Raw genomic sequence first — 107,182 nt, 5'->3', positions numbered from 1 at the left:
GTTTGGATGGACTGCCAGGAAATTTAGCACAGACCTTAATGAACTCTTGGTTACAATCACTTTGCTCGAGTACTGTGATTGGTTCAAAATAAGGAAATGGCTGCAAAACGGCAAGCACGCTCCTGCAAAATTGTACTTTATATTTACTGATTATTTAATCTACTGTAACCGTCTAACATTATACCTTAGAGAGTTGTTAAAAACCTGTTTCTTTAGGATTGGTGTCATGTGTTTATAGGGTGGCCAGATTCCAACAAACTAAATGTGGGACTACTATGGTGCAGTAAATACTAGTGACTGCCTCCACCATGTTTGACAAATGATCCAGATTAATTCATCTGATTAGCAAAGGAACATGAAGCTGCTTTTCAGTCAGTTATTTTAAATTATTTTAAATCCTCTGATCTGTGTATAAAAATGGCTGTAATTCCTAAACAGAAATGGCAACATTTTTAGATAAACCTCTTCAATTAACCTTAAAAGTCTGTCATTGACCAAAAATGTATAAACTCAACTGTATCTGATTGGCTAACAGTGTTGACTGTTACTCACTGACTTCTTTTCTCTGAACAGAGCGCGCCCGTCACTCTGCTGTTGCACACGTGAATCTTGTTTTCTTGGTATCTGTGACCAAGCACACGTCACTTTCTTCATGATGTAGTGTTTTCAGAGATACCTTAAAAACAAAAACAGAAAAAAAACCCCACATCGCTGGCAGCGCGCAGGGCAAAAATAGCACACATCTTTATTCAGGAGCTCCCAGAACAAAAACACTCAAAGCTGTTTGTTTTTCTCCAGCCAGGAGTCTCGCAGGTACTTAAGCTGTCCCGGTGTCCCACACACTGTTTTGTCTCAAGTGCTGCTATTGTTGTGGTTGTCATGAGAATCTCTGGCATTATGAGACGAGGCTGTGTTGGTATCGCTGGTGGGTGGCTGTGGAGAGGTGGATGGATGAAGAGCAACGGGTCGAAGGGATGAATGCCTCGTCTCCCCGACAGCAAATGGACTCAAGTGAATCCAATTAGTGTGGTGTCTTTGTGCTAGAAACTTCTGTTTGTCTCAATATTCATGTGGAGGCTCATTTAGACTTAAAGCCCTCTTTAGTGCAGCCACTCATCCAGCCCGCATTAACTCAGATGCTCACTCGCTCATTCATTCACCCATGTCCCCTCTCTCTCACATCTTCACTTGAATGCTCATGAATTTGTTCATTAAATCACTTTTCTTTTTACTCAGTCCTCTAATCGTGGGGGAGAAAAAAAGAGGCAATTTATCATAAAAGATATCAGTTCATCTAATCTCTGTTCATATGTGGCAAATAGATAAAACTGTGAGGAAAAGCAGAGACAAAGAGTAACTAATGTGTTGCTTTTGCACGATCAGCTAATGATCCATTATAAATGTGAACAACAGAAAATATATCTACATATTTATCACTTGTTAAGTTGATCACATGGTTTCTGGACATTTGCAGGCCTGTAAATAAACAAAAAAAGAACAAAGTTTGATTTTTTTTATCACTTTATTAGATATTTTTATAGTTACAATGTATCACATGATCTCCAAGAGTCTCCAGCTCCTTTTGACTTCACATTATTTAGCTTTACTGGGTGTTTTCACGCACTGCAGGCAGCTGTTTTCAACCAAAAAGCTATTCACTCATGTCCTGTGTCCAGAATATGGAACTGCTGTCCATGCCAGCCAGTGACCAGGTCGAAATCTTCAGCCGTGCTAACTGTTCCCACATCCACTTACAGATTAAAGGAGATTGAGCATTTGCTGCCAGGGCTCTTCCTCAAGTACTACACTCAGCAATGTAGGCCTTTGTCTTTAGGTTGTAGCTGTGTACTGTCAGCAGGAGGCAGTGTCAAAAATCTGAGGAACAACTAGTCTGTGAGCTGCTCTTTTGTTTGTTTGTGTGCTGTTGTTTGTTGTTTTGTCACAAGAAGGCTGAATTTGTCATATACAAAGAATTCATCTGCAGTGAAAATGAGGGCTAAAAACAATGAAAATTGTCCTCTCCCGCCACTTTTTGTCTTCTAATGCATGCTTTTTCAAATCTTTGGTTTTCTTCTTCTTCCACTTCTTGGTGCTGTCTTTTCCGTTCAAGCAAACTCTTTAACCAATCAAGAGTCTAAGCGCAACTTCATTCACAAACATCTGCATTGGTTGTACAAACAATCCTTCTTTAGACAGAGAGAAAACAGTCAGACTGCTTCTAGATTTATAGTAAAGTAACAGTAGCTTAAATAACCATTTGTTTCAACCAAAGTATGCAGAAGAGCATCTCTAAATGTACAACACGTTACAGCAGAAGAAGCCCACATCAAGTGCCACTCCTATCAGCTAAGAACACGAAACTGAGGCTAGAGTTTGCACGAGTTCACCTGAATTTGACAATATAAGATTGTCATATTAAAAAAAAACATAGCCAGTCGGATGAGTCAAAGTTTCTCCTGCAACATTGGGATGGTAGAATCATAATTTAACATAAAATGACAGCATGGATCCGACCTACCTTAAATTGACAGTTTAGTTGTTGTTGTTGTTGGTGATGGTAGATATTTATGTGGCACATTTTGGACCCTTATCACCAAATTAGCATAATTGAAACACCAGAGATGTGAAAGATTCTCATCGTGGACATCCAGGTGACCAATCTGCAGCAACTGTGTGATGTTATCATGTCAGGTTTGAGGAATATTTCCAGCACTATCTTGAACCTGTTCTACGAAGAATTAAAGCAGCTCTGTAAGACAGAGAGCCAGTGAGCCTTATAAACTGGCCGATAAATGTAAATCTCCTAGAATTCCATCTTGCAATCACAATCATGTTTGAAATTACTTTTTTTTTTTTTTATCTGAGGACCTCCTTTTAAAAAAGAAAGAAAAATCTGATTTTTTTTAAAAATAACTTTTAAATCTTATTTTACTTAATTTCTGTTTATGTTGCACTTGAGTTTTGCATGGTGCTGCCTTAAAGTGATGCACCTTGTGTATGTAATGTGTTTACATTATGTCTTTTTAACCTTTTAACATGTTAAAAATGGTCTTGAATAATGTTTATTTCCTTTCCTGTTTATATTATTCGTCTTTTTACTTCATTAATTACTTGCTTTTGTGGTTTGCTTTGTAGCTGTGATTTAGATTAGTGCTATTTACAAACATCGCTATTTTCATAGCACTTAACAGCTAAAGGGCCAGATATTCATCACGGGGTCAAGAAACATGCCTCCAAACAAGTGGCACTGTTGTCGTGTGCAACAGTGAATGTGCAGCACTGGGAAGAAATGTCACCAGCAGTGATTAAAAAAAGTATTTTATTTTGGCGGTAGTGATGAGCATATTGTTAAAGTGACTTTAATAGTTCTGTGTGATTAATTAAGTTCAGTGCTGCTTGGTGTAAAATTGGGGTGTGAATCCCTTTCAGTGCCCTAGAAGTGTTTAACAAAATGTGCTTCAGCGTTTGCTAAAAAAAAAAAAAAACTCTGTTCACTCACTTGTTGTCACTCATATTCATGCTGTCACTCACCCACTCATCCGCTCTCAAATGTGCACACACGCACTCGTTGATCAGCGTGTACTCTCTGTCACTGTCCTCTCCACACACACACACACACACTGAGCAGATGTTCAAAGGGCAGGAGTACTCTGGCTCTCTCTGTGCACACACTTTTTCAACAACAGGTGTGACTTTCACAGCTTCGGCTGTTGGCAGCGAGTAAAACTGTGGATGAGGGCTGAGCAGCCTGTTCCTCCACAACCTTAGTCATCACATCATAGGGAACAGAGCGGACAGATCATCAGCACAACAGCTCCATCATAGCCTAGTGTGAAAGTTTATTACAGACAGTGAGAGATGCCTTGCTTTTATCTCAGATGTAAATGCAGCTATAAATAAATGGGTTATTTTTGGACCACTTCAGGATGTAGATGAGGAGCTTCCGGGGGGGTAGGGGGGGTTGTATGGAAAATATTTTCACGGTAAACAAAGAGTGTGGCTCTCATGCCAGAGGTGAATGATACTTATCCTTTTCTCTCCAAGTCTCTCTTTTCTTTTTCTGTTTATTTTTACACCCAGAGAGTCAAGGTCTGCACTCTTTTTCTTGAAAAGAAGGAGCAAATCTGTCGCCTAGCAACACCTCCCACTCCTGCATCGGAGCGGGAGAGGATGAGGAGTAAATAGTAAGAGTTGAGAGAGAGAGAGAGAAAAAAAACATTTAGGGGTACAGAGAGACAACTGGGAACACTGGGAGCTGAAGCTGTAATCACCTCCTGAAGTCTAAAAAAAGTGGAGGTAAATTTTCCTCTGCTCTCATGTGAATGTGAATGGAGTCACGTACAATACACAAGCCATAGAGGCACGAGTCTGTGGAGCACATTTGCACAGTCAGCTTCATCTGCTCTCTTGATTTTATCACAAATCTGTTGAAACAGTTTCTTTGGTGTGGGGTTTTTTGTTTTTTTTTTGACAAATTAGTTTTAGCCAAAGTCCTCCTGTAATACGGTTTCTGTGCTCTTTGTGTTGAAGTGACTGACTTAGGGCACTTGCAAAGATTACGAGTTCTGAAAATTACTGTTAATATGTAGAAGCCAATTAACGGGAAATTTATACACATCATCCAATCTTCTGCTTAGAGAGCGAATGGAAATGTGCTTTCTTTAATTTGCATAGTGATTCTTTATTTTCCCCTTTTTGATTAGGAATCATCCAAATATAGATACCTACAAAGCTGTGGAAAGATGTGGAAAGTCCAAAGTGGTACCTGTGGTATTGAGATCATTGTGAGCTGTAACCCCTCCAGTAATCATACATGACCCCCAAGCCTCCCCTGATTGCCTTGCAATAAGCCTAGGCTGTTGGAGAGTGTTTCTTCTTCACTCACCGTGTGTTTATGCCACTCTGCATTTAATCATTACTTATTATAAATCTCAGGTTCTCTTCCACAGCCTGTCTTTGTCCTGCCTTCCTCCCCTTGCCTCCAACTATTCACAGCTGATGACCTCCCCTCCCTGAGCCTGGTCCTGTTGGAGGTTTTTTCCTGTCAAAAAGGGGTTTTTCTTTCCCACTCGCGCCAAGTGCTTATTCTTAGCGAAGCTGTCTGGTTGTTGGGGTGTTCTCTCTAATATCGTAGGGTCTTTACCTCACATTATAAATAACGATCTGTGAGATAACTGTTTAATAGAAGATTGCAGTCCTAGGAGCAGCTAAGATACTGCACAATGCTATCAAACTCTGATGCCCAAACCCCATTGGTGGTGATTTGGATCTCATTATGATGCCTTTAGAGATGGTAGGGATCAATTTTCTTATTATGGTCCTCAAAGTAAATCAGCAGCGACCTTGTGGAAGCAGACAAACTTAGTCCACTTTAGAGTGGAAGAGCTCTGGTAATTTTGAACTTGTCTGCCACCAATTCAACACCTTCGGACTGCACCAGATTTGAAGCCGACAGACGGATTCAACCTGTGAAAATGAAGTATACAAACACCCACATACACCTCCCTCCCCCCACACACGCTCCTGCTCCTCGCCTCCATCAGCGCCTGCCTCCATCTCTCAGTTTGGCTTTGTGAGCCAGTAGCCTTGTGCCTTTTCTCTTCCCTTTTCAATATCTGGGTTATTTTTAGCAGCCAGGGCACTGAGCAGGGGGCAGAAGTTTTTCACTAGTGGTTCTTTGTTTGTACTCAAGTTTTGTTTCCTCAAGGTCCCTGGATTATACTTAGACTCACTGGAGAACATGGGGACAATAATTCAGTGAATAGCTCTGATGTTTCTATTGAGGATGGAGTTTGCCACGAGAGGCTTTATTATACTGAATGAGGCTGAATGTGTGCCTTTGCTCAATGATAGGATCTGAATATTTTAAATGCTCTATGCAGTTTTCAAGGAGAAACCTTTGAATTCAAGCAAAGCCTGCGGACAGTTTTAATCCATTTGAAAATAGTCACCAGTGAGTATTCATTTAGTTGCTATGTTTATTATTGGCATTTATATAATAAATGGAAAGGTGCTCTTATCAAATAGAAATTTGTACCCGTGGTTCTTTATGTTTTCTGGACAGATACAGACTTTTTCTCCCAGGGTACCGTACTGTAACATACCAGCACAGACACTGGCTCTTCCTCCCCACAGCCAGTTGGTGCTGATGCGGGGTTGCCATGGCGACATGATGTAGATGTGTTACATCACGAGAGACCTCCGAGCAGCAGAGCTTTCATTGAGACTCCCTCTCTGCCTTCCCCTCGCTCCTCTGTGTCCTGCTCCTCTCTATTACCTCTCAGCCGCTTTTTTTTTTTTTTTTTTTTTCAGGCAAAAGGTCAAGCACAGATAAAGCCGGGCAAAAAAGACAAAGACGGCGGACATCACACACGGACGCTTTTTACATCTGGTGTCAGCCAAAGAGTTCATTTTAATGTATCTCACCTGGACGTATGTTGGAGATGTGCCTATAGATCGAGTTGTTGCATAACAAAAGCAGAGAGTGGTTGAAGGCAGTGAGGAAGGAGCAGATTGAATGCATGCTTTTCTTAGTCTCAGTCCACCCTTCCTCCTTTCAATCCCTGTCCTTGTGCAGAGCAGCTCAAAACATATCTGCATTGTCCCAGTGTTTTGATACCAATCAAATAACTATTCTCACATAACTTCTGTTTTTTTAATCCCTCCCTGTTATCCAATACAGACCCATTCATTCTGTAGTGATTCGTGAATGGATGGGGTCAATTACTATCAGCTATCTATAGCGCTCCAAAAATACATTAACTCACAAACAAGACCTCTGTGGGGGTCAACAAGCTAGGAAACAGTTAGCAGGTTACAGGCAAGCCTTTTACAGGATGTTGTTATTATATTTGTATTATTGTAACACTAAATCAGAAATGCCTATTAAAAAAGTAATTGCAATATTGTGGTCTCTTAATGGCCTGATTCTTGTGGATATTAGTGGTTTGTTGTGCTTTTACCGGCCAGAGGGATTTTTTAAATCTATTTTAGGTTTAGGTTTACTGTTTGTCAGCACATGTAATGGATCCCGTGGGCAGTTTTGGGATGTAGCTAAATATATTTACTGTAGTACACTTGTGTTTTAATAAAGTATTAACATATTTTACAGCACAATAATTCAGCTGGAAATATCCATGTGTTTTACTTTTATAGAGTGGCTTTTATAGATTGTGTTCTACCAATCAGCAACCTTTGGGACTGAAGAGAGCAAAAAAATGGAAGTCCCTCTTGTGAACACTTGAGTTTGCTCCATCAACAAGTCAGTCTCCCCTAGACTCCACTTTTAGAACAGATTTGGTTCAAGCTTAAAATTAGAGGCGTAGCCACTTTCACTGATAGGTGGAAAAGGACACATACAGCTGTCATTGAAGAGAGTCTTTCAATATTCTCAATGTTCTTTGTGCCTTTCGGAGTATTTTAATTTAATTGTCTCACTAATACACTATGCTACCAAAAGTATTTGCCTGTGTGCTTTCACACACATGTGAACTTGAGTGAAATCCCATTCTTAATTCATAGGGTTTGCTATGATGTCAGCCCATCATATTAGGAATGTGCATCTATGAATGCACAGCACTTCGAATCTTAAAGCGCACTTCATCCCCCTTAGCACCAGGTGAGCATTGTTTACACACCACAGTCTGCCTGAATATGGTTACGGATGTGCCCATGTCGCAAAGCTCAAATCATTTCTAACTGGTTTCATGAACATGGCCACAAGCTCACTGTACTCAGATGGCCTCCACATACCCCAAATTTCCATTCAACGGAGCACCTTTGGGATGTGGTGGAGCAGAAGATGTCACTTGATTCATGATTCAGGCCGTGAATGTGCAACTGACAAATCTGCACCGACTGTGTGACGCTGTAAAGCTTTTGACATAGTTCTACCATTTAGATTGACCTCGAATTGGGTTGAAATGGTGAGGTGGTTGAGGAAATGAATGGATAAGTGGTGTCTGTAACAATGTGCCAGTGTAGACGGGGGGCTGTGGATCAAATAACCTTTACTTTTGATGCCCTAGTTTGTTTATACAGGTGCTTAAACCTAGATTAGTTTGACTTCAATTTATTAGAAATCCAATCATCTACAGCAATCCAGCAGCTTCTTCCTGGGATCTTTACACTGTGATGGTAACACTTGATTAAAATCCAACGGTGGACAAAGTACTCTGGTCTGTTACTCCATTAGAACAAGCAAAGGTCAAATTAGCTTGAGTAGAGGTATTAGCACAGACGATACTTCCCTCTGCATCACCACTAACCCTGCAGTGGGTGGTGCATAATTTGTCTGGCAGCACTTGAGATCATGTGGGCCTCATCCTCTATTTATTATTTCCTTATCAACAGGATCATTTGTCTGTTAATGAAACCTTTATTTTTGTCAACTCTGGTGTTTGCGATGGATAAGTTTGTGTTACTGTTTGCAAAATCAAGGCTAATTTCAACAACTTCACACACAGCCGGAGTGTAAAATCTATTTAACAAAATCGATCTATAGATCATAGTTTATTCACACAGCGTATGTTTTTGAAAAGTAACTATTCAAGTACTCTGGTGAGTTCATACTGAGTTGTTTTTTTAGCGCCTCAGCAGCTGCCCAAGTATCTCTTTCACAGTCAGTTTGTGTTTTGTGATTCACAGAAACTCTCTCCAGCCTTCTGTTTCCTGCAGTTCACATACCTTTCATTTTTTTTCTTTTCTGTTATTTTTCTCAGGGCTGAATGTCTTTTCAGCATCGGTCCCTTTTGCCGCTCTACACCCACACACCCATAGCAACACGTCTCTTGGTAACCACATTTACGCAATGAGTAAAGAAACTGGAAGTAAAGTAGACACGGGTCTCGCTTGGAGCCTTGTATAAATCTATCTCCGCTGCTTTTATGTAATCGAACAGCTCAAGAAGCTGCAAGAAGTTGTCTGCGTGCTTCTGAACGGGGCTCTGTGTTCTTGTTTGCACCTGTATCGCGGCATGCTTTTCCCTCACAGCGCATGGTGTGTGTGCAGACTCCTGAACAGTCATATTTTTAATTAACACTGTTGTTAATCACTGACACGTGACCCAATATCCTGCTCGCTGCTATACCCCGCTCTGAATTCCCAGAGTGTTCGCGGGAGATTGCATTGACCCCAGGCAGTGAACAAACCCAGCAATTGAACCTGTAATTGGACCAGACTGATAAGATAATTATTTCCAGAGCTAATAAGAAGTGACTCTTGTTGTATTACAGAATGACAGTTTAGAGCGTTTCACATGTAAGCTCCTGTCTTATAACATTGAGTCACGTCTGCTCTAATGATCAGTTTTACAGAGAAGAATATCCCACTGAATAACAGAAAAGCCACAAACTCACTAGATTAGAAAATTGAGTCGCTGTTGACAAATACAGTCGGCGGACACTTCAATGTGTACACCTTACAGGTCTAAATCGTATGTATTTAGATCTGCTGAATGTGGAGGCCATTTGAGTACAGTCACGTGTCATATTCAGGGAGCCAGTTTGAGATGATTTGAGCTTTTTGACATAATGAGTTATCCTGCTGCAAGCAGCCATTAGAAGATGAGTATACTGTGGGCATAAAGGGATAGACATGGTCAGCAACAATACTCAGACAGGCTGTGGTATTTAAACAATGTTCAACTGGTGCTGAGGAGCCCAGAGAGTGCAAATATCCTCTATCAATACATCAATACTGCATGCCTGAACCATTGATACAAGGGAGGATGGAGTTTATGCCAAATATCGCAGCAGAAATGAAAACTGTTCTGAGCAGGCTTGGAATTGTAGACTCAGTTTACAGTTCTTAGCAGACAGGAGCGGCACCCAGTGTGCTGCTGTAGCACATCAATCCATTCTATTCTGCATGTCTTTGGGCTGTTGGTTCAAACCAGAATCCACACAAACACAGGGCAAACCTCTGGCCCCAGCCAGGCGGTGGAGTCAAACTCAGGGTCTTGTTGCTGTGATGCAACAGTCACCGTGCAACAGTCTTCTGCATACCTTGGCTGTTTCGAGTGCTTGAGTTACTGTTGCATTTCTATCTGCTTGACGCAGTCTGGCCATTCTCCTCTGACCTCTGGGATTACTAAGACTTTTTCAACCAGAGCATTTCTGCTCACTGGATATTTTCTCTTTTTCGGACCATTCGCTGTAAACCATAGCAATGGTTGTGTTGTAAAGCACGCGAGTCACTTAAATCACCTTTCTTTTCCATTCTGATACTCAGCTGGAAGATCAGCAGGTCGTCTTAAATACATCTGCATACCTACATTTATTGAATTACCATAGGATTAGCTGATATTTTCGGTAACAAGCAGTTGAATAGGTGCACCTAACAAAGAGGTCATTGAACGCATATATCCATGCTAGCAACAGTTATCTATTCATCCAGTTTTCCTGTTCAGATTGATAGAGCGATTATCCCAGATTTCTTTTTTAATTTTGCAATTTTGAATAAAATCTTCATTTTGTTCAATAATTTTACCTGCAGAAATAAATAAATTCCACACTACCATGCTAAACCAGCATGATTAACATGGAAATCTTTATGAGTGCAAAAAAATGTTATCATTAATTCAGTCATTATGAGAATGGTAGAATCCTTACAGTCACATTGACAGAAAACTGTTGATACACATATTTCTTTTTTCCCTCTTATTTTACTGTCTTCTACAAAGGCATTTGTAATAGTTTTAATAGCATTTAGGCTTTTATAAACATTTTATCTAACTTATTCGAGCTCCCTAATGAGTATCTTTAGTAATTAGCCTAATTCATGGGACTCTGTGTGGAGAACGCATAGATAGTAACTTAATGCTGCCATTCTAAGTAAAAGTCTGCACAAAATATTTACTTTTATCTACCAACTCAACTGTAAAATTTTGAATTTTGCGCCTTAGACACTTTGTTTTCTTTATCTTTGGTAAGTTTTGTATTTTAGCCGCACCCGTTATTTATGGAAATATTGGTGTTGTTGTACAGAAAAAGATTCACACAGAGAAAAAAAATACTGGGTGATATATAAATATAAAATAGTGGTTTTCCTTTGTATCTTCCATGTTATTATTAGTAGGAATGCATGTGTTTTATATGTTAAATTACCTTTTAAATCTATGATTGTTAGCATGTTACCATGCTAGCTCTAGCATTTAGCTCAAGATTTTATAGCACAGTGAAGTTTAACCTTATAGATATTAATGCTTAATGCTTTTCCTTATCTAAAACTCAGTTTATCTGTCTTTAAATATATCCTTGTGAAGGTGTATTTTGTTTATTTGTTTGATTAGCTTCGGGGCAATTACCTACTCTTAGCTAACAGGCTAATTTTCAAATGTCATTCTCTAGCCAGATCGTCTTTAAAAGCATTTTAAAACATATTTGCAGGACATTCAGGAGAAATTAAGCACAAAATCTTTGAGAGTATGAAAGAATTAGATTGTTAAATAAAGTTTTTATATATAGTGAAAAAAAACTAGTAGACAAAAAAACTAGAAGACTTTTAAGAATCAAATTAAATTTAAGAGTTGCTATCATATATTAAAAGGAAGAATTCTTCAGAGTCTCAAACCTCTTAATGTGAAGGGTTCATGTTCAGGTTCTTACTTTAGAGAGGTATTACAATATCTGGGCATTGCTAATAAGTGTTTCTACCCCTGACCCCACCATGTCATCATAATACAATCTACTGAAATAGTATTATTCACACCATAATGCACAACCTAATAACTTAATTCTCAGTTTTTAGGAAAAATAAATAAACTACTGATAAACCTCACACCAGTTTGGCATGCAATATACGTGCTTACTCATTTTCTGTCCCATATATACAGTTACAAAAATAAATGCTCAAGTTATCTACCCATGTTCTTCCACTTATCTAATTCAAGGTCACAGTTGCGCTGGAGCATATCATAACTGTTATATAGCGTAAGAGGCAGGGTACATCCTACACAGGTCACCAGTCTGTTGCAGGGCTAACCAATTAATCACTAATTAGCTTAACCTCTCTGCATTATGGGAGGAAGGATACTGGGAGAGAACCCATGCAGACACAGGAAGAATTATCAATTCCAGACTGTCCGACTATCTACTCTTGGCTTTGCATGATGTCACTGTACCAAACTCAATGTCCCAAACCATCTAAAAGTAACCCTGGGAGTTTGGGCTCCACCCATCTCCAATTCAAGCCTTCTGTTTTTGACAGCCAACCATTTAGAAGTAAGTTACCTTAAAGGGAAGGTGGTTTTAAAAGGGAGAGGAGCTAACATAGGCCCACCATAAGATAAGTAAAGTTTTTTTTGTTTTTTTTTACTTTTAATCATGCAAAGCCACACTAGTAGAGCCCAAAAATAAAAGGAAGGGACTTAAAATTACTTCTTTCTTTTTTTTCCTTTTAATGGAGTGGTTTTATTTCTTGCAAACTAGCTGGTCTACTCTGCTATCTTTCCTGCTGTACACAGCCCGAGATATTATTAGTGATGCAAGGACTGCACTTAGTTTAAACCATCTTTAGGCTGTATGTTTTTATTTCCAATCAGAGATGTTTGATTGCATCTAAAAATGCAATACATTAGTACATTAATGCACTCTGTTTATGAACTGTGTTGTTTCTGTGGAACAAAACAATGTCTGATTTATAACCTGTCTGTAAATGGCAGTATCCAGAGTCAGAACCATGCCTTGGTTTTTTTTTTTGTTTTTTTAAATTAGTCCTTGATGCTATTGTTTATGTTATATTTCATAATTGCCCTCCCCCGCTGATCACCCCTCTCCATATATCTATATATACTCCATGCAAATATCCAGAGGAGAGAGCCATTTCCTGCCTCATGCCCTCACTAATTTACACTCTCTAATCACTCAGCCCTCCTTGTACTGTGCATCCTGTTTTTCATGTCCTGCAGATTTCGTTCCCCGCTCTTTTCATTAATGAACTCATTCAGTGTTCGGGGTTGTGGGTGGAGGGAAATGACACTCCACCTCGCTCTTTCATTCATAAATATAACACCTGCATTGTAGTGTAGTGGAGGGGGAGGCTTTGAGAGCTTTTTGTAATGCAACAGGAGGAGATCAAAGGGGAAAAGATTGCTCCTCCATCATGGCAACGTGTCACAAATTGAGGAACAGAGCATGATTGTACGACATGGAAAAATAGCATTTCTGTCGGCCATGTTTGTTCCATTGCGTTTAAGTGGTTGGTACCACCACATGAAGCTTCAATTCTGAGCTTCCGCACCCACACCATTCCCCCACTGCGGCCTACGGGGCACGGCTTGCCCAGAAATGAGATCATACTCCATCCATGGAGCCAAAAAAACTGAGGCCCAAATGCTCCAACACTCCCCTCTGCCACCCCAAACACTCCTCCCCCTCATCTGTGTGGGCACTGACACTCTCAAACACATGCTCTCCTATGTAAACACCCACACCTTGCACTCACACATATATATAATCACATAAACATAAATACATGCTGGATGCACGCACAAATCTACTCACGCACTCTCCTGTGGATCCTTTGAACCATTACACCCCGCAAATATGGATTATGAGACATACACAAGGCCTCGCTACACCATCTACACCATCCCAGACGTTTGTGCTTCATTCTAATCATCGTCTTCATCTTTTGGGGCTCTTTTAGCTGCTCTATGTCTTTGTCTGCTTGGTCTCTTTGCTGGCATCTTTCATCTACTTTAACCCAGTTTTCACCTTATGTTAGTTGAGATCATTTCTTGTCATATTGGATCATTTCTTGGTTATTTTGTATTACTTTATGGTCTCTTGGGTGTCTCTGTGGGAATTTTGCATCCCCTTCTGACTTTTTTTGCACCTATTTGTAGTCATTTATGAACCTTCTCTTTATTGCAGATTTGTGACACGCTCAGTAAAATTTTGCGGGTGAAGCCCAGAGGCCGGCTTACCCACTGAACCCCAGTCCTGCTGAGAAATTCACCCATTATGTTCTCTGCCCCTGTCGGGGTCTATTTCTGTGTGAATGCCAACAGGAAATGCCAGGGCTACTCTTCCCTTAACTGAATATACACACACACCTCCTACTCTGCTGCACTCTTTAACACCATCACCAGACACATGTTTGTTCTCCATCGTATGATGTCAGGTTATACAAAGGGGGCAGGGGGAGGGGGGAAATGAGCTTCTAAATTGCTGTACAGTACATTATTTGTGAAAAGTAGACAAAGTTCCCATCAGTTGTTCCTCCTACAGGTGCATGACTCGCTGAAAATGGGAGAAAATGTAGGCCCGATAGTCAATTAGGTTATAAAACCAAGCACCGTCTCCTCTGGTTGTTGCTATTCTTGGCCTGCTGCAGATGAGATCTGCAGGATCTGCTGCCCCCTGGTGGCTTAAGCCTGTCTGCTCCGATTACATAAAACAGGGCAGTGGGTGAGTCATCATCACCCCCACCCCCCATCTTCCTCCTCCTTCTCCGCCCCCCCACTGAGGACAGATGGGAGGTGTGCGTGGTGTTTCGGTGTGTGAGTGTGTTTGTGTGTAGGACTGGGCGGAGAAAACAGCAGTGGACTGTGAAATAAGGGCTTCCCCCTCTCTCGCTCCCTTTTCTCCCTCTCTCTGTCTGTTTTTCCTCAGTTTTTTTTCTTTTTTTGTGGGTCAGGAGAATCAGTTACTGCTCCAGTGAAGTTGCTGTGACAGTAAAAATGGAGCAGATGCAGCAGAGCTCCAATGGTGTTTGACTAAAACAAGGCTGGAGGTCCTGAGGATGTTAGGAGGCGCACATGAAATGCATCTGCCTCTTCTTTGTGTAGATATAGAGAATATCCATATCATTAATGAATGTAACAAAAAGGGAGAGCAGTTTCTCTGTCTTTCATCACCGAGTTTGTTTTGGAGAGCTGGCTGAAAGCTGCCATGATGTTGAAAACAGGAGCACATTCTGTACACGTCTTTCTTGGGAGGCTCGTGCTGAGTGTGTGGGTGCAGGTAAAGAGGAGGTGGTTCCGGGACGTTTGAGCACACTGTGTGAGTTGTTCTCGCTGTCGTGGTCCAACTCAGCAAAACAGCAGTTTTTGAGATGACCCTGTAGACCTGCCTGCACTCATATAGTTCCTGGCATACAAAGTGTGATGAAACCATCATTTTTCCTTTGCCGTGAAGGGTCACAGGGCAGACAGAGGGATACAGTGGGACAGGTTGGAGTGCTGGTCTTTGCTTCAGGTAGGAGTAGGGATTAGGTCAGAGAGCAATGTCTAAAACTTTCTGACCCAACTAGCAAGAATCTGTGAGGCTAAAAGAGGGAGGATGAACTCTACATGTCATATAGATGAAGCAGTACGTCAGCTGCTCAGCCATGATCAGACCAGGCAGATGCAGCGCAGCTATAAAACTCTGCTGCGGACTCCTTGTTTGTGGGAAAGTGCAATTAAATGTCAGCTTGAAGACACTCCCCACTGTGCGGGAGACGGTCCTGTGTAGACACTGCACTGTTACTTACAGGAGGAGGGTCAGTTAAGCAGGCATACCAATCAGTCAGTCCAGTGAAGCATCTCATTTGTTTGATGACAAGCAGAAACTCCCAAGCGTTTAAGTACAAACAACTGCAGTTCCTCTAGTGGCCACTTGAGGGTGGCAGCAAGAAGGAGTCCATTCTCAACATGTTGGCAGATAAAACGGGTTCACAGCATAGCAGAGAAAACTGTTGTGGTCTTTGTGACTAGGTCCTTTCTTCTGTGAAACGGGTAATTTTCCTTTTATTCACTTCTCTTGTTATTGATGCATTGTTTAGGTATTTGGCTGCAAGGCTAGGCTAACTAGCTTTTTGTTAGGCTACTACAGCCAAAATGGCTAACTGTATAGCTCTCCGTAAGCCCGGCTAGCTCAGTCGGTAGAGCATGAGACTCTTAATCTCAGGGTCGTGGGTTCGAGCCCCACGTTGGGCGTTCACATTTTGAACCACACAAATCACAACTGACATGGTGAGAGTAGTTAACAGCCTGGAAAAGCGAATGTGTCCTCAACACAACGGGAATGTGGCGACAGTAAAACAGGTCTCATTGTGAAAATGAAAAGAGCAGCGAATGTGGCTGAGCTTAAAAAGCAATAGATATAGGACATCAAAGAAGTAGAGGCGAAAACGAAAGGAACTTTCTGCTAAGTTGAGCGTTTAATGAGTTTAATAAGAAGAGTGCATTAGAGAGCAGGCTGTTGATAAAGAAAGAGAGGCAGGGGTGTGGTCATTTGTAGAGAAGATATAGTACATATTTTGGTCATAAAAGTTGTTGGATGTAATTTATTAATCCGATTCTTATCACTGAATAGAAATATTATGTCTTTGTGTTGAACCCAGACAAGAAATAATAAAAACATCACTTGGGTTTCAGGCTGATAAAAAAAAAAAAGTATGAATTATGTGATGTAGACAGGCAGGCTGTCGAGTAACAGGCTCATTACAGCTTCTTGAAACTGAGGGATGGAAAACACTCACTGGTATTAGTGTTTTTTCCACCAGTGGCAACCCAGCAAGTGACACAATGGTCAGGTATTATACCTTAAATAGACTTTTTGTTTTCTTCTTTTCTTCTTAAAGGAAAAAAAAATTAATTGATCGGGATTAACGGGTTAGTGTGGGTTCAATAAAGAAGTACAAAGCAATTTCCCAGTGCTTCACTATGCTTGTCAGAGAATATTAGGTTTTCTAATATTTATGATCTGCTGACCACTCCTTAATTTTATGGCGCTCCATTTTGCAGTTGAAACCCAAACATAATCCATTATATAATATATAAAAGGTTAAAAGAATCTTCACCAATTAATTTATCAGTAAACCGAGTACTTGTTTCAGCTCGCTAAGCGTGTTAGAAATTCCACAGGGACCTGAAATAAAGAAACTGTATTTAGTTCTTGACACATGGTTGAAAGGGTTTATTGTTTTATTTGGGTTCAAATCTTAAAAACAAAAATTAAAAATTAAAAAAAAAACAAAGTACAACACTCAGGAACAACAGTGGCGGAGATTTCATCGGGAAATGAACAGCGGCAGGCGAAGGAGGAGCGTGGGTGCTGAGGTCTGATGTGAGTGGTTACTGAATCACGTCTGTCAACAGGAAACAGGGCTGACAAGAATAAAGTGACAAACAGAAGAAGATAAGGGTGTAAACTGTGAAACAGATAAATCTGGCGACGCCCGGCGTGAATCATTCCACCTGAAGGCAGACAGAAAATATGTCACACAGATTCGTTATCGCCATGAATGCAGAAAAAAAACCCTCTTTTCTACACGAATGACTGAATAACCGTAAACATGATAACAGGAAAACGGGGAATGACTTTGACAGGACTAATTATTTTAAGGCTGCTGGTTATCTGTGAGACATTGCTGCTACGATGTGTTTGCATACGGTACTGCATGTATATTTTTACACATAGTGAGGGCAGACAGAAAACTGTCACTCTCTGTGGACAACACAGTATAAAAAGCTATTAGTTTAACATCACAGTGACTGGTTGAACTGCATCCACCACTTGTGTTTTACAGCTTCTTTCTCCTTGTTTGTGTCTGTGTCTCGCTCTCTGTGTCCCCTCCAGCTCTTCTTCTTTAAAAGGTGTACGGCCCGACGTAGATGGAGAGTCTGAGGGCGGAGCTTGTCTGATAGTTGTTCTGGTAGTTGACCAGGGGGTTAATGGACACCATCTCCAGGTCCAACGTGTACTCTCTGGGCCCTGACACGGCACGGGCCAGCACCAGCATGGCACTGATGTTATTGATTTGCTGGGGAAGACAGAAAATAATGGAGTGTTAAAGCAGAGTGGCATTCACACCGGTGCTCTTCTCACTGTCACATGTCAAAGTGTCTTCTTTTAAAACGTCTTATCACCTCTATATGAGGTGAGCTTCTTCTTCTTCTTTTTTTCAAGAATCTGCACATCCACACAGATGTTTTTCATTTATTGCAGCTGATTAAAATTCTCCTCAGGTTGACACTGGGCTGCGCTTACCAAAGTACATGTACCAATAAAAATGGTAATAGAGTCAGTTTTGCCCTAAACAGGAGCTAGAAAACTAGACGAGTGAGGTGAAAGTAAAACACAGGCGGCACATTAAGAAAAAATACGAAGAAATACGTGTAATGAACCACGTGTGCTTATAAAAGTCAAAACAAAGTGAGATGAGGTTACTTATCGTACCTTCGTTTTGTGTGTCTGTGGAGGAGGTTTCAGTGATTTTAGTGGGTGTGTGGGCATTGCACCCAAAACACCCAACATTACATGTCTTATCAAGTTTTACTTGGAAAGGACAGTTTAAATGATGGTTTGGAGATGGTGGCACTGACAAAAATACATGAGGAAGAGCTGAAGATGTTGAGGTTTTCAATGGACAGGATTAGAAAGGAGCTCATCAGAGGGAAAGCTCAGGTTGAGCAGTCTGGAGACAAAGTTAGAGAGGCGAGGCTCATATGATGGACATGTGCAGAGGAATACAAATACTCAATGCCAAACACATAGTAGATTTAAAATAAGTGAGTCTTGCCTTTTAAAATTGTACTAATAGCATATATTGAGCCAGCTGAGGTGGTTCGGGCATCTGACAAGGATGCCCCGTGAGCGCCTCCTGGGTGAGGTGTTCCAGGCATGTCCCACCGGGAGGAGGCCCCGGGGCAGACCCAGGACACACTGGAGAGATTATATCTCTCGGCTGGCCTGGGAACGCCTTGGTGTTCCCCCGGATAAGCTGGAGGAGGTGGCTGGGGAGAGGGAGGTCTGGGCCTCTTTGCTTAGGCTGCTGCCCCCGCGACCCGACCTCGGATAAAGCGGATGAAGATGGATGGATGGCATATAAAATCTACATGTCCAGGCTCCTGGGTATATCACTTAGTTATTGAGGTCAGCCTCTCCTATCATGTGATCAGGGTCTTAACTGTTTCGCGCTCTTAGGTCAGCTGATTCAGTGGTTTGTTTTAAACACTTATTTTCATAGGATAGGTTTTCTTTAACCATTATTTTTGTGTATATGGGAATAAATATAAGACCATATGTTTCCTCTGTGTCTGTATGCTGGAACATGTACACTTATTTTTCAAGTGTGGTTTTATTCAAACTGTGAAGTGCGATGCAACTGTTATTGTTATTATTATTATTGTTATGACCAGTCTAAAGTTAGTATTTAGACCTAAAGACATCTGGTGTTGTGATTACAGGATCCCACTCTCCTCACCCTGATGTAAAAGTCTCCGTTTTCGTCACCGGAGCGGATGCGGAAGGTGTTGTAAGCCCTCGCAGAGACGCTGGTAGCCTGAATCTGGAAGATGTCCGAGGGGACGGAGCGCTCGGAGGTGATGCTCATGTAGCGGTGCACGATGGAGAAAGGCAGCTCTCGACAGGCGGGGTTGCTGACGGGGCACACGCAGCGGCTGGATGTGCAAATGCACACAGAGAGGAGCAAACGGTTACAGTTAAGAGAACAGTTGTGCGTTAGTAGTAGGAAAACATCATGAGCAGTTAGAAAATGAGCCAGCAGAGGGAGTAGTATGACTGAGAGCAAATGGCTAAAACCTAAACAAATATTGAACAGTGGCCATTTTTTTCCTTCGTGTTTTTTTTTTTAATCATTTTATACTACTAAATCTTCTGGGATATGTTAATAGTGACCCACACCTGTTTCTGAGCCAGCACTTGTTCACAGATGTAATGGTTTTCTTATTGCATTGGAACACATTCAAACGAAAAGGTTGAAAAGCTGGACTCATACGTGGAAAAAGTAATTGGGGTAATCTTAGAGTTTGAGCCAAACTCAGCACAGGGGCTGATTATACTCGGAGCCGATGGCCAGCACATATTTGAGTAATTGAGAAAAGGTGTGTGGAGTTGCGCGTTCGCGTACGCACACAGAAGCTTTCACGAAGTGTCACTCACTTGTCAGACACTTGGATGTAAGGTTCCTGGCAGCTGTTCTTGTCCACGCACTGGTATCGTCCGTGGATGTTCACGCAGTTCTGCGTCTCCGTGCACTCGTGTTCTCCCGTTTCACATTCGTTTATATCTAAAGCGAGCAAACAGCTTGTGATGTTTCGCTGAACAGCAGACAGGGGCTCGAGAACAAGGATGAATAGGCATTGACTCAGTGCACCATTTGTGACTCTGAGAGCACAGAGGGGAAGGTGTTAGTTTCAGGAGGAAATGGAGGCGGGCGCACTCACCCTGACACATTCTGGTGCCCAGCAGTCGGTATCCCTCTGGGCACACGCACGAGAACTTCCCTGGTTCGTTCACACACTGGTACTGGCACAGGTAACTGGAGTAGCTGCACTCATCGATGTCTAACAATTCACAAGGTTGGGTTTTATTAACTGTCGATCACTAAGTAGCAAAGAAACTGAGAGGGATAAGCGTGCACTATGACTGTCGCTCCTTTTGTCCTTCATTACCTTTACATTCAAAGCCATCGGGCCCGAGCTCATAGCCCTGATCACAGCGACAGAGGAAAGTGCCGTATGTGTTGTAGCATCTCTGCGAGCAGGGGGCACCCATCTCACATTCATTCACATCTGAAAAGAGGAAAAGCAGAGAATCTGAGGTCTGTTGTAGGCTCTGGATCAAAGGATTTTAATAAAGTTAAAAACGCCAAACTCTGTGTTCATGTCAGTGTGTTGAACATGCAGTTTTCCAGTTTTATATTTAACGTAAGACTGGATCTGGTGGAAAAAGGTGATGTCATGAACTTCTGGAAATCAAAGCACCGATTAAACTTTAACAACATGATTTATTATGTAGTGACAGTTGTGGAGTTATAAGCTAATGATGTAATCCAAATCCCATCAAATTTAACTCACATGGATTTGATTAAGAAGGAGATCAGCTGAGTTTTTCAATAAACAATTCCAACTTAACTTTAATAACTCTTCATTTCATCATGAATATTGAACGTTTCACTCAAGCTTTTAAGAGCTTTACTTAAAAGCTGGGTGCAGATGTTTTGTCTGCATACTTTTGAAAGTAGCTGTGACAACTGTACTCACGTACAGTTTGGGGGCAATTCAGTATTGCCATTTGCTTCTATTTTGCATTTGGAAAGTTTTTTTTAGCCTTTGTTTTACAGAATAAGCAACATATTGGACTATTTGGCAAAAACTATGCAACTAATGTAGTTAACTGTTTTATTGAAGCCCTAATTATTTTTTTAAAAAATAGCTTAAACTACCAAACAAATATAAAGAAGTTTAAATTAACTACAGCATTAACAAAAAGTAATAGGGAGTGATACTGAGAGAGGGAGGCAGCAGTATACATTTGCAAGCAAAACATCCAAAAAACTGGCATCATTACACATCGACTATTACAATCCTTGATGTTAACCTAACATACTTTTACTTTAAATTGTTATTATTTCAGAGTTTTTGTTAGTCAATAGTAGAAATGCAGGACTGTTACTCACACTGCTGTACTCTTAAAACTCACCAATGCAAGATCGATTGTTTCCTGCCAGCTGGAAACCTGGTTCACACTGACAAGAGAAGGAGCCGGGCACGTTGACACAGCGATGCTGGCAGTACCTGTACCTGCACTCATCAATATCTGCGAGACAAACGAGAGTTATTAAGAACAAGATTTAAATTTCTAAAGATTTTTGGGCATATTGCCACAGAGGGGGGGCTATGATGCTCTTTTCTAGCTTCATATTCTTACTCTGGGACTCAACTTGAGTAGCTTTGAATGGTTCACAGTTCAAACAAATTGTTATTTATTTCTGTCTGTTTCAAAGGGCCATGGGCTGTTAACAGAGTGCTTGTAAGCCTCGCCTTATTTCCATATAAGGAGGTCTTTGCTGAGCTGCCATTTGCTCCCACAAGAGGAGAAAAAACAGTTGGAAACTGGGCATTTAGAGCAGTCTGAAGTCTGACTTCTTGGCTCACACTTTTATGTATGCAGACTTCATTATTTGAGACTCAAATCCACCATTGTATATAGGAGAGAAAATAAAGAAACGCATAATAGCCCAGTTACGCTTAATCACACCAATTAAAGGTGAAATTCAAAATATCTCACCAATGCACTCTGTGCCGACTTTCCGGTATCCGTCCGGACACTGGCAGGTGAAGGCGCCCACCGAGTTGATGCACTCCTGGCTGGGTTGGCAGTCGTGCTCGTGTCTCTCGCACTCATCGATGTCTGCGTTTGTGGGCGTGGTGATACAAACGTTTAAAACGCCGTTATTGCGAGCGAACACACCATCATGCAGCATGACTGACATATACAGTGTGAGTGTTACATGCCACTGGCCACTACGTTCCCCTCACTTGCACCCAGCAGCTGAGAACATCATGTTGAGTCATGTTTTGCTGTGTCATGCAGGCCACTTTCTCGCTACAAGTCTTAAAACACAGCAGCTGTCCTCGTGTGAAATCTTCCAAATTCCTGCACTGTCTGCCCGCCTCCCGTGGACTCATGCTCACTCACACCCTCACAGATTGCACCCACATGCTGCCTCCAGTCCTAACACCTGTTGCAGCCACCTGTCCCTCACAATCTGTGGCCGCCAACAATGAGTTTACACAACCACACACACACACAAACTTGCTTAACAATCGCTCATCCTGCGGCCACCTGTCCACCTCCAACCCCCAGACCAACAAACCAGACACCCACCCACACAGCTGTTTCCCTGAGGCTCGTAGCCTAGAGGGCATGGGTTTAAGGGCTCAGCGGGTGTAATGGGAGGCTCTGGAGCAGGGATGAGTGACGTAGAGCGGGGAAGGCACAGGTAGCCTCCATAGTGATTGAAGCACTTCATTTCCCCCTTGCAGGCATCAGGAATGGTCTCACACTCGTTTATGTCTGATGGGAGATTGAAATGTAAAACACAGGGCAAGATTTGAGAAGCAAGAGGAGAATCAAGGTGTTACTTAATTCAACATAGCCTTACCTTTGCAGTGCTCAGTCTGAGGGTCCCAATGATACCCATCTGTGCATTCCTGCAAAACGCAGCAGACACAATGCGTGTGTGAGAAAACGATGGAAAGAAAGATGTGAACAGCCCCCCTGTGCCAAGTAGTTGCATAATGTATTCATAATACATAATAAATTTCCCAGTAGTGAGACGCGTAAAAAACATTAAAACGAAAAGAAAAAGGGGAGGATAGAGAAACTTGTTTCCTCTGCTAAGCCAAAAAGACAAGAAGCCTGCTTCTGTTAGAGGATTTGTGACATGTAAACTACTTTCCTAAAGCAAAATGTCACCCTAAAAAACAAAAAAAAGTATTTAAGGCCACTGTTTGGAAAAAGGGAAAAATGCTGCTGTAACCTGCATGGAAAGAGAAACCAGAGGCCTGAAGAAACATGGTATTAAAACCAAATTTAACCCCAGCAATGAACACTGTAAAGTCCTGAGAAGGAAACATTTATGTGGAACTTTGAAGAAGAAGATGATGAGGCAATGAGAAAGAGCACAGAGAAAGAACAGAGAGAGGATTGGAGGCCAGCATTTCAACACAAAACCTGTAATGTGAAGTGACAGGTGTGGAAAAGAGATGCTAATAAAAAAGAAAGGAGTAGGAGAGGGAGAGAGATTCATCCATCCTTACCGTGTAGGTGTCACTTTCTGAACGTGGCTGTGAAATCGCACTGCGGAGGAGCACAGTCACACATATGCACACACACAAGATTGGCACACAAATACCCTGCATACTAATGCACTATTTGATGGGAGATTGGGAGATCGGACTGGAGCATGCACACAAGCGCACACACACACAACAATCAGGCAGGTCGCGGTGCCCTGAAGACGAGCCTTTGTGATGTGCAGAGCAGTGGTATCTGTGTTCACGGAGAGAGACAGAGGGAAAGAAGGAGTGGGGGGGGGGGGGGGGGGGGGGGGGGGGGGGGGGGGAAAGAAAAAAAAAACATCAAAAGACAAGATTTGAAACTCAAAAATCACAAAAACGGTTTGATTCAGTCTCAAAACTCTCCTGTGCTGTTAACTGTTCCCACAGCTGAGATGGATAAATCAACTGGAAGCAAAGGCACCAGAGCCAATTTTTAAGAAGTCCGTCAGAATGCAAACAGTTCGTTTCTTGGACTCGGTTCACCGTTTGACAACCAAACAGTTCCCCCTTGATCGCAGCGAGAATAAATGGAGTGAATCACTGTGCCAGGTAAGAACATAAACACTGTGACGTCCTCCAAGTTTCTGCTGAAAATAACAAAGTCAACATCCCAGAAATACTTTCATATTAGCTGCTCACAGAAAGCTCTCTATGTCTGCACGCTGGCAGCCGGCAGGGTGACAGTCCTGCTGAGCGCTGCCTCCAGAGGTTCGGTTTACAGTGTATCAGCGCTGCGTGGGCACGCATAAATCCAGGTCAAAACATCAATTTTTTTTTTTTCACAGAAGCCTCCCCTGCTCAGCTGCTTCACTCTCACAGATTACATTAGTTTGCACCTACCAAACCTATTTTATGTAGAATCAGAGTCATGCTTGTTTAATGGACGGGGGAATCTGTCTTTGCCAAAATAACCAAACACATTTAACGCTCCACTTAAGTAGAATTTTTCGTTCTTTACTTGCGTAACTTCCAATTTTATGCCACTTTCAGCTAAACTGCATTTCACAGGGAACATTTGTACTCAGTAAATAAATCTTTATTTAACAAAAACATTGCTTATAAAACGTTATGGATTTTTAGGGATTATAGGACATGTTACGTCGTTATATGTCTAAGTGAGCTTGTTTCGGTTTATATGCAAAGCTGTGCAGAGAAAGCAACTGAACATCTTTTAAAAAAGTATGTGCAATCACACTTTTATTATTTAAGAAATATTTAAAACTTTATAAAACACCTTTACTGCTTCTATCAGAATTAAAAGTTTAAGTAGCAGCCAGGAGCTGATAATGAAATGGACTGAATTGGGTGATCATGAGCAGCTGTGACCACCTCTATAAAAGCAGATGTTTTGGCAGTTTGCTGGTCTGAAGCGTTTAGGTGTGTTAACCCGGTTTGACAAGCAAATTCAATCTGTGCAATGGTCACAGAAACTTAAAATTTTCAGGCTTCAGTTAAATGTTAAAGTTCATGGCAGTCCAGTAAGAAAAGGACTGAACAAGTATGGCTTGTTTGGGAGGGAAAGGAAAAAAAAGTTTGTAGCTTACGTTTGTAGCTTAAGTTTGTTGCTTCTGAACAAACCACAGGATTTCTGGAATAATGTCCTTTGGACAGGTCAGCCCAAAGTGGAGATGTTTGGCCAAACACAGAATATCAGCACAAATGCCTCATATAGTAACTGTCTCTCACTGTGGTGGAGGGGTAATTATTTGGATTTGGGCACCCTGCAGTCACTGAGTGGACCATGAATTCCCCTGTATACCAAGTTATTCCACAGTCAGATGTAAGGCAGTCTGCCCGCTAGAGCTGGGCTGAAACTGGATCATGGGCGAGGACAATGAAATCAACCAAAGCAGCACATCTTCAACACAGTGGCTGAAAAAGAAAATAATCGCTGGGCCATTCATACATGACTGAAATCCTGTGGTGGGCCTTTAATAGTCTTTACGCATAACTGTGAAAAACTGTTTGACAATCAAACAGAGAGCCGTGCGTGAATGAAAGAAGAGTTTTTACAGATTACTTCCAGAATGATGCAAGAGACTGATAGATGATGACTACTTCAGAGTTGTGCAATTAAACAGGGTTACAGGGTTCAATCTAACCAATGAACCAGTGCAGGGTAAAAAGATCTGCACAACATTTACTACGTTTATTTTAAAGCTTCAGTTACTTTTTTCTGATATAGATTTAAAATCTAAAATATATTTGCCCTGCAGCAACTTGACTACCTGTCTATGGTGTACCCTGCCTGGATGTATGTAAAACATATATCTTGGTTACTTTTAGATTAAGTAATTCAACTGGCTTTTTTGTTGTTCAGTAAACATAGACAATATACAAAACATAAATCAGTCCATTATAAACACTTTTATTTTATCTGCCTGGATTATTGTAGAACAAATGAACCAAAACACTATTAATCAACATGAGAATGTAAAGAACTAAAATCATGACCATTTAACTGCCATATTAGCCTCTTTAAATCAACTTCCAGTATGCTTTAGACTAAATGTTTATAATATATTATCAAAATATAAGGGTCTCTGTGGCCACTATTTAAGAGCCCTATCTTTGATGTCTTAGTACTGTATGCACAGGGGTCTTTTACCCACACCTCTTGCAAGACTTTTTCCTATAGTAGAATATTTTTTGATATTACTATTTTTACTTTAATACATTGTTCTGTACCATGTAGTGTATTTTTAAGGTTTATATTGCATGGTTCAGTAGTGATGGATTGGGTCTCTCCGGCAGCAATGACACAACCATCCTTTGGTTAATGTTCCTGAAAGAAGCTATAAGTGTTTAAGCTGAGCCTAAACATAAACAGGTTGCCCGTTCCATATCCGCCAGACCAAAAAGACACGGGGAAAAAAAACAGACAAATTGAAGTAATAAAAAAATCCTAAGCAAGTCTTGTTTGCAAAGTGAGTGAGCTCCAGTTAAAATACAGGGAGGAAGGTCATAATCACTGCCTGTCTACGTGCATACACTCACGCTCTGATATAAACTCCCGAGGCCACATTTGCAGGCATTGCTTATTGTTTTATTTCAGGCTGAGACAAACAGAAGGCCGCAGGGTGACTTGGACACCCCGAAATACTCGAGGAATGACATCACCGTGACCTTTGAGTGGTGAAAAGCAGAAAAATATGCTCTCACACTGTAAGCTCAGACGGTAGCGCATACCACCGCGCAATCACACAGCCGCAGTGCGTGATCTCTCTGAATTGGCCCAACGGTGACTTACAACCAGCAAGAATTTGACCCGAAACCACCCAAAAACAAACTGACCATCAGACTGGGGTCCAGTCACTCGCTGGCTACTGAGTGTGGGCAGCAAGGATGCATGGGTGTTTCCCTCCTGCTGCTGGAGATCAAGTGGCGGCAGATCTCTGGAATGCCCGTGGCAAGGATGTGGGCACCAGTTCTCAGCTGGGATGCCCTGCCACTGCAGTGGTTCCCAGAGTATCGGGTTCTGGGAAACCCCCCACAGTTCACATAAGAGGACAGCTGGTGCCAGACCTCCAGCCACTCTTCCCTAACCTCCCATCCCTTTGGAGGATGTGTAGGAGGATGTCAGAGAATGCGGCTCTGATACAGAACTTCATTGTCTGCATTCGACCACCACTGACAGGGAAAATACACGATTTGAATAACTGATGAGTCAATCCATAGAATTTTCATGACTCGTTTTCTGGCAAAAAAGTGAAAGCAACTACACAAATATGCAGTTTCCCCTGCTTTTTCTGTCAAGACGAAAGTAACCCAAATATGCAGCAGGGTTTGATTATTAGTGAGGCAAAATGAGACATCTGAAGACGACATCTTGGACTCTGGGAACTTGTGGTGGGCTTCTTTTTTATACAAGTGTACCATTGACTAGCCCAGAAAAATAAAAAATACAAATCATCGATACTTTATGAAGTATTTGGAACTTGGCTCAGCTTCAGGACTGCCAGGTGACCCATTTTTAAATTCACACATTCAGAACAGCTTAACAAGCAAAATGTCAGGCGGCTTATATCAGTGACCACATGGAAACCAAAAAAAGACCAACAGCTGGACCACACACACACACACACAGAGTTTAGACTCCAGGATGGTCACTTGTTGTAGTGTATACACAAAGTTTGCGTTGATGTGCTCGGCTGTGCGTGGAGCAGCCTGAGAACACGGTGACCCAGCGCGCTCCACCAGCTGTGCTCAGTCACAGTTGTGAACCTGCATATCCACAATCAGCGAGTCTCCATCTCACACTCGGCCTGACTTCTGTTCCGGGAAGCTCCACAGGTAAAGACAGAAATAACACCCTGTCGGAGAAACTATAAAGGTCAAACATGTTCCTCCTGAACTCTAACATGTGATGCTTTGGTGTTAGAGTTCAGAAAACTTTGACATGCTTGCTTATTCTAATCCCCACCTTAAAGTGGAAACATCTGCTTTTACCTGCAGGAAATTGATTACACAAAAAGTGAAACAGCAGTTGTGCACTGTGAGGTCATCCAGGTTTAGAGAACTCGTCTACATGTTGACACCTGTTTGTGTTTCAGATTTTGAACTTCCCCCACCTAGAGACTAAACTGATCTTGTGACACTGACGTTAAAAGTTGTACAAGAGGGATGAGGCGGAAGGGTTTTGCAATATTACAGTACGATAACATGTGCCCTGTGACTCACTGCCTCTCTTCCTGTCTAACCCCATATTACAGTCAGAGCCAAGAAGTAAACTACTCAGACACAGTTAGCCACGTTATCTTGGCTCTCATAAGGAGCCAAGTGCAGCTGGGAGAGCAGAGCAGAGAGCAGGGCAGTGGTGCAAGTGTGACGTGTATGGCCTGTACTAGAAAAAGTGGGTAAGAGGTACATCTCACCTCCCTTACGTCTCCCTAAAATGCTCGCAAAACGTAGTAAGTCTCTCTTTAACAAACAGCCATTCTTTGATATGTGTAAGAGGCTAAAGAAACACAGGAAAACTCACAGAGGAATCTTCTGTCTCTCAGTCTCCGTCTGACCAGTGTGTCCCTCCTGCTGGCTGCGGTCGTCCCAGCCGAGTTGGCGTACAGAAGTGGTCCCTTAAACTCCTGCCTGTATGACCCTGAGAGAGAGAGTGAGTGGGGAGACCGACAGCTGGAGCAGCACATGGAAAGGGAGGGAGAGAGAGGGAGAGAGAGGGAGCGAGCAAGACAGGCAGAGGCGAGAGAGAGAAAGGGAGGAGAGGAACAGCCCCCTTACCCCCCCTCTGGCCCCCTGCACTGCCATCCTCCACTCCCCAAACCCCCTCTCCCTGACCCCCCAGGATGCAAATTCCTGGTCTGCGGCCCAAATACCGAAATTCCAAACCCGTCCAAATCGCAGGCACAACTCACAGATTCGCACACGCACATGCCCCCGCGTCTTTTCACCCTCTCACTGGTCCCACAACACACCTGGTTTCATTTAAACCAAACCCCCGCAAAATCCCCAAGCTCTCCCACCCATTCTTCCCTCCCTTTTCCCATTTACCCCCCATCTATCTATACTTACCTCCCCCATCTCTCACTCCCCTTTTTTCTTTTCCATAAAGCCACTAAAGCCCTCGCGCTCGTCCAATCTGACATGCAGGGATATTTATAGCCAGAGAGAGGGAAGTTAATGGAATGCGGACAAAAATTAGAGAGTGGAAGAGAGCGACAGTCTGTGTGTGTGTGTGTGTGTGTGTGTGTGTGTGTGTGTGTGTGTGTGTGCGTGTGTACGTGTTTGGAAAATTTTTATTTTACAGAATAAACCAGCAGTGCTTTCTGGGACAAAAGACAAAAAAAATAAAGAAGTATCATAAGTCTTGACCCACGCTCTTCTCGTTTGTGCGTGACTAATGCGTTACTGCGCTTGGAATCATTTCCAGCAGCATGTTGTCTTGCAAAATTTGTAGTCTGTCATGATGCAAACGGGTTAAGATGTTGCTTAACTCACATTAATCCTCATTAGTTTCCGTCTCATTCAACTCTAATGGGCACAAATTCAGACTATCCTCAAATTGGGATCAACTGCAGCGGCAGCGCTAGTCTTAATTTTCCTTACAAACATCTCATCACTTGCAAAATAGCTCCCTGCATTTTATTTTTAGATGGGAGGCGGTTTCTCCAGTTACCCTCCAGCGTTTGGTTTAAAAACCTTCACTCGGCCTCAGCTTATTTGTCTGCCTTTTGTTTTTGTCGGGTGGCAGAGATGGCAGCTGTCACTACAGGAGGTGTTGTTAAAAATCACAGTCCCGGCTGGACTAACTGTGCCCCAACCCCTCATCCAGTTGGTCCCTATTCCCATAACCACACACAGAGACACCCCACACACTGACTGGAGTCACAGCCTGTCGTGCATGTGATCCGCGGGTCCTCTTTAATAGAATTAGTGAATAAAACGCTAATTCAGTTGGAGTCAATATCAACTACAATATCAAATCCGCTGTTTTCACTTCTTAAGTATGGTTCACCCAACCCCCAACCCCCGGTGAAAGCTCCTGACTCGGGGGTTAATCCCAACATCTCTTCCTTCCAGAATAAACATGAAACATTACATAGGAAATAAAACAAAAGGGCATTTTTAATGTAAAATCTTAATTTTATTTACAAACCAAATTTACAGACAACGTTGGGGGACGCTAGGAACAAAGCAGGCAGACAAACATACAGCGATGACGGAAGAAGCAGAGAAAGCACATCCGAAGGAGCGAAGTAACGCCTTAGCAAACTGAAAGGAGACGTGAACCGCTAGGAGAACTCTTCAGTCGTGATACATTTTGAAGATGCAGCTTTTGACGACGCCCATGTATCTGTCCCACACGACTTGATGTCTGAGGGCAGAAAAGAGAAAGAAAACGAGAGCAAACGGTGAGTAAAAGGAGTGAAAAGAGGTGCTCCAAATTTCATGTCAGACTGTAATTGTGAAATCAGAGTGAAGAGAGTAAATGAGGCAATCTCTGTCCCCCCTGTGTATACGCGTGGGGGAGTGGGGGGTCTATGTTTCTTTTTATGAATATGTCTTTGTTAAGCTTGTAGTGGTTCAGGGCTGTGTAAACCCTTAACTACATTCCTGAGTGTTTGCACGAGAAACAAGGTAACTACAGTTTAAGAAGTCATGAGCAAGATAGGGAGACACCCACTGGCAGAACAAGGGCGTCAATTTTTGGGAGGGTTTTAACATACAGCTTCACGCTTCAGCAGCGTCTAACACCACCATGCATATCCTTATTCGGCTTTCCCCAAAAGCTCTCTATGAAAATCACAGCTCTGTTTTTAGCACAGGATACCCCGGGGGAATTGATAACCCTGGCAGGGTCGGTGCCAGGCTCTGACTGATAAGCTTTGGAGAATAAAAGCACATTAACTCACTTGAATGTGTCGAGTATGTGTGCAGAGTTGGTGTAATGAGTGAGGTAGAGTTTCATGTCCGCAGCTGACCACCGGTCTGAACGGCACGGCTCAATAAACTGTGGGATAAAAGGAGGTGAGAAGGTTACAGCATAAAGCCTCAAAGGCAGACTGATGCTAGGACAGATATTAAAGTATTCGGGCTGGGTGAGCCGTCTTTACTTATATATATATATATATATATATTTTAAGAAAATCTCACCTTCTCTACAAGATCAATAAAGAAATCTCTGACATCTTTTGTGTTGGTCAGCTTTGCAGCGATGTTGATGAGGCCTCTGGAAAGATTCTGCAAAAACAAAATTACATTCGAAACGGTTATTTCCTCTTCACAGTTATTCTCACGGAATATCATAAAGATACTTATCATCTCTCACCTTGAAACTACCCTCCATCTCAATGAAAACTTTCGTCTTTCCTCTAAGGGCTGTACAGACCAAACTGAGCAGAAATAAGAGAAGAAAGAAAAAGAAAACAGATAAAATGATTTTCAGAAGGTTTTTCAGGAGTCAGCAAAACATGGAAGTGTCTGGTAGTGTGTTCCTGTTACCTTTTGTGTTGATCGAGCAGATCTTTGTCAGTGATTAAAATCTTCAGCTCTTTCAGTTCTTGTAAAAACTCTTTGTCAAGATCGACGTCCATGTCTTCCACCATGTTGTCTACAGGAAAATTCAGACGCTGTCAAGTTAGTTTAATGGGAAATTTTTCTAGAAATTATATTTTAAATATTTGTGTTCTTAAAACTGCTTGGTTATTAAGTATAATGACTCAGATGCTACCTAATATTATTCCCCCTTTCACTCTCCTAATTGTTAACCTAGGAATTTAAAATTCATCCTCTTCCTGATGAAGTAAAGCCTGAAGGACCTCTGGTGGTCAGTAAACCTCACTGACAGAGCCACTGATCTAAACTTTATTTAGTAAACACAATCAACATATAGTTACCGGCTCTGCTAATAGCAGGTTTGACCATCTTTTTACCTTCAGAACTGCCTTAATTCTTCATAGGGTCAACAAAGTGCTAAAAACATCCCTCAGGTTTGACATGACAGCATCAAACAGTTGCTTTAGATTTGTTACTAGTGAGAAGATGGGTACAATATCTTCATAAAGGATGGACATGGTCAGCAATAGTACTCAGGAATGCTGTGGTATTTAAACGATGCTGAGCTGGCGCTAAGGGGCCCAAAAAGTACCAAGAAGATATTCCCACACCATCACACAACCACTACAAGCCAGAACCATTTATGCAAGGCAGGATGGATGGATCTATGCTGGCTTTACCTCAGAACATCACAACAGGAGTCGAGACTCATCACACCAGGCAACATTTTTCCAATATTCTATTGTTCAATTTTGTTGCGCCTGTGTGAATTGGAGCCTCAGTTTCTTATGTACATGATGTACCTCACCAAGTGACCTCCAATTACATATTTGCCTAACCAAGCAACCTGTGCCTACCAATGTGGCCTGGTGAGTGTAGACAGCATCCATTCTGTTCTCAAAAGTAAACGTCCTTTTAAGAACTTTTTCGTTTTTTGTTCACCACTAATGTTTTACCAATTTGTAAAAAACACAAAGACAAATTAAGACATTTCCATTTGATTAATAAACATTAAAAGAGGAAAATAGGGTACACATTCCCCCATATCTTATGTCAGCAAAATGGCCAAAGGAAACAAAACTAAGCACTCACCAACAGCCCCAACTGTCCAGTTGCTGATAAGCTGACCGGCACAGAAAGCAAAATCCTGGAAACTGAGGTATTGCAGCTTTCTTTTTCCCGTCTCAAATCGATTGTTGGCAAAGAAAACGATGGCCGCGTAATCCCTGTGATAAAGGCAATAAACACACGGCATTTAAAAAAACACAAAATAAAACCAAGCAATCAGAGCACCCAACCTTTTCCTGTGGTATTTCGTTAGAATTTGTTGCAAAATAACACATTAATTCATCACAACACTACAACATAACAGATTTTAAGTTATACAACTGCTGTAAAACATAAGCCTGAGGCAGAAGGCTTGTGCTCTGTGCCTGTCGCTGATTACCTTGCAAGTTTGTCAGACAGAAGAAAATGCTGACGTATGTTCTCCACCAGGGGTCCCTTCAGCTCTTCGACAACTTTGAAAACACGTTTGAAGTTGTCGAACTGAAATTACACACACGATGCAAGAGATTTACTAATACTGAAAGAATCTGCTCCACAATCAGAAATCCCACCACAACTAATAAAATGTACCCAGAGCTATAAAACCAAATTAATTGTTGAAACCGGCAGACAACAGGAACTCCGGCGTGGTTTGTTGTTTGTTTCAACGCTCAGCTGTATCCTACCATTCAATAACACACTGCCGGAGCTTTAAAATATCAATCTTTACAATGCACAGTGAAGACTTACCTGTCGTCTGCAGCTTTTTAGTGTCACACCTGTCTTGGCGCTGATGTCGTCCAAGTCTTTCTTTGTTCCCTTGGAGAGCTTCTTTCCCAGGACCTCACGAACAAATGTATCATCAAAGGCATAGTATCTAAACAAGGAAAGAGACATGAGGAATTGCCATGAGAGGAAATGCAGCATAAAGTAGGAGGTTTGACAAATAAATACAGGAATAAAGAGTTGTGACTCCTCTGAAATAAATGGGTTAATTTAATTATAGCATCATGGCCGCACCTCTCTATGAGCATGATTTGCCGATGAGGTGGAATCTGGAACAGCAGCTGGTTGGCTAGTTTGGCCGGACTGTGCAGCAGGCGCTCACACATCTGGAAAGTCCTGTACTGGTCCATGGTGTCACTCAGCAGGACATCTTTACTTGCCTCACACTCGTCCATCACTCCTCCCTCCATGCGTACCTTCACTGCATCGTTCACTGTTGGATAAATCACACAAGCGCAGTTCAAAGGGTTGATGAACCGATGATGCCTGAAGTTAAGTGTGAGAACACGAATGAACAATCACTGCTGTGCTGTGAATAATCAGCAGCCTGAAACAGCTGCTGCACCATATTTGGGCGTTAAACCCTGTATTTCCAATTTCTTTACCATATTTGATTCTTAAAGTTTACTTGTTCCTTAAATTAGTCTTATGATACTTAGAAGCCGACACGTGCGTGTGTTTAAACACTGCACCTGACCTGAAATCACCACACCTAACATGTGATCCTGCTAGGCGCACCCAGTAAACCCCGTTCCAAAGAGAGAACACCTACTGCTATGTTTAATACTGATGAGAATGGAAACAGTGGATGGATTCATGAGGAGGGTTTGGTGCATATTTTTATTTATAATGGGATGTCTACATGACTGTATGTCACATGTATTTTTTTAACACCTGTTCTCCACTTACTTGATTAAATTATTTAGAGATAACACACTTTTTCACCTTCACATGGGGTGGCAGTTACACCAAGAGAGAGTTATACATTGTGTTACTTATCCTAAATTAATTTAACCAGTAATTAGCTTTAGTAAATCCTGCCTGGCAGCTTCATCTTCATTAATCTTTGTTCAATATATCCACCATACCTCCTCTGCACATCTCCAGACCATCTCAGCCTCGCCTCTCTAACTTTGTCTTCAAGAATTTGAAGCAATCTAAACTTTTTTGTTCGTTTTCTTTACAGACAGAGCAGCGGTGTTTGTTTGCTTTGTTCAGATTCATTACTGCAATTACTCTGAAGTTGAACAATTAAGCCTTTAAGCATGATTTGTGCTTTCCGACTGGATCCCAATGAGGATATCAAGCCTCATCTCTGAATCTCCTAATTAACACACCCCACATTATGACTAAAAATTAATAACAAAACTAATAAAAAATTTTAACTGGAAGGAGTAAACACTCAACAGCACTGTCAGAAACAGTGAGCAGATCACAGCAGACAGAAAACGATCTGCCTGACTGAAGTATTTGTGTTCTCAGAGAATGATCGACCTCTGTATGCAGAGCTCTGCCTTCAAGCTCAAACTATGGATTAGGTGGAATCATTACAAATGCTCAATAGCTCCTATTGCAATCAAACTACTACAGTCTGATTATGTTTTTATGTTTGTTTTTTATTTATTATGTGTATTTGCTTTGCTGTAATGCTGCAGCCTAACTGCCAAGTCTGAGCTTAAATATTACACTAAATCGTCTTCACTGTAGTTTTTTTCTCAGATGCTTCATTTTAACATTTTTAGACGCCTAAGATGTGAAACCATTATGTATTTCACAAAAGTATCTTATTTTCTGTAAAAAAACAAGAACATTAATTAGTTTTAAATACTGAGGTCCTTCACTGATCCCCTCTCGACTGTTTGGTTTCAACACTTTAATTTATTTTATATAATTAAAGGAAACCAGTCACTCTGTAATTATACGTTTTCAACAGGCTGTGTAGCAAAATCATGGCCCAGTCATTTACAAATGTGTTAAGAGGTGTGATCAGTATTTCCTCCAGTTAAATGTGGCTCAGACCAAAGAACGCTTATTGATTTTTGGAGGAGGCCAAGTCCCCCTGTTCCTGCACCATTTCTCAATAAAGGTGACCCATTGGGAGAAGTGCAGCCATAAAAATACCCGGAAGAGAAATTAAATGCTGTTTCAAATACAGATGCATTGTTCAGAAAGGGCAATCATGGCTGTTTTTTAAAGTATCTTAGAAATGCTTTATTCTCTTTTTTACTGAGTCTGTGCTTTTATTTTCTGTGACTTGCTTATTTGGCAAAGCCTTAATCTTTAAAACCGGTGAAAAGTAGAGAAAACGGTTAAGTTGTCCTGTAAGATTACCGGCACCACCTTTAGTGAATTTCAGTATCTGTGTGAAATCAAGAGTCCTCTCAAAGGGACAGACTGTCGTTTTAGAATCTCAGCATCCTTTACATATTAACAACCACATGTTTCTATCAGAGAGAAGGTTAAGTCGCCCCAAAGTTAGCACTAATAGACTCAGGCAGTCATTTGTTCATTCTCCTGCTGTATGTTTTAAATAACTTTTAACTTTCAACCATTTCCCTCAGTTCACTGTAGGATTTTGCATTCTATGTCTGTACTGAGTTGGATCACTGTCTGCAAAACAAAGTGTCACATGGTGATGTTGAAGCTTTATTACATGTTATTACTATTTTTGGACTGCTTTATTATTCTGAACCACCCTTTAAAATATACTGTGATACTTGAGGTGGATGACCTTCAGGTACCTCTGCTTTGACTGTGTTAGCCGCCAACTCCAGGTAATCCCACACTCTTTATATAAAAACGCATCTATTAATAGGATCGTTGTGACCCAGACTCTCACATGTGTTTAGCGTTACCCCTACCTGTGTATCCGTCCAACCACAGCTGGTAAACCTCCTCATCCATGATGGTGGTGTTACCCACGAACACATCCAGCTCTACAGACATCTGCTTAAAACAAACAAGAAAAACATGTTTATTGTTTAGCTCAGGTATCACCGGCATATAGCTGATTAGCTCGGGTGATATTATACCTTGTTCTCAGTGTTCTCTCAGGTAGCTGGCGGCGATAAAATCGTGTCTGCAAAGTGAACTATTTAATTCTATTAGCTGGGCTTAAATTTGCTCTCCATGGCTTACTGATTAGCTAACTTCCTCCATAAAATGTTAGCCTCCGGAGCTAGCCGAGCTGCACAGTTATCGACGGCCAATAAACGGGCAGCACTGCGGCGAATTAAGACCACGTTAATGTGACGATATGACACGATTATAAAGGAGCTTTTGAATTTACAGCAACAACGTCTATGAAATATTACGGCCCGTGAGAGACACGAGTGCGTAATGTCAACAACAGCAGTCACGTAGCAGATACTTCCGGTTCTATGATGTCACAGGAAAAGCTCCCGAATTAAAAATATGTTTTTGTTTTTTGGTTAATTTAAGTTTATTTTAGTTTATTTTAATTTAATTGCAATTTTAATTTCTTTCCCATGTTTTTTTTCTATTAATCAGTATTTCGGTCGCATCTTTTTTTGTATCGTGTGAAATTCCTTTGATCGTTTATGTCCGCTATGTTCATTACCTTCGTTGCAATAAATCTATTGTTTTAGATACCTATTATGTCATCGTCTTATCACAAAACTCAGGCACTGAAAACATTCAATGTACACGTGACTGCTTTTTATATTAAATAAATAAATGTGTTTTTATAGTATATATATATATAGTAGGCTATATATATAGTATATATATATTCATATTAATACAGAAACATACTTCTTTGCAACTCATTCACACCTCTATCAACACACTCTAGGCAAATAACAATAATAATAATAATAATAATAATAATAATAATAATAATACCCCTGCTCCCCCGGAAGATCATACAGTGGCCACAAATGACTGAAAGAGAATAATTTTGCTGCACATATTATAGGATATCTCCTTTCTCAGGAGCCCGGCACACCTTTTTGTTTACAGCCTCTGTGTTGGTCTTCCAGTTCAGCCTGTTGTAGACGTGGACACCCACGTGGACACCCAGGTACTCCTCCACCACATAAACTCTCCGTCACAGGATAGAAACGGGTCGTATAATAGACGTCCTCTTCCTTGTGAAGTCCATCACCAACTCTCTGGATTATGGTGATTCTATTTTATTTATTTATTTATTTATTTTTGCAGAATTTTGCTATATCTACATTTGTTTTTTGTACTTATATACTGCCTGTAAATTGTGCTTTTATTCTAAACCACTCCAGTGGAGTCACCTCTTTACCACCATAGCACAGCCCTTCCCGTGTTTTTTTTCTTTTTCAATTATCTTTCATTGGCTTAAACATCAGTTATCTCGGTGTGTGTGTGTTGGGGGGGGGGGGTCGTGCTCTTTTTCCCATTAACAGTTACTGCAGACGTCTCACATGACTGTGGGCAGCATGTGACACAACTATGAGACGCCCCTGAGGATTACCAATATGAATAAAACACCATTCATCTGTAGTTTTTTAGGAGCTGATTATGTGCTTTTAAGGTGTGGCTCTGACAAGTGAATACGTAATAATAGGTAATGTTAGTGCAGACAAAACGGTAACTTCTGTGATATTAGAGTGCTTAGATACATAGAAAATCATTATCATTGAAAGCTTGACAAATGGCAGGATCAGCAGTTTTCTTTTATTTCTTCAATGTTGGGCCTCTCTTCTAAGCCAACGCCTACTTTGGTTGACCATCCAAGGGGTGGATTGGAGGTGAATTACCCTACAGTAACTCAACAGACAATATTCATATAAAGAAAGAAAGACTTCAGGGACCAGACAAGAAAATCCGAAAGATAATGAACGATTATGTGAAGACTCAAATTACAGCACTGCGCCTGGCAGCCACACAGTACCCTATTGTTGATCATTTGTTCCCTAAGTTATTATAAAATGTGTCAGATCACAGATAGGCTTCTTTGTGAGCACCGGGCCCCACAGTGCTGTGCGCTTTGCTTGCTGCCTGCGTTTACACAATCTGCTCTTTTCCTCTGACGATTAATCTAAATAAATCCTCGTAAATCCCTCTCCTCGCCCTCCCTTTCTGTGTTTCTGCATGTGTCCTTCAAAAAAGAAAAATCACAACACGGGAGGGTGAAAACGAATCAGCCAAACACGCCTTTTTTGTCGACTCTCCTGCTGCGCATCAACACTCTCATTTCTAACCTCACATGACACCCTGATTCCATCCCCAGATCCCCCTTGCGCGGTTAACACCCTACATTGTTGTGGCCTCAGTGAAACAATGGAGGTGGGACAGAGGGCGGAAGGATGTGGCTGAATGCCTCAGCATAAACCCATGGAAAAAAAAGGGTCTGCAGTCACACTTTCCGCCAATGTTCTTTGAAAAGTAACAAGTACAACCAGGAGTCACTCATGCACTCCACTGTCATAGACATGTATCTGGTTTTTGAGGATGAGATCATTCTAATGAACAGGAAAAACCGAAGGAAGTGGGTTTACACAGGCTTTTCCTATCAATTTCCTTCATACATTTACAACTTGTTTTGGTTTCATAGCATGAAAAGGATAAGAAAAAAGAAAAGAAAAATAAAATAAAATAAAGAAATAAAAAATGGGTTTGAATCCAAATGGGGGCGCACACGTTCCTCATTGAGGGAGCGCGTGGAGAGAGGATCTTCCATATCAAATTTCGTTTTTTATAATGTAGTTAGAGTGGAATTAGATGAACCACAGAGCTTTAGATTATTAAATGTTGCCATTTACGGCTACAAAACAGGCTCAAATAACGCAATATGGAATTGCCACACTGCGAACATCAGAGAAAACCACAAACAGTTCTGATTACTAGCTTATCTAAGGAAATTTGCCAAGTTACAAATCCTGATAAAGCAGTAAAGTTTCCTTTAAAACCTCTACAAAATAAAAGCATCTCCGCTAAGCATCGCGGCTTCACTAAAACGCGACGAAAACTAAAAGGCGTCACTCGTTACAAATATATAATCTAGTTCAGCGGTGCTCTCAAAGCAACATTTTTGACAGTTCTTTTCTTAAAAACAACAATCTGAAGCTTTTATTTTGAAGGCTGCTTGTACTGGTCTCCGTCAGAGCTCCAGCTTCACGCGCAGCTCGCTGCTTAGCGGAGTCACAGCCGTGAAAGTGGCGGAGGCGGACATTGTTGTGGTAACGGTCCATCTCCGGAGGATGAGCACAGATCATGATGTACATATTTTGAGCGGTGAGCTTTGTTTGTTATTTAAACAATGAATCTTTTTTAAAGAAAAAGGGGGGAAAGCTGCTGCGCCGTGCGGACTCCTGCAGCCACGGGAGTTCATTCAGCTGAGGCGAGACAAGCACAGCCCGATGAGACGATGCCAGCGGTGTAGAAATCACAACATCTGCAGGGTGTGCTTGGTCAAGCTCCGTGGACTCACCGGGCCTTTGTCCAGAAAAGCCCACGGAGCGGCTGTTGCCTTCAAAAAAAAACTGCGCGGGGAGGAGAAATAAGGGCTGCTGTGCTCCCGGAGGCCTTTGGAGAAAGCAGCCTGCTGCTGAGAGGATGACAGATTGACATTAATAGGGGCTTGCGGTGCGTTTTTCACACACGACCTCATTAAGGCGTTATCCACGGAGAACAGCACAAAAAAGGGACTGAAGTCACAGCCTTGGAGATAAAGACAATCTAAATAAAGACACCACATGTTTCTGCCTTGATTTTACCTCCGGTGATCAAATACATTACATCTGGATTACAGCGGATGCATGTGTTGAGCATTAAATATAGCCACATCTCAGCGCTTTTAATAGATTCTCAGGTACCCATAGGTGTCGTTTTTTTACTGAAAGAAGAAAAAATGGGTAGCGAAGGTGAGATAATAAACAGAGAACTGTCAAAGATGTCTGACGAGGACTTGCTGGCGTGCTCCAAAGAGGAGCTGGTGAGCCGGTTGCGTAAAGAGGAGTCAGAGAAAATAACGGCTCTGATCCAGCGCGGTCGGCTTATCAAAGAGGTAAATAAACAGCTGCAGGGACACCTCCTCGAAATCAGGGAACTGAAAGTCATCAATCAGCGCCTGCAGGAGGAGAACACGGAGCTGCGGGACCTGTGCTGCTTCCTAGACGACGACCGGCTCAAAGTGAAGAAGCTGGCCCGGGAATGGCAGCTGTTCGGGCATCACGCAGCCAAAGTGATGCGGGAGGACCTGGGCGGGTACTTGAAAAAGCTCGCTGACCTGGAGCGCATGCAGGACGGGCTGGTGAAGGAGAATCTGGACCTGAAGGAGCTGTGCCTGGTCCTGGAAGAGGAGTGTGTGAGCAGGAGTGACTCCAGTCCAGGAGGTTCCACCGAGCTGAATCTGCCCTGCATGGTGGCCCGGGACCTGGGAGATGGGAGCTCAAGCACAGGCAGCGTGGGAAGCCCAGACCAGCTTCACCTGGTGTGCTCACCTGATGACTGATGGCAGGTGTGTGTCAGCAGCTGAGGACTGGAGGGAGACAAAGGTGCTCTGTCAGATAGTACAAATTAATCTGGAGGATTAAAAAAAAAAAAAAAAAGCATTAGGGCTTTCTGAATGCTGCAAAGATTTGTGTGCCACTAGACTTGAGACTCTTTCCACATTTCAGGACTTTACAAAGACATTTATTAGATGTTTGCCAGATGATAACATGTCTAAATTTTACAGTGTTTTTTCTAAAGATTCTCCTGAAAATTCTCCTTTTTCAGTGGTCTGTTGTTGAGAAAAAAATGGGACCAAAAAAGTGGGTCACATATATAAATTTATCTCATGCACTGGATTAGCCTACACTGGTAGAAGCCTTTTTCTCAATTGCACTGGACAGCGTTATCTTGGATCTTGAAAACACAAATCTAAAGATTCATTTCAATCCAGTTTCGAGCCATATTTAGTCCTCTGAATTCCAATAGCACTGAAACAAAGGAAACTATTTGATAATTGCTTTTTTTGCTAATGATGTGTAATATTTTATGCACTCTCGCTTCCTCAGGACAGGATTGGAGTGCCATGTGTGCATGATGATTGTCACCATTTGTAACAAAGCCTGTGAAGCAGCCTGACGTGATGGCCCTTTAGGTTTCCTGAGGGGTGGGGCTGCTGAGAATAATGTAACACGTGCAGACCTACACACTCACTTTGGACCAGGCATGGTAGATGTTGTTGGACCTCACGCAGAGCTGAACTGAAAAATAAGTTCTGTCACTATTTTTAAAATTCAACTGGAAAACTCTTTGTATCAAACTGGAAGGTCTACAAGTTTTGGTTGATTTTTATTCTGTTTAAGCCGAGCTGTTTAAATTTCTTCTTTTCTTTGTTTTTTTTTTAAATGAAGTTGTTGCTGAATTATCATAAGATTTGTTAGCTTCTTCTTCTGTAACTCATGCTTTGTATTTAATCTGTAACATTAGGAGCAAACTTAACTTCAGCCCTTCTTTAATCTTGATTTGTCTGTATTAACTAGCTTTACTAACCAGTTTCAGTTTAAACCATAGCACCTGGATTACAAGAGGTTTATTTTGTTGTTAGCTGTTTATTGGTGGGCTATGCTCGTAGTGCACTGAAAAGCTTTAAATACAGTGGCTATGACACTCGGGGCTGTTCTGACCTTTCTTTGTGTATTTGCCTTGCAGAAAACATGCATTTAACATGACACACACGACAAATTGATTTCTGCATTTGTCCTGACCTTCGTGTCTGAACCAACTGCGCTTGATTGATGCTGCCTTCATGCCACACTGACTGACGTTATGGATATTCATCAGTTTTATTTTTGGAGCCCTATTTGCACAGTCTGGAGAGCTGATGGGGGCGGAGGGGGGGGTGATGCTTTTACCCACTTAGTGATGCACAGACGTCCTTTGACAGCAGCGTACATACAGATTTTTTCTCCCTCGTGCTCTCCAGCTCTCAATCTGACTCTTGTTCCATCTCCGCCTCTCTGCCTCGCTCATCCCATTTTAGCAATCCAATGCTCTCTGAGCCGTGTATGTATTAGCAAGAGATTCACTTCATTTTAGGGTAACAGAGGACACGGTGTTGAGAGTGGAGGGTCAGAGAGTGGCCAGCAGAGTTTGTCAGCGCATGGTGCAGTAATCAAACTCTCTTACTTGCTGCCACTAATGATTAATTCAGTATTTATTACTGTGTCAGGTATTTTCTCAATTAACCGATATGAAGTATGGCCTTAACACCCAGAGTCAAAGGGTAATGTCTTCAAAGTATTGGATTTTTTCTGATCAACAGTCTGAAGATGTTACGATCAAAGACCACAGAAACCTGGAGAAGCTGCAGTCCAGGGGCGGAGCCAGGCAGTGGTCTGGGGTGGCACTGCCCCCAGAACCAATAATGAAGCTTATTGGGGGGTTCTTCGCAAATAATCATAGGAGTTAAGAAGTAATCAGACACAGCTGGGTATAATTTTAACAATCAATTAATGTTTATCAACAGTTAAAAAATAATTAAATTAGCAACCGTTGTATATTTCTTTTAAAATGATTTAAAATGTGACTGTATACGAGTCTTCACAGTGTACATGTGTGAAAACCTATTTCTGCCACTTAAAAAATAATAAATAAATGAACAATTTTTTCATCTATAAGTAAAAATGCTGTGTTATTACCAAAAATTTTGAGTTGATATTTTGAGATAAAGCAAAATTTTGTCTTCGGATGGCAGAAAAATGTCGATGGTGGAAAGAAGCAACTCAAAAATTTTAGTTTTGACCTAAAGACAACTTTCCATCAGTTTCTGTTTCGTCCCACTCGAAGTAAAAAAAAATATGTATAAAAACTGTCTGATTCCATCACTGCTGCGCCTGGAGAATATTCAGCATTACTGCTCAATTAAAAAGAAATTACTAGAACATTAAACTTCAATCAGGCAACTGATCAATGAATCGAATCCTCGTTTCAGTCGCGTTGTCACGTCTCATTTACATTTCTGAATCTCTTTCACACATTTCGAATGATCCAGACAATCGACTCTGAGTAATCTGCTGTTTTTCAGATGATTTTCAGTCACAGTCTCTTGCTTATTTTGCCAATAACTGCACACCATTTCTCTTTGCACACACCTTTGTTCTTTATTATCTGTTTTTTTTTTTAAACAAAGACAAATTTAAGGCACTGCCCTCCAAACAGTTCATTTCAACAGAAAACATAAACAGTACCAAAAAATATATTATATTCTCCATAATAAATATGTGATTATATAATTTATAATAACTCCTATGGCCCAGCCTTAGTGGTCAGTAATTTGTATAAAGATAATATTAGGGTTCTGAAAGGGTCCACGCTTAAATATGGACCTGTTAGTTTAAGCACTCTGTTTCCCTTTTTGAGGACTTTCACAACACACTGTAACAATGTAGTAACTTATCAAAGGGAACATTATAATGTATTATATCTAATAATATATGATTAAATGGAGTTATCACAGTTATGTGTACAACGTTTGTATAATTAGAGAATATAGTCTGCATGCAGTGCTTTCGCAATAAACCTCAAACACACTCATTCTTATTTTATAATTCTGAAAATTAGAAATATAAAGACTTTATATTCATATAAAAACTAAAAAAAGTGTAACATTCGTCTTCTAATAATGCCACAGATTTGCATATTATCTAAGAAAAGCATCAACTGTCTAAAGAAATCGAGCAGCTGCACGTAGCTCGTTTTGAAATGATAAGAGCCGTCGTTTTCACTTCCATCACATTTCCTTGACATCCTTTGTCGCGTGCACTGTGACTGCGCTGAAATCAAACTTAGTGTATTGCCAGGAAGGCAGGGCCGTCGATTACAGTGAGAGGATGGTTGGTGAGTGCAGGGAGTGATCCGACTGGTCACCGCTGCTGCTGCTGCGGCGATGAGCTATCCCACAGGGCTGTGGGGCCTGAGACTGCTGGACACTTCCCTGGTGTGATGTAACGTGGGATGTGCTGGAGGCACTGGTGTCTAAAGAGGCAGAGGGGTAGGTGAAAACTGTGCCAGCTGTGAAGGACATGATAGAGGGCGTGGAGAGAACTGGGGTGTGGAGTGACTCTGATTCAGTAGCAACAGCAGAGGCGGTTGATGTTACAGGCTTTGTGGGGATAGTTATCCTTGGTCTGGGTTTCTCCAGCTTTATGGGTGGTTTGATTGAGGGTCCAGGACTGCAGGAGTCCGCTGGCTCTAGTTTAATGGCTGCCAAAGAGGAAATGGATGGACCTGAGTCAGAATCCGAATCAGAGTCCTCTATTTTGCAAATGGGTCGGTGAGCTTCCAAGACCAGTTCAAGCTTCTCTTTCTCCTTTTGTAGTTCAGCTATTTCCTTCTGCAAGCGGGACTTTTCATCCTCCAGCATGTCTGTCTCCTACAGCAGGAGAAAGACAGAGTTTGATTCATTCATGTCTGACTGAGACCAGCACCTTACACTTGGAGTAATATTATATTAAAGATCACTCACAGTTTGCAGGGAATCTGTCAGCTCCCGTCTCCGATTGCGACACTTTGCTGCTGCCAGTTTATTCCTCTCCCTTCTTACTCTGCGCCTTTCGACTTCTTCCTGAGATAACTGAAGAGGAGAAGAAAAATTACTACAAAACATGAAGGCGGCCTAAACTCCTGAACTGGATTAATCCGGCTTGTTTTAGGCAAACAGCTAATTTCAAAACATCACATGCACAGTGAAATTCCACCACAGGCAGCATGACACAGGTGAAATACTCCCACCATGTGTGCACACTGAGTCATCACAGCCATGGCAGCTGCAGGATTGAAAAGCGTCTGGGCTTTTGTACCCGAATTCTGACTTCATCCAACATTCTACTGAATAATTGCAGTTAATCCAACATTTCCCGCCCTTTCGGGGTGATGAGTCACGCTCAGACCTCTAAAGTGACTCAGGTGTGAGTCACAGAACATGACTTGCTCCTATGAGTCACATGACAGTCCACTTCCTGTTCAATGAAATTACAACTTTATGACGAGGATGTGTGCCAACGCGTGCCTGCGGAAACGTACAGAATTACACTGTGTGTTGGAAGTCAAATGTAAAGTTACTTTGAATGGAGTAATGTTTCTATAGTAAGAAAAAGCTGATAATCACCTGTTAATTTTACTGTCAACAAAAACTCAGTAAAAAAAAAAGGAGAGTACGAGAGTGTGTGTTTAACTCCAGAGCTGAGAAAAAGATTTAAAAAACATATCTTTATATTTTCTTCCTATTTCTCCATACATCTAGAGGAAGTGGCACTATTGTGTCACAGAGAGTTACAGGACATTACGCACTGATTACACAAAAGTGATTGAGCCACACTCCACACCTCAGCATCCACACCACATTCCCTCGAGGGAGAAAACCCACAATCATTTGTGAGCTATGTGCTTACATGTTCATCATTCCTGCGCCTTGTTGAAGATGGGCTGCTTGCAGAAGTTCTTATGACCCCTGTCCTTAGAAGGTGAGACTGGGAAGGTGGTGGAACCAGTGGCCTCGCCCCTGGGTGGACTGGGTAAGGAGGTACTGGTGATCGCGAAGGGCCTGGTGCATGCATGAGTGAGGGCTGGACCAGCCACTGGAGGTCCTGGTTGCTTGTGATGGCATTGAGGCTGGGGATAAACTGACTGGCCCCTGCCATTGTAAACTTCTAGGGAAAAAAGAAAAATAAACAGTTTGAAAGAAGAAGATTTTATATAATGAAATATTCACGATAAGTAACAAGTGCAGGATTAAAAGTGTAAACTAATATTATTGTGTAACTATTATATAACCATTATTATTAAATATTATTATTTTTTTATCTATTACTTGTACAACTAAACTAAATTACAATGTGATGATTTAACAGCTTTAAATTTGTACTCCTTAATGTTAGCTAGAACATTTTTAGTTATTTCTCAAAACTTTAACCGTATTGTTCTTATTTGACCCCTAACCTTTTGCCCAGCTCAGTCAGTGACAGCACACCTACCTGCTCCTGTTGTGTGGCTGAAGTGCTGGTATTTCCAAGGGAAGCAGGGGTTGTCCCAGAGGTGCCTGTGTAAGGTGGGTTGCCTCTTTCTTGACTCCCAAAGTTTCGATACATCCTCTCTTTCTCAGTGAAAAGAAAACTGAATCCAGCTGTGGCTATATAGTCTTCAGTTCTCACGAAAGTAAGTGGTTGAGTCTTGTGTTTTAATTCAAATAGGGGGCAAGCCCACCGACTTGCGTATTCGGTAGAGTCCAAAGAAGTCTTCAAGGGGGAGCGAGGAAAGAAATATCTCCTTGTTTTTTCCTCAGTCGTCCAAAAACCTTCGAAAACAACTTTCAGTGCTCGCGGTAGTCCTCAGTCGTACATCCAGGATCGGAAGTCTGGGAATGATCGTGAGGTTGTAAACTCTTTAAGCAGCAGTATATGCGCGCCACGCCCCTCTGTACTTACGGGAAATAGTGTTGTCTGGAACCTCTCACGAAACTCTCCACGTGTCGTGACGTCATTTACCATATTTGGTGAGAGTTTCCTCCAGAGACTAGTACAGGGATTCCTCTCAAAGACAGCCCACACCTCGTGCTCTGAAACTGGCGCTGTAGTGATTTCTCTTATCTGGAGGAGGCTTAAAGCACTGGGTACACTTTATAACTGAAAGCCAAAGCACGGAGACTCTTTGTTTATACTGCAGTGAAATTTGTACATGTTATCAGTACAAGGGTAACCAGTTAAGATAAGGGTTGGAGTTTGCAAAAAAAAAAACCACACACACACATAAAACAGATTGCTCAGTGAGAAACCCTGAGCAATCTGTTTTTTCACACTTAAAAAAAACACTGATCTATTTTTATTGATGTGCACCTCTATTTCCAGGGATTATGGAAAGTTTAAGACATTTCTGTTTAGAAACAAACATGAAACAGTGACTAAAAGTATCAGTGTGACATAACTCCCCGCCTTATCTCCATTAGAGATAGGCTAAGGAGCAGGTGGTTCTTGTATACCTCTTGGTAATTTTCTTGGGCTGGGAAATTATGTCTTGTTCCTTGTTCCCATGGGCTTGGGAACACCTCACTGTTCCCCCAGAAGAGCTAGAGGTGGCTGTGGAGAGGTCTAGGCATCTCTGCTTAGACTGCTGACCCAGTGACATGGACAACCAGGAGAACACTAATGGAAAGGTGGATTAAATCAGTTCAGCCTGCTGCTACTGATAGCAGTGTAATGATGTGGGTGATATTTCCTAACTGAACATCATATAAACACCACAGTATAGTAGTGAGTGTTGTTGCTGACCAAGTCCATCCCATCCCTGACCAGCGTACTCATCTTCTGATGGCTTCTTCAAGCAGAATAATGCACCTCGTCACAAAGCTCAAATCACCACAAACTATTCTTCTGAACATGAGTTCACTGTATTCAAATGGTTTCCCCAGTCAGCAGATCTGAATCCAATAGAGCACCTAAATGGTAAATGGACTGGTTCTTATATAGCGCTTTTCTACTCATCTGAGCACTCAAAGCGCTTTACACAACTTGTGCATTCACCCATTCAGACCCATTCGCACAAGCACATCTTTCTAAGTGCTTTATAGCTAACATTCACACACATTCATACTCCGATGGATGCATCAGAGAGCAATTTGGGGTTAGTATCTTGCCCAAGGATATTTGGCATGCAGACTAGGGGAAGCCAGGAATCAAACCACCAACCTTCCAATCAGTAGATGACCTGCTCTACCACCTGAGCTACAGCCACCCCTTTGGGATGTGGTGGAACAGGAGATTAATAAAACTGTTTTATCATTAAACTCAATGTAAATTTATACTTGCACTTTATTTTTTTCTGTAATGATCTCTCAGATTCCTTTTGTTTAAGACAATTTAACTTGATTTTACACTTTTTTGGTTGATGTTTTTTTGTTTTTATATGTTATGTACTACTCTATTTCCACTTGTATAAACTGAGTTCTTACACGTCATGGGGATTCAAACAGCACACCTTTCAACTGAAATTATCCTTGAAGATAGATTAGACAAGTTTCTAGAAGTTATTTGAACATAATTTAAGCATATTCAGTAACAGTTTAAGTATACTACCTAAAAAATAACCCTAACAACAACAGGAAAAAATCACTACGACAGAAACCTTTACACAACAGGGGTAAACCCTACTGCTGTCATCTTAATAACACACAACTGTAAGCTATAAATTTTCTGATAAGTCAAACACATTTTTATATCTTATATATAAATATATTTGAAATGTGTCATGTATCCCATGGGGTTAGTTGGCGGCACTTTTTTGGCTGCCGCTCTCACTTTTCTAACCACATCAGTGTGCATGCATGCTTGTGGATATGAGTCAGTCAAACGGCAAAAAGCTGCTTGCTTACTTACTTCACCACACATTTGAACTTCTGTTTTTTACTTAAAAGGATAATATAGAAGGAAACAACTTAACAGACTGGTAAAGAGGGCCTGGATGGTCTCCTACATGCCTTAGAGGAGGTGGTTAAGGGGAGGACGTTAGCCAAGCTACCCTCCCCCTGCATTGCATGGCACTGTGGATGCCCTGAGCAGCTCCTTTAGCAGCAGACTGTTACAGCCCCCACTTTATGCACAAATAACTCTGGATTATTTTACTTTATATAGCAACTATCTGTCCATAGTATTGTATTTTATAACACTATTTTCTTTTCTATTTTTATTTTCTAATCTATCTTTAATTCACTTTTTCTTCCTGGCCCTTGTACTGCTGTCACAAATGAACTTCTCCAGTGTGCGATCAAATAAAGTCTATGTCTATCTCTAGCTAGTAAAGATTTAAAAAAAAAAATACATGGTGTAGAGCTGGTAAACGTAGCATGTCCCAGCAGCTGCTGACCTTGCAGTCCCTGGGGACAGAGTTCCCGGCTGCTGACTGTTGCATCAGTTTCTCATATTACAGTGCTTGCTCCCGGATCAGTATTTTTCGAGGTTAATTACAAAGACAGATAGCTGTCTACTTGAAAAGGTGCGTTTTGGGGAGAAAAAAGAAAAAGTATGCGTGTGTTTCTGTGGCCAAGAGAAAAGAGTGAGAGAAAGACACTGAACATTGAAGTTTGGATTCAAATTTCATTTCACCAACAGTCTGTGAACAAAAGCTGAAACAGCCCCGGGGCAAGACATTTTACAGATTCAATACCTGTTGCTCAATGACACATTTCAATGAGCGTAATGTTTCAGATTTTTGAAACTACACCCTGTAATAATAAAGACCGAAATCACTGTTTATGATGTCATATGGGACAGTAGGATAAAGTTGAGCGTCACATGACTAAAGCTTCAGGAATGCAGTGATGACACACCTGCAGTAACTCTGTTGGGACATGCCACAACTTGTCTGAACTTACACCTTCATTCATCAGCTGGAAGTTGTTTGTTTTGTTTGTTTGTTATTTGATCAAGACAAGTCTGGTTTATTTATGAAATAGATAAACATCAGTGTAAAGAATGGAAGTAGTGCTTTAATGTAACATTTTTTATTCTTAGTGTGAGTGAAACCTGTTGGCTTCAGTTTTACTCGACTTTTTCCCTCTAAAAGTTAGGGGCGGGGGGGGGGGAGTGCGGAAGTGTAGATTCCATTTCAATTTACTCATTCTGAAAAAAAAAATTATCCACACCCACCCACCCACACACACATCCCACACACATCCCACACACGTGCTTCACAAAGTATAACGCTACTGTCATGCAACTTCAATTTATTTGATTTAAAAGGTGTTGCATTTCACACCTATTTAATTTATGATCACGCAGTATGAAGCAGATTATCTTACAGTAATCGTGCCGTGCATGTGCCAGGACAGTATTGACAGTGCCAGCCACTGTCTCAGGTCTCAAATAAAGATGTAAGTGGATATAAATATAACACAAATACAAATTTCCTGCTGTGAAAATAGTTAGGAATATTCTTTTTTTCTGTGTTGTAAGCCTGAAAATTAAATAGAAAATCAAAAGATTAATATTTAAAGTACAAAGTAAGTGGTAAGAAAGCTGATAAGAGGTATGAAATTGATGGCTATGTAGCAAATATAATTAACTATTAAAAGATTAAGGACTACTGGCAAAAACAAAATCTGTTAGTGAAACTAAAAGTATGTTGGTGCAGCTGATCCAAGGGGAAAAAACTCCTTAACCCGGTTATGCTGCCCTGGAACAGAAGGAGGGCTTTTGGACTTTTGTTTTTATGTCCTTAGGAATGGATTACATGACAGAAGAGTTTCTGTCATGTAACTGAGATGGGATGAAGACATTTCATTCTGTTCATTTTCCATGACTCAACAGTTTATTAGAAATTCATGATACACTTAAACCTTTCTGCACAAAAAGTAAGACAAACAATTTGGAGTTTTTTTTGTTTTTTTTTAAGCCAATTAGGAGATCAAACCCATTTAGGATCAAATTAGGCTATATGCTGCCCAGGAACTAAGTAGTTTGATAGTTTTGGGTGAAGGGTATCAAACCTCTGGCCTGCCAAGGGATCTAAAGTAGGCCACTTAGTGTTTTTAGAAAATGAGAAAACTGCAGATGAGGAAGGCTTAAAATTTGGGACTTTACATTGTATTTTGTCCTTAAGCAAATAATTCATGTTCAAACCTCTCGATGATGAATGATTTGGAGGTATTTTTGAAAAAGAAAAGAGGTTATTAAGTGATAGTTTTAGTGATGCAGCCCACTTAGGATCAAAGTGGGTTGTAAAAAAGGAGCAAGGCTAACAGAAAAAGTAACGCACATATTTTGTTAGCAGCAGCTGTTAGACTAAAAGTTCAAAACAAATAACTTTGAAGAATCTAAAATACAGTGAATCACAGTTTTCTTAATATGAGCCCAAGTGCAATTTGAAAAACCCCAACAAATGTTTTGGCTTGTGAGTAACTAATAGCCATGAAGCAATGACTCAGTTTATAGCAGTGATGCTATTGAAACTGCTCCAAAAAATTCCCAACAACCAAACAACCACATCTGACACATCAGAAATGAAGTGTAACAAATACCTGTACATACATTTTAGTCATAGTAGTAACATTCTGAATTAAAATAATTGTTTATAAAAAATATGTCTTGGAAAGGCGGCTCTGGGGTAAATTAAACACATTATATAGGCTAGTGTTTATTTATTTATTTAAAAAAATATTTCAGGCTATTTGCATTTAATATCTCCATAAATTGGGATTTGATAGTTTTACCTATTTTGCATATCTCTTACTGAAGCGTAGATGAAACAAATACAAACAAATACAACCAACATTTTCTAAACAAATACCTGGCCTAATAAACCCTGATGAATTAGGTTAACCCTTTACTTGGTTTATTTATGCTGAATAGTGTTTATTACACTATTTCAACAGATAGCAGGACAAAAGTGAATACATCTGCAAATGAATACAAATGTGTAGGTGGCTGGCAATCCATTAAGTCATTAGTATCACATCTTTTGATGGAAAGATTTTATTTGGCTTTCAGAGGAAAAGTGATGAGATTAAATGCAAATAGAAAGTGGGTGATACAGTTTCTCCCTTAGTTACCCAGTCTCTTTCGTTCATCCTGTACCAGTATAGTTTTGAGTGTGGTTTTCTTTGCATTTCCATTTAATCATGCAAAGGTCTTAAGTCACCCCTTATTTTCTCATATTTTGTTAGGAAAGTATAAAATAGGTGCAGCGATTTATTTTCAACACCAAAAACATAGATGGAATTACAGAATAAAAGGCAAAGATAGAGTTTGTACAAATCTAATGAGCTTGAAAGTCAATATTTCATATGACAACCTATATTCTTCAACGCAGCTTCTTGAAGGAAATTCAAAGCTCTACTTTAGATATTGGTTGACTTTTGTTCTTTTCTCTATCAAGATGATCCCAAACGGCTTCAATAATGCTGAGTTCTGATTTGGATCCAGAACTCCATAGGAAATGCTCGTACCAATTTTCAGTCCAGTTCTTGTATAATTAGGCATATTTCAGCCTTTTCTCTCTGTTTCATTTCCTCCTAACAGCCACCCTTTGACTGAGACCGCTTGCTTTGGTGATGACTCAACTGAAAATGTATCTCTCAGGTCCTGTATCAGGTCTTCGCTGGATTTTATTTTCTATTTCTCAAAGACATTACTTTTGGATACTATTCATCTGCTCTAGATATTTTTCTTTTTTGCTTCTTCTTTTGTCCTCCACTCCAGTTTCCTCAGATTATTTTAAGGACGGCACTGCACACCATGCAGAGATATGACACATTTTCAGCTAATAGCTTTTTGGGAATCACCTTGCTGGTGCAAAAGATTGTTTTACGCCTGCCAAACTGTGATATATTTGGAATATATTTTCATAGATTTAGTTCAGTGGTTCTGGACTCAAGATCAGAGTTGGGCAGTAACACGTAATCCAATTACCAATCACGTAACGAGTAATGTAAGGGATTACTATTGCAAAAAAAGTCATTAGATTACTGTTACTTTCCCGTAAGCACATTGCGTCACTGCCTTACTAAACCGTCGCGATGAGAGGGTCTCGTGACAATGACGTAACCACATGCAACGTCAGTGGTAGCAACAGACGTGTGTAGATAAACCATAGATAATATGGAGTGCGGGAGAGAGTACAACCATGCAGAGTTTAAAGCGTGGACATACTTACATTACTTTGAGTTTGATTCCGTAAAAAGTACACTCTGCGTGGGAAGAAAAGTTCTTTCTACAGCGAAAAAAATAAACTTCAAATCTGAGCAAGCACCTAGCAAGCCGCCACGGGAATGTGAATTTTACAGAGAAACCCCCGGATCCCCCCACTGACCGCTGTGGCACCGGGCAATCCTCCACCCACTCTTGTTAAATGGGTCAAAATGGATTTAAGAACGACAGGACTGAATCTATGATTGTATTTATTTATTTTGCTGTGTTTTGCTTGCATCTAACAGAAAGAGCGAGTGTAAACACAAAACTTGCAGAAAATAGGTTTAAATGTTTTTTTAAAAAAATTCAAGACAAAGACAGTTGCATATAATCTATTTTTGCTTAATGTGTTTAAAAGTAAAAGGTTAAAACTAATAAAACAAAAAAAGGCTTTCCATTTGATTCAATTTTATATGATGGATTATGCATAAAAATAGAATTGGGCTGAAAGGTCTACTGCTTTATTATGTATTCAGGTTGTGTGTCATGTTTTTAAAAAGTAACTAAGAACTTGCTATGTATCGCTTTTATTTTATTTATCCTTTTAGTTGTACAGCACTTTGTTTGAAAGCGCTTTATAAATAAAGTTATTATTATTATTATTATTATTAAGAAACTAATTACCTTTGAAAATTAGTAATCAGTAATTAAAGTAAGGATTACTTTTTGGAGAAGTAATCGGTAATTAGTAACTATTTACTTTTTTCAAGTAACTTGAACAACACTGCTTACATATATATGTGTGTGTGTGTGTGTGTGTGTGTAAGGACGGATGGCTCAAGACCTTTGCACAGTATTGTACTTTTTACTCCACTGCACGTTCCGTTTGCTGGTTATTTTGCATTATTCCGATTTTTAAGTTGTTGCTTCCTGAAAGTAACTCAACATAAGGAAAAGAAACACTCAACTACTCCTATTATGAACTGTGTGCTGTGTTGTGTACTCTGCCTTGTACTTACACCGTTTCTGCCACGCAGGCACACTGAGGTCCACCAACCGCAGTGGATGGGTGGGATCTACAGTCTCTGATAGCCACGTAGCTAGCTACCAACGTTAGCGGTGTAGGTAAGTGCTCTTATCCTCACAATTTTCGTTAAAAATTGAAACAATATATTATCCCCCAGACAAGACAGACTATTTGGACATGTTTAACGCTACTGCTAGAGCTTCTTATATCGGCTCCCTTGTTCTGCCTAGTTTGAGCTAAAAAGAGGATGATGTTAACTTAGCTAGTTTGGCTAGGTAGCATCTGGTTAACATTGAGTGGAAGCAACAGTAAGTATGTGTTAGCAGCGTACCTAGCAGGTGTTAGAGAAACGCTAGTCCCTTGTAACATTCAGGGTGTTAACCCAATGTCAGCATTAACGTTAGCGTAATGCACAGAGATTTAATGCTAAGTAAGCAGAACTGTTGCTAACGTGTCATTGTCTTTATTTCAAGCTAACGTCAGCGAGTGTTACAATGGACTTGCCACATCATGGGTACCGAGAAAGTAAGTGAATCACCATGGATTGTTGTATTTGCAAAATTTTCTCAAATATCCTCACTTCCTGTTTTTTTCTGGTCACACAGGGTTCACCAAACTCAGCTGGTTGCTGTCACGTAATCAAACATGCCAGTTTATTTGGTACACTTACGTGTCTTGATGTAGGTTATAACTGTTATATGATCGCATAGTGCTACATACGATTACCGTATACACTCACCGGCCACTGTTTTTTAGGTCTGCTTTGCTAGTGTGGTTTGCTGGCTGAACTGGCTCAATTCTGCGTGGAACAGATTAAACAAGGTGCTGGAAATGGTCCTCACAGAGTTTTCTCCATGTTGATATGATATCATCACACAGTTAGTGCAGATTTGTTGAGTGCACGTCCAGGACATGGACATGGTCAGGAACAATGCTTACTTTAAACAATGCTGAGTTGGCACCAAGGAGCTCAAAGTGTACTCAGAAAATATCATCACCACCAGCATGAACCATTAACACAATATAGGATGGAGCCATGGTTCATTTTATTTACACTATATTCAGATACTACCATGAGAATAGCACATATCTTATTGTGCACTTATAGATGGAGGGTTGTTTATCTTGATAAGTGGTGTTTTGAGTTACTGTTGCCTTCCTTTCAGCATGAAGCCATTCGGCCAGTCATGTCTGACATCAACAAAGCAATTTCACCCAGACAATTGCTGCTAACTGGATATTTACCCTTTTTATCAGACCATTCTTTGTCAACCCTAGAGATGGCTGTGTGTGAAAATCCCATGACATAAGCAGCTTCTGAAATAGCCAGATGAGCCCAACTGACACAAACAGCCATGACATGGTCGAAGTCACTTAAATCCCCTTTCTTCCTCATTCTTCTGCTCATTTGAACTTTGAACTAACAGGTTTTCTTGACCATGTGTACCTGCCTAAATGTTCTTAGTTTCTGCTACTTGATAAACTGATTAAATATTTCAGTTAACAAGCAGTTGAACAGATGTACCTAACAAAATGGCTGGTATATTTTGACGTAAGAGTATCATGCAAGGGAAATTAATTAAACCCAAAACAGGAAATTGCTGTAGGTGGGATTTTCTATTAAAAAAATGATGAGGAACACTGGTGTGCCTTGACGCAATCCTGCTGTATCTCAGGAAATTTGCATCAACAAATCATTATTACTGGAGCTGCAGAAAAAGTAATGAAGGACATTTATGTTTATTAGTGTACGTCAAAGGTCGGGTAAAGCAAAAAGGATCACTTTGTTGTGTGGAATATAACCACACAAAACCAACTCAAGAATTACCTGTCTCTACCTGTCTGGCTTCAGCTGGACCAGGCATGTCAATGGGCCTCAGCCTAAGTGCGTCATTTGTTGGGGGAAGTTAATTACTACTTAGAAAAACACTTCCTTCTGAAAAAGAGCAAGGGATCTTAACCATATTTGATTTTGATTTGATTTGATTTGATATACCTTTATTAGTCCCACGAGGGGAAATTTCATAAGGCTGCCGACCTATTGCACGCGATGGCGGCACCATCTTACCCTCCGACCATACATACATTACACAAAACATCATATACAGAAAGGACATTTGTTGGATTGTGCGAAAATGTCTAATGAGGTTGTGGATCTAGGTTTGTAACTAGTGGAGTTTAACACAAAGCAAAAAATAAATAAATAACTAGGTGTCATGTCCAGAAGTGCTTTTGGCTTGTTCTTTAATGTTGCTTAGGGAAAAGATGTTCCCAATTCCTCTTGTGTACTTTACTACTAACTAGGTGTAAATATTGGAGGACTTTGAGGGTCACTGGGAAATTAATATTAATATTTTAAACAGGCACTTGTATTTTCTTTTATAGATTTTCACTTATTAAGCTCCTTGTTATATTTAGATACTCTTTTACTGTATTTCATTTCCATTCTTTCTATTAAATTTGACTCTAATTTTTATCTTATTGGGCTGTTTTTTGCCACATATGACTTTTTATTTTATTAAGGCCTTCTTATTTTAAGCTATTTTCTTATAGGTTGTGTTTTAATGTTTTGGCTGCTGTAAAACAATCCTCTTTTTTTAAATGAGGAAAGGATATCTTATTATTTAATCACCTGTTATCTTGCCCTCGACTAAAATGCCTCTCTTGCTTTGAGAAGTACTAAATTGTGATCTCATTTACATATTATAGTGGATTTCACTGTCAGTGGTTAATAAGTGGCATGCCTGAATGTTTCAGTCAGTTAAATATTAATGTTGTCATACTCTCTGTTTACCCTCCTGTGTCCATTTTTCCACAGCTAAGCCGAGAGCTCGTGCAGCCCCCCCCGCAGGTGACTCCGTCCTGTTTGAAGACACTAGCTCAGCAGCTCCTGCAATGAACAGTCAGGGGTATTACACTTCTGGGTACAATATGGGAGGACCCTCAAATGACATGCAAGGAGGTGGTGGGATGAACAACCTCTTTGCTGACCCTATGGCCAATGCTGCGATGATGTACGGCTCCTCCTTAGCCAACCAGGGGAAGGATATGGTAAACAAAGAGGTGAGTCTCCTATTTGGGGCCGTTTGAGACTTGATACGTAGCACCAAATGTGACTGAATGGAAGATAGGGTGCTAACCAAGGGACTTGTAATTAAGATCAAGATCTGGACTGGTAAATGGTCCAGCTTTAAAGCTGCCACACATTTTTCTCTGTAGTTTTTCTTTTTTTGCTCTTTATTAATTTGATCTTCTGTCTTTTGTACCTCTGCTGAGTTATTTGTTTTGCCATATTTTATTTAATTTTATTCAATTACTGTACTTTATTTAAGCTCTTCTGGTATAGGTTGTGTTCAGTATTTTGGCATCTATAACACAGTAACCTCCCAACATCTGGGATCTTTTAGGATATTGGTTCTAAGTAGGACTAGAGTATCTTAAATACAGCACTTTCGTTTTCAGCAGGGACAGAACTAATGCACTCTCCTGTGTAGATGGTTATTTTTGTGCTGTTTTGTTTATTTGTTCCCTAAAGTGTTTCCTGATGTTGTTCATAAGTTCATAATGTATTTCCCACCAACCCACACGAGCACAGAGATGAGTTATTTTCGTTGACACAGGGGTAATGTTTCCTGCTTTCCAGCTACTCTCCTGTACTCTGAAACATTCTGGTGTTAGTCATATCCAAAGCCATTTCACGGTTGAAACTTTAATGTGTTGGGGTTGACATTTTAAATGACACGTTTTCCATCAACTACACTATTTTCTGCTCGGCTTTTTAATATTAAATAAGAGTTGATGATTATCTTAACAATTTGGGGGGAAAGAGCAATTTAAAAACATGCAGCATATCAATAATGAAGATGTTGTTTTACTGGTTTGGCAGCTTTGATGCACAACATGCCAGAATGATGCATAATGCTGAGAAAAGGAACAACCTCTTGTAAAAACGATTATGACTCAATGGTATTTATTAGTTTTGGCAGACTTTCATGTCTGTTTTTGTTAATATTTGCATTTCCTCTGGCTTTCAGATCAGCAGATTCATGACTGTGAACAAGCTGAAATACTTCTTTGCTGTCGACACCAGATATGTACTGAAGAAACTTATGATCCTCATGTTCCCATATACACATCAGGTAATCTGAGCCTTCTCAGAGTCAACATAAGGGAGACTACATGAAATTTATCAAACTTAAGACTGCATGATAATTTTCTCTGATATGTTTTGAAACACATATCAGACTCTTTATCACTTCTGCAGCTTCATTTTTGAACATTATTATGCTTTGACTACTTGTTTGGGTCTAAAGACACACTGAGCTCATTCAGTTCCTGCACAGTGTAACTTACTCAGATTGTAAATGTGACACAACTCCAAACAATATGTGCTTTGATAATATGCAGCCTACGCAGGATGCAAATGTTCCTTAAAAGACCAGGATCACATTGTATTTACAGTTAACTGCTATGTAGTGATTATAAGCTGCTCAAAATCAACAATAGGGACAAAATGGGACACCACTGCTTTGAGTCTCACAAACATCCAACACCTGAGACACAAGAACTGTAGCTCATTTTCAGGTTATATAGACTATATAGACTGCCCTCTAAAAACACATGTACACAGACTGGCAATTCCATTTGTTTGTGTTCACAGACACACATTATCTGTTTGTTTCTCACGATGGTCAACATGAATTGAAATTGCTATATTTTGGTAAGAAGCTTGTGTCTTCACAAGCTTCTTACCGAGAACCAGCCAGGCCTGGCTGGTTCTCGGTAACCAACCAGCCTGGCCTGGTTGGTTCTCGGTAAGAAGCCAGCTTCTTACCGAGAACCAACCAGGCCAGCCGAGAGCTTTATATCTCTCGGCTGGCCTGGGAACGCCTTGGTGTTCCCCCGGATGAGCTGGAGGAGGTGGCTGGGGAGAGGGAGGTCTGGGCCTCTTTGCTTAGGCTGCTGCCCCCGCGACCCGGCCCCGGATAAAGCGGATGAAGATGGATGGATGGCTTGTGTCTTCAATACGTATATCAGCATTTATGTGTCACCCTGACAACCACAAAAAGTTTTAAAAGATATGGCAACCACTGTATTTGGACCCAGAGCTTTTTATGAACCTAACCAAGTTGTTGTCCATGAACAAACCTAATTGAATCGTTTATAATCCTAAACATAAACTCGTCATTTTGAATTAAGAATGTGCTAAAATATAATCCTAAGGAAACATAAAATACCATCATGTCTATTGCTGGAAATGATCTTTTTGTTTAGAGAGGCAAAATGATGCACTCCATCAGTCCATCCAATGCAAATATGGACATGAGTCAGTACATGTGAAACTGGACAGCAACACAAAGGTGTCTCAATTTGGCTGTTATAAATCAAAAGATTTGGCTTTTGGGGTTAAGGCATTCCCATAAAAATTTCCATTCAGGAGTCTTTGAGTGTATATCTCTACTTTTTAATGTCTGTGGTTAACAGTGGCTTAAAGTTCACTTTGGACATCATCCTGCTGCTGCAAATGCTGAGCTAAAACTGGCCTACTACTGCACGATTGTCAATTTAAAAAAGCTGCAGTGCGCTGCTTTCCTTGTAATTAAAACAAGCTGACTTGGACCTGAATTTGTTTTGTTCTCTGAGGGTGATTCATGTCGTATTTGTGTTTTGTATTTGTGTTTTTTGGCAGGATTGGGAAGTTCGTTATCATCGCGACACTCCACTGACTCCAAGACAGGATGTGAATGCATCAGACCTTTACATACCAAGTCAGTTTTATGTACACACAAAATCATTCCAGGCATAATGTTTTGGGATGTTTGTGTAACATATTAAGTGTTTTGGGGTTGTTGTTTTTTTTATCTTTTAGCGATGGCTTTTATCACCTACATTTTACTTGCTGGAATGGCTCTTGGCATTCAAAAAAGGTGACTAATCTTTCTTCCACTCATTTGTTTTATGACTCACAGAGAATCGGTGTATGTGAGATAAGCCAAATGTTGACTTTGTGTGCAGGTTCAGTCCAGAGGTCCTCGGCCTGTGTGCCAGCACTGCCCTCGTGTGGGTCATCATCGAGGTCTTGGTGATGTTGCTGAGTTTATATCTGCTGACAGTACACACCGACCTCTCCACCTTTGATCTCATCGCCTACAGTGGATACAAATATGTTGGGTAAATAAATCACAGATGCACATATATTTGCAAAATGATTCTTTATTATTTAGAAATTATTTGCGAAAGCTTCTTCCAGTCATGTATTGTTTTTAAATAAATCATGCTGAATTTACTGAGGGAATGTGTCTGTTTATGTCTTCGTCCAGGATGATCTTCACAGTGTTGTGTGGCTTGCTGTTTGGCAGTGATGGCTATTTTGTGGCGTTTGCCTGGTCCTCCTTTGCTCTCATGTTCTTCATTGTGAGTATTTTCAGTCTGTATTGACGGCATCCTTCAAATCTAAAGTTTATAAGTTTGATGGACTGAAGTATTTACATTTCGTCAGTCTAAATGAGTTGTGTTTAATTGATTTCCTGGGCCCGACTGTAAAGTGAGTCACACTGCTACACCTATTGTCTGCTAATCATTTTTTTAAAAAGAAAAAATGCCCTTATTTCATTTCTTGTTCCTTTTTCCTGTGTTATTTAATTGTCTCTTACTTCACCGATACTTAGGCACAAAAGACAGTACAAAGTTCAAATTTTGCGCGCTCCCGTGCCGTTTTCTCTTTTTGCAAAGCCGTGCAGTGGGCTGAATAAAATTCCAGGCGGACTGCCTAACAAGCAGAAGAGCCCCGGTTCAATCCCAGTAGGAGACAAAAATCCTGCCAAAAAAACAGCCAAATTAAACATGCAGAGCTTACCCGCTGTGGTGACCGCTGTGAATAAGAAACCAGCTATGTAGAAGGAGTAGCTTCTTTTAAAAAGAGAATGATAAATGGTAACAAATCATGCCCCTTTTAAAAAATATTTTCAAAGTTATGTTTTTATCATTTAACTCACTAAAACTACAATTAATGGAAAAAAGGAAACAATACCCAAAAAAGGCAAGAAAAAGCAGATTAGTAACCAACATTTCCATTCATGCAGCATGCGTACACATCCATACATTTTTCAGATATTTGTTGTTTTTCCAGTTTATCATGTGATGGGGTGTTTACTTTAGTGGCACACTGATTGTAAAGCTCTGGGTCTGTATTGATGTTTGAATGAATAATAGCTGGTGCCAGTTTAGCCTTATTGAGTTGAGCAGGTGACTGCATGCTGCAAGGCTCAATACAGCAGGCCGCCTTCAAGTCTAGTCCGGGACCTGTTGCTGCATGTCATTCCCTACTCATGTCAAAAGTTGAATGAGTAATAGTAGTAGCAAAGACTTAAAGTATGGGAACAGCTGATGCAGAGAATCAGTCAGCAGAAACTCATTAAAGATACTATCAGTTTGCATAAAGGTTAAAGCTGCTATCACACATTGGTAAGTATTGTCTTTGACGTGCTGTTAGACACAGACTGAATATCCGTTTAACCTCTGCTTTCAATCTATGTACTTCTAAAGATTTTCCTTCTTCCACAGGTTCGCTCTCTGAAAATGAAGATCCTCCCCTCGCTGTCCTCGGACTCTATGGGAATGGGATCAAATGCCAAACCTCAGCTCCGTCTTTATATCACTGTCGCATCCGCGCTCTTTCAGCCAATCATTATTTACTGGTTAACCTCTCACTTGGTCAGGTGACTGTGAGGTGTTCAATAGCCTATAGTCCAGGAGTAGTGGACCCCAAAAAAATGTGGTTGTGAGTGTTTGTATACCTGCCTTTATACGCTCTTTTGTCATTAAACTCAAAGCATACATAGATGGTGTTGAGTGCAGCGTGCACTGAGCTTGTTGTTGATTTAACAAGAAAGTGTGAAACGGAAATTGTCTCGTCCACCGTAACTGTACAGACGCTTATTTTTCGCCACCTAACCTTGAACAAAAGGGCTTTCACTGAGAAATTTGCTTAATCAGAACCAATATGGTTCAGATCTACTTTTGTATGAAGGCTCGCGACATGCTTTTCAGTATTGACGTTGCACACATGATTCCAGTAACATATTTTGTTTCAACGGTAATGCTGCTGCATTATCTCCCTTTCTTCTGAATCCTCTATTTTATTTATCTACATTTGACAAAGCACGACAATGTTTGGATTTTTCTAGAAAAAATAAATATATTTAGCTTTGTGTACTGAATTCAGACTGCTTCTTTTTGCTTTTTGCTTCAGGTCATAACAGTATAAATGCAATGTAAGGTGTAATAGCCTACATTTAGAATTCATTCATTTTACTAGAGGTGAAATTAACCTTCATTAATTCAATTATGCACTTGACTATAATGGTGTTACTTGAATTGTACTCAAGTATTTTGTATCAGCTGCGGCGGCGTCCACTCAGTAAAGAAGTGAGCAGCTGAAGGAAATTGCCTTCTCTTTCCATTTAGTGCGAATTGAACCGTACAGCAGTTAGTTTTACCTTAAACTGGGTGTTTGGTTGACATTTGCAGATGCAAAACATCCAAACCTGCAATTGGATAATTGCTGCTAAGACATTAATGCATAAATTAATAATTACACATGATTTAGCATGTTATATAACAGTAAACCTAACTAATGTTGTTTGAACCACAAATTCCTGAGATATCCTCAGTATGTTAAAATTTCAGAGCACTGTTATTCTGCAAGTGCAGAACATGGAGACAAGTAGTGTAATATAATGTAATTGTTGGCATTAGATTCAGATTTATTTGTCCTTTTGGAAATTCCATTTGTGGCTGTGATGGATCTCTGAGGATGTCTCACCTGTTTTTCAGTACTCATGACTCCCAAAGTTGCTAACATCCAATCCTACAGCCTGTGTTTACAATCTTATTGAGTTTGTAATTATTAACTATGAAAAATGAAAAATACCAGTCAATAAAACATAAAGCTAGAATTATTTCTACAAATGAATAATAAAAAAGAACCAGTGTACCCCGCCTCTCACCCTAAGACAGCTGGGATAGGCTCCAGCACCCCCTGGGACCCTGAAAAGGATAAGCTGAAGTGAATGGATGGATGGATTTCCTGTTTAATGTGTTATATATTGGTGTAGTATGGTAGGATATAAGGGATGGTTTTGTCAGTAAGAAACCTGTAAAACAACCACTTTTCAGACTCTTGGCTCCTGATGTTCAGACTCTTATTATGTGACTCATCTGTAGCCGCAAAATACAGTCAGGAGTTTAAAATGTATGTCCTTCTGCTCTGTAATTTTCACGTGTTTCAAAGCCATCCTGTGACTGAACACTTTGGCGAGCCGTTTCTGGCCCCAGGACCGTATGTTTAATATCCCTTGTCTGCCGCCTGTGGCTGGTGTCAGACCAAATGTTGCGGGAACGCGCCCGGATACGCGCACCCTGCACAGCGTCCTTATGGTGTCCATGGAAACCACGGACCGCCACAGAGAGCGGAGTGAAAGGTGTCCGAATGAAAGTCTACTTCTGAACATCAGGATTTCACCTTTAACTTTTTTTTAACGACGTCGACATTTAAGAGGAGGCAATTCCCACCAAAGTCCCTGCTTTGGTGATTTGGTGAGTAACCAGTTTATATTATACGTTTGAAAGACTAGCTAACATCGCCGAGCGGGTCACCTGTGAGGGGGGAAAAGGCGGCTTTCTACAATAGCTAAATGAAACTTTATATTGTTCCGCCATTTCCCCACTGAACTGCTTTGTAGAACCATGTGGCTTCACACACAAACCTCCAGAGCCTTATAAGAGTAGATTAGACATGCTATACGTGTATTATTGGCCTTAGTTTTGTTTTGTTTTTTTTAAATATGTTTAATAATCCTGGTCATGGTCAGTAGACTACGATGAGCAGTAACTTTCTCTGGGACGTGCACTTGTTCTCTGACTTCGTTTGCCTTTATTAAACTGGAGCAGTAGGAGTGGACTTTGGACGTTTAGTGGATGCTCATCAGAGGGGAACGTGTGGCAAACATTTACCTGCTATGGAGTTCTTATTTTTCCAGCATTTTCAATATTTTTGTTTGTGTGTGTGGTGATCTAGTATGTTTGGCTTTTTTTTTTAATCTATGAAGAGGTAGCAGTTAAAGTCAGGTATATTATACCTGAAAAGAATAAACAACAACTCACAAATACAGGTACAGTTCTTGCTGTTCCTGCCTGTCCTGGAAGCAATTTGTATCTTGATGACTTCATCTTTCCTCTCTCTGATTCATTTCAACCTCATCTTTCAGCTGCATGACCCTGGAAGCTTCGCCCTGAGAGTGAGATGGAAAACAGCTCTCATACACTGCCACTCTCGTGCCTCTCTCCCGCCACTATCAGAGGGCCTCTGCCGTTGTCCTCCTCGCCCCAGCATACCTCCTCAAATGGTCGCATTTCACTGCCACTTTCGCCTATCTCTTTCCCGCCATCCCCAGCCTCATTTTCTCCAGCAACAGCAGAGTCTGTTCACTCCTGCTCCCCTCTTTCACACTTTACAGTGTCTCATTGCCTCGAAGGACAAAGCCTAGCTGACCAAGATGACCTCACCTGTCTCAACTGGCTGCATCAAAGAGGGGATCTGCTGCCACTTCAGCCCCTCACCAAAATGACACCGCTGCCTCAGCAGGAGCCCTCCGTGGCTTCCCAGCTTCTTCCCGCTGCTTCGTCCAAGCCGCCGTACTCCTTTAGCAGTCTGATTTTCATGGCAATAGAAGATTCGCCACAAAAGAGGCTTCCAGTGAAGGACATCTACGAATGGATTGTGAACAATTTCCCCTACTACAGGACAGCAACGGGTGGCTGGAGGAACTCTGTCAGACACAATCTGTCTCTGAGCAAGAGCTTCAGACGCATTCAGAGGGACAAGAGCCAGGTGGGTGCTTAAATAACAGAGCAGCACCAAACTCACTGATATAAGTGAACTCCTCATTGAATCCAGATGGTCTAAATTCGAAACATTGGTTACAACTCCCAAAAATGACTCGTGCAGGGTTTTTGAAGACTAACATCTGTTACATGGATTTGTTTGTTTGTTGCAGTCAGTGGGGAAGGGATCGCTGTGGTGTGTGTGTCCAGAGTACCGGCCAGCACTCCTAGAAGTGCTCAGGAAGACCCACAGTTATCACAGCAATAACAGCAACCTGTTACACAAGCCTGCACTGTGAGTATCTGGACTAGGGATTTGTAGTGCCCCATACTGAGGAACGGCCAGAAAATCCAAAGTGTTCAACAAGAAACGAGTCACAGTTCTTTTCTTTATATTTCACTCTGAAAATGGGGAAATACAGACAGAGATATATTGAAATATGTGCAGACATACATGGAAATATGGGTACTTTTTAAGGCTTGAATGATTCATAGGTCAACGTAAAAAAATCTTCTGAAAACGGTCAGGTACAAAACCTGGAGTGTGAGTGACTGAAAAGGTAGCCAGTGTCCAAAGAAAAACTTTGAAAGACGTTCAGAGAGCTGCGAGAACTATTGGACAAGACTAATTTTAAAAATTACAGTAAATTCGGCTACATGGAAGCAAAATAACGATTTGAGGGTGGCTCAATATTTTTGCACGATACGGTAGTTGATGTGTAAAGGAGCTTCAATTTTAAAAAGAAAAATATGCAAACATTTACAGGCATCGACCTCTCTTAATAATTTGCTGCCTTTCTAATGAGTTTTTAACACGGTGCTGGTGACACATTAAGGGGCTTCCACACAGGAAGTGACTCGCAGCAATGTGGTTTTCAGAGAAGTCATGACATTCAGTGACTTCGAGTGACAATGGTCACAGGTTAAACCTTTCTCAACTCCTCTGGTCTCCATGTCATTGCTGATGCAGTCTTTTTGCACCTGTAAATGAATCATTGCACTGGAGTCTCCTCTGACTGGAACTGAAGGTGATGCAAAACGCGGACTTTATTAAACTGAATATTTGGGTATTTCTTCACTATCTTTTGCCTTTTTTTAAAAAAAAAATTGGCAAACATATTCACTGATATATTGCAGAAGTAGGATGAAATATCATCTATAGCTGTTGTCGTACATGCTATTTTTCTTTTAACACAGTATATTTCTCTCCTTAACCACCACATCAGTAAAATCTAATATGCGTCTAGTGGAGGAGTGTTTCTAAATAATTTTACATTTTAATGGCTCTCTTGCTGTGATGTGTGTTGTGCGCAGGTTGGAGGGAGAAAGCTACAAGATGCCTGCTGAGTGTGATTCGATGGAAATATCAGGTCAGGCCCTACATACTGGACCCGGTATGAAATTGTTTCAGTGGTTTAACTGCAGAGTAACAGCCCTCTGTGACACTTTTATCACCTGCAGCTTGTCTGTAGCTTTGCAGCTTTCCCAGCATGCATCATTGTTCCTGTGTTTGTGTTCTGTTCTCATGGAAACTGCCTTCCATTACCTTGGCAACCCGGCAATAGCCTGGTTTTTTATGAGTGCCCCCCACCCCACCCCTCCGTTTTATTTCCGAGCCTCTTTGCCATACGGGCCCACGTCCTCGCTAAAGAATCCCGCAAGTGGTTGTTCAGCCAAGCTGCAGGACGATGGGTTATTAATGTTAATGTTGTCTTTCTCATGCAGATCCTCTTTCTCACTCCCTCCTCCTGTCTACCGCTGATAGTCCGATTTTAGCCGAAAACCCGCTGTGCCTTCTGACCCCGGATCACGAGGAGCTCGTCACCATGGAGTCTGTGGAATACCAGCAGGAGGAGGTGTGCGAAGACATGGAGAAGGACCCCCTGTCTGACAGCGGCTACATCGAGCTGCACTATTACGAGTCTCAGCAGTTCCAGTACCTTGTGCTGCCGGACGACACCGAGCTCGACCTGGAGACTGTGGAGATCCTGCAGCTTGATGCCGAGGCCCAGGAGGCCGCCGGGTCACTGCTGGACCTCGCAGGCGGTGGATATTAGTTCAGATCCTCAAAGAAACCCTCCTGGGACGACAACACTGCCCTATAGCCTGTTTACTGCCCTGTAGTGATATTACAGTATAGATCGAATTAACTGATGGAGTATCGTTCCATATAATTTCAGGCTTCCAGTACACAAGCTGAATATATCACCATAGCATCCCATCCAGCCTGAACAGAGCCTTCAGGGTGTAGAACTGAGACAAAAGTATTAAAAATGAAGTGATTCCACAGTGATTTTTTAACATGTTAACATCGTTCTCAGGGGTGGAAGGAGTGCTTCGAGCTCAATACAGAGTGCTGCTTCTCGACTGAGAGGTTTCCCAAGTTCAGGTGTGACTAACACGCTGTTGAAATCTTCACGTTTAATGTACAGCGAACAGCACATTGACTCACTTCCACATCGTTACCAGTAAAATATGAGTATGTGTTACCCTCTTTCAGTTGTTCTAAGCAGTGACCATCTTTTCTTTCTAAGAAAGTTTCTGTAGGACATTCAAAGTAAACTGTAGTTGACAGTCTTTGTTGTTTTCAGCAACACTGTTGCTTTGATAGTTGAAGACAATAGATAAAAAATAATTTATAATGTAGCTGTGATTTTAGATTGTACTTAAGAAGTACAGGGAAGCACTTCTCAGTTATAATAAGTACTTCGAATTTTATTTCTAATGGTTTTTAATGTCCATTTTTTTCAAGATTATCTTTGCTTGAGTTTATTTTATTTGCACGATGTCTTCAATCAGGAAAGGTTTGATTGACTCACTGCCATTTTAACCACTTTACATGTCGGTTACACTGAAATTCTCTTCATAAATTGTATGTATTTACAACAGCTTTGGGTTTTATAATCTAATAAATAAAATCTGTGATGCCCTTCTTCTGAGCTGTGCATCGGTTGTTATAGTTTTGTTTTGATTTTGTTTTTAATGTTTGTTTTCCGCTTCAGTGAGTTTGCTTGGTTTGGTTTAGTTTGACTTGGTTAAAATAAGTCTTTAGTATTAATGATAATGTCAAAGTTATGATTTAAGAAATTCAGAATCGATTTGTACAGGACAAATAAAACATTTTGTGCAGCCAGTGTATTCACAGTTTTAATATGTGCACCAGTGCCTCTGTATACCGCACTGGACCCCTACATGTGAGTGGTGGGCATGTAGCTCTGTGGGCTAACGCCTAAACATCAGGCACTTGCCCTAAAACAGCTTAAGAGCTATTCTACAATTATGGGACATTTTCTTTTCCACCCATGAATTTGAAAATAGTCCATGCACAAAATACTAAACATACATTTGTTGTGTGCACCTGAGACAAAATGAAGACCCAGTTGTTGAAAAAGTGGTTCCAAAATATTATTTCAACACCTCAAAAAGGACATTTATCTTTTGGCCCAACTTCATGATAACCAAATTACTTGTCATATATAATTGTTTCAATATTTTGTTTACACTTATAATTATTTTGCTGATTTCTTTGAGATCAACATATTTTAAAGATCGGTAATTATGAACTGCAAGTTATGTCCCACAACATATGTGCCACCCTATGACCGAAACTTATGTAGCCTGGAAGGGGAAGAGATAAAACAGTGAGCCGGCATGGCAAAGAGGAAGTGGCATGAACATCATGGGTAGACCAAAGGTCACTTCTCTTTGACATTTTTGCATTTTTCTTGACTTTTCTGATTAGATTGAATGTGTCACTGTAACTAATGCAACCATGTTACCCAATTTACCAGAAGAGGACAAATGAAAGGTTCCTTTATTTTTAAAAACTACATTTATCCTTGACTTTCAGTCCATTACATCCCATCTGATTTTTTTTCTGAGAAAACACTAATACTACCACTATTGCCTTTGTAATAGCTTTAATTATTATATAAAAGATTGTATTTGAGCAAAGATTTTAAAATAAATACAGAAATTACTGACGAAAACGTGCGACTCTTGAAAAGTTAGATTTCAAAATTTTCTTAAATTGATATTAATTACGTTTTATTGGAAACTGAGTAAGTATTTAGTAATGAAGTATGCTATCATTAATTAAATTGTCTACTTCGGGTATTGGTGAGATGCACCAAGCATCCACGACTGAAACACTTTTGATGCCTGAACTGTACAAATCAAAAATATTTAAGTTCAATATTTGTTTTTAACTGAAAATTATAACATAAAGGGTCCAGTAGTCCATATATTAAAGCCCAAATGGGCTATGGGTTAATAGCTAGAAAAATCCATAAAAAGAATAAACAGGAGAATAAAAATAAAAGAGCCCAGTGAATACAAATGTGATTATAAATCAGTAGGCAGCTTGGCAAATAAAAAACAAAGTAACTACAGGTATGAGGAAGGAACGATTCCCTCTGTATGTCGTTGTGGTTGGTTTTTGTTTCTTTTCTAGTTAGTTTGACTGTTTGTTTAAAAATAATAATCTTGTTAGCTCTAAATGTTAATTTTCTGAGTCTATCGGCTTCAGGTTTATCTTTAAAATGCTGCTGGATAAGTTTCGGTGTCTCTGTGTGATGAGCTTTATCTGGTGGCTTTAGAAACAGTGATCGGCTGCACCGTGAGAGGGCGCAAAAGCCACGGCTTACTTAACGCAGACACATATATGACAATGAAAAACAACGCAAACAAAACAAAACAAAGCCCTTTTGCAAACCTGCTATGTGTGTTCGGTTTCATCTGCGTAAATCCTTAGGCTATCATTTGTATAAACGCAAAACACCCGGCACTGTTTTACATTACCTGTCTGGTAGTTCCGTATTCGTAACTTGACGGTAAAAACTACATTTCCCAGAGCTGTTGGACGTTTGGCTGTTTGGGACGTGTAGTTCACAGAGCCACTGGAGCGCCGGCAGGGAAACCTGTTTTAAAACTACATTTCCCGTGTGGCGTTTCGCAGGCTGGAGGCAGGAAGTGTGTGGAAGTTTGTTGATGGAAAAAAGTTCTCATGGTTATTTTCATGCCAGTGTAAAAAGTTACGTTTCTCTGGTTTGGCGACTCCCAGAAGACTGTTGCGAAGCCGTTTGGAGACACCAAAGGTAACATTAAATCACTAAACATGAGCTAAAGAGCGCAGAAGCGTTTTTAAAAGCTAGTTTCAGATGTTTTAACACTTTTTTAGCTAACAACGGTAACGTATGTCATCGTTTTGCTGGTGTTTGAAAGCTTGTAGCCACACAAGAATTTAGCTGCATCCGTTAACTTGTATGTTAGCTCAGTGGTTGCGAGCTGTAGTTTGCTATTTAGCTTTTCGGTGAAGTTCACGTCGATGTCAGTACAGTTCGGCTTAGCTGTGCTCTTTGCAGTGCTGTCAGTTTAGCGCTAATATCATGTAGCTTCATCATAGATCAGTCTCGTAAACTTAGTTTATCTCGTGTTTAGATTGCAAAGTGCAAGCAGATTTTGTCTGAACTGCATATTTTTTTCTGCTTGTTAGCATCGAGGCGTATGAACAAAGTCACTGCTGAGAAATGGTTGGTATGCTGCTCCTCGCCGCCACACCTTTGAGGTAGTGAGCTTTATCCGAAAGCAGCCTGCTTTCTGGGTATTATGAACTTATATCCAGACACCTCCCTGTGTTACTCATCGCGGGAGAAGACATCCACCCCGCAAAATCAGCGATAGTGGAGTGTATTGAAAGCATGCTTCAGGCAAAGCAGCGTGACACCCATAAGAGGAGCCCTCCGTCAGCTTCACACAGAGCCTGATATTGTCCCTGATGGAAGGACCAGTGCATGGCTGATTTCTGTCAGCAAGCCCAGGAAGCATAAGTAAAGTCTTAGTGAAGCTTGAAGCTAGAGAAATTTGTTGTCATCATAATTATAACTAATGATGAATGAAGCTTTCCTAATGGTTTTCTCGTGACCAACTTGAACACATTTTTGAATAATTTCTTTTCTGGTGATAGGCAGACATAGGAGATATTTTCTCGTTAGCTTCTCTGGTTTGTTAGCACAAATGTCATAGGATTGTATCAGCATTGCACAAATATGTTGGCTGATTTTGTAACTCGGTATATCAGGTTTTTGTGGGCAAAATCTACAAAACGAGTGCAACAAAGAACTGAAAGGCTTTAATACAGTTGAGGTATTATTTATTGTAAAGACAATTTAACCACTTTCCTGGCAAAAAGGAGAAGATTAAAAAACAAAACAAAAAACATACAGAGGCCCAGAATTTAAAAGTCAGTTTATTACTACCCTCACTGACCACTTTATTACTGAGTTGGACCTACTTTTTGGTGTTTAGAGCTGTCTTAAATCTTCGTGGCATATCAAGGTGCTCGAAACATTCCTCAGAGATTTTGGTGCATGTTGACATGATGGCATCACACGGTTACTGCAGATTTGTTGGCTGCACATCCATAATGCGAATCTCCTGTTTCATCCTAAAGGTGCTCAATATGGTGTAGAGGCCAAATATGGACTCATTGTCATGTTCAGAAAACTTCTTTGAGATCATTTGAGCATTGTGACATGCTGCATTATCCTGCTGGAGGTGGCCATCAGAAGATGCACTGCACTGTGGTCATAAAGGGAGGGACATAGTCAGCAACAACACTCAGGAAGGCTGTGGCATTTAAACAGTGCTCAGCTGGCCCTAAGGAGGGGAGACTATGCTAAGAAGAAATCCCCCACAACATTACATCACTGCCACCAGCTGGAACTGTTAATTGATCTGTTCTTTATGGGTGTTTATGCCAAATTCTGATCCTTCCATCCAAATTTTGCTGCAGAAATCGAGACTCGTCATCAGCCCCGGCAAGATTCTTGAGCCTCTGTGAATTGTAGCCCCTGTTTCCTATTTATCTGCCGCAACCGGTTGGGGTGATGGCAGGATGACAAGATAAATTTATAGATGCTCCTCTGCGTACCTTTGTCGTAACAAATGCTTATTACTGATGTCTTCCTGTCATCTCCAGACAGTCTTGTTTTTCTGCTCCAGCCTCACCAAGCACATTGCTGCTGACTGAATAGTTTCTCTTTTTCCTGAAGATCCTTCATATCATCTTCTGCAAACCCTACAGATGGTTATGTGGGAAAATCCCAGTAGATCAGCAGTTCCTGAAATACCAAGAACAATTTAATGTTCCAAGTAGTATGATTGTTGCTATAATAATGTTCAGCTAAGATGCACTAATCTATTGCCCAATATGTTGGATTATATCGTGCCATGTTGCATGTGGCAGTGTCACAGGTGAATTTCATCTGTTGCTTCATGAGTTTTTCTCTGATTTACTGTTCGAGAATGGCAACTTGTATATTTCTTTTTTCAAGAAAAAAAGAAAAACATTCAATTATAAAAAAATTAATAATTAGTGTTGATTTTGTTTTGGTGTTTCTTTGTTTGTGATCTCGCACAGGGACCAGAACATCAAGAATAATGGGGAGCGAACCAGGCCCAGTTCAGATTGTCAATGTCTGTAAGGACGATCACTCTTTCACCTTGGAGATCAAGGCTTTGAGTAAGATCCTGCTGAACCCCAAGGTCCGAGACAAACGTGTGGTGGTGGTGTCAGTGGCCGGAGCCTTCAGGAAGGGGAAGAGCTTTCTGCTCGACTTCATGCTTCGATACATGCACAGACAGGTGAGTTGTGCTGTAACCTGATCCTTCAGCGTGTCTCATCACCATATCTCTGTAAGATCAGCTGAAGTGCACTTACAGTATCAGATGCTGGACTCTCACTGTGTGAAGCTAAGCTTCAGAGCAGGATGCTAGAGACTGATTTTTGTCCTAAAGGTGTGATAACCTGTAGAATTAGTCCTGGTGTGTGGATTGCATAAGGACTAACTAACATGTGAACTAACTAGTAGAGGTGGGAATCACCATACATCCCACAATACGATATTATCACAATACTTAACGCACGATACGATATTATTGCAATTTTTAAAAATATTTTGCGATATTCAGATTCTGTACATAAAGGTAAACTTTATCAATATTCATTTTATCTAATAACAAAGTCTCACACTCAGTCTTTCTCTCATTTCAGTTTTATTGTTGACAAACTGAACGGTTTGTATTACAGTCTAGTCCAACTTAACTGAACGCAACCATCTGGTACAATTATAGCTATTCTGAACTATGCAGTTTATGAAAACTATGCAGCCCCTTCAGCAACTGAAGAATTTGAAAGTAAATTAAAACAAAATATAATTTTGCATTAAATAAAAACATTTTACACTTAATTAAAATAAAATGTGTCTTAAATTAAAATAAGTAAACTGTCATGTTTATTGCTGCCAAAAAAAAGTTAAACACATTTGGACAGTGAAGGAATGTCAGGATTCTTGCTCAGAAAAAGGATCAACATGCTCTGAAATCAGAGCACAAAAACCTTTTTTGTAACAAAATATCGATTTCTGCTGTCCCTGTATCGATACATTATTAGCAAACAAAATATCACGATACTACACAGTATCAATTTTTCCCCCACCCCTACTAACTAGTTTACTGACTAGGAGTAAATAAGAATTTTGCCATGACCACTAAGGAGTAGAATCACTGAACACTTTACACTCCACTGGGTACTTATTTGTTATGTAAATTATTCAAAACAATTGGGATCTCCATTCATAATTTAGGTTATGGCTGAGTGAATAGCACCGAAGCTTTACCTGAAGGCCTCGGCTTTGCTGTGATGGGGGTTTAAAAGTGAAGTTTGCATTTCTGTATCAGGACGAGGAGAAATGGATGGGTAACGATGACGAGCCTCTGACCGGGTTTTCTTGGAGAGGAGGGTCAGAACCGGAAACATCAGGCATCCAGCTGTGGAGCGAAGTTTTCCTTGTCCAAAAGAGCGATGGTGAAGAGGTACTCAAACATTTATGTGTGATTATTTGTTTTAGGAGAGTAAACATGTAAGCTCTCAGATTTACTAATGGAATTCATTTTGAAATATTGAGTTGATGTTCATTCATTGTTTTAGATTTTCAGTGCCACAGTCATTTCTGGTCTCAGCCTTTCCTCTAACCTTTAGTCTGTGCTTATGACTTTATTTCTCTAGCTGTATAAGAGTAAAGCACATTTTGTAGGTTTGTATTTTATATAACAAAGGTTTATAAGTGCAGTGGACAGATCCCTGCATGCTGCAAAAGTCACTGCTACAAAGAGATGAGCTGGTTTCTGTCAGAACCAGCAAAGTTTAAAAGCAATCTTCTAAATTTAGACCAAGCGGTTCATCTGCCTACAGGCGTCTTTAGCTGCTTTTTCTGAAAGCAATTGTTCTGGGAGGATTTTTTTCCCTAACTAAACAGGTAATCTGGTGACGTTCTTATTGTCATTTTAATGTAAAAAAATTACGTTAAAGAAACTCTGCTTCTCTAAGATGGACTTTTTATACCCAATCACAACCTTGATGACCTTGACCTCAAGGTTAGAGGTCAGACATCTGTAAGCTCTAATCATGTTGTTTTCCTTGCATTCCTCATTTCTGCATGCATGTTCTCCATATTTGAGTTTCTCTGCCACACCTCAGATAAGTATAAAAGTTGAATGAATGAAAGCAAGGTTGGGCAGTGGTTCAGATGCAGTGACTCATAAATACACATTACTGTTTGGAGTATTGTGCCTCCTTGTATTCAGTGTTTCGCTCACATAGAGTTAACTTTGCCAAGCTGCCTAGGTCCACTAAGGAATGTTAAAGTATATTTGGCAAACCTGTTTTAGAAATGTTTTTATGTCTAATTTCTCATCCATCGCCATACTTGGTCAGGTTACTGTGAAAGATCCCCTCAGTATTATTTGTAAATTATTATTACTGCTAACTAGCTTGTCCAAAACCTTTTCATTCTATGTTTCACTCCTGTCTGGCTCACTGCCCAGGTCCTCAATATCATGCAGAGTCTCTTATCTTGCAGTCAGATGCCCTCTAACGCCACTGTCTTGAACTGCGATGGTAGTTCTGCTCTCTGAACCGCTGCAAGCTGTACCAGCAGCTGGTGGAGAACTGCTTCATATGCCACTGCACTGAGCTTGTTGAGGTTTCAGAGCGAAACTGGAGTCAGTCTAAAATCTGAAATCTGAGCACATGTCATAGCACGTGATTCCTACATTTACCCCATGTTGCGTATCTTCTCCCTCTCTGCTGCTGCAGGTGGCTGTGGTGTTGATGGACACTCAGGGAGCGTTTGACGACCAGTCCACCGTGAAGGACTGTGCCACCATCTTTGCCCTCAGCACTATGACCAGCTCCATACAGGTGACGATCTGCTCTGAGCATCACTTAATCAGTATTTTCTTGATACTGTTGTAAAGTGTGCCAACATGTTTTTGTTTTGTTTAGCTCTACAATCTCTCACAGAACATCCAGGAGGACGACCTGCAGCAGTTGCAGGTCAGTTTGGATTGGTGTTTGGAAAATCCCACCAAAGATTTTAAGCTCCAAACGATTAAATCTAGTTAATGTTTAGACTTAGACTCTCACACATAATACTTTCCTCGTGGTGCTGGCTCTGATATTGTATTCATTCATTCACAGCAGCTACTTTAAGGAATCAACTTTTAAACAGTTTTGTTTGGTGTACTCTGTTATGCTCATGCGTTTTATTTCATACTTGAAGTTTTTCTGCATCTAATGGAAGTCATTTCCCTGCCTAACATTAGTCATGCGCCACATTTTTTAATTTCACTGTTAATTTTCCATTATGGGCATCGCCTCCTCCTCTTTCTCCTTGTAGCTGTTCACCGAGTATGGTCGTCTCGCCATGGATGAGATCTTTCAGAAGCCCTTCCAGGTATGAGAAACAACGACATTCAGTGTTCTGTGGGGGTTTTTTTAGCGGTGGGTTTTGATAATCGATTCATCGTTTAAAATCGATTCTGGCTTGGATAACATGATATTGATTCATTAAAATCCTGAATCAATTTTTTAATATAAATTTATTTTGCCCGAAATGCCAGAATCTCAGTTTCGACAACCACCAAACAGCTAAAACAGCAAATGAGAGCAGGAACACGGATTCTGCACAAAGACGTAAACTCAAAGCGTGGACCCGCCGACGGATCAGAATCAGTGAGATGTCGCCTTTCTCACCCGACGGCACGGACACGGTCGGGGCTGAAAGCCGACAGCTCGCTGATTCTGATGTTTCGGCGGGTCCGCGCTTTGTGTTTACGCCCTTTTTGCGCTGATTCTAGAGCTGTTAGTTTGATCTCTCTCCAAACAATATTGACTGAACCAGCAGCAAAAGAAGATCCAAACGCTTCACATAAACATCGTCATGAATTCCCTCTGACTTTTGCTGTTTTGCTTCCACCACAATAAAATCACACTTCATGCACAGCTCTCTCTCTCTCTCTCTCTCTCTGTACTTCAAGAACAGTTTCCCGTCTAAAAATCTGTTTTCTGCATTATTCGCTTGCTTGTTACGCACAAGTCTACCGTTCTTACAGCCTGTCGGCCGCTGTTTTTTCCCTTTTACTTACTCCCGAAAAGAAAGCCTAATTTCTGCCGTTCAACAGGCTTCTGAACAAATTTAAACTTTTTAAAATTATGCAAAATGCAAAACGCTTAGCTGTGTCTCTAATAAAACCGTTGTAACTTCAGAGGTAATGTTCATATGTTGATTAATGGTTTTCTTTTCTTTTTCGTTTTGATGTACTGCAGAATATTTTTATAAAATCTCAGGCCAGGAAAATCACCTTTATGTTTTTCTGTGTTTTATCTTCAGCTACTTTGACACAAAGGCATCTGCTGTGATGCTCACACCTTTGATAAAGTCTTGCAAGTGTCAGCTTCCTTTTTATAGATACAAAAATATGTAAATGTACTGATCTGAATTCTAATATTTCTGACTGTCTGAGGCAAAATTTCCCAGGTTCAAATCAAATCGAATCGAATCGAATCGAATCGTGGATCGAATCGATTCGGGACCTTGTGAATCGGAATCAAATCAATTCTAGAAATCAGTGACGATACCCAGCCCTAGTTTTTTTGTTCTCTTGTTCTCTAACACGTTCTCTCTCCTCCTGCAGTCTTTGATGTTTCTGATCAGGGACTGGAGCTTTCCCTACGAGTACAGCTACGGGTTCAAAGGCGGGAATCAATTCCTGGATAAACGGTTACAGGTACCAGCCACGTGTTGATGATTTGGCAGAGTATCATAAATGCACCGTGGCTGTGAATCTTTATGTAACTGATCTGAAATGATGAGTTTCAGCAGTGCTTGTTTGTTTGTTTTTTATTTGTTTGTTTGCTTGGTTGGTTGTTTTTTTTAGGTTAAGGATGCTCAACACGAGGAGCTGCAAACAGTGAGGAAGCACATTCATTCATGCTTCACCAACATATCCTGCTTCCTCTTACCTCACCCTGGTTTAAAAGTTGCCACCAGTCCTGGCTTTAAGGGACAGCTCTGCGGTAAGGTCCTCGGGTTTTTGTGATATTTTTAGTTGGATAGCCTTCAGCAGAGTGCACTCCTCAGTTTAGATTTTTGTTTTTAATTTATTGTTATTTATTGTCAGATGTGGGTCCTGAGTTCAGAGACCAGCTGAAGATTTTGATTCCCAAACTGCTGCATCCAGACCGTCTGGTGGAGAAAGAAATAAATGGAAACAAAGTCACATGCAGCGGCCTGCTCGAGTTTTTCAAGGTGAGATTGCGATCAGATATTTACAGGCCCCTTTTTTTAGTTCATTGGCTAGAAATGTTAAATATTTGCTTTACTTTACCTGCTCTGAAGTTTTCTCTTTCTCTGAGTATAAAGAAGCTCATTTTGAAGCTGTTCACCTGAGCTAGAGACAGGGTTTAAAAAAGAAACAATGGGGGGGGCAATGGAAAACATGCCTTAGCCCAGTGTCCAACCCCCGGGCCTTGGACCGGTACCGGTCCGTGAGTCGTTTGGTACTGGGCCGCGAGAGTTGAGGCTCAGGTGTGAAGTGTATAGTTTTCAGGGTTTTTATCGGTTTTCAGCGTTATTTTGTTATCGTTTTTATCGTTAACTCGGTTTTCCTGGGTCTTTTCACGTGTGTTATGAATAAATCTTCTTTTTTTCAGTACCGGTACTAGTTTTATTTTGTTGTATTTATCCAAGACACATCAAAGGCCGGTCCGTGAAAATATTGTCGGGCATAAACCGGTCCGTGGCGGAAAAAAGGTTGGAGACCGCTGCCTTAGCCCACTTCCTTTAAAATTTGCCAGATGTTTTGAGTCTACTGCCATCCTGTGTCTATTACTGTTTATAGATCACAGTGAAAAGGCACAAAATCCTCATGTTTTTTGTAACTAAATATTAGTCTATGATTTTACGGTTCAAACAACTCGTCTACTTCTAGAAACTTTCCTTCTGCTTTGCAGTTGTAGAAATAGAAACATGTCTTGCCAGTTAGCAGGAATCTCAACAATGGCTCTGGACAGGTTTCAAGCTACCAAGATCAAGTATGTAAGGAAGTAAGTAGTAAGGAAGTCCACCCACACATCTTATTCCAGTTACCCAGTTCAGGGTTGCGAGGGCGCTGGAGCCTGTCCCCACTGGGGGGAGAAAGCCATAATTGTGATTTCAAGAGCCACCAGGATATTTAAAAAAGCTCAAATTAAGTTTTATTAAACTTTTTTCTTGTATGTTACATTTACACCAACACGGTCAGCATCTGTGGCTCATCTCACAGGCACAAAAGAAGGTCTAATCTATTTCAAGTTATGGTTATATTATGTTAAGAAGAAAAAAAGTGTACCTCCATCTTGCCGGTATCTGTGGTACAGATGTGTGTGTGAGTGGATTATATGGTTCCTGGGTAAGCTCTTACAAAGCAGATGATTGTCTCTCTAGACAGCTGTTGTCGTGGATTTCTCTACTCAGAGTTCTCCATATCTGTGTCTGAACAGTCCTTTCTGTTTTGTGTCACCAGGTTTATATCAAGATTTATCAGGGAGAAGACCTACCGCAGCCAAAGACCATGCTCATGGTACGTATACTGTTTACGCCAGTTTGACCAGGCACTTAGTTTTGCTCTTGAGTAGGTCACTCTTTATCATCTTTACCATGTGTGTGTCTGTCTCACCAGGCCACAGCAGAGGCCAATAACTTGGCAGCTGTGGCGTCAGCCAAAGACCAGTATTACAGGAACATGGAGAAGGTGAGTTCATGTTAATCTCTGTGGTGATCCCTGATTATTATCATTCCTATTAGTCACTACTTTAAAGTGCTTGTTGCCTCAGTAATCTACAGAGTAAATGGGGTTACATTTATCGTCTGTAATGGTGAATTTGAAACACCCTCCCTCTTTATGATTCTGTGCTTTTACTAAGGTGTGTGGAGGAGACCTGCCTTTTGTTTCTCCAGATTCCCTGGAAGAGAAACATCAGTTTTTCTTCCGGGAGGCTCTTCACGTCTTTGCATCCACCAAGAAGATGGGCGGACAGGAGTTTTGTAACCGTTACCAGGAGAAACTGGAAAAGGAGCTATTGGAAATGTGGGAGTCATACATGAAGCACAACGAGGTAAAGAGTGGTTTGCTTTACCCTCTTTTATTATCTAAGTATAAAAATTAATTAATGAAGTTAAAACGTGGTCAAACATGATTTAATTTCAGTTTTGTTCCTGATCACTTGCTCTCTCTCTTTGTATTCAAAGTCCAAAAACCTCTTCAGCGCCTTCCGGACTCCTGCTGTGCTCTTTGTCCTGGTGTGCTTCCTCTACGTGCTCTCTGGCTTGCTTCTTTTTATCGGCCTGTCCACCTTCGCCATGTTTTGCGACTGCACTCTCGGTGCGGTCATGGTGGCCATGCTGACGTGGGCCTTTATCCGCTACTCGGGTCGGTACCGAAATGTGGGTGGAGCCATCGACCAGGCTGCCGGCGTCGTTCTGGAGCAGGTGAGAATAAAGGAAGAGAGGCGTTTGTGTCTCAAAGCTTTCATTGCTGGATTCTGTTTTAGTGTAATGCACCAGTTACAGCCACTAGAGGGAGCGCTTGGTGTTGTAGAGAGCAACAAAACCACCAGGATTAAAAATAAAAAGTCTGGTTCTCTAAATAAATACGGCTTATACAACACATTTGAATAGTGTGTCTGAGCAGATAGCTTTGTCCTATGTTAAGCTTAAATGCTTCACTGACAGTATGAGTGTGATGGGGATCTGGGGAAAGTTAACAAACTGGTTAAAGCGGTTGTGCCCGAGGAGTTTTCCTGAGCCTGGATAAAGTGCGTTCAAACCTTTTCAGAGTAAACTTGAAAAACGTTAGCAACGAAGACACTAAGTGGAGCTCCCTCACTAAGCTGATCTTGAAAAGTGTTGGTAACGTGAAGTCTGAAAGTTTGAAATGCCTGTAAAAGTAGACGTTACTTTCAGCTGTTTGCTTATTAACAAGGGGGGTCTGTATGGGTAGTGCTGCATGTTTGATTTGTCAGGTTTTTATGCTGGAGACCCTTCCTGACACAACCCCAAAGGGGATTTTCCTGGCCTGGCTTTTTACAACCTTAAAAATATTCGGCAGTAGAACAAAAACGGAAGAAAACCATGAATCAACACACAAACATTACCTGAACAGCAGAAATTAGGCTTTCTTGTTGGAAATCATTTAAATAAATAAAAAAAAATAGCGACAGTGCTGTAAACAACAGTAGACTGGTGCGTAATAAGCAAGTGAATAATGCAGAAAACAGAGATTTTTAGATGGGAAACTGTTCTTGAAGTACACTGAGAGAGAGAAAGAGAGAGAGAGCTGTGCAGGAAGTGTGATTTTTATCATGGCGGAAGCAAAAGTAAGAGGGAATTCGTGACGATGTTTATGTGAAGCAAAATGTGAAGCTTAGTTTAGGTCTTCTTTTGCTGCTGGTTCAATGAATTTTGGTTGGAGAGAGACAAAACCTTTTTTTAATGATAAAAAATTGCTGCTGCATTAAATGAAAGTAATCTGTCAGTATGAATAAATAAAAATGTATATTTACAGATTACATGTGTAACTATATGTGCACATGTAATCTGTAAAATTACAAAAGTTCTAGTAGCTCTCTGCCCAGACATGGCAGTGGGGAAGGTCCCTTATCAGTTGGAAAAGCTGTGAAATTTATGAAAATTAATGCTATCCTTTAGCTGTTTCAAAGCCATCAGTGGGCTAGACATGAGACTTTGCCTGCCCAGTTCTGGCCCCCAGGCCTTATGTTGATACCCCTGCTCCAGAGGAAGCTAATTTCCACTGCTCATATCTGTGATCTCATTCTTTCCGTCCCTACCCTCATGGCCATAGGTGAGTTAGATCTCCTAGTCTATGGACAGCGTTGCGTTCACGCCTTTACCACAGCAGACGTGGACATGAATGTCAGAAAGTCTAACACTGGGGACACCAATGGGGGAGGGGAGTGGACGGGGTGCTACACCCCTGTTTCCTGCACCCTACCCGGTGTAGGGGTGGGATGTTGTTTCAGAGGGTGCATCTGTTCGCCCGCACTCTAGAGGGGGGATGCGTATGTGTCATTGTGTCACTGGTGTGTGTGTGTGTGTGAATGATTGGCCTGCATGTTTGTTTATATAAGTGTACACAGTTAATTTGTCTGTGTGTTTGGGTATGGCTGGGCCTGAGCTGATAGAGAGTCTATAGAGCTCATCTTGGAGCAGTCCTGCTGTGTGGGGCGGACATGTCTGAAGCTGCTGAGCCATCTGACGAGCAGCTGAAGCTGAAGGAGTATATTTGTTATCATATTGTGGTCCAACTGTATAACACATGCCAGTTTTTACCACTTATTTGCATTTGAGCTTGATGGCCTACATACAGCAGACTTATCAGGGCTTGTTTTCTGAAAGTGGCTCAACTGTTACTTCTTGTAACGGAGCTGATAAGAGAGGTGAGACTGAACCATGACCATGCAGTAAATGTGTGACCCACGAAGCCTCAACAATGAACTACTGAAGGCCAGTTTGATGGTGCTCTTTGTGGATTATTGTAATGCTTTCACAAATATTTGTTGCTGAACAATGGTGATTATTAAGAACAGATAGAAATAAAAATGTATGATGTATCTATCCAACATGAAAAAGGACTGAAACAGAAAATGAAAGTGTCCCAGCCCTCAGAGGCTGTCTGAAGTCCATTCTTGAATCTTGAGTTCACTTTCCTTACAAGTTCCTCGACCGTGCCATCGCTGGCAGAGTTTAAAAACGGTGATGGATACAGCAACCACAACTGAAGTCGGTGAACACTGCAAGCACTCACATCAGCTCTCTCTCTCCTGTTCTTTCTCCTTTCAGGCCACTGTGATGCTGAACAAGTCGAGAGGGACAAGCATGGTGGAGCACAAGAAAACCCGTTAAAAGACCTCCACACTCTCTTCATAATGCAATGCAAACGGCGCCCACAGCAAACACACAGTCAGCACCCAAAGCCTTATCATGCCACCCAAACTCAACAACACTGACACGGGGTAGCGAGATGATGCCACTTCACCAGCATCTCTATTATGCACAATATTCTGCCTGTCAACGGTTCTGTTATTCTCTAAGGCAGGGACGTAAACTGTATCTTATGTCTTAAATTGACACTGCCATCGCTTTACAAGTTTACAATTGGTCTTAATAGACAAGTCAATGTTTACCTTAAACCTAAAAACACTTTTATTTTCTACTTCAAGCTTAATGCATCTTCAATGGCCGTATGTTGCTAAGACAGGGTTTCTGCAGTGTATCTTTAAATAGTTTCCTAAAATGCTAGCTTTAAAGCGTATACATTTATTCAGGTTTCTGTGAGGTTTTCTTTGTTTTCACTCATTGACTTTAAAACATTCCAGCTTGTTTGTAGATTGGCTTCATATTTTAACATAAACTAGCATTTCTTGGGAGGCTGAATGGCACTGCTTTAAGGGGAGAGTAAACACAGTTTTTTGCTCTACACAGCACAGCATGGAGGCTGTATGTAATGGGAGATTCACTTGTTTGTTCTTTTATGGAAATATGCTATCCTTTGTTGATCCGAGTACTAAATAATAGACCACATGGAATATACACTCCATAAAAAATTCCAAAGGAAAGACAGTATTAGAATGCTGATAAGTGTTGATTGACCAAATAAACTGCTTTCATTATGTTGTGAGCGCTAATGTAAAATTTTAATCATGTCAAAAATCAGTGAGTTTAAGCGATATTACAGTCCAAAGCATAACCAGGATAATTCTGTCTCTTTAAAGACATTTAAACATGCTAGTAATTTAATTGGAGACATGCGTGAAACTAATGGCAAGCAAAATGTATGAATAGAACAAAAAAGCAGGAGAAATGAGCAGAAAATTGTAGCACAGCTGTCATCCTGAATTTTTGTACAAGTGTTTCATTTTTCCGAGGGCTGCAACACTTAGACGGATTATTATCATGTAACATATGATATTGTTAGTCATGCTTTCCCCTCAAATGATCTTGTGATGTTTTAAGTGACGGGTAATGGTCTATACTGTCAGCAGAGAAATAACATTGTGACGCCCCACCCTATTCAAAAGCCCCACTGGTAAAATAGCTGTCAGTTAAATTAATGTTTAAACTGCTTCACATTAATTTGTTCTATAAAAAGACTGTTCAAATATTTGTTAAGCTGTGTGAGGTAAAACTGGCTCCCAGTTCAGCTCAAAACTACCATTTCATATGACTGACTTTTACTGCGAAAGAAAAATAATCAATATGGGCTAACTTGATTCTTACATTCTTGTTTGCATGCAGCAAGTTAACCATTTAATCTTTAGCAAATCAGCAAGTTATACTGAGGAATAAAAAGCTGGACCACTCGGTGGATTTATTATATTTTAGTTTGTCTTTGTGGGGCCAAGCAGGGGCTGCTCCGGCCAGCTCAGAGTAAATCAGGTAGTGGATTAAAGGACGATGATTATTTGTAGCTATGCCCTACATCTCTAAATATGATAACGTGCATGATAACGTGAAGATGGCTCCTGTAACTATGCAGCAGTATGCACTTTAATAACTATTCCAAAAAAAAAAAAAAAATCCCCAAAAAGCTGTACAGTGATGCTTTATTCTCACAGTGATACCATATTACTCTTAATGATACAAATCCACATAGTAAAGGGCCAAAAATTTCCAAATTGAATATGATATTGAATATTTGTGATTTTTGACCATCATTTTGCACTTTCCATTTCTGTCTCTTTCCACAAGAGGAGGGAACTGTTTAAATTGTTTTAAAAAAGCAGTTATTATTGCACTTCCCCTCTTCTTTGGTGCTTTTTGTACACAGCTTGTTCCAAAGGCGAGCAAATGCATGCAAGTAGTCCCAGCTAATGCAGTCATCTCTTGCAGGTGCATGGTGGCTTTAACTTGAGAAGTGCTGTTTTATAAAGAATAAACAGGAGCCTCAAACTGTTGATCCAGCGTTTCTGGTCTGTTTATTTCTCTGCCGTTTCCACCAGCAGGCTTGCCTCTGTGAATAAGCAAATCAGCACAGTTACAAAAGTACTACTTATGCAAAGCTCTTACATCGCCATTGCATTTGATGTAACTGCGCAGCCAAAGAATTGATTGCCACAGATTGCTTTTGAATGATATTGGATTAGATTAAATCACATTAAACTCTGTTGTCATCGTGCAGCGAGAGCCTAGCAAAATGCTGTTCATAAAACTACATAGTGCAAGCAGTACTCAAGTGAATGTAGGTCTTCTAAACACAGATTATTGCACAAATGAGCAAAACACTGATAAAGAGAAAGTGTAATATGACAGGATACATGTGTGTTTACAGTACAAATAATCAAGCAGTTTATATTATGTATTATTCAGTCTAATGAATGAGTAATGCACAAACAATGAGTCAATACAGTATGTCATGTAGCGTGTAAAGTATATGTACTAGTAATACAAAGTGGGTACTATGTGGTAGGTATGTAGCTACAATATGAACAATAATAAATTGTAGACTACTGTATGAGTTATTGTAGCTGTCTCCATTAATCTGTGTTGCATCTTTGTCCAACAAACTAACTGTAATTTTTATAGTTTTCCCTCTGTACCCCACCACGGTGGGGTCCAATATGGGATTGGATTTTAGACTTTAATTCAGGATATTTATCTGAAGTGTTGCATTAACTGGTTAGAAATTACAATACTTTTTATACACAGTCCCAAATTTGAGCATAACAATTAACTGGACAGTTGACTGACAATTATTTTCATGGCCAGGTTAAACCTGGTCCTTCTTATTTCATCACAAATGAAGCAAACATTGTGTGAACCTGATTCAGTGTGTGAAATTTATATTTTACAGCTTTGGCTTTAATTTTAAATATGGGGACCAAGGAGATGTCAGTACAGGTGAAGGAGGCTGGAAAGACCACACAAGAAAATTTAAGTGCATGATGACAGAATTGTTTCCATGCTTCAGAAAAACACCTTCATACCATCAAACCAAGTCAGGAATGCTCTCAAGCAGGTAAGTGTATCATTGTCAAGGTCTAAATTCAAGCCACACCTTCATGAATGGAAATGCAGAGGTTTTGGAACAATGTACCAGATTAGACTTTGCCAGGAAACGCATGGGCAGATTAAACCAAGATTAACTTGTACCCGAATTTGTTTATTACAGGACAGTCTAGGCAATGAGGCAACAGTTTGTTTGTTTGTTTGTAATTTTACACATTTATTTCTTACAAATTAAGTCCAAAGAGTCCCACTGACAGATTTATTTCATTAATTTGAACTTACTACTAAAAACAGTACTCTAATGTGTAGTTAAAATTATTTACACTGACAGAAAGGGGAGTTTAGATGGTCTGGCCCACTTGAAATGTGGCCCAAAATGTAAAAGTTTGACATCCCTGGTCTAGGCCCTTAGAAAGCAGGGGGTTTATAGTAAGTTTTACTTGCAGATGAGATAAAAAATTCTTAATCCTTTCAAGAGTTTTACTCCCCACATAAAGGGAAAGATATTTCACTAATAGCCACTCATTTCTACATCACATGAGAATAATTATGTTGTATTTAAAATATATCAAATTTTCCTCCTGGAGCCATTCCCAGCTGGCAGTAAAAGAGATGCCTAAAATTATAGGCAATATAATCCTTTTGAATAAGTGAAAGCCTTACTTCTCCTTTTATATGTTCATAGAAAGCATTAACCCACCAGTGAGGGAACTCGGGATGTATACAAGCCATAAGAAAGGACAGCTTTGTTGACATTTGTTTCATTTTAATGACTTAGATCCACAGCGATAAAGGAAACACTGTCCTGTCCACCTCTTTGCTGCCCTCTCTTGTAGTCTTTAATGTATATATAGTGTTGTTCTTTTATTAAACAATGAATGAAAGGCCATGACACCATCTTTGTTTTTATTCCGCGTAATGAATGTAGGTCAGTTTGCAAGCAGCGTGTTTACATAGCATCGCCGTAACTCGACCTATATTCCGCATAAGTCTGCGCGCACGAACTGAAATTTTTTGCCTCATTTCACACCCTGTATACATGCACCGACTCTGCTATCCGCCTCACGTGTCATTCTCGTCATTCATTTTCCACGCTGGCTTCGTTCTGCCTGAACATCTGCCCCTCGTCCTTTCCTCTCTCCCTGACTGCGTGCCGACGCCGTCCGTACAAAAACTCCGCTACAGCGAATTTCGGGTCCCTTGTTTCCTTATATGGTGATGAGCGTCGCAGCCTGGCCCCTCCCTAAAACTGTGAGCGAGGCGCGTGCACTAACCGCCGCCGCCGCTCACCGTTCGCTTCCATATTTGGAAGTGAGTTCGACAAAAACCGCAAGGAGGGGAGGGCAGGGGAGAGGAGAGGAGAGAGGATGGATGATGAAGATTTTCCTCCCACTCTGGAAACCCGCTCCGTGTCCGGCTGGGAGATGAATGTCGGTCATTAAACAGCGACAGACTGGTCTCAACTATCAAACACCCCTCACGCGGTTTATGTAATAATTATTACGGCTTTTAAAGGGCAGTTAAAAATGGCAACTGGAATAAACGCTGCAGTCGTGCTACTTTTACTCATCATTAAGTGCCACTGAAGGTTAAATAGGTCTCACTTGCCGAGATTTGTAGGTTTTTCCACATTTTAAGAAAAACACATATTCCCATAATGCACTCTGTTATCGGTTTGGTATGTTTGATTTGTTCACGTACACTTGCCGCCACCACCCTAATGAAATATACATATATCAGATGGCAATGGGAAAATTGTGAAACGATGCATATTATATATTTAAAAATGTTATATATTTAAAAATGAGTTGAAAATTAAACCAGGCGCCACTTAGTGCCTGGTTTCATTTTGCGTGGATTAGATTCGAGGCCCTCTCTGTGTTATCGTCATGTTTGTTAATGACCAGTAGGCACAACAGCCGGACTACCGCGGTTAACAGACATTCACTCCCGCTCGTGCACTTTGGTCTAGCCGGGGCCGCGCTTAGGGGCGCGTTCACGCTTCGCATCCAGTGTTTGTGAGCAAGAGCGACGATTCAATCGCCCTTTCAATTTCTACCAGACGCAGACGAATCCAGAGCTACAGCTATGGTAGGTTTAACACAGCCTTTTCGTACTTTTGTATTATTTATGCATTCTCGATGTTTTCTCTGCCTAATAATGACTCAGTTTAAGCCCGCGGGGAGTTTTAACTGGGTTTAATTTGTAAGTGTTTTAGCGTCACTCGAGCCGGCTGTATGCCGCAGGAGCCTGTGCTAGCGCTTGGCTAGGCTGGGGAGCTGACTAGGAAACTGGATGGCTAATACTGCCGTAACGCAGAGTGGTCTTTCAGTGTTCGCATTCAGCGAACTTTCCGAGCGGCAATTTTCACACGATGGAGATAACAGACTAGGTTAATCACTAACGATTTTTTTTAAGTAAAAGCCACTGGCGCCATTTCGTTCATCTCCCAAGTGTTTCGCCGACAAAAAGGCGCTTTATCGAGGGGCCCCTGTCTGAGTTAACGTCCGCACCGTTGCCATGACACTGCTCTGGTGTTTCCACTGCATCATGTTTCAGTTATTTCACCTGTGCTCGCCCGTGTTCCCGCATCACAGAGCTGCGGCGCTGGCAGGTGCAGCAGCACCCGTGCCTCCGGGGCTGCCCGGCTAGCTGTATTGTTAGCCGGAGTAGCTGCGTTACAGTGCAGCCAGAAATGACACCCATTATGGCGCTAGCTGAAATTTTCTTCTTTGTCTGTACCCGGCTCCCATACTGACGCTGTTTTAAGTACAGGTGCATTCGTAAAGCATTATTATTATTTCTATTATTATTTTATCCCACAGTGAGGGCAAAAGCACAAACCGCATGATTGTGGTGGAGGAACGCCGTGAGAATAAATGTGCGATTTGACAGACGACCGGTCCTTTTTAGAGCAGTTTTGCCTTATATAGCAAGCTAGCGTTCACATGTGCGTGTGCTGCATTCATGGCCCCACCCTGAATTTGGTGCAAAGACCATTTTGTTTGGGGCTGTATTTTTTTTTTTTATGTCTCAGCAGTTAGATTGGACCTATCGCAACTGCCCCCCCGTAGCTTTACTCCGTTTCTTCAGGGAGGAACACCATCTTTGTCCGGATTATTACCGTTATGAAACACCAATTTGGCAGCGTTAGGGGCCGCTTACTAGAAGCTAGCGGGGCTGCTGTGTCTTCACGTTCGGCGCTGCGCATCTTTTATTTTGCGTTGCGCATCTAATTCATACAGCTGTTTACTCACGCGGGTCGGGGGGGAAATAAATAGATGTCTATTCATTCATTCATTCATTCCTATGTGAAACACTAGAAAAGCAGGAATAGTTTTCCCCCACCGCCCCCAAAGGGAAAAATAATGTTTATCTAAGTACTATCGCCATGTTCCTCGCTATCCTCACAGACGTGCACTAAATCACCCCGAGAGTCTAGACATAAGCCTGCCGTGGTCTTCCAGTGAAATTGTCCTGCAGCATAAAGGTGAGAGGCCTGTAATCCTGATAAGGAAGACTTGGACTGTGACTCCTTTGTACTGATTCAGTTGAACCTTGGCGTCAGTGATTATCATTAGATAAGATTAGAGCTGGGTCTGAGCGCAGTCATGACGGTTCCTCAAAAAAAACAAACCAAAAAAGCTAGTATCATCTCTCTTTATTATTATTTAACAGTTGCAGGCCATGTTTGGTGGTTGTAGTCCTTATCCCTTCCTTCGAGGAAGAATGCAGTGAGATGACTGTGCTTTCTCATGTGCAAAATAGTGTGTGAACTTGACCAAACTGCAAAGGGACGTAGAAATGGTGCAGTACCAGTCTTACTTTATTAATTAAGTAGGGCTGCTCACTGGTTAATTATTACTCTGGAATTCTCATTATCTTACTGGCCTTTAACGCCCTGAGCAAACATACAATGTCTGCCCCGGGTTGCTCCCCCAGTTTTCCGTGTTTCCTGCCCCATTATTTCCTTTTCATTGTCTTTTTTTTTTTTTTCTCTCTCCTATTGCTTGGGGGATCTGTTTTTTCCTTTCCTGTTAGGGGCCTTAAACAGAGTCAGAAGACATGATTGTGACAGTGAGCTTGGGTAGCCTGTATTATACATTTCAACAGAAGCTTCATTGTTCATGATTAAGGGCGACGCTGAAATACTCAAATCCTGACCACACCCTCACCCACGTGGTCATCTTTATAGCAGAGATGCCTGTTGCGTGGAGAAAGGCCGAAGCTGGGTAATGTTTTATAACTGCTCGTCCAGTCATAGTCGCAGAAGTGTAGACACACCTGTTAGCTGAACTTACAGGGTTTTTTATGTTCAGTGTGGACTTTGGACTTCTAGACTGGCCACAGTTTGCCGTTTTGTTTTCACTATTCCCTTGTTATATATTATTAAGGAAATGGTGTTTTTATGACAAAATCATCAGTGTTTATTTATTTGAAACTCGTGAAAATATTCAGATTTGTTTTATCCAGCCCACATCTGGTAATCACCACATCTTTTGTGCGTTCAAGCCTTCTCATCAGTCACTGGGAATGTTCCTGCTCTCTCTCTCTCTCTGTGTGTGTGATGGTCACATGCCACCCTCTCAGGCCATTCTTCAGCCTAACGATGTCTGTATTTACTGTAGTTGTCACGTGTGGCCTGTTGAAGACCACAGCCTCGCGTTGACGAAGCAGTGACTATAGAAAAGTGACAAAAACCCACCCTTTTGTTTGACTCCAGCTTAAAATACATTCAGTTCCTGCGCATCTCCTGCCAAGTTAAATAGTTACTATAAATATATACCCTCACCTTTTATAGTAAATGCAGAGGGGCTGAAAAATTACAGGGTTTTTTTGAAGAAAAGAAATTCCAGCAGACCTAAAGCCATTTCTGCTTGGTTTGTATCAGGGAGGACACAATTATAATAAAAAATAATGTGGGTATTTTACGTGCCAAAATGTTCATGGCATTGTTTTTTGAAAAAACTCGTGCAGAGTCAGACAAACAAATGAATAATGATTCCAGTGATGGTCGAGGAAACAGGTTTGGGAACCTTTCTCGGTTGGATCTTTTTCCAGCCTGAATAACACATTTGTGTAATCTAGTGTTTGGTTTATGTTCTGAATGATCAAAAAGTTTTTTTAGTTCATTGTAAACAATTGAAATAAAAAGTATACTTTAAAAAAACATTAAAGCTACCTCAAGTGATGTATATGAATTTGGAACACTAAACAAAATGGAAAAACAAATTTAGAGGAAATGGCTTTTTAGTTTTTAGTATTAGTTAGTTTGGTAAAACATTGTTATCACAACTTTCCTAATGAGGTAATATCCTGGATAACCTGTTTCTTTGTCAGATCCGCCTCTTGCTTTTCGCATCTGGTTTCAAAAGATGGTGATGGCAAAGACGCTTAGTTTAAGGCTTCATAACAAACCTTCATAAACTAGTGGATGACATCAGTGGCTGCATCGATCTTTTATTATGTGGATAATACTCACATTTGAAAAGTTAAAGGCATTTTTTGCAGACTTGTTGATGAGTAGAAGCATTAGTCAGTTCACATTAATAACATTTTGTTCATAATTTTTGAACTTAATAAACTAGTGTTCCATATTTTGTGAATTATGAGTTATATACTGTACTGAAGCTATTCAGGCATGTTAGGGAATTACTTGAATTTTCAAGAGTTGTTTTAGGGCAGCTGTCGTGATTTTGATATATGAGACTCTGTATTAACACATGGTTCGATCCTTAGGCCTCCGGTGTGAAAGTCACAGATGAAGTCATCACGGTCTTCAATGACATGAAGGTGCGTAAGGCTCAGCCAAACGAGGACGAGAAGAAGAAGAGGAAGAAGGCCATCCTGTTCTGCCTGAGCAAGGACCTGAAGAACATTGTTCTGGACGACGGCAAAGAGATCCTCGTGGGCGACTTGGGAACCACCGTGCAGGACCCATACCAGCACTTTGTGAAGATGCTGCCCCCAAACGATTGCCGCTATGCTCTGTATGACGCCACCTACGAGACCAAAGAAACAAAGAAGGAGGACCTCGTCTTTATCTTCTGGTGAAAGCAACAGTTATTACACATTTAAACGTTTTTGAGCTTCATTAAATTGACATTAGAGTTAAATTGTTTTCCTTACGTCACAGGGCTCCAGATAGCGCTCCCTTGAAGAGTAAGATGATCTATGCCAGCTCAAAAGATGCCATCAAGAGGAAATTTGAAGGTGAGTGTCTGGTTGTGATCAGAGAATCATCAGAAACAAGTATTCACGCTTGATCTTGAACCACACTCAAACCTGAATTATGTAAACGCTCTCGAGACAACACAACAGAGGGTATCACCTGACTCTGCTGTCGCCCTCAGCTCACAAAGGATGAATGCATCTTTGAGTTAATTGTTTTAGCCCCAACTTATAACAACTGTTATAAGTTGGGGCTCGTCAATATTATAAGTGACGAGCCCCCGGTCACCAGTATCACAATACTTTATTAATCCATAGGGAAATTATGTATTGGATGTTGTTGTTCATAGATGCGATGGGTGGATCCTTTAAATGTGGCCACATGTGAGCTTAAAGATGAAAATAAGATTTTTGGTGAGTAGAGACGCTGTTGCAATTGTGGTGTTTAGTGAGGGTGGATATAACGGTGAAACCCAGCACTGCACAAGACTTAGGATTGGCATTTTATTAGCCAACGAGCTTTCTGATTCTAATAATGATCACAAGTTGCATGTTTTATTAATTAACATATGAAATTAGTGCTCAAGTCTATAAAGTCATCTGGGATGTGTTTACTGAGGTCTCAGATTGAGGGAACAGAGGGTCATTTTCACAGTGCACTTCCATAAAGAGCTGCTCCCTGCTGGGCTGCAGTCAGCCAGAGACGATCATGAAGTGAAACATGACTTGAAGTGTTTCTTTTGGTCGATAAGTTTGCGGATGGTGTCGCACCCAGCTTTTATATGATTTTAAACTCATCATGGTCCCTGTATTTTATTAAGATTAAAAACAAGATTTGTGACACAAGAAGGAGCTTTGTTTGGGTTTTTTTGCAAGCCATAAAATGTTTAAGAACCACTGCCCTATGAGCAAATGCTTGGTGATGGTTGACATGAAGACGAAAGAAGAAAATGAAAAGAGCAGAAAACACGAGAAACTAGCAGGGCCAAGCTACAGGAGAGAGAAAAGACAAGAATTAATGGCATGCTGTAGTGGCATCTAATAGGGTTCAGTGCATCATGGGAAGTTAATCAGCAGTCTGAGTCTATAGCAGTGTAAGTGAGAGTGGTTCAGGGTCCGCTGATACGGCTCTAACCATCAAAAAGAAAGTTTAACGCTTGATCTTATGAGCAGAGAGGAGTGTTTGTCCCCTGAACCCAACTGAGAGAGGAGTCTTAATAGCCGTAGAATCTGGCTCCCATTTTACTTTTTAGAAACTCAGGAACCACAAGTAAGGCTGCAGTCTGAGAGGCGACTGCTGTATTGGGATAATATGATACCATGAGTTCTAGAAGAGCTCATTTGGGACTTTGTGTGTCTGTCCACCTTAGGTTTAGTTTGTTTGTTTGTTATTTAAGTAATTTTGTATTAAAATATAGTGGATTTGAAACGCTTCCAAATGTCAGGCATTGTTTGGAGGATGAGTGAATATTTTCTCCTGTTAAACTTGTTTGTCAGTGTACATTCATCAAATGAGCTCACCTGCTGAGTTTTTTTTCCCCCTTGATGCATAACTCTGCCCTCTGTTTTGCAGGTATTAAGCACGAATGGCAGGTGAACGGTTTTGAAGACCTTAAAGACCGGCACACTCTGGCAGAAAAGCTCGGTGGCTCATCGGTAGTCAGTCTGGAAGGAGCTCCTTTATAAATATCCCTCCCCCTCCTCTCCGGCTTCGATTGAGGCCTTTCAGACACATCTGTCGGGTTTAGCTGTTCATTCCAGTGTGGTGTGGAGAAGGGCAAAAGCAGAACCAGCATCAATTCGTGGGACTCTCGGGGAGGGATATCATGGGTGGGTTTTTGGGGTCAAGTGACAGTTTTAAAAAAACGACAACAACAAAAATAAAACAACAACGAATCAGACTGTCATTCCAGTTCATGCAACGTAAAGATTATGAACAAAACACAAAGGAAAACATTAAGATACAACTGAAGAAGGAAAATGATGACGATGATTAAAACTTAAATACACACAGTTCATGTTTAAGGACAGGGTTTCATTCTTTCCAGGTTCCATTTGACTGACTGCAGAGAAAGACGGTCAGCAAACCTTCTAGTTTCCCAACCACTGAATCCTGACAGATAATTGTTCCAACTACGTTTTTTTGTTTTGTTTTGTTTGTTTTTTTTGCCAAAAAAAACAAGTTAAGTTTTGTAAGTGTGTATAGTTGAGTAGGTGTAGTAATGAACTAATTCATTTGATTACAGGAGCTGTATAAAAACACTCTGGGGGAACACGGTTAAATATATATAATTTCTTTTCTTTGTTTTGTTATTCCATTGTTCTTTTTTTGTTTTTGAAAGGTTCCAAAACTTGAGCAATTCCTTTATATTTCCAGTTCCGGGTGAGAAAAAACATGACATTTGATGTAGTGAACAGACATTCCTTGTACTCGTTAAAACCAGGATTTCCTCAATTTAAAAACTTTGGTGTTATGAAGGTCTGATGGGGAGCGATGTGTATATGAAAGACCAGTGGTCAGAGTTTAGATTGAATACTGAATGGTGGATGTTTTGTATCGTCTCCTTATCTCTAATAAAAAGCACTAAACTACTGACACGTGCTGCTCTTGAGTTTGTTTACTCTCAGCAGTGTTTTGGCTTTTTGATGATGTGTGACACAGAATTATTTTTAGTAGCTACATGGTCATGGAGGACCAGTATTCAGTATTTAAAGCACAACCTGCATGTCCAGTCCAAGAAAATCTATATCATTTTGCATGAAAGTGTCTTATGTTCAGTTAATGTACTGAACAATATTTCTTGATGAAATATTCATGTTGAAAATCTTTACTGACATATTGCCAGCAAAACGAGTCGGTGAAAACCAAAATAAACCCACTGAGGGCATGCTGTAAAATCAAAATGAAAACACAAACACATAATGCAATGATTTGCAAATCCTAAACACAAAAGTTATTCACAAAAGAACACAGGAAAGATTCCAGCTGATCATCAGCCTCTCATTTATTTTGTCTCATGGAGTCTCCAAATGTTTCCCGTTGGCGGTCGAATGACCGGTTCTTGCATAGCACGTTTCTACTCAAAGCACTTTATGTAACTTGTGTCATTCACCCACACACACCCATAAGTGCTTTCTATCTAATATTCACACCGATGGATGAGGAGAGCAACTTGGGGTTATCTTGCAGACTGGAGCAGCCAGTTATCGAAATGGCAACCTGCCAATTAACATGACCTGCTCTACCTCCTGAGCTTCAGCCACTCCCAAGTCTGGGCTGCAGGTCAGTTCAGCACCCGGACTCTACAGCTGTGAAGCCATACTGTTGTAATAGAAGCAGTATGTGATTTAGCAATGTCTTGCTGAAATATGCAAGCTTTCAATGAAGCTCCATCATGCAAAGATGAAGCAATGTATGCTTCCATTGCTTCATCTTTGCATGATGGAGCTTTAAGCTGAATTTGTGGACTAAACAGTGAACTTTTTTAACAAACAGTGATTTCTGGAAGTGCTCCTGAGCCTGTGCAGTGATTTCCATCGTGGGTGTTTTTAAAGCAGCGCTGCCTCAATCCCCAAACATCACAGGCATGCAATATTGATTTTCAGCCTTGTTCCTTGTGCACACAGATATCTTCAGATTCTCTTAATCTGTGGATGATAATATGTACTGTAGATAATGAGATATTCAAAAATCTTCACAATTTAGCCTTTTTATTGTAAAAAAAAATATGGCTTTATGAGATTTGCTAACCGTACTGTTTTTATTTGCATTTTACAGTGACCTAACCTGGAATTTGGACTGCAGTTTCTGAGCCAGGTAGACAGTTCAGTTTGCCTTAAAATGAGCCGGATCATAAAATAAATACAATAAAATCATGTAATTTAACACTAATGTCTTTAGTTTGCATAGCCATCCAGGTCACATGTTGACACTCCTGTGTTGGATTTCTCAGCCTAAAACAAGGAGTGCCGATCTTTTTTTAGTTCCTGGGCCACATATAGCCTAAATTGTCTTAATCAGGATCAGCCTGCGAAACTATCTCTTAATAACACTTAAAAAAAAAAAACAAATGAAAAAAATTGCTTGTCTTTATTTAAGCGTAACAAATTTTAAATAGATTTTGAAAATGTTCACATCTGAACATCTAAATGTCAACTACTGACACCCACCTAGCCTGAGATATCTTAATAAGAGTAAGACGTCTCAGTTTTTGCACATTACAAAGAAATGCTGCCATAATAACTGGCAGCTCATTACCTAAACTCTGCCCCACAATTAAAAAAAAAAGAAGAAAATAAAAGCAACTTTTATGGATTATTGACTTTAAAAACCATAATTTTCTGTCTTTACTGGTTCATTGTAGAGTGGAGTAGAGTTGGTCCCCTACCGATCACATGTTGAGTTTCTCGATCTCCAGCGCTGGGTAAGACACTGAACCCAGTGCAAAAGAAAGATAGCTAGAAAGTGCTTAAAAGCATAGACTAAAACAAATAAATGTGTGAGTGAATGTGGTTTGTAGTATCGAGTGCTTTGGTATGAGAACCGTCCAAAATGCACACCGCCTTCATTTTGCAAAGCCCGTCAGACGGGTTTGAGCCTCCGCTTGAGGCACGGCCTCTTCTGTTCTGCAGTTCTGCAGACTCTTCTAACTGGATCATCACTCCTCCACAGCGGCAGCAGGTATTATGACCACAGGAGGGCAGCACAGCACCACTCCTGAACCAGAGTCAAGACTATGGACACGCACAGTTATAAATCTCTGTTTATTAAAATATACCAAGCATTTTTTTTAAAAATAAAATAAAGTCAAAACTTTGTGTTTCCAGTCCGGACCAAGAACAGCAAACGGTCTCCGCTCTCAAGATACCAAAAACCAAGTCCCCAAAGCCAGAGCAGGAAAGATGCAAATACAGCCTTGGTGGATTACATTTATCCACAGTAGGAAAATAATGTGCAGCTACTGACACTCACATGAGTTACAGTGTTTTTTCCCCCTCTTGTTAAAAGTGGCTTCTGTTAATGCTGTGGAAACACTGACTTATTAATCTGACTGCGAGTGAAAACATATTAAAAGATGCCGTTCTGATGATCTCACAGGCTGCTTTATTTAATAGGCCCAGAGGTTACAGGGAGCAAATTAAAGACAGGAGAGAAATAACTCAGTGTTGAAATGGATCAGATATTTGACCCTGTGTGTTTTTTTTAAGTCATTTTGAGCTTTATTGTGTTTTTCATGCTCTGCTTTAAACCTCCTGCCTTTGGTCTTTCTCAGTCCTGGACACAGTCTAGCCGGTTTCCATGAACCCAGTAACAGATCTGAGCGAACTTTAAAGGAGTGATGCGCACGGCCACATTGTAATCCCGGTTCTCACCATCTATCTCCAGCCACTGGTGTCCAGAGAAGATGCCGATGACCTTCCTTTCCCAGCGCTCTAAGTTGTTGTCCCACACTCGGCCGTATACGCCAGAGCCACTGGCTCCAGGTCGGGCATCGCAGTGCTGATATATCAGGTCATTGGACTCTTCTTCCACGGGACAAAACCTGTACACGAGCTGCCCGGGCCTGTCGCTGTCGAAACCGGAGAAGTGGATGCGATGGCCTGCCAGATCGTCAGAGGACGGAGCCACAGAGAGGCGCATGAAGGGACGACGGTGAGGCCAACGCAGCTCCAGCAGGGCATAATCGAACTCCATGCTAACCTCCTGAGGACCCTGGATCCAGCCCTTTGGCACACGGGTGCGTCTCACCCGCACCCAGTGGACCAGAGGCTTCTTGGCAGAAGTGAAGTGTGTTTTTGTGCCGTTGATAGATGGAGGGATCAGGAAGCCCACCCTGAGCCTACGCGCCCCATTGACATAATCCTTCCCATCGTGCACACAGTGTGCAGCTGTAAGGACGTGCCGCTGAGACACGAGAACGCCGGTGCAGCCGGTGGAGATCCGCACAGCTGTGGAAAAGGGGTAATCCAACAGGAAGTTGTCACCTTGTATGTTAAAGCGGCCATCCGCTCCATAGATCTGCCGTCTCACGCGCCTGGGCTTCACTCTCCGGGGCGAAGGGTGAGCTCCTCCGAACTCTGCGTCATCCTCCACATCTACCGTGGTGAGAGTGCGCGAGCCGTCGGCGTACAAGGTCTCGAATGCCAGTTTCTCCGTGAGCTGCTCTTCCTGCTCTCCTCTGTGGAAGCAACTTGTGTTGCAGTGAGTTGTGAAATCCAGCTGAGCGTGAGCACTGAAGCGGGAGCGGGCGAGAGGCGTCGGAGCGTGAGGGACCAGCGTGGGGACGTGGGCTGGAGGAGGGTGGAGGAGAGAGAAGGTGAGGGGGAGCTGAAGAAGCAGGTGAGTCAGGAGGGAGCTCCCGGACGGCGTCATCGTGGTGATGGAAAACACTGAAAGGACACAGAAAATGATCAGGCGTCTCTGAGATCGCATGGATTCCTGCACGTTTGCCAGGAACGACAAATGTGGAAAACATTCCCAAACAAGATGCCCCAGAAATACACAAACTCTAATCCCTTCATAAATCTGCACTTGTTTTCAGATGATTATTGATTGTAAATCACACCACAAGTGAGGTCAGCTTAGAAAGTTTTATGTTGCAACGCAGGCCTGAACTTCATGTGGTGTGGAGAGGCAACAATGAACCTCTTGTTCCTTCAATATAGATTACCAGGAAAATGGGATTTCAGCCCAGTGGAAGCAGAGACGTGGTTTAATGTATGACAAATTACAAAGCAAAGTCAGTGAAAGCTCTAAAAAACTCAAGTTTGTTAAACTTCTTTAACAAACTTGAGAGTTTTTAACGGCACTCGGATGTAAGGAGGTATTTTTCATTAAACATTAACTATGTTACAGTGTACACAAGGCTTTCAGGCTTTCAGGGCAGATTAGCAAGGATAAGCAGACACTTGATCCCCTTTAAAGACTGTGGATCCCCAGGCACTCATGGCACGAAAAGAGCAGGTGTGTAAAAAAAGTGAAAAGGCTACAAGTCCAGGCAAGGCCGCAGAACAGAGCATTACTCCTAACTAAAGACAGGGTGGGTCCTATCCGCACACCTATGAGCTGCCCCATAAAGCACTGTAACGGAGGTAGAGCTGCAACAAAGGGGTCCTGTAAGCTGGGAAAGTACAAATATCCTTCCATGGCAGCTGTGAGGACATTCAAAGTGGTAACAGCCGGGGAAGACGCGTAATCCATGTTTTAGGATGTAAAATAAATGAAATAATTGTCTTTTCACAGCCTTTTGTTTAATGTTGAATGTTTTAGAGAACTATTTTGATAGAAAATAAATAAAGATGAAAACACAGGAAAAGACACATTAATCTGGAGGAAAGCTGGTGGGGAAGGTGTGGCTTTGTGGCCACTGCAGTAACCTGAGATCACGGTGTGTCTTTGAGCAGACCAAGTGCAAACAGTTTGTATATCGCATATCAAAGTCCAGCCCTTACAGGAAGTGAGTCCTGATGTTTGGATTTGTTGTTACTTATTTTGGTAAGCAGTTAGGATAAGATAAAGAAATGGCTGTGTCCTACATTACAAACAATCCATTTCCTTTTTTTAACGCTTAAAATATATTTATAGAGCTGTTATATCATATTTGTTGCCCTTTCTGCTGACCCCAGGTCTTTTCAGAAAAGAAGATTTTTAATCTCAATGAGTTTTTTTTAAAGCATATATAAAAATCACCTTGCCAAAAACTGATTTCAGCTTTTACCTTGTTCCTGAAATGTCTGGTTATCATTCGTGAGAGACTTGTTTAGCTGATTATAGGTCAACAAATCATTTAGAACAGTTTAAATATCTACAATCATCCAAGGAAATTATCTAAAACCCTGCAGAAAACTTCCCGATCAGCATCTGATCTAGTCCATATAGATCATATGCTGCAGTGAGATGGACCGTAGCTTAAAGTTTGCTTAAAAAACTTCTTAGAAAATCTTTCAACCACCTCATTCAGGAAATTGTTCACGCACAAAAATAATTCGTAAATGTGAATGTATCTCGATTTTAGCGCTTTATGTATCCCAGTAGAGACACAGCAGCAGTTCCCAGCCAAGCCTCCCATTATTACCTCCTGATTAGAGATCGATAGTCCGTGTTTACATCCCAGTCAAGTTCTCCTCCCCATCAGACGACTCCTTCGGGATCATTTCCCCAGGTTGTCCTCCACCTCTGCGCTGACAGGTTAGCTACTTTCTCCCACCTCCGACAGGTAAATCTCATAGGCTCTTTTACAGCGCGTGCACATGCAGCTCCAGGTGTGGAGCGAGTCTCGGGGCGTGCCGTGAAACCTGCTCTGCTCAGCCTGAGCGCCACAAATAAAACCTCGAGCCTGAAAACAAGTGTTTTCTCTTCATGCACCGGCCGGCCTCGCGGTCCTAGTGCCCCTTAACTTCCCGCCTGCCAGGGTGCCGAGGGGCAGCACGCGCTGTAGTTTTACATGTTTAATCAAAAGACAAAGTTAAACGGACTTTTTGACTGAATTGTACTGGTTTTAAACGGCTTATAAAGTTTTCCTTAAATGTCAAATTACAAATCATCTTTCTACTGGATGTTCCTCAGGCTGCCCAAAAATTTCAATTTAAAGCAAGAAAGTTTCAGTTCAATTCAATTTCATTCAATTTTAGCTATATAACACTAAATAATCAGGCCCCATCTTAATGACCTTGTAGTACCATATCACCCTATTAGAGCACTTCGCTCTTGCTCTGCAGGCCTACTTGTTGTTCCTAGAGTATTTAAAAGTAGAATGGGAGGGGGAGCCTTCAGTTTTCAGGCCCCTCTTCTCTGGAACCAGCTTCCTGTTTCAATTCAATTCAATTCAATTTTATTTATATAGCGCCAAATCACAACAAATGTCGCCTCAAGGCGCTTCATAGATACAGAGAAAAGCCCAACAATCATATGACCCCCTATGAGCAAGCACTTTGGCGACAGTGGGAAGGAAAAACTCCCTTTTAACAGGAAGAAACCTCCGGCAGAACCAGGCTCAGGGAGGGGCAGCCATCTGCTGCGACCGGTTGGGGTGAGAGAAGGAAGACAGGATAAAAGACATGTTTGGATTCAGGAGACAGACACTATCTCTCCTTTTAAGATTAGGCTTAAAACTTTCCTTCTTGCTAAAGCATATAGTTAGGGCTGGACCAGGTGACCCTGAATCCTCCCTTAGTTATGCTGCAATAGACGTAGGCTGCCGGGGGATTCCCATGATGCATTGAGTTTTTCCTTTCCAGTCACCTTTCTCACTCACTATGTATTAACAGACCTCTCTGCATTGAATCATATCTGTTATTAACCTCTGTCTCTCTTCCACAGCATGTCTTTATCCTGTCTTCCTTCTTTCACCCCAACCGGTCGCAGCAGATGGCCCCGCCCCTCCCTGAGCCTGGTTCTGCCGGAGCTTTCTTCCTGTTAAAAGGGAGTTTTTCCTTCCCACTGTCGCCAAAGTGCTTGCTCATAGGGGGTCATATGATTGTTGGGTTTTTCTCTGTATCTATGAAGCGCCTTGAGGCGACTTTTGTTGTGATTTGGCGCTATATAAATAAAATTGAATTGAATTGAAATCACAACAACAGTTGCCTCAATGTGCTTCATATTGTAAGGCAAAGACCCTACAATAATAGAGCAAAAACCCCAAAAATCAAACAACTCCCTTTGAGCAAGCAGTATATATTGGCGACAGTACATATTGTAAATCTCCTAAGGCTTTCAGTTCTGGTCAGAGATTTGCATGCACTCATTGTGGGCGTGAATGTCATGGTAATTTGGGGCTTTTTACAGCATGCATCTTTAATGACTCTAAAAAACAATGTGTGCATAAGTTTACGTTTATTTTAGATTGTGTCTCATTCACACAGGGTCACATATATACATACAATAATTTAAATCTTTTAAGTGGTGCAGAAGGTTCTACAATATCTCTAAACTTGTCCTGTTAGAGTCTCATTGGTGATCATGATTGAAAACAACTGATAGCTTCTCTTTGCCAGCATGGAAAAGGATTTGTTTGACAGCACTCATTGTATCAACCAAAACTCAAAACAATGGGAAAGTCCAAGGACCTCAGTGAAGACATAAGAAGGAGAGCTGTAGATTTACACGTGTTTGGAAGGTCTCACTGAACCATTTCAAAAACAACTGCAGATTTCAAGATAATCAGTTTAAAAAATAACATGTCAGTACCAGTTATTCTGATGTGTCACCACTTTTTTAAAGTCTGGTCTTCAAACTTCATGCCCATGGTGAGTGCATGTAACCTACCAAGCATAACTGTATATAAATCGCCAATAAAAGCAGCCTACTTTTTAAGTTTTTGTTATACATGTAATTATATTAGTATTAAATATGTGAGCATTCTGTTTGTTGCATGGGGGAAATTATATAAGTCTCACTGGACATATAGTTTATATATGTCGTTTTGGAGGGAATGGGAAATTCCCTTTATTAGAAAAACTCTTTCTGTTTCTTTCCATAACACTCTCCCCGCTGTAATATCTTTAGTGTAGCTCTGTTGTGACATGAAGACTTAACATTCACTTCCATGAATCACCATTCCTGATTACTGTTTCTCCTCTACCAACTTAGTCACAGAATATAAGTGTTCATTTTATATCATAATAAGTGTCTGGTGTTGAGTTTTGTAGCCCACAGCTACACCATAGCAAGAAAAATCTTGTTCCTGGCATCACACTTTTCATGCATGCCAAAAGCTAGATAAATTTGAAGACCAACTTCAGCGCACTCAGACACTCTAGCTGGCAGGCAGACGACTGTTAGGGCATGTTAGCTGCAGAGTTCACCGCATCATCTGACCTTGATTTCCAGAGGTCTTTTGAATCTGTCAACCTGTGGAATTTGGGAAGCCCTGGAGTGACACTATTCGACGACTTGTTGCAGGAAACAGAGCTCCCAGTCACAGAGACGGTGCGTTCAGGGAAGCCAAAGAATCTCCCACCAAAGACAGAAGTCTGTCTGTCGCTGCTGTCCTCAGAGCAAATGTCACCCGAGAAGAACACCTACCCAACCCGCTCCTCATCTCTGTAATTAGACATTCAGCTGGTGCTCAGGGAGAACTATGGCGCTGACAGATTGAGTGTAAGGTATATTCCCTCTGAGATATGAAGGATGGTAAGAAAGATAGCATGCAAAAAGCTAGAGAAGTGTTGATGCGATTTCTGTAAGCAAGATGGTATCACTGCCTGTCTCTGTGCTACAGACAGCGAGCACAAGAAGTTTTGTGTGTTTGCATGTGTGTGTTTGGCACTGAGCAGCTTGGCTTATGTTTCTCTCTGGAATTTCTCTCTTTCCATCCTGTTCTTTTCTATGTTCCTCACAAAACGTTCTGCTCAAATTAAACAGGGCAGAAGATACACATGTTACCAGAAACATTATGTAAAATACTGTTTGTTTTCCTGCCAGCGCGGAGATGAGGAGATTAACAGCCCTCTGCAAAGTATTGATTTCCAGACACCAACCCGTTAGCTTAGCTTACTACAAAGACTGGAATAAAGGGGTAATTTCTGTTCAGTCACATGACTGCTAACCACACAACAATAACTATGACTGCTGTTTTGGACGTGTGACACTATCAAGTGATCAGGCCCCAGTCAGACAGGCTTAGAGACCAGTCAGTGATCCCCTGGCAACCACAAATCTGTACTCCCAATCTGGTTGGCAAGTGGTTGTCGGGGGTTTCAAGGTGAAAGTGGTTGCAAAGATGGTTTAAAAACCTCACTGTGATTGCTTTGGGCACTAGCAAATTGCATGGAAGTTACCCACTTTTCTGCAAACATTCCCCAAGTACTCTTCAAGTGGTTGTGAAACTGTGAAAAATGCGATGCAAACTGGAAACGGAGACCATTTTCCTTCAAAGTAAAAGTTGCACTTTTTCAAATGTGTTGGCTGTAGCACTGCAGTACAGGTTTTAATGCTCTCAGTTTCCAGTTCGGACAGCATTTTTTACAGTTCCACTATTTCTGTTCAATTTCAGTTCAGCTCAGTTTTACTCATATAGCACCAAATCATAACAACAGTTGCCTCAAGGCGCTTTATATTGTAAGGCAATGACCCTACAATAACACAACTACTGCTTGGTGAGTAGCTGGTGACTGTTTGCAGACAAGTTGGTGGCCTTCATGCAAATTACAGGCAAGTACTATAAAATACTATCAAAACTTGTAAATACCATCATAATATTGTTGTAAATCTATATTTTCAACCATCACTGCACATGTTGCATGCCAAATGTTTACATGCATGATTAGAAAGATAAACCACCAGTAATTGTGCAACCCAGCTGTACATAATTTTGTTATTAAGTGCAGCAATTAATTATATACACAATCATTTAACATGATCTTTTTTATGAAATGTTGAATGCACAATCAAATATAAACAGTTGGCTCTGCAGTTTCCTGCAATTCAATAAGAACAATTTTATTTCTCTCCTTGATGATTGCTGCAGCCGGTGGTCATTTGTGTGAAAACAATGTGTGAGTGCAGTGTCAAAGGTCGTGTCAGTAGGTTGTATCATCTCCACTATGGCCATCGTTTAAACACAAGGGATAAAATCTACCAACAGACCCTACAGCCACACAAAATCTCTGCAAAAGCTAAAGCATAAAAATAACAATCATAGTTTGTATTTTTACACCACTTAGAAGTTCCACAGATAACTTTTCAACTTCTACACTTAAAGCAAATTAAATAAATGTGATACAAGCAGTGAACTTTGGAGGTGCTGTGTGTGGACTAAGATAAAAGGTGTGATGGCACCTTTCAAAATATGAAAAAAAAATCCTTCAATTGAAGAAAAAAGGTGTGCTACTAGGTGTGTTAGCAAAAGCTAAAGTAGAATTATAGTAGAGTAATATGCCCTTCAAAGGAAGCAGAAAACCTGATTTCCCCAAAAGTTTTTATAGCCTGTATTTGTTCAGCTGTATTCAAATTTATTACACATGACTGAAACTCTCTGGTACAATTTACTCAGTTTGTTATCCTGCATAAATCAGTGTGTATAAAAAGCCTCCCAGTGTCCCACCTGTCTCCTGTTGGTAATGTGGTTGATTAGCAGATCGTTGTTAAGCACATGTTTCAAAGTTTGTCCATGGTTCAGTATTTAGGAAAAAGGAACAGCCGCTATATTCAGTTAAAGGAAGAAGCTGTTAAAAAAAAACAGATGGTGGTGATATATCTTTCCTTTCCGAAACCATCTGTTATGCTTGCCAGCATTAATTCAATTCTTTAAGCTGTACCTGCCGATTCTGGTCAAAGGTCCCAAAGGGCTAAAGCCTGGAAACCAAGCTGCCAGTATGCTTTGGGTGCTGGTGAGTGAAAATAAACACGTTTCTAGACTAGTTTGCATATTTTAGACTGTAAAAGTGCCCAAGTTTCATGTTTTTGCTATTTGGAGGAAACACGTCAGCTCCACATGAAAGAAAATTCCTGGACTGAGACTCAAATGATGCTGACACACTGCTGCCTTTGTTAGAAGACAGATTTTTTTCCCACTGCATTGCAGACCTCAAACGCCACGTTACAGATTATGCTTGTCATACATGGACACCAGGTGGGACCCTCACTTCAGTGGAAATTCTTTGTCTAAGCACCAAGTCCTTCACAGACCAGCTGTAAGAGCTATTTGACCAACACAGCATATATACTATACTATGTATATATACTATACCATCCATCCATCCATCCATTTTCTTAACCTTAGGCTTACTTGAAGTTCCTACTGTTTCTAGAAGTACCCCCCTGCCTTCCATTGGAACCAACTCCCAAGTTGAATTTCTACTTTTAAGATCAAACTTTAAACTTTCCTTTTTGATAAAGATTATAGTTAGGGCTGGATCAAGCAACCCTGAAGCATCCCTTAGTTATGTTGGTATAGGCTCAGACTCCTTGGGGGGAGGTTTTACTACTGCATATCATTAAGTTTTGTCCTCTCTCTATGCTCTCTTTTCAGCTCTTCTCTTTCCCCAGGAGTCACCCTCAACGGTTGTGTCAGATGACTGCTCCTTCAATGAAAATGGTTCAGCCAGAGGTTTCTTCCCGTTTAACAGGAATTTTTCCTTCAGACTCTCATCAAATGCAGTTCACAGGGAATGGTCAGATTGTTGGGGTTTTCACTCTAATACTTTGGGGTCTACCTTACAATATAAAGCAGCTTGAAGTGAGCATGGTTGTGAATTCGTACTACGTAAATAAAACTGAATTTAGTAGCCCAGCTGTCATAGAGTGTGTACAACCTGGACAGATTACCAGTCTAGTGGATGTGTTAACACAGAGAGACAGACATAGAATCACAAATTAACCTAAACTGTATGTCTGTGGACTGTGGGAAGAAGGTGGAGTACCCACACAGCAGTGTTGGGAAGGTTACTTTTAAAATGTATTCCATTACAGAATACAGAATACATGCCCCAAAATGTATTCTGTAACGTATTCCGTTACGTTACTCAATGAGAGTAACGTATTCTGAATACTTTGGATTACTTAATATATTATCATGCTGTTTACAACTACATGAATGTGATTTATTACTGTTACTGAAGGTCCGCGGCTCTGAACCGTAGTAAAGGGACCTCTGGCTCGTAGCCGAAGACTAGCTTTACTTTGTTGTCTGCGTCAACTTTGCTAGCGAGAGACAGAGAGAGGCGTTGAAAGGCTGCTCCAACAGAACTTATTGTTTTTGTTGGAAATCACGAACACGGTGTACAGTCGAGTCTTAATAGCTTACTTACAACTGGGCTCGTCAGGCACTCTTCTTGGCTGCAGTGGTTATTATTATATTTACATGCTTCCAGCTCCCGTTTTTGCTGGATGACAGCTCCTACTTTTCCTTTTTCTCCCTCCCTCGCTCACAGACACATAACGTATATGGCAGTCCATTCTCCCTGCAGCACGGACTACACTGCCTATGATGCTACATTCTTTAGAGCTATACCTGTAGCATTCTGCTTATTAGCTTAGCACAACAACAACAAAAAGGCCTCTCTCACCCAGGAAACACGCAAAGAGAGAGCGGCACCCTGTAACCATGGCAACCGTAACGCTGCCGCCTGGAACAACAGAACGTAGCTGTCAAACGAAACCCAAACAGGCCTGACCCGCGACAATATGAAACAGGGAAGTACCGCTGTGTAATCCATTTATTTCAACAAAGTAACTGTATTCTAAATACCACATTTTTAAACGGTAACTGTAACGGAATACAGTTACTCGGCGGTACATGTATTCCGTTACTCCCCAACACTGCCACACAGACACTGGGAGACTGCAAATGCCACATCCAAAAGCTGTTCAGATTCAACAGTCAGGCATGAAGGATTTACTCTAATTTACTTGTGATAACTGGTCTCAAGTAAACAAGGACTCATTACAAAAGGTGTAACTGGTCAAAAAGTTCAAAAAGTCAGAAACCACTTCTTAGAAAAACTTGACTATTTTCTGATTGGTCCGTTGCATTGATGGTCTCCCACAAGGTGCTATCAGAGTCCGCCTTAAATGAGACCTATTTCACCTGTGTGGATGAAGTCCTTTTTAGATGAGTGAGCACTTTCTCCTCCAGTCTGTAGATTCTGCTCTGGATGGGAAACAGAGCAGCTTTACTGAGCATCCAATAAATGCTCATTTTGGAAAAAGTACAAAAATATATTTTTTGTTGAC

General features: G+C 41.0%; 9 protein-coding genes and 1 non-coding gene across 15 annotated transcripts; 6 read left to right on the top strand and 4 right to left on the bottom strand.

The window, feature by feature from the left end:
* The first annotated feature begins 15,849 nt into the window (after nt 1-15,849).
* trnak-cuu (transfer RNA lysine (anticodon CUU)) lies at nt 15,850-15,922 on the top strand. Its single transcript has one exon. It is a non-coding gene; the product is annotated as a tRNA-Lys (tRNA).
* Nucleotides 15,923-16,899: 977 nt separating this feature from the next.
* Nucleotides 16,900-28,710, bottom strand: efemp2a (EGF-like fibulin extracellular matrix protein 2a). The gene is made up of 11 exons (XM_006781268.3): nt 28,560-28,710; nt 23,558-23,789; nt 22,900-22,948; nt 22,623-22,811; nt 22,023-22,145; nt 21,435-21,551; nt 20,405-20,524; nt 20,177-20,296; nt 19,893-20,019; nt 19,195-19,390; nt 16,900-17,751 (listed from the first exon to the last, which is right to left on the bottom strand). Exons 2-11 carry the CDS (start codon nt 23,657-23,659, stop codon nt 17,578-17,580), a joined length of 1,317 nt encoding a protein of 438 aa, XP_006781331.2. The 5' UTR covers nt 23,660-23,789; nt 28,560-28,710; the 3' UTR covers nt 16,900-17,577.
* A 1,492-nt stretch (nt 28,711-30,202) lies between these two features.
* fibpa (fibroblast growth factor (acidic) intracellular binding protein a) lies at nt 30,203-36,785 on the bottom strand. Of its 2 annotated transcripts, none has more exons than XM_087850920.1 (11): nt 36,454-36,785; nt 36,283-36,370; nt 33,656-33,854; nt 33,386-33,512; nt 33,036-33,136; nt 32,681-32,814; nt 31,535-31,643; nt 31,362-31,425; nt 31,187-31,273; nt 30,946-31,043; nt 30,203-30,407 (listed from the first exon to the last, which is right to left on the bottom strand). In XM_087850920.1, exons 2-11 carry the CDS (start codon nt 36,365-36,367, stop codon nt 30,338-30,340), a joined length of 1,074 nt encoding a protein of 357 aa, XP_087707046.1. In that variant the 5' UTR covers nt 36,368-36,370; nt 36,454-36,785; the 3' UTR covers nt 30,203-30,337. The 2 variants fall into 2 exon arrangements, with proteins under 2 accessions (XP_087707046.1, XP_087707042.1); XM_087850916.1 differs by having other exon boundaries at nt 36,283-36,367.
* Nucleotides 36,786-39,541: 2,756 nt separating this feature from the next.
* Nucleotides 39,542-43,019, top strand: ccdc85b (coiled-coil domain containing 85B). Its single transcript, XM_006781269.2, has one exon. It carries the CDS (start codon nt 40,173-40,175, stop codon nt 40,869-40,871), a length of 699 nt encoding a protein of 232 aa, XP_006781332.2. The 5' UTR covers nt 39,542-40,172; the 3' UTR covers nt 40,872-43,019.
* Nucleotides 43,020-43,491: 472 nt separating this feature from the next.
* Nucleotides 43,492-46,790, bottom strand: fosl1a (FOS like 1, AP-1 transcription factor subunit a). The gene is made up of 4 exons (XM_006781270.3): nt 46,381-46,790; nt 45,799-46,056; nt 44,874-44,981; nt 43,492-44,780 (listed from the first exon to the last, which is right to left on the bottom strand). Exons 1-4 carry the CDS (start codon nt 46,492-46,494, stop codon nt 44,226-44,228), a joined length of 1,035 nt encoding a protein of 344 aa, XP_006781333.1. The 5' UTR covers nt 46,495-46,790; the 3' UTR covers nt 43,492-44,225.
* Nucleotides 46,791-53,857: 7,067 nt separating this feature from the next.
* On the top strand, nt 53,858-62,268 carry yif1a (Yip1 interacting factor homolog A (S. cerevisiae)). 2 transcript variants are annotated; one of them, XM_006781271.3, is made up of 10 exons: nt 53,858-53,875; nt 54,060-54,147; nt 54,523-54,574; nt 56,868-57,112; nt 58,084-58,188; nt 59,739-59,817; nt 59,919-59,976; nt 60,065-60,220; nt 60,370-60,463; nt 61,613-62,268. In XM_006781271.3, exons 3-10 carry the CDS (start codon nt 54,544-54,546, stop codon nt 61,769-61,771), a joined length of 927 nt encoding a protein of 308 aa, XP_006781334.1. In that variant the 5' UTR covers nt 53,858-53,875; nt 54,060-54,147; nt 54,523-54,543; the 3' UTR covers nt 61,772-62,268. The 2 variants fall into 2 exon arrangements, with proteins under 2 accessions (XP_006781334.1, XP_006781335.1); XM_006781272.3 differs by lacking the exon at nt 53,858-53,875 and having other exon boundaries at nt 53,900-54,143.
* A 1,191-nt stretch (nt 62,269-63,459) lies between these two features.
* On the top strand, nt 63,460-67,869 carry si:ch211-145o7.3 (uncharacterized). 2 transcript variants are annotated; one of them, XM_006781274.3, is made up of 5 exons: nt 63,460-63,646; nt 64,318-64,940; nt 65,107-65,228; nt 66,248-66,303; nt 66,659-67,869. In XM_006781274.3, exons 2-5 carry the CDS (start codon nt 64,353-64,355, stop codon nt 66,988-66,990), a joined length of 1,098 nt encoding a protein of 365 aa, XP_006781337.2. In that variant the 5' UTR covers nt 63,460-63,646; nt 64,318-64,352; the 3' UTR covers nt 66,991-67,869. The 2 variants fall into 2 exon arrangements, with proteins under 2 accessions (XP_006781337.2, XP_006781336.2); XM_006781273.3 differs by having other exon boundaries at nt 66,248-66,327.
* Nucleotides 67,870-69,801: 1,932 nt separating this feature from the next.
* On the top strand, nt 69,802-84,287 carry atl3 (atlastin 3). 2 transcript variants are annotated; one of them, XM_087850905.1, is made up of 15 exons: nt 69,802-70,029; nt 70,428-70,464; nt 72,354-72,577; nt 73,673-73,807; nt 75,090-75,194; nt 75,279-75,329; nt 75,673-75,729; nt 76,970-77,062; nt 77,213-77,351; nt 77,456-77,583; nt 78,839-78,895; nt 78,995-79,066; nt 79,239-79,430; nt 79,564-79,803; nt 82,174-84,287. In XM_087850905.1, exons 3-15 carry the CDS (start codon nt 72,374-72,376, stop codon nt 82,234-82,236), a joined length of 1,536 nt encoding a protein of 511 aa, XP_087707031.1. In that variant the 5' UTR covers nt 69,802-70,029; nt 70,428-70,464; nt 72,354-72,373; the 3' UTR covers nt 82,237-84,287. The 2 variants fall into 2 exon arrangements, with proteins under 2 accessions (XP_087707031.1, XP_087707029.1); XM_087850903.1 differs by lacking the exon at nt 70,428-70,464.
* A 3,000-nt stretch (nt 84,288-87,287) lies between these two features.
* Nucleotides 87,288-94,105, top strand: cfl1 (cofilin 1). Its single transcript, XM_006781276.3, has 4 exons — nt 87,288-87,429; nt 91,078-91,388; nt 91,475-91,551; nt 93,083-94,105. The coding sequence occupies exons 1-4, from the start codon at nt 87,427-87,429 to the stop codon at nt 93,193-93,195; spliced, it is 504 nt and encodes a 167-aa protein (XP_006781339.1). The 5' UTR covers nt 87,288-87,426; the 3' UTR covers nt 93,196-94,105.
* A 2,167-nt stretch (nt 94,106-96,272) lies between these two features.
* Nucleotides 96,273-102,505, bottom strand: prss23 (serine protease 23). 2 transcript variants are annotated; one of them, XM_006781278.2, is made up of 2 exons: nt 102,326-102,505; nt 96,273-97,899 (listed from the first exon to the last, which is right to left on the bottom strand). In XM_006781278.2, the coding sequence occupies exon 2, from the start codon at nt 97,880-97,882 to the stop codon at nt 96,779-96,781; it is 1,104 nt and encodes a 367-aa protein (XP_006781341.1). In that variant the 5' UTR covers nt 97,883-97,899; nt 102,326-102,505; the 3' UTR covers nt 96,273-96,778. The 2 variants fall into 2 exon arrangements, with proteins under 2 accessions (XP_006781341.1, XP_006781340.1); XM_006781277.2 differs by lacking the exon at nt 102,326-102,505 and adding an exon at nt 99,585-99,819.
* Between the last annotated feature and the right edge of the window lie 4,677 nt (nt 102,506-107,182).

Source organism: Neolamprologus brichardi, chromosome 2, assembly GCF_056152115.1.
Source record: "Neolamprologus brichardi isolate AB-2024 chromosome 2, ASM5615211v1, whole genome shotgun sequence".
NCBI classification, from domain to species: domain Eukaryota; kingdom Metazoa; phylum Chordata; class Actinopteri; order Cichliformes; family Cichlidae; genus Neolamprologus; species Neolamprologus brichardi.
The sequence above is the reverse complement of the archived record's forward strand: the minus strand, read 5'-3'. Positions and strand labels throughout refer to the sequence as shown.

Bases quoted from the DNA above. Each gene is read 5' to 3' on its own strand.
- efemp2a (XM_006781268.3), bottom strand. From the start codon at position 23,659: ATGCAGGGTATTTGTGTGCCAATCTTGTGTGTGTGCATATGTGTGACT. The intron at 22,949-23,557 runs GTAAGGATGGAT...TGCGTTTTGCAG, and splicing joins CAGAAAGTGACACCTACACG to GAATGCACAGATGGGTATCA. The intron at 20,525-21,434 runs GTGAGTTTTAAG...TCCTCTTTTCAG, and splicing joins AAACAATCGATCTTGCATTG to ATGTGAATGAATGTGAGATG.
- fibpa (XM_087850920.1), bottom strand. From the start codon at position 36,367: ATGTCTGTAGAGCTGGATGTGTTCGTGGGTAACACCACCATCATGGAT. The intron at 33,513-33,655 runs GTGCGGCCATGA...TTCCTTGTTTAG, and splicing joins CAAATCATGCTCATAGAGAG to ATACTATGCCTTTGATGATA. The intron at 30,408-30,945 runs GTGAGTTAATGT...TTCTGCCCTCAG, and splicing joins CACATACTCGACACATTCAA to ACATCAAGTCGTGTGGGACA.
- ccdc85b (XM_006781269.2), top strand. From the start codon at position 40,173: ATGCATGTGTTGAGCATTAAATATAGCCACATCTCAGCGCTTTTAATA.
- fosl1a (XM_006781270.3), bottom strand. From the start codon at position 46,494: ATGTATCGAAACTTTGGGAGTCAAGAAAGAGGCAACCCACCTTACACA. The intron at 44,982-45,798 runs GTAAGCACATAG...TCTCCTCTTCAG, and splicing joins GGCGCAGGAATGATGAACAT to TTATCTCAGGAAGAAGTCGA. The intron at 44,781-44,873 runs GTGAGTGATCTT...CTCCTGCTGTAG, and splicing joins TGACAGATTCCCTGCAAACT to GAGACAGACATGCTGGAGGA.
- yif1a (XM_006781271.3), top strand. From the start codon at position 54,544: ATGGACTTGCCACATCATGGGTACCGAGAAA. The intron at 59,818-59,918 runs GTCAGTTTTATG...TTTATCTTTTAG, and splicing joins ATCAGACCTTTACATACCAA to CGATGGCTTTTATCACCTAC. The intron at 60,221-60,369 runs GTAAATAAATCA...GTCTTCGTCCAG, and splicing joins AGTGGATACAAATATGTTGG to GATGATCTTCACAGTGTTGT.
- si:ch211-145o7.3 (XM_006781273.3), top strand. From the start codon at position 64,353: ATGGAAAACAGCTCTCATACACTGCCACTCTCGTGCCTCTCTCCCGCC. The intron at 64,941-65,106 runs GTGGGTGCTTAA...TGTTTGTTGCAG, and splicing joins TTCAGAGGGACAAGAGCCAG to TCAGTGGGGAAGGGATCGCT. The intron at 66,328-66,658 runs GTATGAAATTGT...TTTCTCATGCAG, and splicing joins GGCCCTACATACTGGACCCG to ATCCTCTTTCTCACTCCCTC.
- atl3 (XM_087850903.1), top strand. From the start codon at position 72,374: ATGGGGAGCGAACCAGGCCCAGTTCAGATTGTCAATGTCTGTAAGGAC. The intron at 75,730-76,969 runs GTATGAGAAACA...CTCCTCCTGCAG, and splicing joins TCTTTCAGAAGCCCTTCCAG to TCTTTGATGTTTCTGATCAG. The intron at 77,584-78,838 runs GTGAGATTGCGA...TTGTGTCACCAG, and splicing joins GCCTGCTCGAGTTTTTCAAG to GTTTATATCAAGATTTATCA.
- cfl1 (XM_006781276.3), top strand. The intron at 91,389-91,474 runs GTGAAAGCAACA...CTTACGTCACAG, and splicing joins GACCTCGTCTTTATCTTCTG to GGCTCCAGATAGCGCTCCCT. The intron at 91,552-93,082 runs GTGAGTGTCTGG...TCTGTTTTGCAG, and splicing joins CATCAAGAGGAAATTTGAAG to GTATTAAGCACGAATGGCAG.
- prss23 (XM_006781278.2), bottom strand. From the start codon at position 97,882: ATGACGCCGTCCGGGAGCTCCCTCCTGACTCACCTGCTTCTTCAGCTC.